At 44.4% G+C, this 144179-nt stretch overlaps 4 protein-coding genes across 4 annotated transcripts; 2 read left to right on the top strand and 2 right to left on the bottom strand.

Moving 5' to 3' along the window:
* Window positions 1–39465: 39465 nt before the first annotated feature.
* Window positions 39466–43609, top strand: PCDH8 (protocadherin 8). Its single transcript, XM_065742099.1, has 3 exons — window positions 39466–41877; window positions 41998–42208; window positions 42602–43609. The coding sequence occupies exons 1-3, from the start codon at window positions 39466–39468 to the stop codon at window positions 42973–42975; spliced, it is 2997 nt and encodes a 998-aa protein (XP_065598171.1). The 3' UTR covers window positions 42976–43609.
* Window positions 43610–59001: 15392 nt separating this feature from the next.
* Window positions 59002–67613, top strand: CNMD (chondromodulin). The gene is made up of 7 exons (XM_065742098.1): window positions 59002–59073; window positions 59457–59594; window positions 61545–61685; window positions 63044–63157; window positions 64451–64604; window positions 65047–65255; window positions 67344–67613. Exons 1-7 carry the CDS (start codon window positions 59002–59004, stop codon window positions 67557–67559), a joined length of 1044 nt encoding a protein of 347 aa, XP_065598170.1. The 3' UTR covers window positions 67560–67613.
* A 4574-nt stretch (window positions 67614–72187) lies between these two features.
* On the bottom strand, window positions 72188–94322 carry SUGT1 (SGT1 homolog, MIS12 kinetochore complex assembly cochaperone). The gene is made up of 13 exons (XM_065744000.1): window positions 94210–94322; window positions 94088–94133; window positions 91261–91351; window positions 90508–90577; window positions 90067–90137; window positions 86799–86852; window positions 85480–85496; window positions 84606–84640; window positions 83935–84031; window positions 82832–82939; window positions 73899–73989; window positions 73295–73476; window positions 72188–72724 (listed from the first exon to the last, which is right to left on the bottom strand). Exons 1-13 carry the CDS (start codon window positions 94227–94229, stop codon window positions 72623–72625), a joined length of 984 nt encoding a protein of 327 aa, XP_065600072.1. The 5' UTR covers window positions 94230–94322; the 3' UTR covers window positions 72188–72622.
* Window positions 94323–96055: 1733 nt separating this feature from the next.
* ELF1 (E74 like ETS transcription factor 1) lies at window positions 96056–130733 on the bottom strand. Its single transcript, XM_065743998.1, has 9 exons — window positions 130399–130733; window positions 122851–123025; window positions 117442–117549; window positions 117165–117167; window positions 116608–116772; window positions 111644–111727; window positions 108432–108624; window positions 106881–107348; window positions 96056–97715 (listed from the first exon to the last, which is right to left on the bottom strand). The coding sequence occupies exons 1-9, from the start codon at window positions 130468–130470 to the stop codon at window positions 97100–97102; spliced, it is 1884 nt and encodes a 627-aa protein (XP_065600070.1). The 5' UTR covers window positions 130471–130733; the 3' UTR covers window positions 96056–97099.
* Window positions 130734–144179: the final 13446 nt, after the last annotated feature.

The following is a 144179-nucleotide window of genomic DNA, read 5'->3' as shown; positions in this document are numbered from 1 at the left end:
TAAATCCCACAGTAACCACCCCGTTCTACCCAAACAATGAGGACATACAATATCCAGGATTTCTAACGCAGTGCTCCACAATTAACACAGCTCTTCCCTCGGGAGCAACGCCGCTATTTACATTTTTGGGTTTTCAAGGACAGAGAAAGAGTTTGCTGTTTCCTTCATCGGATGTGACAAGGTGCAATGCATAATGAAGAAAATGTCATAATTGCTCAATAAAGGCACTTTATTAAGCATATGGAGTAACTTTATAAAAAGCAAAAAAAAAAAAAAAAACACTTAAACGAACATTTCATTCTATCAAGAAACTGTCATGTCTTTCAGAAAAAAAAAAAAAAACAGTATCAGCCAAATTACAAATACAAGTGTTTCATGTAGCTTCTTCCAGTAGCACTGGTCTCATATGTCTTAATAATGCTTTCCAGGAAGTCCATTTGTTTTAGTTCTAGCCTGCTCCAAAGGGTATATAATGAAGGAAATGACAAGCATCCAACTCACTGTTTAATTTAGATTCCACTACTGTTGTCCCAGCTCTTTTTTGAGATACGTATTAATGACAAGGGGTTATAAAAGGATTTTATTAAACATTAAGTGCCTTGGCGATGTGACTAAAGGCATAAACCAGAGCAACCTACATGACAATTACATATTGCAGCTCTAGAAAATAAAAGAAAAAAAAAAATAGGGGGGTGGGGAGAAAGGAAGCATTTAATAATTATGGCTTTATATAATCCTGATACCTATAAAAATTCCAGACCAAGCTCAACCCAAGTGTAACTCATTGACTCATTGGGCATATGTAAGAATGAATTTAGTGTTGTGCACTCGTGGGAATAGTAAGTACAACATTTTTCAGTAAGCCACCTAATAAGGGTCTGGCCCAAGACACATCATTCACATTTTCATTCTCGTGCAATCTACAGGAGACAGATGTATGGCTCTACTTTGGGTGCATGTTTGCTCACAGTACAATACCACATCTCAAACAGAAAATCCTCTCTACCTTAAGCTACTGAGTTCATAGAGCTTGCCTCCTGAATTGTAACGATAGTTGTTCAATACACTTACATAGCTATGAGCACAATATAGTCTCTAGGAATGGGTTTAGTTTTTTCTCTATGATGTGTCTGTGACTGGAATGAGCCAAGTGTACGTGTCATGGCCACGTGTTGTGGTTCCCCTCATCATCTGATATTATCCTCTATCGTGATCTACTTAGTGGAGCCAGAAGAGCTATTCTGCCCACATCCAGCCATAATAGGAGTCCAGACAGCACACACGAGGCAGTAGAAGTGGGTCAGTTGAATCCCACCCCACTGCAGGGTATAGGTGTGAATAATGGGTTAGTACTGTATGCATATACATCAACTACAGTGGATTTTTCTATGCTAAGGCCCATTCTGAAGGCCTCTGGTTCATGAAGATGAAGGTGTAGGAGACAGGAGGAATCTGTCAACATACAGAAACTGGGACACAGAGTCTCCAGCCCATCTCAGCAGACAAAAAAGCACAAAAAGTTATCATTCACTTCAAGTGGCACCACACAGGCCTGGGTTTACACACGTTAGACTGAGGATATAAGGTAAAAAACATGAGAAGTCCTGCAGGGATGAAATCATGTGAAGTCATGGGTACTGCGATGCAGCAATGGCGAGGGAGAGATGAACTGCTGATATCTATATCTTCATGTATCTAGGGACACAGATATTTGTTTCAATTGCAATTTACAGGATGCAATTTCTGAATTAAGGATAAATTTGTACAAATATATGCACTAAGAGCAGCATCTCCTACATAAACAGGCTCACAGCACTGACTTTAGTGGAGACCACATTCTATAACTTACGTACTACCAAAGCCATTTAATTTGAAGTCCTAAACGCTAAAGTAAGCCTAAAACCTAGTAATGTAAAATTTATTGGAAAACAGCTTGTGAACAATTAACAGACTGAAATTCATTAGCTTAAATAGAAGATTGTACTTGCAGTAGAATTGTCAGGTCATGGCCTGAACCTATGGTTGAGCACCAGGTGGGAAGATGTGGCTAACCCAGGGAGCTCAGGTACAAACAATGCACCTGAGTGGCTGAAAGGGGTGGAGCCTGGATCCACCTCTTCTCACACTTAAGGGTTAGCAGCCAAGGAAGTGGTACTTCTCTGGACAGAGATTGAAGAATTCTTTTTGAGCTGTACTGGGTTGTTGGAAGGGGTGAGTTAATTTTCTTTCTTTGTTACCTCCTATTGCTCCACAGTGTGTATATCTCTTTAGAAGGTACTGTCATTGCGTTCTTATGCCATACGGTAGTTCACAGAGATGTATAGCCTCCAGTCTGCTGAGGAATCACAGGCTTATGGAGAAAAGCACAAACTCCACTTAATCAAAAAGAGAGGAAAGTCTAGGAAAAGAAGATATAAGTGGAAGAACTGGAGAAACTATGCTAAAAGTCCACAGCGCTTACAAAAGATGTCTGAAAGCTCCAAGAATAGACAGCTGTTTCCTAGACAAATTTTAGACCAACTCAAGTGACACTGCTGTATAAAAGCAATTTAAGCAACTTCATGAGATCAGGTGAATAGCAGAAGGAAAGATAAGCACTTAGCAGTCCCATTCCTAACATTGACCGCACTATCAATCATAACTTTCAACTGCCTTGATATGCAAGGTAAGCCACTAAGAAGAGGAATTCATACATGGTGCAGGTAATGAGGTTAATTTTCCTGTGAGCTGTCACGGAAATTATTATAGTACGTTATCAGTACTTTGCTAAAAATTTTCTCAGTATGGAAATCAATCTTTCCTTCTTCTTGGCTAGAGCATAAAGGCTGAGATTTATAAAGCCTTTTAAGGTGCCTCTAAAATTAATGGGAATTGGATGTCCTCATTACCTACATGCTTTGAAAATCTCAGCCAAAATGCATAAAAAGTGTAGATGCTGGCTATCATTAAAACCTCTCCAGTTTTGCCTTTAAAAGTAGATAAGGATATCATCATGTTCAAATGATTCCCTGTAAAGAATTTAACACCAGGAATATTTAGTGAGCACTCTAGTGCTCACCGTAAATTACTTCTAAAGGCATGTGCAAAGGTTTTAATGGTGCCTACACAAACAACTGCATGAAGCAATAAGGTGATGTCTCTGGAGAGCAGTTACCAGCACTGAAGTCCTGAAGGAGTGGAATTTATTATATACCCCCAATAGCCACTTTCTTGCTCCAATTATGAAAGGTCTGGTGAGACTAGGCTATACTATATATCTTTGCATCTAATTCTCTCTTAATAGATGTAGTAGTCCACATAGTCCTCTGCAGCCTGGAGGCACAAGTGCAATGAGATTTTTAGGGCTGCTTCTGTCAACAGCATTTGAAATCATATCTAGTTCCCAAACACCTGAAAGCCTCAATAAGCTATTGCCATTGGTCATTCCCATCCTCTCAAACAAAAGCTTTGTTGTCCTAAGTCAACTCTCTTCCTTAGTCCCATTTTTATTGTTTTCCCTATATCCTGAAAGAGACATCCCTGACAGCTGCCTCCTCCCCCATTCTTGACCATGCATGCCTTCTTTCTCTCCCTGTCTGGCTGATATATAAGAATGGAAGCAAATCCTGCATCTGGAGTGGTATAGTGAGGGTGATACAAACAGTAGGCAAAGCTAGCAGGACCCAGATGGACTAGCTTCTGCCTGGCTCTGAACTGATATAATAAACATAAGCAGTGCAGTCACACTCCATGCAGAGTACAGATGAGAAAACCAAAGGAGAAGAGCTTCAGCTTTGTATAATTTCCATGATTAAAATCAACAGCAATGTTTGACTAATTGGCCCACAAAGGTCTTCCCATTGGCATGATTTAAATCAGCTTAAAAATGGAACAAGGTTAAAAAACAACAACAACAACAACAAAACCAGAACTATTCAGCCTACCAAGCAGGCTGCAGCATCTCTTCACTAAGTTTAAGTTACATAAGGCTTGCTGGTGTCTGCCACAACCTCATTCAGCTACTCTGGCTTTTTGGTGGAGTGCCTCACTAAGAAGCAAGGCTGATAAATGTGCTCATCTTCAACAACACCAGCCATGTCACCTCTGAACTGGGACACAGTATCATTATGAGAATGCAAAAAGTGGTTGAAAACATTTTCCCTTTCCTGCTCCATGCCAATTCCTTGTCTTCAGGCAACCCCTCATTCCTTGCCAGACTTATATGAAGGCAAGATAACCAGCAACTTCTCTGTTACAAGTACTGAGCTGCATGTGATGACCTCACATCACGGACAAATGGTTACATCCCTTTGCACCCATGCATGTGGCAGGTGGAGCTTGTCCTGTGTTTACTTCCAAGATAGCTTCGATGTATTCCTCAGGAGAAATCACAGGAAAGATGAGATGGACACGAACCTATCTGGGTTCTGGACATTCAATATGATGGATATCTATCGAGGAGGCCATGGAATGTAGCCTACCCAAAATTAACAGATGAGACCTTGACTGCATTTGCTTGGCTCTCACTGAGTACAATAATTCAATATGAACAAGAAAACAAAGCATTAGGCAAACTTTGTTATGTAACTGTCGCTGAACTCACATTTGGGGCGGCAGGCCAGCGGGTGACAGAAACCACTCTGGCAACTGCTAATTGGCCTTAGTAAGGAGTAAATCAAAGAGATTGGCCTGGGGCAACATAATCAGCAAAGTCATTGGCAGCTTTTGCCAACAGTCTAATTTAGAAAGCAATAAATAGTTAAAACAGCAGCCTCCCAGGGGCAGGAGCAGGGATGCACAGGGACAGCTGAAGCAGTGAAGCAGCTATGGCCCAAGGTGGTATCACTAGTGCAGGGCCAAGCTGCTGCCCAGGATCAACTGCAGTCCTCTGTTGAAGTAAGTATCCATACCCAGAGCCCATGTGCCAGAATAGAAATCACTATTTACTTGCTAAACACAAGAAAATGCATTCAGGGTGGTAGGTCAGTGGGTGACGGGGAGTCTGCTCTCCACCCCATGATAGAGAGTACAGCAAGAAAAGAGGTTTCCGAGATTGTTCCCTGCCCAGGCTCATCATGCTTCACAGATGACGTGAGATGGCTTATCTGCCATCTCACAGAGCAGGGGGCTGCGGAGAATAAAGAGAAATGGGGAACAGGCTCTGCTCCCACATACCTTGCCTGACCAGCACAGTTAATCATGCCGTAGTTTGCTGCCACTGCCCATAGGTTAACATCAAATTCCTATTCCTCGCAGCTAAGACGGAGCAGGGTGGTGTGCAAGAGGCGTGCTGCCTCCCAGAGCAGTTCTGAGAGGAGGCAGCTCCCTATATGCAGCACTGCTCAGAGCACAGCCCGAAGATGCACTAGCCCCAGGTAATAAGGCCGGCTCTGGCAATAAAGTGATTGTGGCAGTAAAGTGAAACAGCCATTATGTACTTGGCAGTGATTCTCTCGCCTCGAGATAACCTGCTTTTTAATTGAGCTGAGGAATGTTTTCATTCTTTCTCGAGTTGCATATTATTTATGGGTACAATGTGTAATAATAAAAATTACATATCTTGTCAAAAAAACGATGAGCAAAAAGTCAGCTGGAAGAGCACTCCACAGCAGGCATGTATTTTTCTAGAGAGATAGATATCTATTTTAAGAACCACTGTGCTCTGTTTTGCTGTGGCAAATCCAGCAGCAGAATGCTGGCGATGTTGTTGCACGTAGGAAGGGATCCAGTTGAGAAGCCCAGCTCTCCACGTGTGCTGTGGAGCACCTTGCTGCTCAGCCCCAGTCTCAAGTCAAGACAATGGTGGAGAGAATGGTCACAAAATCTGCATCCCGTGTCACACTGTGAAGCGTCCATCCACAGCAGAGCATGCTCCCACTCCTCAACAAAGGGAGCAGCAAAAAACTTTCCCCACATTTCCTTCCACTCGTCTCTGTGCTGAGCACATGTACTACAGACGGGGGGGAGACGGGCTGCCTTTATTCATTTTTAATTGCTGGAGACTGTAAAATTGTTCTTCAGGAAATAAATACATTACTACTTTCCTACTCGTGGCATGCCAGTGCATTTGGTTTATCGATGGCCGTTTAATAATAACTTTCAATACCGGAATTTCTTCAATTGCCTCTTCAGATTTTTGCTCCAAACCGCTGCGGTTGGATTACTCATGGGAAAAGCTGAGCAAACGGATTTTGTGTACTGCGTGTCTGCAGAGAGAAAGAATGAGAGAGCACAGAATCACTCAAATGATAAAACAGATCTTTTTTTATTAAAAAGAAAAGTATTCTTCTTTGTGCTATAACCTTTTATCTACAGCCCTGCTGTCACAAATACGCCATTTAACGCTTTGTGCACTGTTGTCGGCTGTGAACAGGAAAAGCAGCACTGTGCCACACACATTATCTTAAAACTCTTTTGCAGCCAACAGGTCTTGCATTTTAAATGGGAACAAGACTTCCTCCAGGTTTTCAGCCTGATGCCTAACACTGTTACTTGTATGTGGGTCTGCAAAGCAAAACACGGGGAGAAGCGACTGAGGAAAGAAAAATGAAGGCCGAAAAAATTGAAAGGAAAGAAAAGAATGCTGAGCCTACAATGTAATTCTCATGTTTAATTAGACAGGCTTGAAGAACTGTGGCCAGGAAAAACATGTTTCTATGTAAGTGGTCTTGAATAGCACTGAAGATGAATATAATAAGGCTGACAAATACACCTTGGAGGGTGACTGCAAGAATAAAATCGATTTATTTAATAATTTAGAAATAGCTTCCAGCCATATCTCCCATTAAAATCTGAAGGCCATTGTATTCTGTATTTCTTTGGTCTTTTTTCTCCCTTTTAGTTATGCTCCACCAGACTTAATAAATAAGTAATACATAGGGGGAAAACACTTATCTGGAGTGCTTTGCCACAACCCTGTAGGGCTCTGTGATTCTTTCTAACACTAAAAAGATCCAGTTGAGAACAATCATCTCCCAGAAGAATGATGTTTCAGGGTTAATGCTCTAAATATAAGCAAGGAAGCCCAGAAATTAAAATTGTACTAATGAATGTTAAAGATCCAAGCAAGCAAACAACATTAAATACATATTCTACTTTCCAAAACACCAATTGAAATTCGCCTGGACATGTAAACAGCAGTAAGCGGCTATATGCCCTTTTGTAGGAAGAGCTAAGCAAAATGGGAAACAATAAGACTAATAATTAACCCAGAGAGAGTATGTGGGTTTTTTTTCTATCACCTGTTTTGAGGTGTTTTTTTCTGAATAAATGTGCGTGCAGCACCGACTTCCTGAGATTTTTCTCCTGAGAGTGTTCTGACCATATTTGTTATGGAATCTTGTTTGAACACTGTGCATTTCAGAAAGGAAATATATCGGTCAGTCTTGCTTGTTAATCAATTAAACATTAAGTACTCACCACCTTACTTCTGGAAAAGCAAATGGAGTCCAGATACAATTCTTCTGCAAGTATTTTATGCAAAATTCATAGTGCAAATTCTATAAACAATTCATAAAGTCAAATATGGGTTTGATAAAGGTGCAGATCAGCAATGTAGGCCAGCCTCATTTACACTGGAAAATAAAAATAAGCACAAGAAATGCCTTTTTGCCCACACAAGTTTGATACTAAAACTGGCTGAGTGGTCAGGGGAGCTTTCCTCCATGCTCCGTCAGGTTCTGGCTTTCACCCATGAGACCAACCAAAGAACTGAACTCTGCTGTAGCAATAGCTTTAACAATATTAATTAATTCTTTTCAACCAAGAACTTCCATTTTCTTCTAATATTGTTCTTTTTAACCATTCTAAAACTAAATAAAATAGAAGAAAGGGGAAAGAGCACACAGTAAAAGCCATTATAAAAGAACCTAGTGAATGTATTTCAACTGATGTCAGTGAATTCCAGTTAAATAAATGGGAAATTACATTAACGCACTCTTAGTTTCTCAACATACCAAGAAAAAATTGCTTTTGAAAGAGCTCACACAATAGACCCACGTGGATTTCTTTTAGTGGCTAAAACAAGGCCGTGCTTTTCATCTTAACTGTTGTGTCACTGGCTTCAAGCACACAGCTGGATCATAGTATCAGATCAGCTTCTGTTCACACATAACTGCACTATTTGATGGCATTGAGGTCCAGTTGCACACCATGAGCCCTCCACCTTCATTCCCTGAAACCTTTCCTTCTCGTTTCCATACACTGGACCCTGGGATTTTCAGGCCCTCTTCCCATGGCCTCAGTAGAATCATAGAACCATAGAATCCTTAGAGTTGGATGGGACCTTTAATGGTCATCCACTCCAACTCCACTGCAATGAACAGGGACATCCACATCTAGGCTGCCCAGAGCTTGACCCAGCCTCATCTTGAAAGTCTCCAGGGATGGGAGTAGGTAGTTTCGTCCCCACAAAGTTTGGACTTCAGACTTCACCGTCCACCCCTGACATTTTTGCCTATTCAGGTGAATTGTTTGCATCTCTAGCAAGACAGGTAGGAAGCTGGAGACCATGGGGCAATGCCTAAAGTTTGACATCTCCAGCCCTCCACAGCAGACCCCGTGGCCCTTGAAGGCTCTGGCACAACCCTTCAAACAACCTTACAGTGATCTCAGCAGGGGCATTGCCCTGGTCTTCCAGGACTCCTCTCAGCCATCTTCAAGAGCCCTGCAGCCTCCGGCAGGTCATGCAGACTGCAGCCTTTTCAGGTATTTCTTCCATTAAGGGACCCCTGAGAACTCATGCTCAGGGCTGGCTCTGCAGAGCTGTAATCAAATACCAAAGCCATCCGTTCTATGTTTTTGTTTTAAGGTCTGGTGAGGGAATACAGAGAATTTATTGTTGGGGAGAGGATTAAAAGCAGGGCAGTGAGTGGGTAAAATGCTTCCTTCACCTCTCGGTCTCCATTTGGGTACCTTGCTCACTTGACAGGGTTAACCCCAAGGAGCAGCATGGTGGCATTGCCCAGCAGGGCCAGCATGCCTCATTTCAGCAACCAGCTTCCCCAGTAATCCCGATTGTTCTTTAGAGCTGAAATGGAAGTAGGGAGGAGGTGCATTTTGCTTCTTTTTGTGTCTGCATAGGGTTGTGTTTTCTGCCTTGTTTCCATAGGGGCAGGCTCACTGCTCCTGCTTGTGACCTGTAAGAAACTCAGCAAAAGGGAGGAGGAGGAGGAGGGGGGACCACTGAAGCAAGCAAGGGACAAAAGTGACTGAGTTGCTACTGCTGCTGCTGCAGCAGGAGTTGCTAAGAGGAGGCACAAAGCCCCCTGGACATTACCATTGGAAAGTCATTAGGCGGCTAAGGGCCACATCCCCTTCACAGTCTGCAAGTCCTCCTCTCCCAAAGCATACGCAAGGCACGGGGAGCTCGGGAAGGGAGGAAGGGAGGGAGGCAAGAGGCAACACAGGAAGGAGGGGGCTCAGCCCCTTCCCCAAAAGGGTGGAAATGAACTGGAAAGGGGTGGGTGGAGCTCAGCAACGGCAGGCTCTGTGTGTTTTTCAAGGGTGGATTTCTTTCTGGTTATAAAGTTTGTCCCTCCCCTCACGAATTTTTTTTTTTTAAGTTTTATTCATGAGTTGTTAACCATTTTGTTTAGCAAATCGGTTTATCCCAATGACCTTTCCCTGCTTTAATTTTCGAGGTGGCAGATGGCTCTAAAGAAATCCCCCTTAAATGCAGACCCAGACCCAGCCTGCTTGTTCACACACCGGACCTGCATCAACATGCCAAGCACAGCTCCGTAGAAGAGACAAAGTCCTCAAGAAAGAAGCAGGGAGGGAGGGAGAGGGGGAAGGGAAGAGAGATTTGGGCTAGACAAAGTCCAGGTTTACTTCTTCTTGCATTGTTAATAGCCTGGGTCTCTCATGTGCCGTCTGCAAGCCCCCACTACTTCTATCTGCACACAAGCAGCAAAGTCCTGCAGCTATACCCTGATGTCCCTATGGCAAATGTCAGAAGGAAGAGAAACAGCAAGGAGTGAGGAACAGAGGAGCAGTGCAGGAATTATGTGCAGAAAGCAGAGGCAACGTCAGACCAAGCTAAGCAGCCACATCTGAGATGATCTCTAGAGGTCCCCTCCAGCCCCTGCAACTCTCTGATTCTGTAATTCTGTGATCTCTACAAAAAACAAATTAGCAAGAGGCGGTTGGAAAAAAAGGAAGGAAAAAATGCAGTCTGAAGCACTACGGCACACTGAACTGCCCGTTGAGTCTTTATACCGGTTCTTCACCTGGCACACATGCACAAAACAAAAAGTACTTGTAAAAGCTTGAGGCACAGAGCACAGTAGGAAATATTAATCCGGCTGTTGGTCCCACTTCCACCCCTCCAAACAAGTTTCCAAGTTCTAGCTCATTCAGTTATTCTGGATGAATGAGTGGAATTGAAGCATGTTCAATAGTTATTATTTATCCCTCCTCCAGCTGGCAAATTTGTTAAGAACATGTGAATCTATACAAAATGTCACATCTCCTGTCTTTCCCAGCTAGTAATACCATTCAGAGATGCCAAATTCCATGAAGTGATTCTGTTCGTTTTAGTTTATCATCACGTGGTTCTGGTTGAAAATGTATCAGAACCAGCAATTGTTTGAAAAAAACAGCAACAATAAAAATCACTGGGATGAAGTGCATTCAGGTTCCTCGTTGCTGTATTTCTCTCTCACCACAGCTTATCTTTAAAATGAGTGATCCCAAGCAGAGATGACAAATGGCTGTGTGAGCTCCTGACTCAAACCAATTCTTTCCAGTCTGCAGAGGGACTTTATGGACCCAGCTCAGCAAACCACTTAATCCTGTCATTCATGTAAAGCACTTAAGTGAATCCCATTGGCTTTCCTGGTTGGATTGGGTCATTTTGAAGGGGAAAATTGTGGGGAGGATGCAACCACATCATGTGAAACATCGCCACAATACCAAAAAGGAAAAACGGGGGAGGCTTAACCCTCTGGTGCTTCCCTCTCTTTCAGTCAGAGCTGAGATAATGTACATGTAATAGCTCTGCGAGTCCTGCCAACAGTAAGCCCACAGGCAAGGTGAGCTTGATGTAGCCCACTTCGGACTACATCATGAGACATTTGTGTATGTGTTATACTGCTGGGAATAGATTAAGATACCAAAAGCAGAACTCACAAGCCCTTTTTAACTTAAGAAAGTGTGTTTTGTCTGAAAGGTTGAAAACTGCAAAGGTCTCAAGTTTTAATGCGTTTTCTTTTGTCTTCCTTTCATCCTATATGGTTTGTTTTTAACTTGACTCAATCAAAGCTCTATCTTGGACCATGTGGAGGAAGACAAAAGAGCTACACTGAAGCTTCTTATTAGAAGTGGGCCTTTCTTAAGAGGCCCACTTCTCGGCCAGTCCAGGTCCCAGCCACACTGACTGTCTTGAATCACCTTCTCATCTCTTATGTGCCTTAACATCTCTTCCTGGAGAATCCACTGTAGTTTCCAAAGTCTTTCTTTCTCCTTTTCTTAAAAATGGGAGTGATGTTTCCCTTTTTCCAGTCACTGGGGACTTCGCCTGCCAGCCATTGCTTTTCAAATATGATGGAGAGTGGTTTGTCAACCACATGAGACAGTTCCTTCAGAATCCTGGGATGCATGTATTCTGGCCCCGGAGACTTGTATACATTCAACCTCATGAGGTGATCTCAGACTTGCTCTGCTTTTACAGTGGGAGGGGTTCCATTCTCCCAACCTCTGCCCAGAGATTCAGGTACATGAGAGATGTGAGAAATCTGACTGCCAGTGAAGGCTAAGGCCTTCAACTCATTGAGTGCCTGAGCCTTCTCCGTGTCTGTTGAAGCCAGTTCTCATAGGTTCATAGGTTCATAAGGTTGGAAAGGACCTACAAGATCATCTAGTCCAACCATCCTCCTATCACTATCCCTACCCACTGAACTACTAAATCAAATCCCTTAGCACCTCATCTAAACGCTTCTTGAACAGCGCTAGGGATGGTGCCTCAACCACCTCCCTAGGCAGGCCATTCCAGTGCCTGACCACTCTTTTCTCTCTTCATGTGAACTGTTTGGACAGCTCAGAGCACATCAGTCCTGCTACTATTGAAGATAAGTGATTGGTTTTCCTCAAACAGCATATCTACAGGGTATAGGTTTTTTTGTTTACTTTACTTATTCCCCAGGTGGATTGCGATTTTCTCAAATGCTTCCACGCTAGCCATTTTTCCCCAGTCTTTGAAACTGTGTAATGCCTGTTATCTGAGATGGTCCGTGATTATTGCTGTTTCTTGATGCAGTTTAGAGTCTGATGGTCTATCAAGCCAATGTGGTTTCCACTCACTCAAGGAGAGACAGCAGCAAAACAGCATTTGGAAAATTTATAAAATATTAACCCTCCTGCTTTCTAGGCCACGCAGTCCTTGCCTGAGGCAGCATTCATATAAAAAAAGTTAACCTACTACAAGATTTATTGCCTAAATGCAAAGGAGCACACAAAATTCAAGTCTATGTCTCAGCCAGTTGGAACAGTAACAGATATAACTCCTAAGATGCCCTGCACTGTGCTGGAGACAGGCAGCAAGACAAATGCAGTAGGTCCAGTGCTGTCCAGCCTGTGCTCAAATAAAAGCACCTGCCTGGAAACTAAAATTAGAAGGGCACAGTGAGTCACAATCCACACACACTGTGGAATGCCTTCATTGTAAAGGTTTGTCATTGCTAGGTCAGACAGAACAACTGTGGAAAGCAAGTAGTTGTCTAAGGAGGAACCTTAATTATTTGTGCTTAGATTCATTCACAAGTTCCTTCGGTCACTGTAAATGTAACTGTACTGAGCTGCAGATGGGTGGAAGATATGTGGTATTTGGGATAGGAAGCTATCACTGCTATAGCTTCACATGCCAGCTGTACTCAGCACTGATATATGGACCAAGCTTCCCAAAGGCTTCTCAGTAAGATATGCATTTCTAAGACATAATGATTCACTTTTACTCTGTGCTATTCATTGTCTGCACACTGACAGATGATTTTTTTCACTATTTTCATGTAAAAAATATGGTTTTACAGGAGCTCAGAATCAAGAGCACCATTTTCAAGTGGTTTTATGAAGACATATGGAAGCTTGGTCCTTCTATAGCCCTGGTGAGACTTCTATTGTAACTACTGCACATTATCTTTCCTCCTACAAAGTGGGAATTCTCCAGTGCTTGACAAGGCTTTCAGCTCAACACTCCAATGAAACAGTGACTTTATGAATTTGTTATGCCACCTGCCAACTGAATATTATAAGAAAATGAAACTGAAGTTTTGAAGAACAGTAGTAGTTTTCACTACTGTGGTCATACTATACTCTCCTCACCATAAATCCAACAAAGATTTAGTACATATTCTGGAGCACATTTTAGCTACTGTCAGTATGTACATGCATGGTGCCTCATGTATGCAGCTCCAAAACTCTCACTAGTTGAAGCTGGAAAAATATTCCCATATTTTATCTCTATCTACCCACTACATGCATACTGTGTTAATAACTTTTTTAAGTTAAAGAAACACCTAATATCGTTCTCTGTCCTGGTTTAGCAATAAATTCCCACATAATCAAAGAGTAACTTAGGCTGGAAGGGACATCTGAAGCCACTCATCCAACCATCAGCTTAATGCTGGAAATTATCATCAGCTTCAACCTTCACTGAAACTAAGTTGTTTCACTTAACTTTGTTAGGAAGAATCACTAACTCCATTTCAACTAAGAGGATATGTTCTAACTCCATCACCTACAAACATCCATCAATTCTCCGCTGTGCTGTTTGAAAACAAAAAAATAAAAAAAAATAAAATAAAATAAAATAAAATAAAATAAATAAAATAAAATAAAATAAAATAAAATAAAATAAAATAAAATAAAATAAAATAAAATAAAATAAAATAAAATAAAATAAAATAAAATAAAATAAAATAAAATAAAATAATAAAATAAAATAAACTCATTTACTCTTCTTGTCTTGCTCTTTTTGTAGAACATCTCCTTGTATTGCCAGTTCAACAGTTGGGAACCATGAGTTCAGAAACGCTTTGCTTTACAGCAGTGACTCCAAATCCAGCAGCAACACACGAGGTTGACGTTTGTGCTGGACCATCACTGACCACAGTACTGTAACTTTTCAGGCTACAGAAGGGAAATATTGTAGACAACATCGAATGAAGTAGATAGGAAGACTTAGAAGTTAGTTCCTGGAAAATTGAAAGTATGCAATAGCTTTTGAAAAACTGTGCATAGTGCATAAAGTACATGGGTTGCTTTGAAAGTAGTGTCTCCTACGTATTTCCATGGAAGCTACAACAGATACAAAGAGCACAAAGACACTATTTGATTGAGCCAATTGTCAGCAACTAAACACTATTTTTCAGCATAGCCACTACCATCAGCCAATTAGCACGTGTGAGCTGATTGAGACACTTCATTTTGCAGTGTGGCAGCTGTGCTTGGCCATCTGGAATGTGGCATGTCTCATTTTCACTAAAATGACTCATAGTGGCCTCCTTGTCACTCCAGCTTCATGTGGCACGTCACTGTCACCACTGCTGAAATGCACCACTCACCACCTCACTGTGCTCACATCCACTGTTTGGTGGCCGTAAACATTCAGCAAGCATCAATGAATGTCAACTGGTGCCATTTTTTCCACATGGAGGAATCCAATGACACACCTTTGCTTCATACACACTTCCATGTCACGTGTCATTCTGTCAGATTGTCCCTCTGCTGCGGTCAGTTGCCACATGACAACAAAATGTGATGAAATATTGGTGGGAAGGTTTAACTTCTGCAGCATCTACATCTGATGTTCTGGGCCAAAATCATAAAATAGGAGGCATTACTTTTGGAGCAGCCCTCATATATGTGTTGTATGTTATAATCAATCTAATAATAAATAGGGGAAAATAAAAGTCAAGGTGAATATCAAAACCCATATGTACCAAGGAGAAATGTTACATGTACTGCTGCTGTCTTTGATTGTGCAAACTTAAATGCACTTCTGCAGTCCTTTGTCACTTAAGTCGTTTGACTGCCTTCTTGGGAAATATTTATGTGACTACAGGTTTGCAGGTTCAGACCCAATATAAATAATAATGGGATCACTTAGGCAGTGCTTTACATCTGTGCAAACATTGTCTAATGAATTCCTGATGGAGTTCTGCTGTTGACTAAGGAAACCATGTGAGAACCTCCACAATAAATGAAGCAGCAACACATTTTGGATCAAAGAAAATCATACAGAAAAGTAAACTAATATACAAAGACTACAGTCGTTCTTGGCATAATTCCTTCTAAGTCTTCTAGACCCTCTTTAGGCACTGGGACTATTTACTTTATAGCAAAACCTCCTGGCCTCTGAATTGAAAGACCTTCCGTCTTTTATATCAGAGCCCTCATGTTTAACCAAGAGGAAAGTCTGCAGGGGGAAGGGGATGATATGTACAAACTTCAGCTTCATCCACTGTGAACTCTTTAATGCAGAAGTGACCTTTCCATTTTGCAGTCGTACAGTGTGAGCACAGCGAGATCCAAATCCATGCCCAAAGGCTCCTAGACTTTCAGAAACACAAACAAACAGCAACAGTACAAATTTAAGCAGAGTTGGACCACACTGAAAGTAACACTACGTGCTGTAGCTGGGTGACTCTTAAAGAGAGTGTCTTTGGAAAGTGAGTTCTTTTCTATATGGCCTTAGAAATTTCAGTGCTGTGCAATTGCAGAAGCTACACGCTTCAATAATCTCTTCAACCAAAGACACCACCGAACCTCATTCTATCTGTCTTCTCCCTTAAGTCACATGCACAAGGCCAGATAGAGACAGAATTAGTATTTAGAGAGTCGGACCATAAAGGAGAACCATTTGGGCCCTGTCCTATTTAGCTGGCAGATGTCACCAGAGATTCCTCCTGATTTTCACGCTGTCTCATGTCCTCTCACTCTGGTTCAAAAAAAACAACTTAGTTATATTCTAAAACACCTTCTAAAACACATTTCACTAAAATGACTCATAGTGGCCTCCTTTTCAGTCCAGAAGATGTTTCAGTCATCCCTGCTCTGCATGTATGTGGTGTCTGTAGTACCAGGATAAGGGGCCACTTCTCAAGCTACAGCATTTTCCATCAATACTGCTTTTCAAAACTTTCTCTGTATTTATGAGGTGGCTTGCTCCCCAGTCTTCATCTCTGTAGAATCTTAGAATTGTTTGAGTTGGAAAGGACAGTTAATGTTCAACTGCCCTGCAATGAACAAGGACACCTACAGCTAGATCAGGTGCTTAAAGCCCCATCCAGCCTTGCCCTGAATGTCTCCAGGGGTGAGTGAGCCAGTGCTTCACTACCTTGATCATAAAAACTATTTTTCTTATATGCAGTCTGTTTTCCCTCTTTTAATTTGAAACCATATCAACTTATCCTGTCACAACTGACTCTGCTGGAGTCTGCCACCTTCTTTCTTATAGCCTCATTTTAGATAATTCCTCCAAGGATTTTCATACTCTTTTCTGCACACATTGTCAGGATGAAAAGAGACTGCATGCACTCCCTACACCTACTCCACAGCATGGCAGTAGTGACCCAGGATGGCCTTGAGACAAAAGAGACATCATTTGGTTGCCCATAAACAGGCATCCAGCTCCACATGAGGTGCTTTCAGTAGCCACAAATGGCTGCTTTGCATGACAGGCAAGACTGGAAGCCTGAACCCTCCAAGACCAAGGATTGGGTGGCCTAGGACAGCACGGTACAGCTGGACATGTGCATTCCAGCAGATGAAGTGAATCCACAGGGCAGGATTCACATATCTTTGACTGTACTGACCATCTCTTCTTGAATATCCTGACCCACAACTGGTGTTCAGGCACCCAAATAAAAGCTTAAAAAATTGAGTTCAGCCTACTGGCACAGCCTTCTGACTAAGGTGATTGATTCCCCATGCCTGTCAAAACTCAAAACTCCCTGGGACTGTATTTCAACCACCAGTGCTGACTGGTTCTTGAAGGCTTAATGCCAGAGACTTCAGTCCATAATTCAGGCCTGCAGGAGTCTATTTGGTTAGCATGGAGACCTCTGCACTGTACTTTTGGGAGCCAAACAGCAAGGTGCTTTCTAAAGTATAGGTAAAAAGATACTTCACTGGAGCCGGCTCCTCATCAGAAATAAATTCTGGAAACACCAGTATGTGAATGAGAACATTCTGAAAGCAAAAACAAAAAAAACAGGCACAAGGTTTTGCTTTGGATGAGGTCTGACAGAACAGAACAGTGCAGGAAGAGTGTCAAGAAGGACAAGAAGAAATCTGCAATGCTCACTTGCCTACACCAGAAAGGCAAGAGAGACCAGAGACATGAGGGAACAGTACTGCAACTAAGAGAATCCAATACCCCCAGTGATGCAAAAACTTGGACTGCTGAGATCCACCCTAATAATGCAGATCCTAGTCCATAAGGATATAAATATATGGATGAACTGTCAGCCTTGGATCAAGAAGAAGGAAAGGAGTGGATGCTGCAGTTAAAGATGAAAGCAGCAGCAAACTCTTAATTTATCTTCTTTTAACAGAAAACTTCAACTGCTGCACAGTAAACTGGTCAGACTGCATGTGGGGAGAAAATGTAGAGAAATAATTTCTCACGACTTTAATGCTTTAGAATTAGTGTTTCCAAGAAATAAGCACCTAAATTGGAGAGATTACTCTTGGCATAGGATTAAAAAAGCAGTACATAACGTTAGGAAGTAATATTACCTGAATCGTTTCTACTGACTGCAAAATAACTAAAATGTGTCCAAGGACTTAGCTGAGGGACAAACAGAGACCTGCTAACACCACATTTGAAGAACAAAGATGTCAGCAAATGAGAAGGAAAATATCCTGAAGGTTTGAAGGAAGGAAATGAAATCCGGAGAGTCAGTGAGAATCCATCTATTCATAAGTTGATAAGAAAATCTCCAAGGCATGTATACTGCTGAACATTAAAATAAAATACCTTTTTTAACAAAAAGGATGAAACACAAAAACAAGAAACTAATGAACACACCTGCCTGGCTCAGCCCAGGAGCCAATTTGAAACAGTTAGAACCCCTTCAGTATTTGGAAATCTGACCAAACTGGTGGGAAATGTGAGAGACAAAAAATACAGCAGGCAATAGGTAAAGGGGTGAGTGAGAAGAGGCTGAAAGACTCAGGGAAGCAATACCTGAAAGTCACAGAGCTGCATGTAATCAAGAAGCCAATTTGATGAAAGTGCAATGTCCATCGGATTGTTGGGGATTAGAAGAAGCGGGTGTTAGGCAGAGCCACAGAGAGCAGGAGTCTTTCAAGAGATCAAGTTACCACATGGCTGATTTCCTTCATAGGTGGGTACTCCTCGGGTTGCAGGGAATTGTCTCTTATTGTCGTTTTTCCATCATGTTTTAAATGGCTTTAAGGATTTTATGCCCAATTCCAACTGCCTGGGTAAAGTTTATGGAAACCAGTTATTAGTTATTATTATTATCATTATTGTTGTTGTTGTTACATGCAAATATTTCCAAGCCACTAAATAATTGCCACCATTTTTCAACATTGAATATTTTTTTTACAAACTGGAAACATAATGGCAATGGACATAATGAATAGAAAACACATTCTTTATTATGTCACAGCTGTAACTGCCTTCATTGCTTCATATGAATTCAACATTTAAAATACCATTGTAAAAATAGCAATCCTTTAATAGGCATTATCCTCTTCCATAATGGAAGCACAGGTCACAGAATATCTTCCTTTCCTCTTTATTGACGCTGCTAGAAACTGGAATAATAACTTCATTGTCATTGCCATATTCCTGCAAGGTTTTGCTTTAGTCTAAAATGCAGATATTAACCCCTGTTTTATGCATTCATTCACCATCATACAGCTGTAAACCCTGTCTAAGAACTACAGATAAGGTGTCTGGCCCAAAATAAAAGATTTTTTCCCGTTTCTTGGTAAGAGAAAAAAAAAGGAGTTCTTTATCGAAAGCATATTAGCATATTTTGCCCCATTAATAATTTCTCTGCGGCATTAATTTGCTTAATTATTGCACTTAGAATTCAACGTGGTTGCTTATTAATTCAAAGGCTGAAAACAAAATTGAAATTATAAAACACACACAAAGTAGTCCAGCTTAGTGAGCACACTTCTGTGGAAAATTGTTCTTTTTTTGTTCTATTCCATGAAACATTAAGTCTGGGGACACAGTAAGTCTAAAGTTATCTGTTTAATGATTGATTTTAATACATTTTCCCAGATTTGCCCTTTTGGGTTTCTCTCCTGATGAATCTTCTTAGAATAAATGGAGTTAAAGTATCCCAGCAGCCCACTGTCAGGACTTCCAGCTCCATTACCCACTATTAAGATCTTGTTCTCTTCCCCAGCAAATCTTTCTCTCTATTTTACTGGCAATGGCCAGTAGGCACACTAAGTTATTAGCAGGTCATTTGAAAACAGGAGTTCACCTCTCTCCAGACAGCTCTGAAATTATCTTCTCATAGGCCAAAAATGAACAAAACAAAACAAAAGACAAAAATCCCAACAGTCTCTGTTTTCTAAAGTCTTCCACTTTAACTGTGAAAGAAAATGTTGAGAAATTCTGGTCACCCCTAAAATTTTAGTTATTGGAATTGGGAATTGTACTTTAACATCTTCTTAACTGCTTGCATGCCTGTTTTACATCTGAGCAAGACAAAACCATCACGTAACAATTAATGCTAAAGGGCTGCTCTGAGTTGACTCTCCCTCAAGCAGTGCTGCAAAGGCTGCCCAGTATAGTGGGGATGCCCACAGTGGTACTCCTGTGATGCTCACAGAGCCCCATAGCTATATCAACAGAAAGTTTTAACTGGATGCAGGCATATTAGAAAGACAAATATTTCCAGCCCTGCTACTCCCACTGAAAGAATAGTCATCATCCTGTTAGGAAGCTGGTATCATTGGTACTGGTCACCACACTGGTGTTTGTATGCTTACCACTATGAGAACTCACTTGTTTAGTCTCTTGGTGTCCTCATACATTTATACTAGAACATGTGCTAGGTTGGTGGGAGAATGGACAATGTGCACTTCAAGGGATTGGCCTCAACTGTCCATGAATTTATTCATTTGGGTTGTTTTGATTTAAAAAACAAGCTTCCTTACCATCAGCTTCACTGTTCAAAGAGAGATACTGGGAACAAGGATTGACAGAATCTGGTGAAAACAGATTAAACTTTTTGAAGCTCAGTGTTACAGCTCACGTTATGTTGCATGAGGGTTATGTTACACAAGTCTTTTTGCTTATACTGGCAGTGTTTAAGCAAAGACCAACACTGTTATTTTCTTCAGGTCTTAGGTATCTAAAATGAGACTTCAGTGAAACTGAGGTGCCTAAATCCAAATCTCCCACTGAAAATGTATTTAGGCCTGGAAATTCCTAAATTCAGTAAGCATTCTCTTCATAGTTGAAAATGTTAGAAGGACTAAACTGTCAAGTCTAGTCCTGTTCCAGGTCAGAAACTCAATGTTACATGCAGTCAGGATCCAGAACCATAATGTACCAACAAGGTTGCCTATGCAGCTTTCTCCAAGAAGTTTTCTCAGAAGCACACTTAATGCTGACACACTTCAAATCTCCACAAAATGCTCCCCAAGGCCTTTTAGTTCTAAAAAAGCATCTACTGATGCACTGATACAGGCTGCCCATGGAGGTGGTGGAGTCACCATCCCTGGAGGTTTTCAAGAACTGTGTGGCTGTGGCACTGAGTGACATGGTATAGTGGGTATGGTGAGGATGGGGTTGATGATTGGACTAGGTCTTTCCAAAGTTAATGATTCTATGATCCAATAGAAAGCTAGATACTGAGAGTGTCCTTCTAAATAACAGCCTGAGGAGAATGTTATAGAGGTTCACACATCTGTCTGTTCTCTTGCTTTTTTGTTGCCTTTTCTGTCTTTTTCTCCCTAGACTCATGGGTAGGGCCTTTTGATTCCTGCACATTTCTCCCCATCTCATTAACCCATCAGCTGGTAACTGTATGTTTTGTGACCTGTGGACTCAAACAGCAGATGAGAGGACAGGCCTGGATCTTTAAATGTTTGGATAAATGCTCTAATCAGGAGGCTACGTAAGCCACTGAGTCTTCCTTCTATTCCAGATGTTTCTTGCAGCAAAAGAATGAATCTTGTTCCATTCCATTAGAAAAATCAGTCTAACTCTTGGAAAAAGTCCATCTAAAACCAAGTCCACAGCAGTGTTCAAGAGCTCCAGGTGAGCAAGTGAAAGATGGGCCCTGAAGCTCCTGTTACGACAACAACTTTTAGATCTTGCCTCTGGTTTGAGTGCACTACAGTGCCACAGTCTGGAAACTGTGTAGCAGCATCACATTCATTACAAAAAATGAAAAAAGTTTTTTAAATTAAATATGAGGATGAATAACAAGAGCATGCCCTCTGTTATTTATCTGACTTTTAAAATAATTTTACATATTTTATATATCAGATCACTTCCAGATCAGGCTGAGGCATCCATTTTTGTGCAGCTAACTCAGCGTCTACACCACCAGAACTGTCCATGCACTTCACTGTGGGACCGCCAGGTATCCAGGAAAGAATGGGGTAAATTTTGCACCATCTGGCTGTCTCTGCTAAGAGGTGAGCATCAAAAAATAGACAGTTTTTTTCACACAGCATGTTAACTTTCCATTGCTACATTAATCCACTCTGCGAATGAAACTGTCCAAATCCTTTTAAATGAAAACTATGGCTTTAGATTGTCTGCAGCCTCAAGAAGACTTCACTAAGCTAGAGGTAGTTCACTTCTGAGGGCCTTCCATTTTATTTTATTTTGTAAGAAGAGCTAAATCCTTGGTCATCATTCTGGGCCAAGCTGTTGCATCCTCATCAGGTTCTTTATCAGAGGTATTGCAGACTGGGCATGCAGAACACACAGAGAGACAACACTGAGCTGAATTAGCAAAAGATCTATTTAAGGAAATATGTCAAGCATCTGTTTTAATGAGCATATGTACTCTTCCCATTGCTGCGTACCATTAACACGAACACATTATTCATGCAGAGATCATAAGATGCACATGAACATTGCAGAAGCTAGGAGACTGCTATTTTTTCCTTCTTTACTCTGTCTCATCAAGGCTTCATTCAGAACTGTCATCTAAAATCACACTAGCAGTAAAAATAAAAATAAAAAATAGATGCAGTCCCCTTGTCAATGATCTGAAGGACAAGGAGGCATCAAATACAGTGGGAATTTTCAGTCTAATTAATAGGCACAAGGGACATGACCTTATTTCAGCTACAGGAGAGGCTGGGTAACTGAGGACAGACATACTAGATTGTACACAAAAACATGTTTGACTAGTGCTAATAGTGACAGAATCTAACAAGACAGATCTGTGTTGATCCCAGCAGGGGAATGCCCTGAGCCAGCTCACCCTCCTGTAGTCCAAGTGAGGACACCCACTGGGACATCAGTCACCCCTTCCACAATCCCCAGACCTCTGGACATCTGTGCTTGGGAACACCTTCACCAAATGCAGAGCCTCCTCCCTGTCCTTCTCATACAGCCCATCCATCTAACTGCCACGGACAGGTCAGAGGAAAGTCTGCAGAGCTGCCCTGTGCCCCGTGCTCCCCAAGCCCAACTTCCCCTACCGAGGACACAAAGATGGCTTCAGATGGAGAGGATGACTCAGTGAGGAGCACTTCTCCGGGCTTTCTTCTGGTCTAGTGCATCCCAGCTGCAGTATGTGGAATCTGAACCAGGTGAAAATGGTGCATAGATTAATGTGCTACATGGGGAAATATCACCCTGCTCAAATATCAGACAGTCTTGCTGCCTGCAGCCTCATTTCTGGTCTGTACCCCTCAAAAGGCACACAGACCAGTAGGTTAATCTAACATAACTAGAATATTCACAAGCCATCGGCTGGATCTCCTCAGGGTTCACAAGGGACAGATCAGCTTCTCGTTGCTTTCATTATCTGGATTACAATAAAAAGAGAAAATAGAGAGTAGAAGCAGATGCTTCCCTGCAGACTCCTTGCCCAGATGTTAAACCAGCTGGCCACGAACCCCACACAGAGGCTTCACTGACAAAGCCAGGGCTGATAGAAGGAGGTGATGGAGACAGAGGCATGCCCCCTACCTTCCATCCTCTGTCCAAAACAGAACAAACAATCTGTAGCACAGCCCAAATTCCCCACAGTACATACTATCCCAGGGGACTGCTCTGCAGTGTCCCATGCTCCTGTTGGTGCCCTGATCCTCAACGTTTGGAGAAGGCGTTTGCCACCTGTGCCATCACTCCTCTGAGCCCAGCTGATAGCATTTATCTATGTCCCCCATGCCCAAGAGTGAGTGAAGACACATGACACCAGTGGCCCTTTACTTGTTTTTTCCTCATCCTCCTCCTAGGTGTTGCTGGCTCTCTCCAACCATTTCTCACTGCAGCCCTTCTCACATTGGCTTTGTTCCCAGGTCAAAGGCATGCATGGACCAAGAAAGGCAGCCCCATGGCCCAGCTGGATAAACTCCCATGGGACCAGAGGCCATGGAGTCATGGTGGCCATATCCTGCATCACTTCTGTCCTGAACCACTACAGCACTTTGCCTGCCTCATCTCTGCCTTTCATTATCCTCACAAATGTTCCACAACTCCTGACTCCCCCACACTGCTGCTCCAAGCTGCCACAGTGACCCTCCTCTGAACATTTCTCAACCTTCTGCTGTGAAATTTTCTCCTTCCCTTTTGCCTAGCACTCACCTGTATTTTAAAGTACAGATCTTCTAATAAATGCATAGTCCACCACGCAGGGCAGAAGAGGTAGCTCCAATGGTCATCTTCTCTATCTTCTTGTAATCCATCCTAATTCTGGGCCACATTCAAGGAATGTTCCTTGTGTCTGGAAGTCTGAAATTGCTGAGATGAGGTCTGTTTGTGCTCTGCTTGTCCATATGTTGGCACTTGTAACAGGTAAATCAAAAGCACTGTGTCCAAACACTTTTCCCTTCTTGTCTCACAAGAAAAATCAGTCTGTTCACAGAGAATTTGAGTTTACCTAGCCAACAAATAGCAAACTGGTAACAGGCAGCAATCAGCTATGGTAAGCATAAATGAGGACATTTACCTCCTTCACATGCTTGAAATGCTGTGTTGCCTCTTTAAAAACAATGAAAAACCATTCTAGAGAAAATATTCCAGAATGTTTTCTTTCCTCCAGAGAATGGATCTCTTTTCTTAACGAAAAAAAAAAAGAAAGCCTTGCTAATATTAAATATACTCAACCTGATAGAACAGAATGTCTCCTTTGAAGTTGTTTCAGTCTTTTTAAATATCTAAAGGACCTAACCCACACAGGGCTTGCACGTTTTCAGCTTGGAAAAAAACAAAATCAAAGCCTTTTCCCCCTTTTTCCCCCATGTACACCCGCTTGCCAATTATGAGAATTACAAAAAAATTCAGTGTCTGAAAGAGGTAGGGTTGGTTGGGTTGTTTTTTTTGTTTGTTTGTTTTTCTTTTTTTTTTTAACACATGTAATTATGCACAGGATTTAATCGTTTGGGGAGAGGCACTGCTTGCGGGGAGAGGAGAGTTTTCTTCCAGGAGTTATATGCACACTTTAATCCTGGATCAAGCATCATCCACCAGGTGATTTTTCACAGGGATTGCAGCACTCCTTGTCTTAACAGCTCACTTCTGATTTTCTCAGAGGATCGGTAGCTCCTCGCCTTCTTAGTCTCTCTGTTTATCTGCCCAGTGACGAGCTCCGGCTCCTGCAGCCAGCAAACAAGCCAAGAGCAGCCCGATCGAGAGCTGGAAAGGATTTTCTTCCAGCATCATCTGGCTCCTTGGCAGGGTGAGCAGGCAGCTGCACCAACAGCCCCTGGCTGCCGCTGGGGACGTCATGTGGCCGTGCTGTGGTGGCACTGGCCGAGCATCCCCGTCCTTCAGGACACGGTTTTCCTTTGATTCACCTTGAATCTGAGAAACTCATTCTATGACCATTACCTCGGATTTGTTAAATAAGGGTTTTTGTTAATGGCTGCCCATAAAAGGTAGCCGACGAGTTTTATTTCTGCTGTCATCGTTTATAAATCTAAGTATTGTCTTTAAGGACCATTCGCTTTGCTGCAAACTTTTTCAGGATGTTTCCTAACTGATTTGTAGCGCAGGGGCTGGGCTTCTTTACTGATGGTTAAACAGAAAGCCTGAAAATGAAAGGTAAGGAGCAGAGAACTGGAAGGCTGTTCTGCATATTAAAGCTACACAAATCAGTCCATAATTTCCAAAATAAATTCCCTTTTTTTTTTTAATAAAGAATAAAACACACACAAAAAAATAAAGAGATAATGAGTAAAATATTATCACTAATATAAAGGATGCAATCCTGCATGGTTATTATCCCAGGTAACAGCAATAGGATGAGAGGTAATGGCCTTAGGTTGCGCCAGGGGAGGTTTGGGTTGAATATTAGGAAAAATTTCTTCTCACAAAGACTAATCATGCACTGGAACAGACTGAACAGGGAGGTGGTGGAGTCACCATCCTTGAAGGTGTTCAAGAACCATGTAGATGTGGCACTGAGGGACATGGGTTCGTGGTGGTGATGGGTTGATGATTGGACTGAATGATCTTATCGGTCTTTTCCAAACTTAATAATTCAATGGTTCTATCATTCTATTCTTACCTTCCTTCCTTCTTTTTCCCTTATCTCTTCCTCTATTTCTTCTTGTCACAAGAAAGGCCACAAAACACATGTATATTAACTACAGGCATAATTTCTAAAAAACCTTAAATGTTACCCATATCACACCGTTGAACAGTCAAATTTTGTAGGAAACAAAGCACTCAATGCAGCATAAATTACATCACCGTTACATCATGGGCATAAATTATCTGAACCAAACAAATTCTGATTTTGTTTTTCCTAGTTCGGTCATTGTTTCCATTTCAGATGCTGAGGGTCATTCTGAAATATAAGTTTGTCCTTCCAGCTGCTCTTTTAATTTAAATTGGTTTAATGACTCCTGACATCATGAACATTAAAATACAAGCATTTTCTACCTAAGGAACAACCAGTTTGTCAGCTTCATCAGTAGATGTGACACAGCTGAACACTTGAGTCAGAAGAGAGAATAATTCCATGTACTATGACTGATGCAGCTGTATACAGGCATTTATTTGTCTGTTCTGAGTTTCAACACCCATACTTTTTTCTTTCTTATTGTATTTGTCTAAATCCAATTGCAAGTTCTTCAGGGCAGCAGTCTGTCTCCTCACATGTATGTAAAGCACTGTGCGCACCTATGGCACTCTGTAATAAGTAATTTCCTCCCTGCTTATGATTAAAGAGGGCTTTCAGGTGAAATACTGTAAATTGAAATGGACAGATGAGGAGGACAGCTAACATTACCAGCATCGCTATGCTGGGAATTTTGCTTTGACACAGAATGGCAGCCAGCCTGCTATGCACCAGCTGAGCATGCCTACGTGCAGCTCTACCTGCTTTTGAAAGCCATCCCACAACTGGTCTCTATGTCATGGCAGCGTGCCCCTAAATAACACTATGTGCAGCCCTCCACTTGCTCTGTGCTGAAATATGTGTTCACTTACAAGGGTTATTCTCTAAGACCAAGCTAGACACACAGAGTAGAGACTGTTGGATCAGACTATCTTAGATTGATGGTTATACTAGATTATATTAATGGCCTTTTCCAAACTAAACGATTCTATGAGTCCCTGACTAGAAAGACACAAGTGAAAGATGCACAGTCCTACTTAAGGTGGAAGGAAAGTGGCATGAGCCATGAAAGGGTGAGCAGGGAGAGAAAGCAAGAATTAGTTACATTAATAGGACTACCTGCTGATTCACTTAAGGCATGGACACATCCACACCTTTCATGTCTGCTATCCACTTAGTGGTAACTGTTTTGTGAAGGTCATGTAGCAAACATGAGGGTACAGCTGAACAATGGACAAAGTCCCTGCATACCTATGGTTAACGTATTTATGACAATAAAACAGCATGTAGTAGCCTTCTGGGACCAGTCTCCAGCTTGAGCATGCTTATATGCCCCAAAACATGGAGTGCTAGTTTGGATCCTATTGATGGCCTTCCCAAAATCTCTCCTCCTACAGAAACTACATGTGATTTCTGGCCCCCAGAAAGTCCATTTCCCTCAACCTTTCCAAGCCTTCCTAAGCTTCCCATACCCATATCCAGCCTCTCTACCCAGGACTCTTAAACCATCTCAGAACTTCAGCTCCCCAGCTACTCCCAGACCACAGCTACCAGCCTTCTACATGCCAACTGCTGTCCCCAAAGCCATTATCCACAGCATTCCCACCAGATCTTCCCCATCACCTCTCTTCTAAACCCTCAGATCCCCAGATTTCACCAACCCTGTCCCCTTTCTGAAAGAGTTCTGCAGGAAATCCCAACTTATAGTGACTTCACTGACATTTTAGATGTCTGGAAGGGCTTTACAAAAATAAAATCAATAGCTTTGATTATTATTTTTTTTTCATAACAGCATTTCTAGAGGACCTAAGCGTAGACTGAAATTCCCATTTCCTTCTGTAGAGAATTATTATTGCACCTAATTCATTTGTAAGACAAGATGTCTGGCCCAAGAACATACAGGGTAAGCCATGGCACAGCAGTATAACCTAGATCTCCAAACACACAAGACGCTCTTTTGCCAAATTGTGTCTGAGTGTCATTTTTATTTGCCAAAAATAAGTTCTTCACAGCTTTGCCTCGAGGCCCCCCTGGGCCTTCAGCCTTTGACCTCCTTAGAAGCTTGCTGTCCTCCTCCAAAAGCTGCAGTCCCTCTGTTATATGGAAGGCTTCATCATTGTTCCTTCTCAAACACCGTATTGCTGAGGCAGCAATAGAAGAGAGTCTAGTGGAGCGGTTCCTTCCTCAGCAGGGGAGCAGTGGAGAAGTTGGCAGCGGTGGGGAGAAGGAAACCAAGAAGGTCACTGTGCTCTTGGAGGACAAGGAACTAAGAAGTCACCATCTGGGCAGCCCAAGTTTGTTGCTTAATGAGCAACCACTGAACTAAACCCCCATAATGCCACAGGCAACGTGTGATTACAGGGCATGCAGGAGAGACTCTTCCCTCTACAGACATAAATATTTCAATGGCTATGGCACCCAGGAGAACTTTGTTGGAAGTACAATATTACAACGGCAAAGTCAAGCAGTTAAACTAGGAAATATTGGGCCTAAGGCGGTCTTTGTAGCTTCAGTCACGCTGTGATACAATTCTTGTTTCCACAGTGAAGTGTTATTTCTATGCCGGACTCCTGCTATGCTCCACAGGCCCTTATTTCCTTCAGTGTTTGCTCTGTTTCCTTGCTCCACACCAGTTTCCTTGCTCCACTCAAGTCCTACTTGGGGTGGAATTGATGATTTTCTCATAGCCTTCTCTTTGGCCTTCTCTACTCTTAAATTAGAGCCATTCACAGATGTTAATTATCTTATTTCTGATAATGAACCTGTGGAATGAGGGTGTATCATTAACCTCACATTATAGCCAGCGAGCTGAGGCACAAAGAGATGCAGGTTTAATATCCTCTAATTTTGCACAGCTTTCTCCTCACTTTGGAAAGTCTGACGCTGGCAACTCAGGGATGATCAATGCACATCTCCCTTGACTTGAAAGAATGATATGCTGGAAAAGCAGAACTTCAACACTACCAGCTCTCCAAAAGTTGTATCCAGGTGGCAGGCCATGGTTCCATCACCCTGACCATGCCTTGAGTGAGAAGGCACAGGGACAAGATCAGTACTTGGTTATATTGTCCAACATTTCTGGAAACCAAACTGATAAGAGATGAGGGGAGGGGAGGGGAGGGGAGGGGAGGGGAGGGGAGGGGAGGGGAGGGGAGGGGAGGGGAGGGGAGGGGAGGGGAGGGGAGGGGAGGGGAGGGGAGGGGAGGGGAGGGGAGGGGAGGGGAGGACGGACATCTATCCCACAGGTAGAACCACCATTTAAAAAGCCTAGGATAAATTTATCCTTGCTCCCTTTCTGGAAATACTATTTTTCTCAAAAAGAACCAGCAGCCTAAAGCAGATAGCCAGCACAGCTTAAACAGTTAATACTTCATGAAGTATAAGCTGCTGGAGACAGGCTTTTCTGTACAATGTGAGTATGGTTATTACAGAACTCCCCGCAGTACATGCAGAGCCTGCAGTGCTTTCCCAGCCCACTACTGCTGCCCATTCCCAGCCAGCTCTACCAGGACCAGGCTCACATTGCCACCATACTATCTAGCCTAACACTGATTTCTCACCTCCTTTGGGATGTAAACAGACAAGATAGCAAAAAATTAGTGAGGAGTCACTAATTCAACACCTTGAATCCAAGCTACACCTCTCCTATCCGTATTTGCAGTCAGTGCTCTATGATTCTTACCTTTTGCTCTCCTTTTCCTCAGTGGGCCTGCCATGCATTTTTTAACTGGTTCATGACTTTATCCCCAAGCTAAGCACACAATCTCCAGTCATTAGCGAGCAGTCATTGTGTTAGCATCTTGGAAAGCTGTTTGGATACTGTGTCTTCCTCTTTGCAATGCCAAGCATGTCTTGCACAAGCCTCCCTTACTCCTTTTGATGGACTGCAGACAGCTTGCTCATTAGTCTAGTATCTAATTGCTTATCAGTCACACTCTCAAGCTCCTCATTACTTCACTTACACAGCTACAGTAATTAGATTTCACATTTCTTTAGACTCTCATGGCATTGTTTTAGCCTACCGAGGAGGCACTCGTATATAATACACATATAGTATAAATTATCTCCTATAATTATCATATTCATTATAATATATAACACATACATTCACACACATCATGCTGCCATGGCAAACCCAAATCTCTTCAGTTACAAGTGCTCAGAATGCCTCAGCATCATCTCCAAATGCTTATTTGTCAGTCTCCACTTGCACAAAGCTTCACCCATCTGTGACCCTTCGTTCAGAAACTGTACCCGATCGCATCATTTTCTACCTCTTACACACCACCACCGCTCAGTTCTACCACAAAACAAAGCTCTCAGATCTGCTTGCTGCAGGGATGTAAATCTTTTTAGGCAGAAATGGGAATTTGATCTTCAGTACAGCAGCGAACAGAAAAGTCGCTTGAGCCATCAGCCCTTATTTTTGGGGGCATAATATGGATTTTATGCCTCTTTTTTTTTTCTTTTGGTCTAATTTGATGTGTTTCTTTAGCACCTATTCTCTAAGCCTCGAGCTTTTTCGGGAGAGATCATTCTCCGCATTTATTACTGCATTTAAAAAGCAATGACAATTTATATAATATTTCAAAACAGAATTCTGTGGGTGTTTGGACTTGGTGATTTTCTCCTGGGGGTCAGATGTGAAATTTGTGCCGGTTTCAGTATTGTCATTTGGATCCAGAGGGAAAAAGCAATGATGCTGAGTGGCACACAACATTGGGCATCTCTTTTTCAGGTGAGTGAAATAAGAGATTGCATCAGGCAGTTAAACTTAGCAAGACAAACAGGTAATTCATACCACATTGCAAAAAGGGCCATATCACTACTGGCTATATCTACAGAAGAAAACTTAGCAGCGCTGGAAGACAGGAAGTTCAGGTTGGATATCAGGGAAAATTTATTCTCAGAAAGAGTGGTGATGGATCATAACAGACTGAGCAGGGAGGTGATGGAGTCACTGTCCCTGGAGTTGTTCAAGAACTGTGTAGATGTGGCACTGAGGGACATGGTTAGTGGGTGTATTGGGGATGGTTGGACTAGATCATAAAATTGAATCATAGAATCACTACGGTTGGAAAAGGCCTCCAAGATCATCCAGTCCAACTGTCCTTCTACCACTAATATTTCCCCAATAAACCACGTGCCTTAGTGCCTCATCTAAGTGTTTCTTGAATACCCCCAGAGACAGTGACTCCACCACCTCTTTTGGCAGCATGTTCCAGCGCCTTGCTAGTCTTTGTGAGAAGAAATTCCTCCTAACATCCAACCTAAACGTCCCCTGGTACAACTTGAGGCCCTTCCTTCTTGTCCAGTCACTAGTTACCTGGGAGAAGAGGCCAACCCCCACCTCACCACAACCTCCTTTCAAGGAGTTGAAGAGAGCAATAAGGTCTTCACTGAGCTTCCTCTTATCCAGAATAAATAATCCCATTTCCTTCAGTCACTCCCCATTAGACTTGTGCTCCAGATCCCTCCCTGGTTTCATTACCCTTCTCTCGACACACTCCAGGTCCTCAGTGTATTTCTTGTAGTGCAGGAACCAAAACTGAGCACAGTACTTGAGGTGCAGCCTCACCAGAACTGAGTATGGGGAAGATGATCTTAGCAGTCTTTTCCAACCTTAATGATTTTATAATTCTATGATTCCTTATTGTCATTTCCCCACCTTGTTCTGTCCTGAAGCTTACTGCATTTTGGACAGCAAGATGCTGGTAACTAAAACTGATTCCAATGGGAAAGGTAGTGCATTAAAGGTAGAGGAAGTGCAGATAGATCAAATTCATCACTGTCCTCCCATCTTCATGCAGACAGGCTCCTCATCATGCTGAAATAAAACCTTGGACCCAGCAGATCTCCAGCCAACTACAGTCCCAGTGTTCAAGTTTTTCACTCAAAAGCCTCAGGAAGGGCAGCTTGTGGGGCAGCTGTGCTGCCCTGGGCTGCAGGAAGCATAGCACACAGACCTTCCCTGAGAACCTGGGGGCTCCTGCCAGCACCTCCAGATGGAGGAAGATTACAGCTCGCCCACCTCCCTCAGCCAGGAGCGGGCAGACGGAGCCCATCACTCCATGCATGGCAAGCCACATTCGATGGCATGTCTCCTGTCTGCTCCTTGGGGCTCAGAGATGCAGGATGCTGAGAGATGCGGGATGCTCAGCCCCCGAAAGCAGCCAGCAAAGCAGGGATGCTCGCCATGAATAGAGGTTGCTCTGGCAGGCGGCCAAGCGCCTGGGCTCATCCCGCTGTGCTTGTGGCCTGTTGAAGAGAAGTGACGCGCGGCACGCTCTTGCTCACAGCCTGCTGCTGCCTGGGAGGCTGGGAGAAGGAAAGCCTTAGTCTTTCACAGCTGGGGGCTCTGACTTTGCAAGCCAATTGAGATAGAGGACAGACAGGGGGAGAGGGAGGAGATGAGAGGCGAGATGGAGGAAGACTCTCTGGCTTCCAGTGAGAGGCTCAGACAGTGCATCCCCACTGCATTTTGCCCCCTCATTGTAAACCCCTCAGAAACCAGCAGAAGGCCAGAGCACAAATGGGCAGAGCTGCACGAACCAGCCTGAAAATCAAAAGCCATGGCATCATGCCCAAGCTCATTAACCCACTGTGGCATGGGGTTGATTAGCTTAAGCGTGGCACCATGGTTAATGCAACTCCTCCACTTCCAAGGCTCCATGGAGTATTATTGCATGGTGCCTCCCCACCACATGCATCAGCAGCACAGCAGGCCTCAGGACATAGAGGCAGCAGGAAAATTGGGAAGATGCTCCTACTGACCCAGCAACAATATATTGGCACAGATGTGAAAGCCAACCATATCCTGGGCTGCATCAAAAGAAGCGTGGTCAGCAGGTGAAGGAGGTGATCCTGCCCCTCTGTTCTGCGCTGGTGAAGCCTCACTTGGAGTACTGCATCCAGATGTAGAGTCCTTGGTACAGGAGAGACATGGACCTGTTGGAGCACATCCAGAGGAGGGCCACCAAAATGATCCAAGGGACCCAACATTTCTCCTACAAGGACAGGCTGAGAGAGCTGGGGTTGTTCATCTTGGAGAAGAGAAGGCTCCAGGGAGGCCTAGGAGCAGTATCTAAAGGGGGCTGCAAGAAAGAAGAGGACAGACTCTTTCGCAGGGTCTGCTGTGACAAAACAAGGGGATAGCTTACGACAGGCATGTCCAACCTGCGGCCCACGGGCTGCATACAGCCAACACAGCAGGCACTGCAGCCACACCCTGCCCTGCACCATCATGGCAGCAGCTCTGCCCCAGGAGCACAGCCATCACTCAGCATCACCTGAACAGCCATCCAACCCCACCTGGGCTGGAACCAGGGCACACAGAGGGTGCGTGCAGTGCTAACTCAGGTGATGGCGAAGAAGTTTATGGATTTCGATACACTGGCTAAACACAGTCCTGTGAACAGAGAAAAACATGCAGCCGTGCTTCCCTCGTGAGATAGGAATTTGATAACAGCTTTCAAGATTGTCGAAAAAATCATCAATGTTTTGGTTTATTTGTGACTCTGTTTTCAGTTGACATAAATACATCACTTGCAAATTTTCAGTTGGAATGTGAAGAATTGCAACCAAAAATTTGATCATGTCTCTCTTAGCAGGCTTTTATCAGTCCCATCTTAGCAGAGAGAAACATCCCTCACTTCACAGTCATGTCTTCTTCATGTCATTGCCTTTTGGCAGTACGTACATTTCTGAACAATTGTTTTTCAAGGATGAAGTACTGGAAGAGTAACATTTCAGATTGATGTTATTGCTTTCACAAAAACAAGGTCACACATCCCACTAGTTTAATGGTTTTCCTGATGCCTTTTTTATGTTGAAACAAAAAAATATTAAAAAAGATGAAATAGCTTTTGTTACTTGCATACATAAACTATAGTGTATGTTTTGTAAGGACTGCTCCCAAAATAATGCCTCCTATTTTATTATGTAGGCCCACAACATCAGAGTGGGACGTTGGTGGTATAGCAGTAGAGGTTAAACCTTCCCACCAACGTCCCATCACATTTTGTTGCCATGTGACAGATGGCAGCAGAGGGGTACTCTGAAATGAAGGCGCTTATAAAGCAAAGGTGTGTGACTGAATTATTCCATGGAGAAAAAATTGCTCCCGTTGACATTCACTGATGCTTGCTGAAAGTTTATGGAGACCAAACAGTGGATGTGAGCACAGCGAGGTGGTGGGTGGTGTGTCTCAGCAGCGGTGACAGTGACAGTGGGTCACCTCTGCTGGTGCATAATGTTTCAAGGGCAGCATGCAGGCTCTTGTTCAGCACTGATGAAAATTCATAGCTAATGGTGGTGACTGTTGAAAGAGAGTGTTTTGTGGCCAATCATTTTCTCTGTGAAATAGTGTTACTATGCTCTTTTGTCTGTTGTCGTTTCCATAGAAATAAACAGGAGGCATTACTTTCAGAACAACCTTCATGGATATGGCCCTACACAATTCTTTTTTCTTCATCCAGTGTGACCCAGGCAAGCCAAAAGGTTGGACACTGATGGCTTAAGACACAGTAGGAAGGAGGCAGGCCCAAGGAAGGACATGGCAGTGACTATTTGGAGTGGTGTGAAGCTGCCTAGCCAGGGACAGGGGAAGGACATCAGTCTAATGGCAAGTGAGCTGCCTTGAGAAGTTAGCAGAGCCCCTCCTTGCAGCCACACATAAGCATGCACAGAGGGCTGTACATCTTCATGGGAACTGAAAGGTGGATTTCTTCCATCCATTCATCATCTATAAGAGTCTAAAATCCCAAACAGTCCTTCAAGGAGGAGAGCATGAATGAGGCCCAGGAGGAAACAGAGAGGGGTTGGAGGAGAGCCAGATGTGCCAGTACGGACACCTTCAAAGCAGTGTGAAAGGTATCCATCCCAGCCACGTGCACACAAGCGCCAGACACACCAACTCAGGGGGATAGATTTAGATACTGAAAGGCTGCTCTCAGGTCTCCTTCTCTTCTCCAGGCTGCACAGCTCCAGCTCTCTCAGCCTGTTCTCCTGGGAGAGGTATTTTCCATCCCTTGGATCCTTCTTGTGTTGTCGTTCCCCCCCCCCAGACCTTGCCTCATGGTCTGACAGCTACAAAGCCTCATCCATCTCTTTTCGTGCAGCAAATGCTCACAGAGCTGGAAGAGGGGGGCACAGGAGTGCCAGCAGGTGCTTGCTTGATTCCTTTGCGCCATGAGATAGGGTTATGTAGGACCACAGCCTGAGTGGTGCAGTGGGAGGGAAGTTTTGAAGCCTTGAGGATTTTCCCAGTGCCCTGACACCATCTCAAAGATAAGACCAGGGGACACCCCAAAAATCACCCTGTACTTGCTGCAGACCCTGTGGAATGCACTGCCCTGGGGATACCTCCGAGTGGCTGCATGGGGCCCACGCTGTGAGGGGAATGTGAGAACTGGTCTTTTGTTTCTCTCCCCTTTGTTTTAACCTCTCGAATCAAAGGCCCCAGCTGCTACTCCAGGAGAGGCTAGAAATTAATCCAATTAAAAAATAAATTCCCTGTGGGATAAGAACGGCGTGCCGGGTGGGGTGTACGGGCACGCGATTCCTTTATCCCACAGAACAAGCTCTCCTTTTATAGCTCACGTTTCACAGAGGGGAGATGCAGGCAGGGAAGCATTTGAAGCAAATGTAACAAACAAGTGATTTATAACCCCAGTACCCAACTGCAGCTCGCAGGAGGATGGCAGCTCCCTCCTCTGTAGCCTACATGGCCGGAGACAATACCCCCCTACACAAACAGTCGTAGAGCAGCAAAACCCTTTGCCGCTTCGTTCCACTCTTTTGTTTTCTGGAGTTTTGGTCAGCATGGGTTTGTGAAGCTTGACAGGTTAACCCACACTTCTGGGTTGCTGCAGAAGTGATTAAACAGGGGGATTGTTTAGGCTGGGAAGCAGAAGTTCCTTTGTTTTTGTAGATCACTTAAAGGCAGACGAGGCAGGATGCCCAAGAAGAAAGAGATGAGGGCTGAGAAGGGAGATGAGCTCCCAGGAGGGGCCTAGTGCCATCAGCTCTGCAGGCTCAGGGATGAGCACTGAGGGACACGTTGTGTCCATGCATCAAGGCTGGAGGGAGGTCAGCCAGGCCCACTGATGGCAGGACCAGCTAGGGACCATGGCCTCAACAGCCCCTCACCCTACTAGGCACACCATCTCAGGGATGCTACAGAGCATCCCACCCCACAGGCCCAGCAGCATGCAGTCATTGTGCAGTGTGGGCTAAGGGGGATGAGGGCCACACAGAGACAGGTTTTCTATAGCCAAAGCTTGGTGCCCCAACAGATCATCTTGGAAAGGGAAAGTGCAGGCATTACAGCCACCTGCACATAAAGTTGCATGGAGACACTACCACCCTGGGACACATACAGACATGTTTGTGCCACAGGTGATAAAGGACAGAGGTCTCAATGCTCACTTTCAGCTGGAAGAGTGAGTGGAATCATAGAATCACAGAGTCATTAAGGTTGGAAAAGACCACAAAGACCACCTAGCCCAACCTTCATCCAATCCCCACCATGCCCACTAAAGCAGATCCCTCAGTGCCTCATGTACATGGTTCTTGAGCACCTCCAGGTATGATGACTCCCCCATCTCCCTGGGCAGCCTGTTCCAATGCCTCACTGTTCATGATAGAAGAAATATCCAACTTGAACCTCCCCTGGTGCAACTTGATTTGTGCAATCCTGATTTGCTGCTGGCCACCATTCAGCCTTGGTTGCTGCTAGTGCTTTCAGTCCTTGGGAGCAGCACATTACAGGGATGAAGAAGCCCTTTGCTGTTCCCATTTCCCGACACCTGTCTCCCAGAGTTCTGCTTTCCATGTTAGGAGGTATGGGAAGGAGCATGGGACAGACACCAGAGCTCCGGCAGCACAAAGTGCCCCCTCCTTCACAAACTCCTTCACTAAAACACTAAGTGCACGGGAGCTGGTGAATTATTAAAACAACCTTGCAACAGCTCCAGAGAAATCTCCAGTGCCTCGGATTCAAAGGGAAGGCTGCGGTGTGAGAATCCCCATTAGTAACAATACGCACAGTTTGCGAGAACATATGTCCCCGCATGGAGCAATCAACCAATCTGGGCTGTTTAACCACAATATTTCAAAGAAGTGCTTTTAACGCAGCTGATCCGTATGTTTGGTTTTTTGGATGGTTTTTTTTAGCTATAAAACAAGGTTCTTCAGCAGCCTTTCAGAACGTCACTGGAATGGACTTTATCCAAACTATTGGGGAGAGGGCTTTGCTCCAGCAGAGCGACTGATACATTTATTTATTTAAACTCAGAATCACTGCTGTGGAAAAAGAATAGCCCAGGCAGACAGAAAGTGCATTTTGCCCTCTAAAAGAAAAAAAAAGGTAAAGAGGAGCAAGACCCCACTGGGACCCTCTGTAAAAACGTTTTTTGATCAAAAGTGTCTGAGATGAGGGAGGTGGGAACAGGGTATGTGTGTATGTGTTGGGGGGGGGGGGGGGGGGGGCTTTCCAAGTAGAATATTTGAGCACGCATTGAAAATACATTTCTTTGCACCCTTTTCTCCTGCAAAGTGTGTGGGAGGCGAACGCAGGTCCGTTGTATTGATTGATTGATTGATTTTTTAGGAATCTTGGAACAGCCAAAGCCGTGCCTTCACGGGGACAGGGGAGGAGGGGGTGTGAGGGGAGGGGAGGGGGGGGGGGGGGAACGACACGGTCTGGTCTCCTTCCCTTCTCCATCTAATCCTAATTAAAAATAAATTACATGCTGCATGGAACTTGAAATGGCCACGATAATCCTGTTACACGCGAGGGGCCGCCCCGCTGCCCGCTGCCCGCTACCGCCCGGCTCTCCCGTTCCCATGAGCTCAGACACCCGGTCCGGCACAACACGATCCGGTCCGGCACAAAACGACCCGGTCCGGCACGGCACGACCCGGTCCGGTCCAACGCTGCTCCCCGTCAGCCGTCCTGCGCAGCTCCTACGGGCAGGAGCGCAGCCCTCCGCCGAGCCCTTTGCTCAGGAGACCAGGCGTTAGGGGAGCTTTTGCCGGTGGCACCGCTCTTCGTCTCCATCCCCTCACCCCCCCACCCCGCTCCCTCCTATCCCCGCAGCGAGCGCTGATGCGCTATTTAAATCCCATTTCCATAAGCCGCCGCTGCGGGCAAGCCGCCGCCGCCCGCGCCCGCTGCGCTCGCGTGCCGCCCCACGCAGAAACACGCGCAAAAAACACGCGCAGCTCCCCGCGCAGGGGCGAGAATCTCCCGTGGGTGAGAGCCCCGGGGTCCCCGCACCGATCCCCCTCCCCCTTCATCCTACCCCCGGGGGAGGGGCACCCGTTCGCGCTCCCTGCCTTTCTCCTTTCAACCGCTTTTCCTTAAGAAAGAGGGAAGGAGAGAGAGGAGCGGGGGGGAGAGGGAGGAGGAGGAGGAGGAGGAGGAGTTGGAGGAGGAGGGCAGCACGGCAGCCCCGAGCCCTCCTCCCGCTCCCTCCGCCGCGGCCGCGGGGCTCCGTGCGGTGCGGGGCAGATGGCCGCGTTCCCCCGGTCCGTGCCAGGTTTCAGCCTCACGCTGTTATTTTGTTCTTCTGGAACGAGACTGGTGTTGCTTCCCAGAGAGGCCCTATTAGGACAAAAAGAAAATCCCGTGAATAGGCGTAACAGGGCACCAGGAGGGATCGGTCTTAAATGTATTTTAATACGAGCCGGGCATTGTGTGTAATTCAGCGCTCATCATCGTTTAGTCAAAGAGTTATGGCAGTGATTGGAAATGAATAGAGGGACATAATGGATACATGTGGCGTTTGCTCATTATATTCAACTTAGTCCAACTCCTCTGTGGAAACTGTTCAACTTTCTCTCCCTTTAGCCTGTCACAGTGAAATAATACAGACATTGGTTCCTCAAATGGGATAGCCTGCCATGCTATTATATTCCTACAGCTAACGAGGGCTTCATAAGCCTTTGATACAGCCTGATCTTTGAAACCTTTCCAAATCTCCTCAAGCTTATGCTAAATCCTATTTGGAACTTTTTTTTTTTTTTCCTCCCCTTTCTTTTTTTTTTTTTTTTCTTCTTCTTTCCTTTCGCCTGCTAGTGCCCCAGGCTTAAGAAACCCGGGCGGTGACATGCATACTAACGCATGCGGGGACAGCTCCTGAAAGGCGACTTACGGCGCTGATCACAGGCTCTCACGCGAGGAACACGACGCTGCGGGTGCGGGGGTGAAGGGATGCTGCCATCCCCCCCCCCCCAACCCACCCCCCCAAAAAAAACCCCACCGCGATGAGCCGGGCACGGCTCGGCACGTCCCCTGTCCGGCCACGGGGTGCGAGCATCACACGCACGAACCTCGCCTCTCCCCTTTGCCTAAACCCGGAGGGAAAAAGGGGAAAAAAAGGAGGGGAAAAAAAGAGGGAAAGAAAGGGAGAAAAAGCGTTTGAAAAAAATGGAGGAAGAAGAGGGGAAAAAAAGGAAAGAAAGAAAAAAGCCCCCCCAAGGTCCGGGAGTTAAGGGAAACAAAGGCGGGCGCCCCGCGCGCCCCGCTCCCGCCGGCTGCCCGAGCCGGCTGAGGGGGATCGTCGGGAGCCGCCCGCTTCCCATTGGTTCCACCGCCGCCTCATTTGCATACCGCCGTCTATTAAAGGCGGCGCGGAGGTACGGACGGGCGCAGACGGTGGTGTCGGGTGTGTGTGCGCGGGAGCTGCGTACGGTCCTCGCAGCGCGTTTCCCCTCAGAGTCCCGCGCAGGTGCCATGAGCCCCCTGCGGCTGCTGGCCGCCGGCTGCCTGCTGGCCCTGTCCCACTGCAAGACGGTGCGCTACCGCACCGACGAGGAAGGCGCGCCGGGCACGGTGATCGGCACGCTGGCCGACGAGATGCCGGTGAAGGCACCCGGGGAGATGAGCTTCCGACTGATGCGGCAGTTCAGCAACAGCTCGCTGGTGCGGGTGCGGGAGGAGGACGGACAGCTGAGCATCGGCGAGGCGGGGCTGGACCGGGAGAGGCTGTGCGGGCAGGCCCCGCAGTGCGTGCTTGCCTTTGACGTGGTGAGCTGCTGGCGGGAGCGCTACCGCCTGGTGCACGTGGAGCTGGAGGTGCGCGACATCAACGACAACGCGCCCCGCTTCCCCCGCGCCCAAATGGCGCTGGAGGTGTCGGAGAGCGCTGCGCCGGGCACCCGCCTCCCGCTGGAGGTGGCCGTGGATGAGGACGTGGGTTCCAACTCCATCCAGAGCTTCCAGGTGTCCCTCAACAGCCACTTCGGAGTGGAGGCGCAGACACGGGCGGATGGGGCACGCTGCGCGGATCTGGTGCTGCTGCAGGAGCTGGACCGTGAGCGCCAGCCTTCCTACACCTTGGAGCTGGTGGCCAAGGATGGTGGCAGCCCTGCACGCTCAGGCACAGCCACAGTGCACGTCCGCGTCCTCGATGCCAACGACAACAGCCCCACTTTTGCCCGGAGCTCGGTGACGGTGGAGCTGCCCGAAGATGCACCGCCCGGCTCGCTGCTGCTTGATCTGGATGCTGAGGATCCCGACGAGGGCCCCAACGGAGAGGTGGTCTATGCCTTCGGCAGTCAGGTGCCCCCTGAGGCACGGCGGCTCTTCCGCTTAGACCCGCGCTCCGGCCGCCTGACGCTGGAGGCCGCTGTGGACTACGAGCGCACCCGCACCTACGAGCTGGACGTGAGGGCCCAAGATCGTGGTGCCAGCCCAAGGGCGGCCACCTGCACCGTCGTGGTGCGCCTTACCGACGTCAACGACAACGCGCCGCGCATCAGTATCAGTGCCCTGCGTGGGGCCGGCAGTGCCGCCGGCGTGGCCTATGTCAGCGAGGCGGCCGCCACTGAGAGCTTCGTGGCCCTTGTCAGCGCTTCCGACCGTGACTCCGGCACCAATGGGCAGGTGCGCTGCAGCCTCCGCGGCCACGACCACTTTGCCCTGCAGCGGGCCTACGAGGACAGCTACATGATCGTCACCACGGCGGCGCTGGATCGTGAGCGCATCCCTGAGTACAATCTCACCGTGGTGGCCGAGGACTTGGGCTCCCCACCCTTCAAGACCGTCCGCCAGTACACGGTGCGGGTGAGCGATGAGAACGACAACGCACCGCTCTTTGCCAAGCCCCTCTATGAGGTGGCGGTGCCGGAGAACAACCCGCCAGGCGCCTACATCACCACCGTGGTGGCCCGTGACCCTGATCTTGGCCACAATGGGAAGGTCACCTACCGGCTGCTGGAGACCCAAGTTATGGGGGCCCCAATCTCTACCTACGTCTCAGTTGACCCTGCCACTGGGGCCATCTATGCCCTCAGAACGTTCAACTACGAGATCCTCAAGCAGCTGGACCTGAGGATCCAGGCCACTGATGGAGGTTCCCCACAGCTCTCCAGCAGCACTCTTGTCAAGGTGAGGATGGTGGACCAGAACGACAACCCTCCAATCATCATCCACCCAGTGCTCACCAATGGGTCGGTGGAAGTCAGCGTCTCCAGCAAGACCTCCCGCGATGCCCTGGTGGCCCAGATCAAAGCTCGTGATGCAGATGACGGGGCCAATGCTGAGCTTTCCTTTGCCTTCCTGGAAGAGCCCCAGCAGGACCTTTTTGCCATCAACCCAAGCACTGGGGACATTGTGCTGAGGGGTGACCTCTCTGAAGAGCTAGGGCAGCTTTTCAAGGTCATCCTCACTGTGACAGATAACGGAAGGCCCCCTCTGGCCACAACTGCCACTGTCAACTTCCTGGTGACTGCCACTGCTCCTTCCAGCATCCAGGAGGTAGCCAAGCCCAGCTCCTGGCAAGGGAAGGCCTTGCAGTGGGACATCCCTCTGATTGTGATCATCGTCCTGGCGGGCAGCTGCACCCTCCTCCTGGTGGCCATCATCACCATTGCCACCACCTGCAACAGGCGCAAGAAAGGGAACGAGATGAAAAATAACAGCCCCCTGAAGGAGCAGATCGACATTTCCCACCTGGAGAAGGGCCGGCAGGAGGACAGCAGCCAGAGGGGGAACATGTTCGAGGTACGAACCTTCCCCAGCAAAACCTCTTTCAGCGGCCCCGACCCTTCTCCAGCAGCTGAGGAGATCTCCACCGCGGAGAGCAGCAGTGACAGCGCTTGCCTCTACGAGGGTCAGAAGAGGCTTAGAGGAGCCGGCGGGGAGGTAAGGTTCTGGGCATCCTGGAAAGCAGAGGGTGGAAGGGGAGGATCGCGGAGTGTAAATCACAGGGTTGCAGTTCTGATGCTAATTGACCCTTTACTACTTCCCCCTCCCCCTCCCCAGCAGGGTTTCACTGTCGCTCCGAGCTTCGGCAAAGAACCCGCTCCGCCCGTGGCCATTTGGAAGGGGCACTCCTTCAATACCATCTCGGGCCGGGAGGCAGAGAAGTTTAGCGGCAAGGACAGCGGCAAAGGCGACAGCGATTTCAATGACAGCGACTCGGACATCAGCGGGGACGCCCTGAAGAAGGACCTCATCACGCACATGCAGAACGGTAAGGGCTCTGTCCTGCTCCCAGCACGATGCATCTCTCTGTGCAGCTGAATGGGACGGGGTGCTGCATGGGGGGAGGCATCACGCACAGGGCAGGGAAACCTGATACTTGCCTCCAGAGCTGCGTGGGTCTCCTCCCTGCAGGCTGCTCTGTGCTGGCTCCTGCCCACACTGAGCACTGAACGCATTGCTTCAGAACTGTGGGTGTTTTCACCCCCTCTCCTCAAAAACCTTCCCCTTAGTTTACTCCTGTGATCGAAATGGCATAACCCTACTTCCCAAAGCTTCTCAGTGCTGTCGTCCGTGCGCTGTCCTCTCGTGATGCATAGCTGCAGGCTGCGGGTGGTGTGGCTATGTTCCTGCAGCAACAACAGGTTCCTCCTTCCCTCTCTAGGTCTGTGGGCTTGTACAGCTGAGTGCAAGATTCTGGGCCACTCGGACCGCTGCTGGAGCCCCTCCTGTGGCCGAGCCAACCCGCACCCCTCTCCCCACCCCCCGGCTCCCCTCTCTACCTTCTGCAAAAGCACATCCTTGCCCCGGGACCCTCTCCGCAGGGACAACTTTTACCAGGCCCAGCTGCCGAAGACGGTGGGGCTGCAGAGCGTCTATGAGAAGGTGTTGCACAGGGACTTTGACCGGACGATCACGCTGCTGTCCCCACCACGTCCCGCACGGCTCCCTGACCTCCAGGAGATCGGGGTGCCCCTCTACCCGGCCCCCTCAACCAGATTCCTGGGCCCCCAGACTGATGCCACCGAGAAACCATAACCCTCTTCCCCCCCCCCTCCCCCCATGGCCCCATCCACACGTCCCCACACGCACGCGACTCGGTCGCTCCTGGGAGCCTTTAAGTTATTGACCAGACCCAGTGTTGTATGTGTAAATATGCAAGATGTGCCTTAAAACATGAAGGTGTTGGAAAAGATTTCCAATCGGTACTGTTTGGTATTTGCAAACAACAACAAAAATTTGTTTGTAGTTCATGTAATTTTTATGAAATGTGCAGTATTTAATTTTTTTCCTCTTTTTCTACATTGTTGGTTTTTTTTTTTTGCATTTGGTTTGCCCATGGCCTGCCATTTTTGTAGTGTTTTTTAACCTGTACAGTGTGTAATGTTTGTACATAATGAGAATGGGTTATATTTTTATATAATAAAAGCTTAAAAAATGGGAATTCTTGCCAAAGGAACTGTCTGAAAGACACAATAATAATATCCTGAATATGTAGAATCTTGTAAGGGAAATTCCTCTTTCACAGTGTAATATTAACCCAAGCAGCTCAGTGTACGGAGACGTTCGCCTTGCCAAGTGTAACTTGTATCTCTTGAATCTGTGGTCAGTTTAAAGTTAAATGTTATTTAATTGCCTTTGGTTCCTGTAATCTGTGTCACTGATAAACACTAATAAAGGTTTTGTGATGTGCTGGAGGGATCTGTCTGTTGTTCTTCACAACTCGTAAATCTCTGTGGGTCAACAAAGCCACAGGAGGAGCATGAGCAGTGCTACCTCCGGTCTCCCCCATTCCTCATCTCCTGTGCTGGAGAAGCAGCTCTGGAGTTGGTAATGCTGGGACACAGAGGGATGTGGAATGCTGTGTGATAGCTGTGTGCTGCTCGCTGCCTGTGTGAGCTCCTGCTCTTTGCTGGTGGAAATCAGTGCAACTCCAGTGAAGCTACATCAATCAGCTGAAGTGCTTGCGACGTAGAAATATCTTTGCATCAGCAACCACTGGAGCACTTTGCTTCCTGATAAGGATGAAACTGATAAGAACGAAGCTGCACAGGCATGTGCTGCTAGGTTTATATCTTGTTGAAGCAGCCATGCTGAAGTATATAAGCACTGAAGTGTGTTTGACTATGTAGTCCTTAAACACTAAGAGAAAGGCACATGTACCAGAGATAGTACTTTGTCTGGAGGTTCAATAAGAGCTCCAGCTTTTCTGAATGGAAGAATGGATCTGTATGTTGAATGTGTAACTTCACGTCCAAACCAATAATCTATAAACCTGTGCATGACAAAGCTTTGGTTTTGTCACGAATTCTTCCTGTGATATGCCTAATTAGTATGGTGTGTATAGAGAAAGGATGACTCATGAGGAAAATATAGGGCCTTCTTAGACATAAACAAAGTCTCATTAGACTTTATAAGCAGAAAGTAGTGTCCTGCCTCTGTGTCCTTTAACAGAGAGAATTTCCCTCTCACCCCTCACTCCCAGCTTTGTCAAGCTGAGTGTGACCAATTCTTCATGCACACGCTCTGAGATTTAACAGGGCCTTCTTAAAAGAGTCTGCGTGGAGATTGGTGGTGGGCAGGGAGTATCAGTGCACACGTTTGAAGGGAATTGATATCACGCTGATGCCAGACTGGATTGGGATGCAACCTCGGTGATACAGCTTTTACAGTCAGGAGGACGGGTGAGAGGCTCTCATGATGGATGGAAACCTGGTAGTAAAAGTCAGGGTGCATCTAAATAACCGAGAGGGCCGTCTTGGTTAAATTTAGAGCTGAGGCTGAAGGGTGGGTGCTGAAAAGGGAGCTCGGAGCCTTTCTGCCAGCTAATCAACAGTGATTCAGAGCAGCGAGTCTGCATGAGGAGTAATTAGTCATAACTCTTAAAGCGCAGAGGAAAAGGCTCTCTGCCAATAAAGGAGGGCAGTCTGATAAGCTAGTTCCTTACGATCCAGTCTGAAACCTGGGATATATATTGCGATACCTCCAAGGCGGGTCCCCAGGTCCTGATGGGTGGGAGGCAGCAGCTGCCAAAGGGCAGTTCCCAGCTTGGATTGGAGTGACCTACTCACAGTGGTGTCTGCGATGGACCCTGTGCGTGTTCTAGTGTCCCTCTCAGTCTTTGACTTGGGGCCACCTAAGAGGCAGTTTAAGAGAAGGAGAAAAAAGACACCTGCTCCCAAAGCAGCCTTCAGCACTGGGTAAGCTACAGTCCAGGTCTGGCAGCCTTGAGGTCCCAGTAAAATGTCAGGTTCATCCCCCAGGGTTAACATTCAGTGTTTAAATCAGAGCTACTCACTCTGCAAGGACTCTCTGGTTAGTGGAAATTTGTGGACCTGCCCCTGAGAGCTTCACATCACAGCTTGGAGAGTAGCAATGGGACAGCTTGGGTGAACCACTGAGGCACCTGCACTTCCTTTTGACTGCTCAAGCTCCTTTAATCTTTAGATACCTAAATGAGCTGGGAGAGGTCTGCAGGCTCCCTTAGGTAACACTACAAATCATTCGAAGTGCAGCCGAGTGGAGATGGGAGCCCAAGGCTTAGCTCAAGGCAGGGCCCTTGAATCAAGCATTTGCTTTGCTGATGCCCTTTCACTGTGCATGCCCTAGTTTTTGTCTTTTATTTTTCAGTTAGCGTAACTGAGATTTTCGCTATAACACACCAGAAATTAACACAGGTCGATCAATTAAACTCCTCTTATTTGCCAAGCTCTAACGCTGAGCTTACTCCCACAGAAGTCTCTGATAGCCACCTATGACTGAGTCAGTGGAAAGAAAGAGGAAATTCTGGGACATTAACCATCTCCTCCTAAACTGGGAGCTAACGTAAGTCTGGTCATGGAGAAGATTCTGCTCCTTCCCATCCCTCCCTACAGGCAGCCGGGACTACTGGGCAGTTGGGGTGGTAGCACTCATGCTTATGAGTGGATGCAACAGCTCTGGTTGGGAGGTTTAATCCCATCACCTCAACGAGTGCTGGAGACACTTGGAAAAAGTGGCTTGGACCAGCCCTGACAGCAAAGAATAACCAGGGTGGGATTTAACTGAAGAGTCAAGTAGACATGCCATTTCAGTCCAAAATGGAGATGTCTACAACGTGCCTACATGGCAGATGGTGGAGAGCTGGGCAGAAGTGTGCAGGAGGCTGTCTAGCTCATCTTCCACAGCAAAATCATTCCCCAATCTCCCTAAACTGCATTGGCAACATTGCCTTTGTATATAACAGTGTGTTAAGCACCTGCCTTGCACATAGGCACATGCTTGTGGAAGCAGAAATTCATATGTGGATGCAGAAATTAAACCTGGGATGCTGCAGTACTTGGGCAGATTTTCCCAGGTCAGAGTAGACTGTCTATGGGAGTGCTGTCACCAGAAGGGATCATTTCCGTCTCCAGTTTTGTATTTCCATGGCTGCTTTGCCACCAGCACCCAGGCAGCTCTCCTGCTCCTTCCTGCTCCTTCCTGCTCTGAGGAAGGCTCAGAAGGCCTGTACAAAAGCACAAAAACTGGGCTGATTCCTGCAGATTTACCTCACCCAGGAGTCAGATGAATGTCAGAAGCAGCCAGAGAGGAGGTGATTTGGGGGAGGCCTCCTTTGCAGGAAGGCAGGACTGTGCTTTTGGGCAGCAGCCAACAGTTAGGTCAGCCTATATGTAGTGTAAAACCTCTGGAGGTTTCTAGGCAATTTCAGTCGTAATGCATCATGACTTTTGGATGCTTTGAAGGCAGAGCAGCAGTAGTGATAAAGCCAACTCACTCTCCAGGTGTTACCCAAGGCCAAATCTAGGCTAAAAAATGTGGATTAGTGGCAGAGGAGAAGTAAGTGTCACTTCCTTCCATACATGCCAAGGTCTTCAGATGCTCTTTATTTAGGAAGATGCTTTGGAGAAGCTCCCCACAGTTGGGTTCCCCATCCGTAAGTAGCCATAAGGATCCCTCCACTCAGCCATTCTTCCTAATAGACGCACAAAGCCGGTTTGGCACTCCCTGCCTATGATGCCCATGGCACTGGGATCCCTACCACTCTCAGGGCTCTCAACGGACTCACATACAAGGCAAGGAAATGACTGCATCATCAAGCAGTGCTCAAGGATGTGGATGCTTTTGTGGTAACTTCATCATCCAGATGTGAGGTCTCTAAGTTTGGATTTTCCCCCTGTCTCAATCCAGCCAGTAAAACCAGGGTGAATGTGCTAGGGGGCAGAGGTGAAAAATGCCTCCCGTCTTTCTGGGTGACTTCTTCAGATACACCCAGAAGATAAACAATCCTGAAAAACATTCTCGAGGGGATAAGGAGGCACAAAAAAAGGACAGAAAGGCAACCACTTCGTTCCTTAATGTAGAAAACTCTTCTCCCTCCTACACACTACGAGAAGTAGAGAAAAATTCAGAATTTGGTGGTACAGAAGAGAGTGACCCACATGGTATGGAAATAAGTTGTCTAGAGGTTACAAACGCACAATGTTTTTAGAGGACTATCCCCAGTAAAGTATCCAATTTTATTATGTGCAGAAGCTTTCTTCCCTCCACAGGGTTTAATTTTGCTGCTCTGCCAAAGATGTTTCTCCTTCCCCACCTGAGGTTTGGAGCACTGCAGGAATGTGATGATAGCCTGTGTGACCTTTACCAGGTTGGGTGATGTATGATGACAAGAGATCAGAGATCCTCTGAACACACGGCATGGCAGGATCCTGATTAAAGTGGGCACCTTGGGCGTTTTCAGGTCTGTGTCTCAGAGCACTTTTTGAAGGCTCAGGATGTTGAGGAATTTGTTCAAGGCAAAACAACACATCTGTGAGAGAGCTGGAACTAAATCCAAACGTGTTTTCATTTACATACCTCCATACAGCCCAGCATACATATCAAATACAATGGGATTGTTCAGTCTGGAGAAGAGGAGGCTAGGGAAGACCTTATCACTCTCTGCAGCTCCTTGAAGGGAGGCTGTGGTGAGGTAGGGGTAGGCCTCTTCTCCCAGGAAATAGACCAAGAGGAAATGGCCTCAAGTTGCACAAGGAAAGATTCAGATTGGATATTAGGAAACATTTCTTCTCAAAAAGAGTGATAATGCATTGGAACAGGATGCCTGGAGAAGTGGTGGGGTCACCATCCCTGGAGGTGTTCAAGAACTGTGTGGATGTGGCACTGAAGGACACGGCCAGTGGGCATGGTGGGGATGGGCTGGTAGTTGAACTAGATGATCTTGGTGAGACTGGCAGCATGTACCAGAGCCCAGTGGCATGAGAAGGCAGAAAAATTCCTTCCAGTGACATGATCTAAAGGAAAAAGAGTGTCCTGTCTCCATCCTCCTTCCCCCATGATGGTGGCCCATCACTGCCCAAATGCCCCTGGGCACCCTGACCTAGTGGCTGGCAACCATGCTCCCAGCCAAGGGCTTGGAGCTTGGAGACCTTTAAGGTGCTTTCCAACATAAAGCCATTCTGTGATTCCATGATTCCATAACTCTATGAGATGGCCTTTGTAGAGGACCCGCTGCCACTCCTCCATCAGGTGGTATCAGAGAGCCACTGCATAGCTCCCAAATCTGTGTGTGCTTTGGATCCGGAGTGGCCGGGGTTTCTGCTGCACACTGCCACCCTCACACGACCTGGATTTTATTAGCAGTTATTTATTTTTATTTATTTAACCACCTAAACTGATTATCCATATAACAGCTTCAATCAATTATCTGTGGCAAAGAACTTCTCTGCAACTTAATTAGTAAAGTTCTTCCCTGACCTAGCGGTATCTGATTGCATCATATATAGAGCTTAACTTTGAAATGGCAACACAGTTCATTAAAAATAACTAATAGCTGCAGGGTTTAAAGATGTAAATGTTCATTTTCTTAATGGGAAAAAAAAAAAGGGCACGCAGACTCTACCTGTCTATATTCATTATACTGTGTCCACATGGGATGACTCACATTTGCAAAACTCAAGTTTAATTAACATGCTTATTTTTACAATGATATTTCTCATCATAATAAATTAAATGTTTAAACAGCCAGTGCAAACATTTTGATCCAAGACAAAAATGCTTGCACAGTGCTAGTTTAAGCATTTAATTTATTATAATCCTTTCCATAACAAACGCCTTAGAAGTTGATTTTTTTCGCAGTGAAAGGCTATTAGTATTATTTCCTCTGGTAATGTTTAATCCAAGACAATCAAAAATGTAAGGCGTGAACAAAACGGGACTGGAAGCAATGATGAAAAATGAGATAGCAGAGGGAGCTGCCTCCTCCCGTAAGCTGCACTGGAGCCTGCAGCTGGTGGAACTCCACAGTTGCCTTGTCACTGGCAGCTCACACACAAATTAATCACAGCACATCCTCTTGGTCCCCAGGAGCATTTGCTCCAACACAATCCCCTCAAAAAATCATAAAGGCCGTGCCTATGGGTTTCTTTCTGCGGTCTGCTTTCCTCTGGAGCCATCACCATGTCCCTGAGTGCCACGTTTCAAATGTCAAGGGGAGCAGGGGATGGATGCTGCTGCTGCTCTTCCTGGGGCCCCTGCCCTGCCCCCTGCCCTGGGGCTGCCGCTAGGTGGGGGTGCAGCTCCGGCAGCGGAACGGCCGAGGCGGGGACGGGGTGGGGAGACGATTTTTAACTGAGCAGAGAGAGGTGGGTGCAACAAACCCATCATCCTCCAACCTGCTAGCTGGAAATGGTGACTTCTTGCAAGATTTCTGTATCTAAAGGGGGCTCTAAGGAAGAGGGGGACTCACTCTTTAGCAGGGTCTGTTGTGATAGGACAAGTGGAAATGGTTTCATCCTGAAAGAGAGGAGATTTGGATTGGATATAAGGAAGAAGTATTTTACAGTAAGGGTGGTGAAGCACTGGAACAGCTTGCACAGGGAGGTGACGGATGTCCCATCCTTGGAGACATTCGAGGTGAGGCTGGATGGGGCTCTGAGCACCTGATTTACCTGGTGTCCCTGTTCACTGTAGGGGAGCTGGACTAGACAGCCTTTAAGGGTCCCTTCCAACCCAAAAGATTCTGTGATTCTATGACTCTATTCTGTGATATAGAAGCTCTTCAATTAATGGAGAGCTTACAGGTGCACTGGGGGACAGACAGGTCCCACCAGCACCATGATCACCCTGGGGAATGGGGAGAACAGGACAGGAGGATACAGCAGCAGGACATCTCCCAGAGACCCTGACACCAGCCCCCATCCAAGGTTCCCTGTACCCCTAGGAGATACCCCCCTGTACCCCCAGGATCTGTACCCCTAGGAGATACTTCCTACACCCACTCTGGAGCCAGGCCACAGGAGCAGGATGTGGGAACCCACATCACCCAGGCACACAGCTACGCAATGGGCAATTCTTACCTTCTAGGACACACGAGGCACATAAGGACCTGGGCCCCTGTGCAAAGCCACCAGTGCCCAGAGGAGCTCTGCACGGCCCCATGGTCTGGAAGTGGTGTGAACTGGATGGGGTATTTTGACGCTGAGAAGGAATCTGCAAGCCACACCAGTTTAGTATGCTGTTAAGTGGAATATAGCTAGAATTAATAAATATAGCCCTTCGGGGAATATAGTTGCACTGTGAAGGACATTCCCAAAACACAACTTTGCAATCGGTTTAGCCAGCAGACAGGCTAGAAAGCAGTTGGTGATATGGACAGAGCCAAATCAGTAAAGCAGGAGAGAATTCTCCTCCAGGTTCCCTGGGGATGATCATGGCAGTGGTTTTAAAAGAAAAAATCACCAATATACTCATGGTCAAGTCAACAAGTCTCCCCAAACCAGTGAATTAAGTTCAGATGTTGCTCATTGTCTGACAGTGGTCTTTCTGAGCAACCTGATGGAGCTGTATGTGTTCCTGTTGGTCCTTGAGGTCCTTTCCAACCCAGGCCATTCTATGATTCTACAATTCTTTGAGCCATACAATGGCCATTACAGAAATATCCACTGAGCCTGGAAAATTGAGGGCAACAACATTTTTGCCTAGGAAACTGGGAGGGCAGCTTTATGTAGGCCACAAAGCGCCTTGGGTATTTCTTAGAGTCCTCAAGTTTATTCATGTATTATTTCCTCGGTTGGATATTCAGTGTATTTGTTCCAGCAGGCAAGAAACCGGGGCTTCTGTGTACGGAGTTTCATCTGCTCAAAATGTGAAAAAATAGAGATCCCCTTAGCACATCCTGCTAAAGTAGAAGTGAAGTGTAAAGGAAAAATTCCAAATATGTAGATTTAAAAATAAAAACACATAACTTTTTCCTCCCTAAAAGGGATTTGAAGAAAAAACTGGGCTACAGATAGGTCTAGACTTTAATTGTCGAGCTGCCTGAGAAGAGTTGTTGGCCCGAGGTCATTTTAATCAGGTTGCATGTCAGCTTGCAAAATCTCCAAATTAGCTTACAGCTCCAGGAGAGAAAGATGTTTTTATTTCCTGAAGAACGCAAACAGATTGTTGTGACATGTTCTCAGTCATCATGACAGATCCGCTCCCCGCTTTGCGCTGCAAGCTGGGAAGAAGGCAGCCGCTTCCCCGCTCCTTCTGAGGTTTGGGCATCTCCCTGTTTGTCAGAGACAGGGATGGAGTTTGTAGAAATCCCTCAGAAAGTGAGGTTTATATGCAAAGACTCTGATAAAAGAGACTGACCTTAATTGGGAAGCAAGTTTCTTTCACATTTCTAACAACCCCCAGGCCTTCGTAGCAGTCTGATGAAAGGGAAGTTGTGAAAAGAAACAATCTGTATTTATGCAGAAGGAACTATCATATCCTGAGCCGTGCAGGGAGTGACAAGAAACCAACTCATCCTTTTTAAAAAAGGATTAATTTGCCATTTTCTCCCTGAGTTTGTAAAAAGTAAGGCTGTGGGTGGATTTCAAAACAGGCTGAGAGCTGTGGCTGGCTTTCAGGCAGGCACTGAGCCTGTGTCAGGCTCCATGCTTTGCTTAGAGGGATGGTGTGCTGCATGGCACAGGTCTAATTCAGTCCCTCAGCTCTGGCATGTTTGGAGGCTTTCTTTTTAACTTCTCCACGTTCTCTTTTTCATCTGCGTCAGCAACAGGCTCTGGCAGGATCACAGAGCTAGGGGGAAACAGGAGGGCAGGAGCAAAGAGGTGGCTTGTCTTCATCCTGATGAGCTGCCAGAGGGACAGCAGCAAGCTGGTCACCTGCCTGCTGACCACCAAAGGTGATGGGCCTGCATCTGAACTAGTCAATTCAAGAGGAAAGTAGGTGTCTTTATTTCTTTCCCTATTCCTAGCAATCCCACCAGCTTCTGGCTGCTGACTATTTTATGCCCCTTTTTAAGGTGCATGCATCTGTGTTGGGCTGTTCTTGGCAGCAGCCAAGGGCTTGTAATTTACTGCAGCCAGGAGGGGACATAGGCAGAAGCAGGAGCTCTTCCCAGATCCTGGCACAGCACAAATGTAGGTGCACCCTGGGCAAAGAGGACACATCACTGTAACAGGGAATGCTCAGAGTGGCCCAGGCACTTGTGTATTTGCCATGAAGGAGCCATCCTGAGCATAAGGAGAAATGGTTTCAAACTACAAGAATGGAGTGTTAGATTAGATATAGGGAAAACTTTTTGCAATAAGAGTAGTGAAGCACTGAAACAGGTTGCCCAGAGATGTGTTGGATGCTCCATCCCTGGAGACACTCAAGGTCAGGCTGGATGAAGCTCTGAGCACCTGATATACCTGCAGATGCCTTCTGCATTGCAGGGGAGTTGGATTAGACGGCCTTTAGGGGTCCTTTTCAACTCTAAGGATTCTATGATTCTATAAGGGCCTTTGGGACAAGACATAACAAGATAGCAGGGAATCTCTCTTGCAGACAACCCCCTGGTGGCAGGCAAAGAATGTATTTATTTCCGTATCTCCAGTCAAGGGAAATCACCACTGTACGTCTCTAGCTAGGAGCCGCCATCTCCTCTCTCCCAGGGGCCCGCACACTGACAGCAGAAAATCTTCCTCTTCCCTTAGGTGTGAGTTTCAGGGTTTTTGCTCCCTGGCTCCCTGCCATCAGTCCTGGTGGGACGCAGGGCGAGGCAGCGGTGGCATGCAACCCAGATGTCAACAAGCCTTTAATCCCAAGGGACAGAGTCCCTAGGGGAGGCTCCTGCTGAACTCTTTCCAATTAGACGTCTTGCCTCCCGCCTTGCCTCTGCTCAGCCGGTTCGGACCTAATGTATTTTATTGTTCAGCCTTCTGGTTAAATTGCTGGGAAGCCCTGTGTGGAACTGCACCAAGATTACTGATTCAGCAATAGTCCAACAGAGTGGCTTTGCTTGGTTTTCTGAATAAAGCTATGAAATGAGGCTGTCGGCTCTTCTTTCCTCAGTGCCATCCCCATGAGGCTGTGCCATGACGGATGATCAGAGCAGGGGGCCGAGGACGCAGGACTCAGCCCTTAATGAGCTGCACGGCCAGCACAGCTTACCCGAGGCCCTCGACCTCTCTGCACCTCTCTCTGCTCAGTTGTGAAAGTGACTGAAGGGTGGACCTCATGGAACCAGCTGCAGTTGAGTCTAGAGTTCAGATTTAGTGAGTGAACACAAAATAAAAATCAACACTGAACAAGGAAGAGGAGAGGAATCGAGGAAGAGGAGGGGAATAGGGGAAGAGGAAAGGCACAATCCCTGTGGGTTTGTCTGGTGGGAAGTCAGCATCGCACATGCTGATGTCATGGCAGGCTTAGTACAATGGAACAAGGGATGGCTTTCAGGCAGAGCAAGAGGATTACATGGAATCCTATACACTCCACTGCCATGGCAGAGACGTTGGCTCCTGCACTTTCTCAGCACCTCATCAGGAAATTTTCCATCATGCAGGTGGGCAGAGATAAGACTGCTGAACCAGAGAGCTCTTCCTGGAACACTTACAACAGCCTCGGCAGTACTGTACCATGCAGACATACAGAGCCAAGCGTGGGTTGGGAAGGGCCTAGTGTTGAGAGCTGTCTTATAAAGCCTTCTCCACATCAAGTGCCAACTGCTCACAATCCCAGATGCCCTACAGAGTGCCCTTTAGTGTCTGACATCTGGCAGGTCTGAAGGCATAGTTGTCATGAGTCATCTTTTGGGGACAGGAAGGTAGTATTTGCACAGTCTGTTCACCATGCCCTGTGCTGGGGTCGGTGCGGGTGGCTGAGTGTGAGCCCCAACCCTCAGCGTACAACAGACATCTCTGTTCTCCTGTAAAGATCCTTCACTGAGGATTTTCCACTCCCCGAGGAAAATATGCTAACAGGCTTTAAATAATTAAACAAATCACATCGCAGGCAAACCCAGGCTGATCTTTAAAACGCATTATCCTAAGAAGCTGAGAAAAATGCTCAGCGCTTTATACCTTCCTCCAGTCTGTTCACACATTAACTAATTCATCGCACAAGAGACCACCCGGCTGCACCCTGACCACAGATTGGTGGCTTCATCAGCTTTCTCCATCCCTAAAACCAGCATTACTGCAGCTGGAGACCAGGTTCCTTCAGAGCAAACAAGCACATGCATCAGGGAACAAAGCTTCTTTCATCAGGCCAAGCTTCCCGGACATGAAGTATCCCCACAGAGCAGCTCCAAGCCACGAAGAACAGATTTTGCTTAGGGCAGTGTAGCTCTGGGGCTGCTTTCCATGGGCAGAGACAAGGGAAGCAACTTGAGCATCTTCTCTTGGACACCAAGACCACGTGCAGAGCTATTTGTTCCTCAAGGGGGGGAAGACATAGGTGGCCCTGTTCACCTCACGTAGCATAATACTGCAAATGATTTTCCTAAGTGGGACCTCTCTGCAAATTAACTCATTTTTTTTCTCCCAAACAACCTGAAAATTTCCTGAGATAATTCACTGTTGCCTTGGTTGAACCATGCAAGGACAAGTGAGCTCCTCAGGGCAACAACACAACATTGCCAGCAAGAGGAAAATCTTGCTGGCGAGGCCATGGAGGCCACCTCCCCCCACCCCCTCCCATTAGTCTGGTTTCATGCCTCCTCAGCTCTGCCCCATGCAGTGCCGGGGCCCCATATAGACAGGCCATAAAGTGTGGAGCTTAAAGTATTTGACAGTTTGCCCTTTAACAATTAGGGAATGTCACGGAAATCACTAACCATGGAGCCATGGAAAAAGCCCTGGGAAATAGGGCTGTGCAGGGAATAGGGTCTCCAGCTTTTGTCATGCTGTTCTTCAAGCATTTTCTCCCCTCAGCTCTCCACACTGGACAAGCATGAGGACACAAACTAGGCCGAAATTGTTGTTATTGCTGCTGCTGTTTGCTGTTTGTAGTGGTATGCCAACAACAGCATTTCCAGTTGCGCATGGAAAACAGATGATTTTCACAATTAAAGAGGTGTCCACTGGCAGAAATGACATTGGTCTTCCTTCTGCCTCCAGCAGCCATACAACCCTCCCTGCTCAGCTTCTGGCAATGAGGAAAAGAAGAACAATCTCTGGGTTTTTGAAAACGAGGCCTGATAATGCTTGATTTTATATGGACAATACCATGGCGGAGGGCAGAGGCTGCCCAGGAATGACAGTTGCTCTTGGTTTCTCCCTGCTGCCTTTTAGACCACGTGCTCTATGGCTCCCATCTCTGTCTGAGGCACTGTTTGATAAATTTTCCAGCAAGAACTTACCCACATTTAGATGCTGTACTGAGGGACATGGTTTAGTAGATAAATATTGGTGGTAGGTGAACGGTTGGACTAGATCATCTCGGAGGTCTTTTCCAACCTTAGTGATTCTACGGTTCATTGATTATAGAACAGATCAGAAAGGCCTGATGCAAGAAACTAAATGAAAGAACAGGTGAATAGGGGATTATACTTGCTGGAATCAATCCACACAAACATCTCACAAAGGTAACAAAGGTCAAAACAAGATAATGAAGGTGTTTAATGTGTCTTCAGAAGAGTGAGTAAAAAGCATGTTTCGGGAGGCAGCCTTTGTGGCACTGGAGATCCCTCTGAGATGACCTCATTGGAAGTATTCTCTTGAGTCAGATCACAGAGTTATGAGAGAAATGACACATAGATCAGAAAAGAGAAAGATCATTGATTCATGGGAGCTCTTGGATGATAAAATAAAGCTTGGCCTTTGCTACAAAACAAAAAGAAAATTATCAGAGTTCTTATCAAGAGTGGAAAGAAGCCTCTGGGAAAAACAAAGGAGACTGACACTGCTAAGTTGTTTAAGATAATAACTACCTCCAAAGCAGCAAGCCCTGATTTGAGGTTAGGAAAGGAAGTAGCCTATGAGCAATTTACACAGGATAGCTTCAAAAGAGACCACATTGTTAAAGGTAGGAAGGAAAGCACATAATGACAGCTAGTTATTTTTATTTTATTTCATTTCTCTGATTCAAGGCAAACAGAAGGCAGAGCCACTGGCTAAATTAGGAAGAATATGATGAAGACATATGGATAGAGGAAATTTGGCCCTGGGGAACAACAAATCTGCCTTTCATGTCCTGAGGTGAGGAGGAACCAAGTGTGCTGGGCCATATGTGGGAGGGATGGGGAAGATGCAAGCTGAGAGCAGGATCCTGCCCCGATGCATCTCAGTGCATCCCTTTGCTGTGGTCTTGCTGGAGGTGTGCCCAAGCTGGGCAATAGGAGATGCCAGCTTCTCCCAAAGTCTCAGGGCAAACAACAGCACTGGGCTTTCCAGGAGCCTTGCACAGAACAAGCAGTGGTTTTAGTGTCTGAAATTTCATGTGCTGCCACACTGGCCTGCACTGAAGGACTGCACTGGCATGGAGTCAGTGGGTAAGGAGGACAAGTGAGCCACCGGGGGGGGGGGGGGGGGGGGGGCTGGGTCACCACAGGGACCTGTGGAGAGGACATTCATATCTGTTACTCTAACTGTTGGCCCCACTGCAAGAAAGAATCCTTAAACTTTCTCCAAAACCTGTGGCGGGTTAAATATGAAAGCTGTCATCTCCTTTCTCTTCTTCTGAAGGACTTGTTTCCTCCAGAGGACTCTGGTTATTCTTATCAGAGGTCAAGAAGAGATGTCAAGTAGGTAGGACCTGAGTCACCACCAGATTACAGCTGTGCTGGTGTAAAAGGATGGGAAAGTGCCCGGACTCATTAATTTCTGCTCAGGCCATGGCAGAGTTCAAATAACTATTTGGGGCACTTAGAAAAAGGAGATAAAGCACATAAGGAAGCAGAAAAGACTTACCAGGAGGCAGGGTGCATTCAGTGCTCAGCCAGACCAGAGTTCTCATTTTTAGTATTTCCCTTTCCCCTCCTAAACTTTTTTAAGAGCTGTGAAAAATAATGAGAAAATGTGCTTCCTTGAGACAAGCCCGCCCTGTCAGCTAAGCAACCTCACATTCACTGCGGCGCTCCAAGTACTCTGGAATGCTTTTCAGCCCAGAGGATAATGGTATCAGACGACCAGAAAAGCTGTCCTGTAAAAGACTGTTATTATGATTTCCAGCCTCAGAAGTTGGCTTAATCCAGCTGAGCACACACATGTTATTTAGAGAGAAGACGGCGCTCAGAAGGTACTATCAGCGTCATCTTCATTGCAAATGAAGAATTCAGCTGGTGAAAGGAGAGTTGTTTTTGTCCTCAGCCCCTACAAACACCGGCTCTGCTGCAATTGAATGTGGGTCTGTTTGCACGTGTGTGCATCTGCCCCACTGCCACCCCATCCATCACAACGGCAAGGTGTGCCCCCTGCATTCCCAAGGGCAGATCCATGCACGCACATAGGGTATGGCATGAAAGCAGGGGTTAATGGGGGGCTCCACAGCAAACCTTCCTGGCACGTTTCCGCACTGGAGATGAGCGCAGGGGCCTTAAAATAAATCTGTCTTTTTAAAGCAGCGACGTGAAATGGAGGTTTGAGATCAAAGGCTGGGATTCTCACATTTTGCCAAGATAGACATATCCATTCACAAGATTGCGGTGTAACAAAATACTTGCTAATGAAGAGAATCATAATCTTATTATTAGCCCCAACCTACAACAGTGTGTCATTCAGGAGCCGGCTAGAATATGCCCTACTTTAGAAAGTTGCTCAGTGCACTTCTCTTTTGATTTAACGAGCTGCAGTTGTGTTTATTTTCAGCAGCAACCATTTGGATCTCATGGCTAATGATGGAAATCAACAGGGTGGATGGGACTGGGGTTTAAGGATAGGAAATTCTTTGCTCAGAGGGCGGTGAGGCACTGGCACGGCTGCCCAGAGATGCTGTGGGTGCCCCATCCCTGGAGGCACTCAAGGCCGGGTTGGATGGGCCCTGGGCAGCCTGAGCTGCTGGGTGGCACTGCCCATGGCACAGGGTTGGAGCTGGATGGGCTTTACAGTCCCTTCCAATCCAAACACTGTGATTCTTTTAAATACAAATATAAAAAGTCCTCTTTAGCAGATGTGGTTAAATTCTTCACTGCTCAGAAGAGCAAAGAAGCCACAGAATCACAGAATCACAGTTGGAAAGGACCCTTAGGAGGTCACCTAGTCCAACTCCCCTGCGGTGAACAGGGACACCTTCAGCTACATCAGGAGCTCAGAGCTCCATCCAGCCTTGTCTTGAACATCTCCAGGGATGAGGCTCCCACCACCTCTCAGCATCCCGTGCCAATGCCTCACCATGCTTCTTGTGGAAAACTTTCTCCTTGAATCCAGTTTAAATCTGCCCTCCTTTAGTTTGAAGCCATTTCCCCTCGTCCTGTCGCAGCAGATCCTGCTAAAGTCTCTGTCTTATTTTTACAGCCTCCCCTTTAGATACCGAAAGGCCTCATACTGAGCTGCATGAGGGGGAGGAAGGAGTAGGAAGCCCAGGTTTCTTACTCGTGTAGGACGAGCTATTACAATTTAAAAAGTAATTATATATATATCTATATCAGTTTTTACTACCACCGACTGCAGGGGCACCTCTCCACAGCAGCCTGGCACAGTGCTTGCTGCATGGACATTCCCCCTCCATCACTCCCCTTTCCTGCTCTCCTGGGCCCCAAATCACCACTCTCCTCCTCCCGAGGGGGGGGAGCGGAGCTCTCTCTGTCCGGGCAGGGGCGGTGCAGGGGCCGGGCCGGGGCGGTGCTGCCCGGTAGGGAGCGGGGAGCCCGGAACAGCCGCTGCCGCAGCCATGGCAGAGGGATCGGAGAAGGTACCCATCGCCCGAGCGGGACCCGAAGATGTGGAGCAGGGCCTGCCACCCGTGAGTGCAACTGGGACAGGCTGAATGGGATGGGCTGCGGGAGAATGGGATGGGACACCATGGGTTGGATCAGGGTAGGGCAGGGGTGGTTGGGGGTAAGATGGGTCGAATTGGGACGGGATGAAATGGGATGGGTTGGGATGGGTCTGCTCGGATCGATATGGGGCGGGTCAGGATTGAATGGATTGGTTTGGAATGGGTTGGATCGGATTAAGATGGGACTGTTTGGAATGAGATGAGTCGGAACGGGATGAAATGGGATGGGTTGGATTTGGCTGGATCGCAGTGGGGATAGAATAGGATGTGTCAGGATGGCTCAGGATGGGGACCTCAACCAGTCCCACCAGGTCGGGGTTCCTGTTCCAGCACTGTGCTCCCTGCAGGCATACACGGCAGCAGTGCCTCCTCCAGGGCCAGGGAGGCTGCTGAAGGCAGGGGCCACGGTGCTCATTGCTGGGGCCCTTCTGCTGCTGGCTGGAGCTATTGGTGCCTTCTACTTCTGGAAAGCCACGGAGCGGCAGGTGAGCACAGCCAGCCTGGCATAGGCTGCGAGTAACACGGGGCACAGGCTGGGAACTTGCATTACAGGATCAATAAAGAGGTCTTTAAGCAGATCTTTTTTATTTATTTTTCCTCTCCCATACTTAAAAAACAACAACATATAATAATAATCTTGACTGGCCGTGAGGATGGAGGCTTCTGGAAGTACATTTCTTACTGAACGTGCAGCGTATCTCCAGGAGCACAGACGCTACATTGATTTCTGCTCGCACTCTCAGCACACTCCAAGCCCAGCCCCTCTCCAGGGATTCACATCCCGGGCAAACTCCAGCCCTCAGGACAAAACCAGCATTGAAACGCGTGCATTCCTTCCCCTCACCGCAGCGTGCTCAGACCAAGTCCCACCTGGACCCCGATGTGTGCGGTGCTATATTTAAGCCACGATCAGCTCACCCATTGGTGAGCTGTGCCACTCTGCACGCACGGAGGCATTTATGTTTAACAGCTGTGCAATGACTTTTTAAAGCCGTGATGTCTTTACTTATTTACATTTTCTGGGGTAGGTAAAAGATGTGGTATGCAAAGAACAAAAGTTGCTGACTACTTTCAGAAGCATCTCGAGCGCTATGCCACGTTAATATACAAATTTCACTTTCTGCTTCCCTAAGTTTTGGTTTAAAATGTATGTTAAGCATGGTGGTGCCCACCTGAATTTAGGTTGCTCCATTAGCACAGTTTGGATCTTTGGGTTTACTTTGGAAGAAGCTTTGCACAACTTCCAGCCATGCCCCAGTCCCATCAAGCAGATCCTTGTGAGAGTCCTGGCAGCAGAGCAGAGCTCCCTGGGAGATACACGCACGCACGCAGCAATAATGCAGACAGTCAGAGAAAGTACAAGGTTAAACACACACAAAGAAAGACACGACACGTTGCTGACCTCTAGGCTGCAAATGCCATCCTGTAGGCTCCTGAAAGTAGATATCCTTGGGTACACAGGCTGGCAGGGACACGGTGCATCAGCAGGGCGATTTCCCTTTCCATACTGCTCCAGCCATATGAATCCTGGTTTGCAAAACACAGAACTGTAGAACACCCCGAGTTGGAAGGGACCCATAAGGATCATCGAGTCCAGCTCCTGTCGTATACAGAGCTGTCATTAAGGTTTGAAATCAAATTCCAGGTGAATAGATCGGGAAAGGTGGGATGAGTTTTTCCAAGGAGCCTCCAAGCTCAAAAAGCTGTACGGGATTTGCAAGTGCTTAGGAAGCAACTCCACGAGTCACATTCATAAAATAGCCTAAGGTAAACTTATTTATTATAAATCTTTGTATTCACTTGTAATTGACAGCAGTAATAAAAGGTTTCAACTCGGGATCAGCCCCGAGCAGGGAACACTGAGTGCATAGGCCTGGGTCTGTGCACCATGTTCAGTTGGAGCCTGAGACAGTAGAGAATGTGGGTCTGCCTGTGTATCATTGGGGTACCATAAATCTTTAGCACCATCTACTTCCCCAAGTGAAGTTGAGGGAAGAAGAAATCCATCTCTAGCTGTCAGCGTGACAGAAAGTTACAGTCTGCTGGGTGCTCATTCAGCTGGGAGTCATGCTGACGTGAGGAACAGTCCCTAAAATATAACCCAGTTGATATTGAAGTTTGGGGTGAACCTGGGTGTGGGCTCAACCCATACTGGTGCTGTGCAGTGATGGAGCACTGGCACGGGCTGCCCAGAGGCTGTGGGGACTCCTCCTCAGGGATCTCCCAGAGCTGCCTGGACACGGCCCCAGGGCACCCTGCTCTGGGTTTCCCTGGTGGGACAGTGCTGTAGCAGAGGGACCCAGAGTGCCCTGCCAACATCAACCGTGCTGAGGTTCTGTGATTTAGGGTTATGACAGTCAGACTGACCCACTACCTGCGTCAGGAAGAAGACAGTGCACAGTGTTAGCATGTTACTGCTCCGTTGTCTGTTCCAGGTGTACAACGTTCACTATACCATGAGCATTAATGGAAAAGTGCAAGACGGATCGATGGAAATTGATGCTGGAAACAACTTGGAGACATTCAAAACAGGAAGTGGGAGTGAAGAAGCTGTTGAAGTTCATGATTTTCAGATTGTAAGTACTACCCCTGGGTCCCTCACACCCCCCACCCCCTCCAGTGCCTACACCACATTAACACAACCCCAGTTGCTTGGGAACGGTGGCTCAGCACCCAGTTGGGGCTCATGGGTGCCAAATGTTGCTGTCGAAGCAGCACCTAAAGCAAAGGACACCAGCAGGTGCCAGGAGGACTGGTCCCCATTCTAGAAAGCAGAGGAAATCCAGCTCCATGGCTTCTCTACACGTACAAGCAAATCCAGGCCAGGAGACTGGGGACCCAGCTTGCCCAACAGCTGAAGTTCAGACTTCACCAATCTCTAGCAAACATCACCATAGCAACGTTAATAGCAGCTGAATAAGGGCACCTGCAGCAAGCTCTCATCGTTCCTCTTCACTATTCCACACTTGCACAAAAGCTTCAGGTCAGTGGAGAGATGCTGAAGTCACATCAGCACCAGGCATGCTGCTGGCTGACTCTAAGCTGGGTCACATCAGCTCCCCAAGCGTGGCTACCATCACTGTCCCAAGGGCCAGGTGCAGTGAGAGCAAAGGGAAGGTTCCAGTTGGGTTTTGAGCCGAGAATGGACATAAAGGAGAAAGAAAGGCACTTCTGAGCATTTACATTAGCATCCTTGGATTGATTGGCACAGCTCAGATGGCTGCGTGCTCAGCAAGGAGTATTTAAGGGTAGACGTGGTGCTGAGGGACGTGGTTCAGTGGGCACGGTGGTGATAGGTCAATGGATGGACTAGGTGATCTCAGTGGTCTTTTCCAACCTTCATGATCCTCTGATTTGGCAGTGCTGAGCTGCTCCCCACACACTCCATGCATCCCAAGGTCTTGCTCCTCTGTGTATCCATCCCTGCACAGCCATCCCTGCTCACTGCGTTTGGGGTTGATGAGAGTCAGTCCAACTGCAGAAGGCCTGCGAGCAGGTCCCATAAGGAAGCACACAGCTGGAGCTGAGGCAGAGCACCAGCACATCCCAAACAGCACTGGGTACTCATCTTTAGGTGGTTGAAAGGAGCTTGCACAATCCTGTGAAGAACACCCAGATTTTGCTGTCTAAATTCGTATCATAAAAGATGATATGAATCATCTTTTAGATGTGTCAGCACAGAAAGCACCTATGTAAAACGCCTCCGTTTGTCAGGAGCAGGAGCAGAGTGGAAAACTTCATGTAATTTTAGCTTTATGATTTTGGTAAAGCTGCTCTGGCTCCAGAATAAGTCCCAGGGCGTGCTGGTGTGTCTGTGCTTAAATAAGACTCGACCTTCAAACCAGAAGTGACAAAGTTGGCTGGGGCAGCGTGAGGGGTTCATGGGGCAGGGAGACACAGAGGGCTGCACACAAATGCCTGTCCTATTCCTTAGGGCATCACTGGTATCCGATTTGCTGGAGGAGAAAAGTGCTACATCAAGGCCCAGCCCAAAGCTCGCGTGCCCGAGGTGGATGCCATGACCAAGGCCAGCCTCTCCTCTGACTTGGTAAGGGCTACGCCTTCTGCTTGACTTTTCCAGTTAGATGAAGGACTGGTGTGGCAAAGCAGTATTTATTTTCCTACTTAGAGGAAGTTCTTCCTCTGACGAGCACGTACTTCTGAGTGCTCACAGTGTCTTCTTACAGCACACGCAACTAACGTTGTCTATAAAAGCAGCTGATGAAAATAAACTCGTGTAGATCCCCAAAGTCTGCCCGCTCACATATCAGGGTAGCTCCAAAACAGAAACAAAGGATATTTTCACTTCAGCAAACTGGATTCACTTATTTCTAATGCTGATGGAAACTTAAGGGGGAGGAAAAGAAAAAAATAAAGAGCTGCTCTCCCTGGACAGATTGGATAGCAAACTTCAATGACTCGAGACCTACAAAGAAATCAATAAACACATTAAAGGAACAACAACTTGACAGAATAAATTGATCTAGTCAGTTATGTAACGAGTTCTGATGGCTTTTATGGAAGCAATTTAGAATTTTAACTTTGAAATCATACTGGTTTTCATGATTCTCAAGTTGGTTTTCTTTTAATATTTCACTGTTGCTATAAAATACTTACACATTTTATGTAAAATAATACTTTGAACTAACGACTTTAAAGAATCAATCACTGGCATTTGCCTACGTTACTTTGAAGATACAAACCAAAAACCTGCAGGGTACACTTCAAAAAGGCAGGCTCCTTTAGCTCACACTTCAAGCTTTCGGTCAATTGAATTGCTTTTACAGAACAAGACCTTTAATCAGAGCCATCACGTTGACTTAAAACTGGAAGCTGAACCAGTTCTCATACTGTAATCCTCCGCAACACTTGCAAACAGGACTTGTTTCTTTTTTAATAACATCTACTGTAAACAGAGCTGTAGTTGAGGAGAACATCAGACGAGAGCAGGCATGACAGAAAAACAGGGGTCTCGTTTTTGGCTGGGCTATTTCACTGCTCATCCCTCGAAGCTGGCGGGCTCTCACAGGTTTTACTCCTGAAATCCTAACACTCAGGCCTGAAAGATCTCTCACACGTAGGGCAGAAGTATCCTGAAAGAAGGAAGGGTGAAACCACAACCCCAGTGAAACCTGACAGCAGCTTTGCCACTTGTTTCAGCGGCGGCAGCAGCCAGCGCTCGCAGGTTGGCTCACTACAGTCAGCTCACATTCATGAAGGAAAGGCTGCACGGCGTTAGTTGAGGCTGATGATTACACAGTTTGATGCCCAAGAGTTAGCAGCAGGCGGGCACAAGACCGCTCGCCAAACGAGCAAAGGATTTGTGCTCTTCTATTTGCAGGAAGATGAAATCATGCCTGTTAGATTTGATGAAAACTCCCTTATCTGGGTGGCTGCAGACGAACCCATCAAGCACAACGGTTTCCTAAGCCCCAGAATCTTAGAGCTTTGTGGGGATCTTCCGATTTTCTGGCTTCGACCTACGTATCCCAAAGGTAACGCTTCTTCTATTGCTGAAGTATTAGAATCTGTTTGGGCAGCTGGAATGCCACACTTGGCCAAGGGCTGTGGACCTGCTAACTCCCAGCCTGAGATCACTCCCCGCTACGTTTCCCACCCTGCTCCTCCAGAGGATTTTGTTGGAGTGGAGGCATCGGGTTGGCAACTGATTAGTGAAGTTTGTGAGGTCCTAGAGCTTAGCTTCAAGGGAAGGAAGAGGGAGAAAAAGCCTCCCCCTCTCCCCCGCTTTGGAAAGATACAGGTTGCTTGTAATGCACATGAAAGCAAGGAGCTCCCATTGGGAAGCTCACTGAGTTTTCCATTCTGCTGCTTGGTCTTCTCCCCCTGGTACTCCTAGCTTTTATTAAACGTGCCACTGAAATCTGGCTCTGTGGATAAAACACAAGGACACATCCAGAACTGTGATTATTTCTTCAGACAAACAAAGAGAAAGGAGAGAGATGAAGAGAAATAAACGCCAGACTGAATCAAACTCCAATGCAGAAGACATGGTAGCTGCTGCTGAAGAAGCAAACACCAGGTCCACCCCCACCCAGCTGACTGGAGAGCTTGGAGCCCAGTCCAATGACACCAGGCCAATGCAGCAAGAAAGCGATCAAACGCTTAACCCAGACAACCCATACAATGTGAGTATTTGCACCACAGAGCACAAGACTATGGAGGACAGGTAATACCAACACCATGGTTGGATTTGTTTTTCATTTATTTAAACCCGTACACTCGGCTCGTTTAGTTTTTTCTCCAGGAAGTACAGACTTAGCGAAACACGTCTGCATCTAAGCTCAGAAAGGCCTTCTCCACACCTTCTCCCTCAGTCCCAGTTTTAACTAAGCCTCAGCAAGATGAAGTGCCTGAGGTGGCAAGATGAAAAGAAGCTGATGAGCAGTTGCTTCTGAAGGGCTCCGAGGCTCCTCAAGACGTACTAGAGGATGATAAACTAGAAGCTGGTCTTGATCAGGCAGCAAAGCATGAATCCAGTAGCTAGGACCGCCACCATGCTCTCTCACACAAACCAGCATCAGACCCTTCAGAAGAAAAAAGTGGAAGTTTCAAAGATATTAGGGGTTAAGCCAAAATAATGGAATCATGGTACGCTTTGGGTTGGGATGGACCTTAAAGGCCATCCAGCTCCAAGCCCACGCTGTGCAGTGCCACCCAGCAGCTCAGGCTGCCCAGGGGCCCATCCAACCTGGCCTTGAGTGCCTCCACAGATGGGGCACCCACAGCTTCTCTGTGCAGTTGTGCCAGAGCCTCACCACTCTCATAGCACGGAGTTTCTTCCTAAAAGGAGATGTGCTCCCTCAGCCTGCTCTCCATCCATCAGGACAGGCTCACGGAGGAGAACCTGCTCAGAGGCAGCAGTAGCACGTGCAAGGTGACCACCGGGACTTTTGTTGCTGCTCCCCCAAGATGAGGCAGCGTGCAGGAGCCGTACAGTAGGCAGCTTCTAGTCTAGTTCACCAGTGCCAGAGAATTTACACCCACCATTTGGTGCAGCAGGAGTAAGTCACTCTAATACAACACTGTTACAAGATAAATGCCTCCTGCTTTGGAAATAAGTTCCAGCTTTGACTTGTCATTTATGCAACAGCAGGAGATCATTATGCTGTGACAGCATTCTGCCGAGTTGACATCCCTTAATTAAACTCAAATTAATCACTCCAAATAAAGTGGATCTAAACTGACTCTCATGAGGTCAGTAGAATAGCAATGGCTGCGGAATTCAGCTTCTCTGTGCATCCACTAACATGAAGTCCATGAGGCCCCAGCTCCCTCTTTCTCTGGGAGCAGCAGGCAGAGCAAGTTGCTGCAGCTCTGCTCTCAGAGCCAGAGGGATACATGCCAGAGCCACGACTTCCAGCTCCCCACACTTCCTCCATCCCGCAGGGCAGGACTCACCTTCATTAGCAGTTACCCCATGGATGCCTGCAGCCAACCTTTCCTTAGAGGCAGATTTGTTTGATTCCAAAGGACCGTTAATTACATTGTAGTTATTTCCTCCAGGATGGAAGGGATCATGCTTACAACTATTTCTCCTCACCCACTGCATAAAGGGAGTCTGGACAACGAGCTCGCACATAGAGGGTCGCACTGCTGGCATCTAACCTCAAGGAGGAAAACTCAAGGGAACCAACATCCCTCCCTTGCTCTCAGGTTGGAGGAGGAGACCCCAAAGGCCTGAGCTCAACTGAGGTGCCCCCAGCACCACACAGCAGCCTGGAGGGGAGAATGCATCCTCCGTGCCCCACTGCTGCAGTGCGCTGTTGGCTTCCAAGTGGAAAAACACTCAGGGCCAACTTAGATGCCAGCATCTGCTGCTTGCTGCTGCTTTTCTCAAATTGCTCTCGAAAAAAAGAACAATTTAGCTTCAAAATTAGAATCTTCAGTTTGTTTGGTGTCGTTATTGTTGTTGTTGTTCCAAAAAGAAAAATAAAAATAGGAAAATGATTCTGAAGGGAGAAGGCAAAAGCAAAAAGCCTGCTTTTAAATATTTTATACACGCTGCGTTCCACGCAGCTGCACACTGTCAGGTAGAGAACAGGCAGAAATCCCACAAAGCAACGCAGCGTGGCACTGGGGCGAAGAAAAAAGCTGAATGGAAGACAAACCCCTTCCATCCAGTCTTTCCCATCACTAACACTGATGCCTCGGGGCAGCTGTGCAGCTGGAGGCCAAGGCTTCAGTGTTGGTAACGCTCACGTTTTGTGTTTCAGCAACTGGAAGGCGAAGGGATGGCTTTTGACCCCATGCTGGATCACCTAGGCGTGTGCTGCATCGAGTGCAGGAGAAGTTACACGCAGTGCCAGAGGATCTGTGAGCCTCTGCTGGGCTACTACCCGTGGCCATACAACTACCAGGGCTGCCGCACCGCCTGCCGCATCATCATGCCCTGCAGCTGGTGGGTGGCTCGCATCATGGGCGTCGTGTGAGGGAGCTCTGGGTCCCCGGATGGAGCCAGCAGGAGTCTGACAGGGCCAGACTGATGAAAGACTACGGCCAAAGCAGCATCGCCAGTGCTGGCTTTTAAACCCAAACGCATTGTTACTGTGCTAAAAGCGAGGTCAGGCATTGCAAGTGTAAATAAACTCTTAGATGAACGCACTGTTAGCTTTACTACGAGTATGCGAACAGGTACTGAATTCAAAACTCAAGATGTCCCAAAGCAGACAAGGCTAACTTTGCTCACAAACCGGTTTAGCAGACTCGAAGCTTGCTCATAAATCCAAATTCAGACTTTTCGTAACAAAACCCTCTCTCTCTGAGCTAGATGTGAAAATTTATGTCCAATTAGGCAACCAGCTAAACTCATACACTTGGGAGTACCTTTCATCCACGTAGCTTACCTAAATAAATCACAAGTTAAGTCGCTCCCCGTTGCTATTCACACAGGGCTGCCAGGTCGTTATGAATGGTTGTAAACCAATTACAGCATACCTTTCCCACAAAGCTGCTCCAGGGGACACGGGAAAGCTCACATCGTGTTTAATCAGAAACAAATGGCAGGAAGAAGGGCTTTGGGATGGAGTTTGCGTGGCTGCAGAATCAAAACCCTTTGCACATCCCAACATCAAAGCTGCCCTGGCATCAAGAATCTTGTATCCACGATACCACCATGGTGCCTAACAACTATCTGCCATCCGGCCTCTACAGCACAAGTATTCACGCCCAGCTGCAGGCCAAAGAGTCTCAAGACCCTTCTGAATCTACAAGAGCCACACTTGTTCATAAATCCTTCAACTAGAGACTTCTGTCACAAGATTACAGCCCCTCCTTATTCCACACGGATAGCAGTTGTTTGCAGCAGCTCCTCGAGCTTCGCTGCAGCCAACCTCTGTGCCCTACAAGAGAAATTGCTTACAGGTAAACGAGAGGGGGAAAAAAGATTTTAACTTCACCTTTGACGCTCAGGCGAAGTCTGCAATTAGAGGGATTGATCCTATTATGCATTAAATCTCTGCAGAAGGTGCTGAGCTGAAATACTCATGCGAGATGGCACGACTTAGCATTTGCAGCCTTTGAGCCAAAATAGAAGTATTATACTGCCTTCATCCATACAACACCTTAAACTCTACCCTTGAGTTCACGGAGCCATCCACACAAGCATTAGAAACAAAAAGGTCCAGTTTGTTTTTTCAAGTTCACTTTCATTTTTGTGACTTAACAGCTCAGGAGATGTCGCAAGCCCAGCAATGTTATTAACGCTGCATCACGCAGCAAAGAGGAATTAATGTGACATAATCGTGGCTTAAAGAAAATAAAGACAACCTCACACAGAATGCTAAACAGCATGTCTGAAAAGCAAAGTGTTAAATGAGAGGAGATGAGAACAGAATTCAGTATTTTGTTCTATAATTATTACCTATAAGCTTCACCTTCCCTTCATCTCAAGAACAAACTTGCTTTGAAATACCTAAACTGGAAGCTTCTTAAGAGTGGGCTTTCAAGGCCTGTTAAATTTGAGGTTTTTGCTCTTTTAAAAGAAAACGACCTTGATCATTATGTTGTTTTAGAAGTGTGTCATTCATATGCTTAGAAAAAAAATCTTTTTTTTTTTTACTGTTGATTAAACAAATACATTAAATACAGCAATTGATTTCTGTAGTTTCTTGCTTTCTTTTTAAATCAGAAAGTGCAGCGATACCTTCAAGTACACAGCCAAGAATTGAGTGGAGATGAAAGCAAGGCCATTAGTAAGTGAAAACATACTTAGAACATCCTTAAGGGAAAGAGAAGCAAATGTGATCATACACACACACGTATACCACATCTATGCCACATGTATCTTATGCTCCTCTGCAAGCAGCCAAGAAAGCTCGAGTGACTGTAAGAAAAACAGATACACTACTGCCACAGTTTGTGACTAGTAAAATGTCCAGAACTACAGTATTGTACAAATATTAAACACAGACCACAGATTTAATCCATCTCCAAAGGACCACAGAGTCACAGAGCTGTAGGGGTTGGAAGGGACCTCCAGAGATCAAGGAGTCCAACCCCCTGCCAAAGCAGCTCCCTAGCCCAGGTTGCACAGGTAGGCGTCCAGGCGGGTCTGGAACGTCTCCAGAGAAGGAGACTCCACCACCTCTTATCTCCATCTATAGCACACTTCACCCCCACTGATGAGAGAAAAAATGACCCAGTCTCCTCCCCCATTCATTTTTCCACCTGAGAGTCATGGTCTATGTGTACCTGCATTGAGAAAGTAAGAGAAGAGCCTGGAATCGGAAGGGATCCGTCTCTCATAACAATACATCCCCATCGCAGCACCAATACACTGGAAGGAATTCTCATTTTCAGGGCAGGATTTTATCAGTGTGGAGACATAAAAGTACAGCTGGCAAATAATGGATTTGCACATCAGGGAGAACTGAATCTCTGCTCAGAAAGGGGCAAATTTAAATCAATTCATCTTCCACTTCTGAAAGGCTCAACTGATCTCTTAGTAGCACTGCACATGTACCACGCACAAGAAAGGCTGCCTTCAGCTACAACAGTCAGGCATCTTCTGTAACCTCCAAAGCAGTAGCACAGGGTAATCCCACCTGCAGATCCAAACTGCAAGGCTACAGTTTCCTTCTGCAGTCCCCATCTTTACGAGGAAGTTCTGCTTACTGCTCGAACCCAATCTCCCTCCACCCAAGGGGAAAAAAATAAACCAAAAACCAAAAGCACCCCCCAATTATACAACAACAAAAGCTGCCATTACTGGTTCAAGTGCACTTGAAAAGTGGAACACGCACACTGTGCTCAGAAACATGCAGGTATTACTTTCAGACCTGCAAGCTTTGCTCACAGGACTGAGATGGACAAGGAGATCTACCACTTGATTGCTACAAGTTTTAGCCCGAAGCTAAAGCATTACATTTGCATTACACATGCCTCAAGAGTACGTAAGTAGCAGTGCGTTTTATTTTACTTTACGCCTTAAGCTAAGTGAATTGAATCCCAAAGCACTGAAACAGTACCCACTTAATACAAGAATATATTGTGCTTATCTGACAAAATATTCCCATGGACTTTCAGGAAGCGAGAGGAGACAGAGGAGTCACTACTGCATTCTCTACAGTACGTAAAAGCAACTTGTTTGGCAGAAAACATCTTCAAACTACCTTTTCCTTTTTACTTAAGAGATTTTTATCTAGGTTTTTCCCATAGCAAGTCCTCACTAAGCACTGTTAAGTGCTCTGAATGACATTTATAAAGCGAGGCTGGCCAGGAGACAAGAACTCAATTTCACGACAAAGCAAAGCTCATTTGTCTTCCTTCTACATTAAGGAGTAGGAAGAGGTGCCCTCCACAGCATAACTCAAAATCAAGGCACTCGTCTAGAAGAAACAAATTCAAGCCCCTGTTCCAAATCCAGTTGCCATACAGGTAGCAAATGCTCTCAGTACTGGGCAACTAGTTGCTCCAAACGAGTTGCTAAGGGAAGAATTTTCCCTGTGAAGTTAAAACATCCTTTGCTAAACATGCCACATGTGTGCCCTTCAAGAAGCTCTACCAAGAAGTAGGCACCATCCAGTAAGGATAAGGGACACGCAAAAGCCTTCCCAAATTCAATCCATCCCCCTACATCATATTCAAAGACAAGGATCACACTCAGTTCTGAAGGTCATCAAACACAAGCCTTGGAAAATACAAATCAACTCTGGAACTGAAAGTAATTTAAGAAGAAACCTCAGTCCAGCCTGCACTACCAGTTACAACACTCTGAAGTTCATAGCTAAGGTACCTAAGGTACAGCAAGCCAAAAAACAAGCCCTCTTTGAAGACTTAAGATTTTAAAACCCTGGTACTGCCCCTACAGGCATAGGAACAGTATCAGCAGGAGGGGAAAAAAAAATTATTATATATATATAAGTACTGCACTTGCTCAGCAACACTGCAAAACCAAACATCATGGTTCTCAGGGAAAACAGGACATACTCCTTTTGCCCCTTACTGCCTCAGTTAGTTTAACTTTTACATCCATTTATCGCTGTAACAGCTGAGAACTTCAATCATCCTATTAAAACAATCATTCTTACATATATATAAGAATATATATATTAACAGGCTCATCCAATTCTCACAGTAGTAAAAGAACAGATACAAGAAGGATATAGAGCATCAATCCAGAAAAGCCTACATCATCAGGAATGCAAGGAAAAGTAGCCAAGAATTTAAGCCAGCACCAATGATCAGAGCAAGGAACGAGGTAGCTTTCAGGTGGCTGCCAACACCTGCAGGTGACATCTACTTCTGGAATACTACAATATTCATGTGCTCCTGAACTCCTAATAGAGGGATGCAGAGCAGGCATCGTTACCTCAACTTTGTAATCCAGATCTCCTGCTCACCAGGGACACCTAAATCCAGCTGTCAAGAGGCTTTTGAGCGTCGCCAAGTATGCAGGCCACTGCAGACCTGTATTCAAAAGGTAGACACTGAGAAAGTATTTTAGTTTCTTAGCTCTCTCATTTGGAAACACTATTACTCAAAATCTGACCATGATAAAAAAGCTGCACTCCAAGAAAAGTCAAGATTACAAAAAATGAAATGAAGAAGCTTCTGTATATAAAGTTGTATTTACAGTTTTATTTAGCAGAGTTAAAGAGCAAACAATTTTAACGCTGTTGTTGTATTTTTACCCAAAGTTGCCAAGATCAAATAAGTTATTGAACAGAAATACGAGGCATAAGGCAATGATCCTTAACAGCCCATTAGAGATCATCCCATCCCCGAAGAGCAGAGCTGATAAAGGTGGTAGAAAATTTAGATCGCATTTGACTCAATTTCCAAAAACTTGACAGAGGTGATGAAAACAGGATTCCACTCTTGAATACATCTTTAACATCTGCAGATGAAGAAATTTCTAAAGCAGGCAAAATGTAAAGACAATTCCTGTTTCCAAGGGAACATTTCAGTGCTTTGAATCCAAGAATGCTATGTTCATATACAGTGGCCAGTACATGACTATGGCAACACAGATGGTAAAAGATTAAAAACGGGATTAGTATTTCTTCCATTCCATATCATCAGGAGGATTTACTTCTACCTTCCTTTTTCCAACATCTGACCAGTTGGTGCTCAGAACTGTGCCTCCAGACTCCATCTGCAACATGAGAAAACATTTGTTTAGTCCGCTACGGGAATTCCAGTAATAGAGGAGTCACAGCAGATAGCAAACTCTGAAGAAACCTGAGCAACTTAAATTTCACCTAGAAGCAATTTACACGCAGCAATTTTGTGCACGTTTGTTGAATGAAGCTTGACAGTTGTCAGCCCATAATCTTCAGGCTAAAAATAGTTGTTATCAGTACTAGACATCATGAGAAGTTAATTAACAGGAGGCTTTTAGAGGGTCACTCACACTCTTACAAACTGTACATGTAAAGAACTAAGAGGAATTTGATTCTTTCATCCTGGGCAACAACTGAAGCTCTCCAGGAACCAAAAACTATATACCCTCAGCTAACACTAACCGAAACAAACAACAAACCAACAGCTAAGCACAGCCTTCCATTGAGACATGTTACACCAACATCTCCCACGGAACCAGTGCCATTTACTACAGGCCCAGGGTCTTGCTGAACAGAAGCCTTCTGATGCCTGCAAAGCTCAGTGCAACACAACACTGCGCAGAACTTACACACTTCTTCAGAGGAAAAGAATGAAGACTTACAAATGATTTGTTCATGGCCCGTTTCACTTCATCTGTACCATCTGAATAAATTTGCTGGAAGAGTTTATTTAAAGCAGCATCTCCTTCTAGCTTTTCATTCTTCTCTTCTTCTTTGATTTCAACTACCAGTTTGTCCCAGTTCCTTGTATAGTGAGAGGATGATGGATATAAGTGCTGGGTGTCTGAAAAAAATTGAAGTGTTAGTTAGCTAACCATTTTCTACAGACTTTTAAAGCTGCAGTTTGCAGAACAGACACGTATGTATCTACCGAATCTGACATAATGGAAGCTGAATGTGAAAAAGCAAACAGATCTCTCCTCGCTGATACAAACATGGAATAAAAGCAAATAAATAAAGGAAAAAAAATGCTGGACATCACACTGAGCAGCTGCAAAATCAGTTCATCAGATTAACAGAACTTACGACTAAATTTAATAAATTAATTTTAGTAATGCCCTGCAGACTTTCTGTCATATTCTTCCAGTAAAAACTTTCATTGCAAATAAAGGACAAATGTTATTAAAACTTTCAACACACCCACTGTTAAGTCTGAAAATACTTTAACAAAAATCAAATCTGAAGTACTAAATTCAGGTAACAAACCTGGTATAAATTGCTTTAACTTTGGAGAATCTCCATGCCCCTCCAGTTTCTCCCATCTTACAGCTTCTGGTTTCTTCATTTTTATTTCAACCTACCAAACACAAAGCAAAGAACAAATTCATCCAGATGGCAGACAGATCAGACAAGCAGTTTCAAATTAGTTGGTTTTTTTTTAACAGTAAGAAAATAATTACACCTAGTTTAGAAACAGTCTCTATTACAGAACCTGCACTGTTAAAAGATATGCCTACTTTAATGGATGAAGTTGTGGGACTTCAAGTGACTTGTCAACTAAGCTCTGATACAAGAGCTAAGCAGTCAGTCAGCTCTAGTAATTAAAGAGAACTTCTGAATGACTGCAAAATCCAAGTGCTAGATTTAATTTTCACCCACCAAGAAAAATGAAATGCCTATTTGTTGCATACTACACAAACCAGAGAAACACCTGAGATCTACGATGATCTTTCCATTAGGAAATGCAGAAGCTGTATTCATTTGGTTCAGTGAATACATTGCTACAGGAGAAAATTGACTAGTGTTCATTGACAGAACTGGTAATTAAGAGTGGATATGGTTGTAATTATCATAGGAGAAACAAAATTAAGTGAAGTATGTCATGCCTCTATACACAACTACACACGATCCCTTCAGACAACTACACAGGAATAGTTCTTCCACAATTAACCTTAACCTGTGGTCACAGGATAACAGATGCAAAACGAAGTGCAAAACAAGGACTGTATAGTGTCATTTCTAGACAGCAAATTCACATCAGAAAATGCCAGACTTCCTATGATGTTATTCATCGACTTAAATCTATGCCTGCTCAACCTCAGCAGTTCCCTTACTTCTGCAGAGCTTAGCTAAGAGAACTCTTAGCTCTTCCTAAAGCCACTATAACCTGGAGATCCCTGCAGACCCAAGAACAAAGACAGCTCTGTGAAAGCAAACCCTGGGGATCCCAGGAGCACACTCCTCACGCAGCACCGTGTCGATCTGAAATGTGAACTTTACTTCCTCCATTCTTCAGATCAGTCACTGATACGTAACAGCCCAACTTGCCTTATAAAAATAAAGCTTTTTTAATTTCCAAACTGTCATATTTGCCATCATGCTGCATTTAAGGCACAGAGCATTTCATTACCATTGCTCCCTTCCCCCCCCGGGGAAACTACCACTCTCCTTGACAAGTTAAAAGTACACATTCTACCACTAACTCATGCTGAGCATCATCAGTCACAGCACCAAAATAATCTGACAGAAGTAAACATATTGTACCATTCTAATTGACCAACCTGCTGTACCTGAAAAACCCCACATCCCAGCGCTTAATACTGTAATCTGTATGAATACAGATTCCTGTTGTAATCGTGCAGAAGCAGCATTCAAACTGTGCCAATGATTACTCTTCATTAAGTCGGGAGGAATCAGCAAAGCTTCCTTCACTGGACTCCTCTAAAAACACTCTGGAAATTACAACCATGAAGCTCATTTCTGAGCACTACGCTCACAAACCTAATTCTCTGCCATCAGCACAAGAAAGCTAAAATATTTTTCATAAATCTACATATACACTCAGTAGCTCCATGCCAGAACTAGCAGGTTGTTTTGTTTTTTTTTTTTTACTGGATTTGGGTCTTATGAATCAAACATTTAAGTTAATTAGCCACTTACAAAGGCGCTAATTGGTTAGAAGTGAAACACTAAGTCTTAATTTAAAACCACCTGTCTATCCTCCACTTCCTACACAACTCTTCTCAAGTTGCACAAACCATTATCGACTCAGCTGCATATTCATGCTGAGGAGGCCTTAACGTCAATGTTTTTATACTCTCTCACTCATATATATATATCGGCTACTAGTGCATCTCCAGCCTGCAATGACAGCATTAAAACCCAGCACATTCTCAGTGCTGAAACTGCTCACACCTATAGCACTTTCATTCTTTTCTGCCTGTTTCCCCCTTTGCTATCTCCTCTTGTGCTTCAGACTTCCACCAACATCTTTCAGTACCTTAAACACAGGCTTCATCATCTGTACCAAGGATGATTTCTAACGCAGCAAAATACTCAACCTCAACTTCTGAATAGTCTCCTCTGCAGAGTAAAATCCTCCTCAAAGATCCCTGTGGCTATTCAGAGCACTCTGCCCACACATTTAAGAAACATCTTTATACTTCTGTTCCAATAATCCCCCTCTCCTTTTCTAATCTGCTGGTTGGTACATTTTCCCCTCCAAAAGCAGCCCCCAAGCCAGTTACTATATGGCAAACATCCCCAAGGAAGAGGAAATGCTACAAATAATTCCCAGTGTAAAACACAGATTCCTTAAATCTAAACCATTTCAACACTGCTAAACTACAAGTACATCCAGCTGAAAGATGGAGACACGATGTGTTTATGACATGATAAAGCCTTTATCTCGGCTACTCCATCCGCTTCAGTTCAACTCACCCATTAGGGAAAGTGGCAGGCAGGAGCAAAACTAGGGAAATCATTAGCTGTACACCATTAGACAACCAGGTCTTCAAAAAATAAAGCTATAAAATTCTGCTTGTGAAGATGTGTATTTCTGCAACTCGAGAGCTTTACTTGATCTAAGGAGAAATAACTTTGTGAGTCTCAATTATGTGCACAAATGGCAATAAATGCATTTTAATGAACATTTTCAAGCAGATACTGATAGCCATCACATAGACAACTAACATCACTTATGTCACACCTAAGTACTGTTAGCTTTTTTTTTCCTCTCCCTTGAGAAAATTCAGTACCCAGGCAAGAAAAATACATCTCAGTGTTTTGCCAGCTCCTTTGATTTAACATTTATATTTCATTAAACATATGCCTGTACGCCTCATGCCAGCTTTAGAATAAGGCAGGAAAAATTCACCGCAAATTAAATGCTTTGCATGCTGGTTTAAGAAGCCGGCTCTGGTTGTTAACTATTTCATCAGATGATGCTTTAAAAACCTAAAAAAGTTAAAAAAAAAAAAAAGAAAAAGGAAAAAGAAAAGGTTCTAATCATTGAGGCACATGAAGCTTAAGTTAGACACAGTCCTGGTTATTCTACAAATACAAGTTTACTACACATTAACAATACAATGCACAGCTGCACTGAGCCCATATCCCACTTTCAGTCTTAAGAAGACTCAGAGGGGATCTGATCCGTATCTATAAATATAGAAGTTGTGCACAAATGTGTGTGGGAACTTCTTCCCAGTGCAGTGACGGAGCAGTGGCACAGCTGCACAGAGAGGTGGTGGAGTCTCCTTCTCTGGAGACGTTCCAGACCCGCCTGGACGCCTACCTGTGCAACCTGGGCTAGGGAGCTGCTGTGGCAGGGGGTTGGACTCCGTGATCTCTGGAGGTCCCTTCCAACCCCTACAGCTCTGTGATTCTACAATCCATGCTAAGGGAAAGTTTGCTTGGAAAATCTGTGCCAACCTCTGCTCGGATGAAGGAAACCAAACCTGGCAGAGCTACAGCAAGAGCTCTGCCATTAGTTTTAAAAGGTAGAAAAAAAAACGTTAAATTCTGCTGCATTTAACACATGAAAACAAGAAATTGGGGTTTCCAATCAACTCCTTATTTTAATTTCAGAATACTTAATTTGAATTGAAAACTAACTCCCCAGTGAAAGTTACTGAGATCTAATGGATTTGTTCTGTAGAAAAGGCATCTCAACAACAGAAGGGATTGGCATGCACCTTACCTTTGCCAGCTACGTACTATGGACAACCGAGTGTGTATGTCAGTAAGGTGGAAGCCTGGATCATTACAACTCATTCAAATTTTGGCTTTGTACACAAGTAGCCAGCTGTACAGATCACTTCTGTAGCCTAAAGCTCTTTGCCACATCCCTTGTACACAGCCACTCATACACCTGTTTTTCTCTCAAAAGGAAAATCTCTTACATAGAGCTTCCCTTCATACACTTACATAAAGCACAGACATTGTCTTATTCACTTGTTTAAAAGATATTCCTCAATATTAAGAAGTTTAGATGTGCCTCATATCCATCTGCATTCAAAAGGGAGAAAAAAACCTCAACTTATTTTGAACCAAGCAAATATCATGCCAATTAGCAAGAAGGTTTCTTTGTGGCCTAGCCAGAAAACTGGTCCATCTAAACCTGACAAAGAGATGCAAGAAGTTTCAGAACAGAATATCAGTCTGCAATTTAAAGAAAACACTCAAAATATAGGGGAGATATGAATCTGCATGAAAGTTTCACAGTGAAAACAAGGAGAAGAGGACAGGCAAGCCTGTCTTCAAGCCACTGCCAACAACTGGGTACAAATAACCAAAATATAAAGGCTCTTCTAGGGACTGTGAGAACTGATGTGAGTTAAAACAAATCTGTTCATCTAATGGTGTACATTTGCCTCTGAATACAGAGACACACCCTTGGGGGGTGATCTAAAACAGTTTCATCTTCACCTCCCCTTTTACATCCAACGAGAGGCAGTGTGCTTTTCCAGTAAAGCTGCCCGGGGCATTTCAGGGTTTGCACTGCGAAATGCTGGTTTGAGGAAGAGGAAAATCCCACTGATGCACACTGCCATATTCTTGGCATGAAGCTGCTGAGAGCATGCTCCTACCTCAGACCTCTCCATTAAGTAGCAAATGTCAACTGTGAAAAAATGCTGAGGGTTTCTAACACCTCCTGTGTTTGCAGCAGACCTCTGATGTCTAATTAAAGGAAAGTTTGGGGGTTAAGAAACTGCTTTTTACCTCTTTTTTAAGTGCCTCTAAACTGCTACAGCTGTGCTGACACCACTTGCAGATGCAAGACGAAGGCAAAGGAGTGCAGGGACACATGCTTAAAGCACATTTTCATCCTGCCTTGTGCTATTTGTGCACTTGTACCTTCCTGCTGTGTTTGCTGGACAGCGATAAATCAGCTAACTTCACCTGCAGTATATTTAGTCCATCACTTTCAGATTTTATGTCGTTTTCTTTTCACGAAGGGAACGTGAGGGTAGTTGCACTCAAGCTAGTTCTGAAGTGCAAACTCGCTTCAGCCTTTACATTTTGGCTCCCTCTGCTGGAAATAAGTTAAAAAGTCAAGCAGCACCACTGGTGTATCTCAGCTGCTGAACACAGTGTGCAGTTCTCGACCTCATCCAACACCTTAACAAAGCTGAGGACAGCTACCAAAACAGACACAAATCCTACCCACATGCTTTTTGCAAGATCTTACCACATTACAAAGACTGGATAACAATCTCAAATAAAGTGCTTTTTCGGCAGATGTGGTTACTTCTTGCTATGGTAATGTTCCTCTAAGCAGTCAGACTGGAAGTTAACCAACCATACTGTATCACTGCTAAAATCCTCTGAAAGAACCAGTCCCAGAGTCTTTAAGTTTACCCTTCTGCCTGCAGTTACTTTAGAATATGCAGTTCTGCAAATAAAACTAAGGCTGTTTTCCCCTCTTGAGTTTCCATCTTTATCATTTTGCACTTGCCAAGCGATGCTGAATTTTAAGCAGCATTGAGAGATCCACCTCCAGCTTCCCCCAGCTACCAAAACATGCAGCACTGCTTCATCATCTGCCAGTTCTATTGTTTCCAACTCTATCCATCATACTTCTAAAAGGTTAAGTGAAATTCTAAGTCTGTGAGTCTACCCACTGCTAAACCTAACTGTACATTCCCGTTTCCTTACATGAGCTGAATGATTGCCCACTGCACACTTTCAATATGCTAGCTGCCACGTGGCTCACATTCAGAGCAGCAATACAAAATAAAGCACTGTGAATACATCCAGGTATTCTTATCTGTTAAACTACAGGAAAACTTCTGCTTCTATCTCATGAAAGCACAATTTCCTCAGAAGCTTCTGATCACTTGATTTGGCTGTTAACTCATATGCACATCTATAGAGAAAGATGTTTGTGGAGCAACCCTGCAGTTGCTGTCCTGCATCAATCCATGCTGGGAGAGGCAGCAGGGAGCCACAGTCTATTCCAAATGCACGGGACTCCTGATACAAAGTAGATCATAAAACTACTATGAGAAAGCTCTGGCAAGGTTAAACTCGTTGAAAAGGTGAAGCCAGAGACCACTGTGAGTCACAGAACCACCCGAGCAGGATCCCACTGGACTCAGTTCCTCCCAACAGCTGCAGGGGCACAAAGAAGCCACTCCTGAAAGGGGCTGTAAATACGAGGATGTTTCCAGTAGCACCCTAATCACTATCTGTGCTTAACCTTCTGGCTTCAGCACTCAAGTCTCAGGCATGTTATCAGCAGCTCTAAAAATAATCTTGTCCCTCTCTACTCATCAGCTAGACCCTAAGCATGCAGCAAGATGAAGAGACTTCACTACATCTGCAACTGCCACGAAGACATGAGAGTCCTCCCAGTTACAGCCTCCTAATGCCAGTCCTCTAGAGTCTTTTCAGTCACATTTAGCTGTGATATGCACGTGCCAGCATCACTCTAGGGGACTCTTTCCTCTCTCTCTGCCTAGTCTGGAGACTATTCCCAGGACTCTGGGTGGGATACTGCTCTAATTTGGTGACAGGTTTCTGTCTGGAACGGAAAAGAGGAGAGACAGGACAGGAACTCCCAGGGAACTACAAAAGATGAAAGATTCTGTTTTTTAGTCCAATGGAGAACACGCTTTTGAAGAGGGTTTCCCTTCTTTACCATCTAGATTCCAGGAACACGCCTAACCTGCTCCCACTGCTAACAAGGCCTCAGTCCACGGGAACAGACAGAATCTGTCTGAAGTAACCCCTTCACTTCAGCCAAGCTGCTCAGCCCAGTACAGCACACTACAAAGGAAGGAATGTACATACAGCCAAGGTGACTGCAAGGGGATCCTACTGCTCTGAGCCCACTTGGAAGAAGCACACCTAAAAGTCTTTAAGCATCCCCCTAAGTCGTTGATAACTTTCCACATCCAGCAATCTCCTTTATCATAGTTGCTCAGAGGTTTGTCCAAAGTTATCTCTAAATTCCACAGACCCTGATGTCTCACAGGCCAGTCTCCCAGCCTCTGTTATAACTCATTCATCACTCAAAAATGGAAAACCATGACAGCTTCAGATATATCAGCAATGCAGCAGGATTCAAATATGCAAGATCTTGCAGACCAACAGCCTTCAATATACCCACACCATGGGTTTGACATCTTCAGTATATTAATAACGTAGAGGAATAATATTAACTAACAAAGAATCAGATGTAGTACAACGTTAGTGTTATTCTAAGTAATAGCTACATATTTACAGTACTGCTCAAGAGAACAAAGCACATACACAGAACTGCTGCAACTACATCTGCATTTCCAGTATTCAGACAAGCACTGATGCTGCATCGTTCCCTTAAAGCATGTAATGTTCGTCAAAGTAAAATATTTTAAGCCTTTAAAGAAGACCGGGCATGCTTAAGTATCCTTAATGCAGAATTGCTTTTAAGGAGCTTTTTCTTCAGACTCCCTCTGCTGGTCAGAACCTGACACATCATTCAAACCTGCATTCCTTCACTGTACTTTTCACACACGACCTCATACTACCCTTTTCTGTGAGAGAAAAGTACATCCTGAAGTGCTGACTTCACTTGTTAGAACACATCCTGCATTCGCTCTTACCTTGTTCTTCCTCAAAAGTACTCTCTCCAAATTACACAGGAACAGCAATATTTGAAAACAAATACAGAATATTTACAGTTCAGACACTGAACAACTGAAGCTTTTAGACCACTTTAAGAATAGTAGTCTAAGCCAGACTTCAGACAACTAGAGATTATTCAGCTCCAAAACAACTAACCCAGACTAGAGAAGCACAGGAAGACTGCTCCCAACAGTGCTGAGATCTATGCCTGATGTTTCACAAAAGCAATTGCAAATTTCAAGGTACGTGTAACAGAAGCTAGATAGGAATAAGGCAAATAGAACCTCACAGTTACTCACATGAACAGAGTCTGAACCCATTCTACTTCAGTTTAAACAAATAATAATGGAGTAGAAGACTTTCTACACACTTTGAGCTCCCTGCTCATCATTTCCCACAGCTAAGAACTCGTGATTCAACCACACAGCCTGCTCAGCTTGCTTAGTGTGACGAGCAGAGAAACAAGGCCAGCTTTGTGGGAATCCTTTCCTGTCACCTCGAAACTCCTCTTCCCTGAGAGCATGCAAAGTTATTATAGGTACCTTTCTGAGAATGGAACAGTTAAAAGAGAACACAAGAAAGCAATGAAACTTCAAAAGGCTCTGTAGAATCACTGTTGATAGAGGAAGAATAAATGGTTTTGATACTTTCATACTTCAGAGGTTCAGACTTGGCCCTGTGGACCATTTATATGTCTATGTGGTATACCAACAATATATGCTATTGAAAACCAGCCAGTTCCTTATGTTTCTATACCTGAAGTATAGCAGAAAAATACTGAGATGAAAGCCTTCTCCCTCTCATCATCAGCTTCCAAGTGTCTAGCAAGCACTGTTTCCAGGAATAGCGTTGAATATATATAGCCTCATGAAAAGCCAGGAACAACACTATGTGCAACTTCCTATGAGCAGGAGAAGATCATGAAAGGGTCGAGAATTATTTCAACACTCTGCTTCTTAAACTCTGACATTTATTTCTTAGGCACGAGAAGATGACAATGCTCCATAGCACAATATCAATTCCTAACAGTTTAGAAACAAGGAGTTCACCCTTTCTAAATAACTGAATTGTACAGGTAAGGGCCACAATCATCTTTTAATAGCAACTGTTAAATGCATCCTCAGCATAACTGACTTGCATTTCTAAGTACCATCACATCACTATTTCTAGTATTTGCATGAGTTCAGAACACCTTCTGCTGACTGAAAGCCATCTTGAAGAAAAAAAGCAATTCTATACGAAAAGCAAAATATTACAAATGATACACAACAACAGATCAGGAACAGAAATCACTTTCATTAAGAGCTTACCTTTGTTGAAAGCACTTTAAATGTACTTTGCTCTGGCACTATAGAATGAAGAAGAACAAGCTTTAAATTGTAGTCTTCACCTGATGGAAGCCTCACCGATGCATTCATCTGTTAACAGTTGAAAACACACCTCTGGTCACCTTTGAGAGCAGTTATCCATTTTGGAGTAAAGAACAGTCATCTGACATCAAGATGAAGTGATTAATGATCCTTTACTAGGATACTTAAAACAACAGGAATCACAGTTTCAGACTCTACCACTACATTATTGCATTATTCAGCAAGGTGTTCAGAAGTCCACTACAGAACTGAAATCTCCTATTCATTTTTTAGCCAGCAAGCACTTTAAAAGCTTATTATCTTTTCAGCTTGATCTGCATTCTTTAGGGAAAGAATTACAGCAAATGAAGTATCAACATATTAATAATGGAACATTAAAACAATTTGCAACTTCCCTTCTATTTCGTGCAAGCTATGTTAAAATTGTGTGAGCACTTGCCACATATTAAGAGTACAGTAGCAACCAAATGCTTGTACAGTTCACCAAGCATCTACTTAGCTGAGAATAAGAACCTAACTCTTCAGTATTTACCCTTAATTAAACACAAATGTCATTGTACTGCATATGGTATAACAGAGATTATCATGCCTCCTTGAAATACACTTTCCTATAATTGACAGTTTTAGAGATGCAAGAAAATAAAAATCAAAATGAACCCACCAAGATATTGCTTTCCTGTTATCATCCTAAAATTACCTATTCATAACTACTTTGAGAGTACCTTCTATGCATGTGGAGAGTGAATGGACAGAGACACACTCACTTTAACTCAGATCACTTCCTCCAACAGGAAAGCAGCTGCTCCCTCTGCAGTACATATGCCACATTGCAGATTGTGTGCAAGTCCTATGATCCCCCCATAGCAACAGCTCCCAGCTCACCTAACTGCATACACAGATCTACAGCACAACAGTATGTAAAAATGCTCAAACTGAAGACCACATCTAGCATTTCTTCATGCTCCTATTAAAAGTGACCATCACTTGGGAGAACTGTATCTTGTGGAATCTGTGGATGCTTCTCAATAATCAACATAAGTCACCTCTTTCTCTGAGAACTGTACTCTGACACCATCCTTCTGCGCGTTCTTGATCATTATGGTCACAATTACTTGAGATTCTGTTTGGTACCAGTCATACCTTAAAAAAAAAAAAGCTTCTAAGGAAGTGTTTAGTAACAAAAACAAGATAAAAAAAACAAAGCAACCCACAGCTCCTCCCCACACAGCACGAAAGCTGGAACATTATACTACGTAGTTTAAGGTATGGAGGTGAGAAATGTCCTTCCACAAAGCAGTTACAGATTCAACATGTACTTAAATAACTGAAAAATGTTTGATCAAGAAAATTATGAAAACTGGGTCACCTCAAACAATTCACATTGTTGTTTGCCTTCGATAAAATAATGCTTTTTACTTCAGGGTCTTAAAAGCATCTCAAAAACATTATCTACACTAGGTACTATGAGCAACTCTTTGATTAAGCTCACAAGGAGAATCAGAAACAGAAGCTACGATGTCTACTCCATTCCCCAACCTCCCAGTGAGAACAAAAGTCAATGGCATTGTTTGAGCAACAATTCACTTAGAAACTTCACAAAGTGGCAGTCTACAGAATTTTTACAGTCATCATCTTGTATCTTCAATCCCCAAGTCAGCAAATAACAGTTAAGTCAATTATCTTAGCTCTCACAGCAAAGCTTAAGTCAACTTACTTGATCTTGGATGACAGAGGTTGCTGCTGTGTATTCTAGACAAAGCACGTTGCATTGGAAAGAAAGATGCATCAGTGTAAAAGAACACATCAGTGTACCAGATATACGTAAGGACAAAGATACAAACCACTTTCATTCTGATCAGTTTCCTTATGTGCATTAACTTACAAAAAAAGATGAAAATCTTCACTCCATGTTTGTGCCAGACTGTAAAGGTTACAACGTACAGACTGACCATGCACACACACAGGGTATCTTGCACTACACAGGCCTCACATCTGATAGATAACAACTAGAACAGCATTAATTTCTTTCTCTCCTGGAGAAGAAGTACACCTGCAAGACACACAGCAGCTGTGCTGCAAGCCTGTGAGTCACAAGGGAAACCTGAAACAGGGCTGGGAACGTAAAGCAGTTTTTAAACAAAAACCCTTTAAATCATGTCTTTATATACACCCACCTTATTTTCTGTACGTTTTCCTCCTCTACCCTATTACTAAGGTATAAAAAATGGCATAAAGATTATTTCTGTTTCAAAAAAAAGCCAATTTTGACATTTCTTTTGAAGATTTCTAAATTAAAAAGGGAAATACACTTGTCTGAGTTAAAGCTGAAAAGAAATCTCCAAAACCCACACGTAAGCTACCAGAGAAAACTTATCTTCCAGCAGTCATAAACAAGTCAGCACTGACAAGATGAGCTGATGATTTTTTTAATAGGCCACAGACAGCAGTTAAAACTAGAACGAGTGCACAGTAATTTCCAGACTTGCATGCCATTCCAAAGCTTGAACAGTGAAAACTTCAAGAAGCCACTGAATTCTACAAGCATGTTTGAGACAAAACTCAAAATATTAATAAGGAAAACACCTTACCACTTCTGCTTGTGATCCTGCAGGAAAAAGAAAAAAGAAAATTTAAAAAAAGAGATGCACTTTCAGAAAAAAAAAAAGTGAACTCACATGAGTTATTTTAGCTTTCTTCACTTACTCTATCCATTCTGCATTTGTCCCAGTCTCAGTGGTACAAAAGCTGAAACGCAGAGCTGGCATGTTTTTACCTGTTGCCTGGATGACCCCTAGTTTTAATCAAGCTTTCTTCAGGATACCCACTTCAACAAGCAACTTGTGCCAAGACAACTTTAAAGCAAAGCATGCTCTGATTAACAGAAGGAACAACCTTTGTATTGCTTTCCTTTCCCTTAAAAGAAAAGGATGTAGTCCATCACTGAATGAAATCAAGATGGTGTCAAAAAAATGAAATGGAAATCACTTTGTGCAAACCTGTGCTAGGTCAACCATCCACATACAGGACAAATTTCTCATCAAATCTGTACGTCATGCTAGGTAACTACAGCTGGTCAATGGGATGGAATCCCAGCACGCAGATTCACGGGCATGACCTTAAGCACACTAACACCTGAACAGCTGCTCGGGATTTTCTCTTCTAAATGTTTCCTCTTAAAATATTTCAGATGAAGCGTTTCAAGAGGAACACTCCCTTTGTTCCTTTGTGATGTTAAAAAGATAAAAATCACTGAAAAACTGCTTCTCCTGAGATTGGTTTTTAGGCAACAGGCTGACATAAACCTGCATTCTGCCCACTGCCCCATTCTCCAGTAAGAAACAAAGAGGGGAGAAGTCACAACAGGTGGAGGAAAAAATATATAAATAACTAAAAAAAGGCAGCTCTTCTGCTACAGCCCATTAAAATCAGCAGGCAGTTAAGCACTGCAAGTAAGTTCACTGCCAGGGGTGTCAGGCTGCAGAAAGGTACAAAAGGAAGCTGTGTGCACACTAACTGACTACCACAGTAAGACACCAGAGCAGCAATTAGTACCCAAAGGCACTCCACATGAAATCAAAGAGTAAAACCACCAGGTCTGCATTACTTATCCCCACTTAAATTCTCAAGTCTTGAAGAAAATAGTGTTGATGTTGGATTTAGAAAGCATGCTGACACATGCTTCCACAGGTAAAATTAGCTGTCTGAACTTTACCTACATACTCCTCTAAGTCTAAGTTGAGGATATATAGTCAAATTAAACAAGGCATAATAAAATTTAACTTTCTTTTCAACACTCAAATTTTGGTTTAAGTACAATGTAAACTGCAGCCCTTCAAAAAAGAAACAGAACAGCTTTAAATAACAGGGCACATCAAATCCTGTACCAATTAAATGTGCTCTCTCTTACCATTTAGTGTTTCTTCACATCTTTTAATCCAAATAGTAAAGGTATCATCTACATCTAGAAGAGATCAAACACGTTAGCATTACAACTCTTCAAGTAATGCAGGCACTGCATAAAGAACAGTTCCTTTCAACTCCCAGCAGGAACAAACTCATCCCAAACTCACACCAATTTATTAAACCATGGTATTATTTCCAAGTACGTTCATGTAAACTCTGTCATTTCAGTTAATTTTTAAGTACTTCATACAGCTCCACCACTTAACTCTGATATACTTAATTAATTTCAAATTAATTTGGAAGATGCTATGCTTTCCCCCCCCACCTGACCCATATATGCTATTGCTTCCCTGTTGGCCTCTAGAAGATTGTTAGAGTGCAAGAAATACTCTTTTGTACCCTTCTCCATTACACTTAAAATCATTTTTCCTAAACAATCACATGCTGCCTCTCTGAGAGAAATATCAAAGAGACCGTGTGTTCTGTAGAAAACCCACATGCACAAACACCTGGCGTTTTCTCCTGGTGGTTCCACATGTGCTTTTACATGCACACCTACAGTTTCAGGGATGCTGGAAATAAGCAGGTGCCAAATCCCACTTTACAAATCAAAACCACACAAGAGTTTAGTCAGATTCTGGTAATTCTAGGAAGGAGTTCCTGAGAAAATAACTGCACTGGAAAACAGCTACGAAGGCAGCAGAGCGTGCATCACTGCAGCAAAACTCCCAGAAAAACCCTTCACAGCCAGGAATGTTAAAAAAAATAGCCCCAAAAGCTGCAACAAGACTGTGCAACTACTAAGCACAGCTCAACTTATATCTTTTTATAATACACAAAGGCAAAATGTGGCTCCATTGCAGTTCTGCAAAGTATTCACCTTTCAGCGTCCGTACATTTTAAGGTGTGCCTTATGCCAAAACTGATGCTCACTGCAAAGGGAAACGGAGTCAAATCTACACTTGGCAGCAAGCAAACAACTCTCTTTTTAACTACAGCCTGTGACAATATTGCCACGCAGCACAAAGATCCCAAATTCTCTGCCCTGCTGTCCTAAAAGATCTGCCTCTTCTCCTGCGTCCCAGCACGTCACAAGTACCTTAGCACCCCAAAGACATCAAGCAGACCTTACATCAGCAAGGAACAGAAGTGTGTAATGGCAAAGAACCCAGCCTTGCCAGCACAGTATTCCCTACTGCAGCAATTCTCAGGCAACAGCTAATACCTTCTCCCTTTATCACCTGCTTAGCAATACAGGGTTGATCTTCCCATTACAGTTGCTACATTTATCTGAAAGTTAATTGTTTTGCCAAAATGCCATTATGTTCACTATTCTTTTTACCATCAAACTTCTCACAGTACTTCAAATGCAAGTTCTGTTACTGGCATAAATCTGCCAGCAAGCTGGAGAACACGGAAGCTAAAACTCTGTTTTTAAAGAAAGCCTCCAAGAATTCCCTCATAGAATTTCCTGATGATGAAGAACATCACAACCAAGCTTCAGATGAGGGAGAAACCAGGAAATACTGGGAAGCTTCAGAAACATTTCAACTGGGTAAGCAGCAAAACAACACCAGATCAAATTTAAGCAGGTAGAAGTCAACACGGGGAAATGTTACAGTGTAGTACAGGGATTCCATGTTGGTCAAATGCATCCTGGTATTCACGGACTCACAAGTGTGCCTGCAGCTCAGTGTGCTTCCCTACCCTGCATGCAGGATGCAAGATGGAACAGAGTGAAACCCTGGGCTAAAAAAGCTTACTGCCTATTATGCATTTTCAGAACTCCAACTGACAAGAAAAGTGACAAAACCCATGACATGAAGAGCTGAAATCAATAGCAGCTATTTAGGGAAGGACAACAATGCAAAAATCCAGGGAATTTCTGGTCTTGTCAGCTACCAACGCAAGATTGAAGTGACTCCTGATTCAATTCAGCTCACGATTTACTAGTTTTGAGATAAAAGAAAAACTTGGTCATCAAATAAGGAAAGCTACAGAAATAAGAAAGAAGCATTCCCTCTCATGGGAGATGAAAGAAAACTTGGCTAGACTGCAAAGAAACTGCCTAGCGTTTAAAAAAAGCAAAAATGAAGTGGAAACTACCTAGTTATCCAAGCAACTGAAACTGGAAGAACTAAGGCATTTCTTACTCCTCACTTCTCCTCCTCCTCCAGGACATCCTAAGCTGACAACTCTGGTCCTGCAATTCCACCACATCATCCTTCCATCATCACCACCACTGCCTCAGCACTACTCCGCCACCTCCTGTCTGCTGCCTTCAGCACTCAGACCCTTCAGAGGGCTCTTTCAGTGCACCAATGTGGGCAACTTGTTGGTTTCTTTTTGTTTTGTTCCAAGAGCAGTTTTCTGCAAACATAATGTATTGAAAGAAGCAGCTAAGCAAACATAAGAGTGAGAGGGGGCATAATCACTTGGCAGGGACAACTTCAGCTTACACTCCCATCAGTGTAAGCTGACAACTTCAGATTACACTCCAGTTTTAGATCAGAGGAGCAGATTACTTGCTCAGGAGAGGCAAAGTAATTACACTTTTCCTAAAGCTTTTAGTCTCAGCCATTGTTATGGATAATGTAACTGAAAGATCTTAGATCACGACAACGCTTATCACAGTAGTGGACTTTGCTCTGTGTAACCTTTCAAGGTGCTTTTAAGATTTCCTTCCGCTGTTTAGGAAGGGAATTGAATGAGGTGAGTTTTATTTGATACTGGGAATAGGAGGAAAGATAAAGGAATTGTAACCATCTAGAAATTACTTCATTATATGCTTTCCTGGGTCTTCTATCAAAGTTTTCCATGTTGAACCATTTCTTTCCTGCTTCTAGAAGAAAGTCACATTACTAAAAAGCTCTAATTCTCCCCCAGAAAAAGCGTGCCAACACTTTAAGAAAAATGAGAGATCATACACATGCTTCTGTCATGAAGTGATAGCTGAAATCCACTCTGTCAGTTGGAATACCCACTAAGCTGCATGCTCTCTCTGAAGGTCAGCCCATCAGGTAGTTTATTGACTAAAAACTCTTAACTACCCATAACAATGCTGATCAGAAACTTTCACAGAATCACAGAACTGTAGGGGTTGGAAGAGACCTCTAGGGATCATTGAGTCCAACCCCCTGCCAGGGGAGCTCCCTAGACCTGTGACAAACAAAACAGAAATAACTTTGTCTCCACTTTCAGCAAACATATTAGAGAAATGCATTTCTCATTAGCAAAGGAGTGCTGTGCATAGAAGAAGTTTTCATACTTACTGTCCAACTTCTGTCCCTCTTTGAAAGACTCTAAAGCAGATGCATAGTTTTTGATATGGTATTCTCCTAACCTGACACAAAGAAAGAAAAATCACAAAGAAACTGCAATTACTTTCCATTCCACATTCTGAAGATCACAGCACCCTCAGTTTATACACTGCATCAGTTAAAAATGCACATGTTGGAATTTAAGTCACCTATGAAATATGTTTTTTTAAATAGCCAGGATGGAAATATAATCACTACCTCCAAAAAGAAAGAAAAACACACACCAAAAGACCTATTTTATCTTATGACCACATTTTTGTTACAAAGGAGTTAGGAGCAGTATGGCATGGCACCCATTCACAGTCCTGCAAAAAATTTGCATACAGCATTTTATTGCTCTTCCTGACCTGAAGATTACCAGAACACTGTCAGAGCACAACACACAATACATACCCTTTCCTAAGAAGCGTGACAGCATTACTGGGGTTGAGTTCTAGGGACTTCTTTGCATCTGCAACTGCATCTGTTGAAAGTCAGTTTACAGGTGAAGATCATTATAACATTATGAAAAGCAGTGAGATGCAAGAAAAAAACGTTACTATATTAGCTTTCTCAGCCTGCATACAATGCTATGGATAGATAAGTCTTCATCCAGCTACAGAGCTCCATACAAGATGAAGCGTGGCCTGCATTTAGTCAAATTCTCTACTTAGGTCTGAATAGTGAATCACCATCATTTGTTTATTTGTTTTGTTTAATGATTGAAAAGAAATTTGGGCTAAAGGTTGAGTTAATTCATAGTAACACCTGGGAAGTAGATGATCACCCTCCTACCACAAGTACCAAAAAAGCACCGAGGGTTGGAAGAGCTTACAACACAAAGCTTAAATCTGCCTAAGAAGTCTACAGAAACATAACATTCATAACAGTCTAATATACATAACATAATAGTCTACATACATAACATTCCAAAATAGTACTGTGCTAAACTCAAAAACTGGGACTGCTGAGTATCTGTTTCACTGCAAGTTCCACAGATACAAAATCACCAAAGAGGAGGAAAACTTTCAAGTACATCCTAACTGCAGGAACAGCAAACTAAGTTACAGCTAATACTTTTTGTTATTACTGAATTTATCATCTTCTGTAAAGAATGTATCACAATACAGTAGTAAGAAGGTTCTTGGTGTTGCATGAAGATGTTACCAGTGTAATTCTGTAGAAGAATACGAGCATAAGCTCGCTGACAATAATATTCGGCATCATCTGGACTCTTTTCCAAAGCTCTTGTCAGTTCCTGTGAAGAAACAGAGAAAAACATGAAATGGCACTTCAGAAATCCCCATGAAGATATATTATTGAGCTCTGTCAAGTAAGACCTCAGAAAAAAAATATCCTGGCCTGGCATGAACGTGGTTTACCTATTGATCAGTTTTCATTCATAAAGCTCAAACATCAGAGCTTGAGGTACAAGGAACCTGTCAGTTACAGCCAGCCTGAAGAACCCACTCCTTGCAGAGAAGGGACTGTTAATGCCTTAAATAGGAATTCTAACACACAGGTAATCCTAAGAAAGGTTCCAAAAACCTCCCAATAATTCTCAGCATGACTGAGAAAAAGAAATGCCTTGCTGTGAGAGTGACGTGCCTGGCTGTGATCGTGGGCAACACACCCCAGGTGACTGTGCTTGAAGCACAGCTTTGGACTAGATGAACCCAAGTGGTTCATTCCAACCCTCAACCACACTATGATTCTGTGTTTTGTTCACAGTTCTGATGGACTCGAGGAAGACTGCAACACCAGGGATTTGATATCAGTGCACATTAGTCAAAGTGCCTGTGCAGGAATAACGTGCTCGAAGCATTGTAATGTGAAGAAATTATATGTTATGTGATATTACTGAGCATGAGAAGTATGAGGACAAAAGATTCAGGCAGCACAGCACTCACAGGATACGTTGCTGCGCCATGGGAAAAGCATGAAGTAGTCCCTTGCTAGGGATATCACTGGGTACACAGACTGAAGTAGTTACATTACACTCCCTGAGAGAAAAGTTTATTATTGTGCTTTCATACTGTTAAGCAAAAATGACCCAACCTGTACACAGTTGAATGAACATCTCCCATTCTCCTACTACCAGGGAGCAAAGCTCTTGTCTTTGCAAGCACATGGCAGGTCTTCCAAAGCTACTTCAGTACGCCACCACAGTAACTATATTTGCTAACTTTGCTGGATTTCTATTCAGAACTTGGCAAGCATGAGGGTGGCTAAGATACAGACTTTAAGCTTGCACAAATGTTAGCACAACACAGCTGTTAGAACTCAATCTCACCAAGCCAGAGAAAAAAAGGTAAAGTAGAAGGGCCTGTTTTAATTCAGACTACTACCCTGCTCCCTTTCATTTATATGCTTACACCAACTAGGAGCTTAGTGGCCACAACAGCTTCTTGCAGTGGCAGCATCAGTGCCACAGAAGATGAACAAACCTCTATATAAGTACAGCACAAAAACCTCAGAGGTCTCTGAAGAAGCAGGAGACAGTAACAGCTACAACAAAAAGCAACACTAGGTCTAACTGTACAGATGTGCCCCTATATTTAAAGGAGACATTCAAGAGCAGACGTCATTATGTAAACATTCATGGCATACAGACACTCCAGATGGGAGAGGCACGAGGAAACCCAACAGGATCACGTAACACTGAAAGGTGAAGCAAATCTTCTGACTCAAGCACGGGTCTGACACTGAACTCTACAGGTGCCTGACAAGCATTCTGTGATAACCTTTCCAAATGTAACCCCTTCTCAAAAACAGAAGTGCTGATCAGAACCAGCTCTCAGTGCAGGAGCAGATTCTTCCCACATGATCAAGTTACAAGTGTGTTCATAAATCCAGAGATATGACTACAATAATGGTAAGAGCTGGTGTGAATTAAAAGCATTCTAGGCCTCCAGGCTCAGTTATGCCTGAACTTAAGGGGATCACCATCCTTTCTCCTCAACGGACAGAACATCTCACAAAAACAAAGACATAAATGCTTATTCCAGCAGTTACTTCCTATTCTCTCCTAAGTCACCACTATTTACACCACAGAGCATTATTCCACATGGGACAATACCTCTTCAAGATGGCATAAAAAGCCATTAAGAAGTTCATGGCTTTATCATTAACTGCTTAAACACAGATGATGACCCTGCCAGTTGTATCAGATCCAAGAGCAGAAAGTCAAAGCATGAACTTCAGGAATTGAAGTGATCCTCCCCCTCTACTCTGCCCTGGTGAGGCCTCACCTGGAATACTACGTCCAGTTCTGGGATCCCCAGCACAAGAAAGACAGGGATCTCCAGGAAAGAGTCCAGTGGAGGGCTACAAAGATGATGAAGGGCATGAAACGCCTCCCTTATGAGGAAAGCCTGAGAGACCTGGGGCTGTTCAGCCTTGAGAAGAGACGACTCAGAGGGGATCTGATCCATATTTATAAATATCTGAGGTGCTCGAGGCAAAGGGTCGAGGCTGGACCCTGTACAGCAGTGCCTGGTAATAGGATGAGGGGAAATGGCCACAAACTGAAGCATAGGAAGTTGTGCACAAATGTGTGTGGGAACTCCTTCCCAGTGCAGTGACGGAGCAGTGGCACAGCTGCACAGAGAGGTGGTGGAGTCCCCTTCTCTGGAGACTCACAAGACCCGCCTGGACGCCTACCTGTGCAACCTGGGCTAGGGAGCCTCACTCGCTGCAAAACCATTTCGAGTCGCCGTTTATCTTCTGAATAACTCCCGCAAACTACAGCCCGGCTCGGGCTTCGCTGACTCCTGGTGGAACGCCAGCCCTGCATCACCCGGGGCCTCTGCCGCCTCCTGCACTCAGCATCCGCGTCCCAACACAGACACACACACACACAGCTCGGCCAGGCCCCGCACGCACGGCTGCCTCCGGGAGCACGGCACGGCACAAAGCGCTGCGGACACACCAGCCATGCCCCCCAGTCCCTCCCCCAGAGTGCCCCGCACCCCCGCCCCGCCCCGCCCCTCACCCGCTCCGCCGCCGTCGGGTCTCGGTCGATGTCCGCGTCCGAGAACCTGCCGAGGAAACACAAGGCCGTGAGGCGGCGAGGCGAGGACGCGCGGAGCAGGATAGAGGGAGCGGGGCGCTCACCGCACTGCTGCCGCCGCCATGCCGCCCCCGGGAAACTTCTGGAGCCGCCGCGGCGCCCGCGCAGCACGCCCCAAGGCCGCAGCCGCTTCGCGCGGGGCCTGACGGGATGCGCCGGGGCCTAACGGCCCCGCAGGCTCCTCCCGCGTGACGGGCCGCGGCGGCCATCGCTAGCGAGGCACGCGGCCTGCCATAGAGGTGGAGGACCGCCGGGACAGAGTGGCGCACGAGCGGGAGGACGCTGCGGTACGCATGCGTGGGGGGAGTTACCCCCAGCGTGCACAGTGAGCGCGTCTGTCAGTGCCACATCCACACGGATCCAGAGCCTAGCCAGCGATGTGACTCCATATTCTGCCCGGGCAGCCTGTGCCACTGCATCACTGCTCCGAGCTGGAATTTCTCCTCATATCCAGTCTGGATGACAGGCTGGCCATGAGCCAGCAGCGCGCCCTGGTGGCCAAGAAGGACAATGGGATCCTGGGGTGCATTAAGAAGAGCGTGGCCGGCAGGTCGAGGGAGTGATCCTCCCCTTCTACTCTGCCCTGGTGAGGCCTCACCTGGAGTACTGTGTCCAGTTCTGGGCTCCCCAGTACAAAAAAAGTAGGGATCTCCAGGAAAGAGTCCAGCAGAGGGCTACAAGGATGATAAACGGCGTGGAACACCTCCCCTGTGAGGAAATACTGAGACCTGGGTCTGTTCAGCATTGAGAAAAGAAAACTCAGAGGGGATCTGATCCACGTCTATAAATATCTAAGGAGGAGGAGGCAAAGGGACAAGGCTGAACTCTTCTGAGCAGTGTGTGGTGATAGCATGAGGGGAAATGGCCACAAACTGAAGTTTTCACTGCACAAATGTGTGTGTGAACTTCCCAGTGCAGTGACAGAGCACTGGCACAGCTGCACAGAGAGGTGGTGGAGTCTCCTTCTCTGGAGATGTCCAAGCCCCACCTGTGCAACCTGGGCTAGGGAGCTGCTTTGGCAGAGGACTTAAGAATTGTTGATCTCTAGAGGTCCCTTCCAACCCCTACAGTTCTGTGATTCTGAGCCTCCCCTGCCTGTGATGTCAGTCAAGCCTTACCACCACAGGTGTCCTCACCTCAGGCTTCCCAGAACTGCAAAGGCCATACACTGCAGAAAAAAGTCCCTATTTTTCAGTCTGATGAAACTACAGCCTGCCTCTCCCAGTGATTTCGTCACTATGTGAGTCCTCTGGGTGAGAGCTGTACTTCCCAGTGCTTACTCATGTTCCAGTAGCAGTGCCAGCAGGGCCCAGCTGCAGGGAGCACTGCCAGACAAACCTCCACCAGTCAGCTGGCGTCAGCCACCGGTTTGGGTATTGCCGACCTTCCCGAAAATGGGATTACGTCTGTGGGTTTGCAGGTCAAAACATAACCGCATGGAAGGCAGAGAAAGAGACATACGTTTCACTAAGCAAGGTGGCTTCAACTGCCAAACAGGGCAGCTGTGGCTGACAATATACAGGACACAAGTATCCTGAAATTACAGTGAAAGTTTTGGGGCTGTTTGTAACGCATCAGCAAATGACAAAAAAAAAAAAAAAAAGAGGAGCATAACCTTCTTGGGCATGGTTCAGCTTTCATTTGAGCTCCAAAAGCGTCCTGTGCTGCTGTTTCAAAGGACACCGTGTCATCACATGCCCACAGCACAGAGGGTGTGTTCGAGTGCGTTCAGAAGTGATTCACAAATTGCTCATGTCCCACCACAGACGTGCGCTGATTAATCACACTGCCCTATTTCTCAGTGTATTTTGGGAATACATGATGATCATCACAACACCACAATAATCTAAAAACATTTAAGTACAGAAAAGTTTTTTTTCCCACTTGATTTATTTTCATAATAAACCAATTAAAAATACAAAAGACGAGGACCAAAGGTTCAGAGGGCTCCCATCATTTAAAAATTTGTCTTTAAATACAAATTCACTCTGTAATATGAATACATATAATATTAAACCTCTAAACATAATGATCTTATTTTCTTCTATCAAAAATTTGTATGGAAACAAATTAGCTGAAAAAAAAAAAACTTCCTTATTGAATGTACATTATTTACAATCAAAAAGAACTCTTAGCAGTATTAATCTCAGAATATCTGCATAAATTGTATATATTTTTCTCCCTCCCCCCTAGAAAATAATCTGAAGTAGAAAGCAAGATTGTTAAGCTTCATAGTCACAAAATGGCATGAAACTTTTGCACCTGTAGTGATGCTGCTAGCTTCTGTAATTAAATATATCTGATGTTTTCTTATAAAATATTGACATGGCATTGTCCATTACTGGAATAAATGTTTTGTGTACTCTCAATAGGAGTGTATATTCTGTTTTGCACACACAAAAGAGCTTGTGCTGCAAAAATATGCAAGAGGATATCTGGTTACCAATGTCTAAAATGGATGTAATTCACTGGTACAAAAGATACTCACGAACATTCATACACGTGGAATGGAAACGTCCAATGAAAAGCAACGGCTGCTTCAAAAGCTAAGTGATACATGTACACATTAAACAGAAAAGGTTATAATAATCTTATTGCAATGGAAATCAGCAACAGACTGAAAACATACAGTAAGAAAGAAGTTTGGAACTTTGGCCAACAACCTCAAAATAACGTCTTCATAACATAAAAAGCATGTTTCTTCACGCCTGTACTTTGAAACATTAGTAATATGCAATTTTTATTCATGGTAACGTTCAGCAATTAACAGAAAATCAGAATCTGTTCTAAAGCATGAATTCTAACAATTAACTGCAGAAATTAAGTAGCTTTGTAACGTCTTGCTTCTCAATCAAATTATATATATACAAAACTGAAAAGGTCCCATCACATTTATGAAAATAATCATCCACAGGGTCTTTTTTTCTTTTCTTATTAATATGAACTGGGTTCCAACGGCTCGTTTTCTTGCTTTACTTGGATGTTGGATGGGAAACTATTTGAACTGGATACTACCATCACAAACGGCTGCTGCTGGAATCTCTGCTCTGACTGCTCAGGATCATCTAATTCGTCACCGTCTTCTTCTTTTAGCACTCCTTGTAACCCAATCTGTTTAGTTTCTGTTGCTTTAATAACTGAAGTGATCACTGTGCCAGATGGATGAGCAACCACCTGCGAAGTGCTGGGTGAAAAAGTTACCACTGGGGTGGTGGCAGTGAAGGATGGAGACGAAGCCACGTTAGCTGTTCCATTGCAAATTGTCTGCACGCTGCTGGTGAGAACCTGCTGAACTTGTGCTGGGCTCAGCACAATCGGCGAAGGAGGTGAGACTGGCTTCTGAGGCTGTAGCATGACATTTTCTTTAAGAACTGTCATGGGCTGCGAAGTAGGAATGGCTTGTAAAATGAATTTTTGGGGCGTTGCTGCTGAGGCTGGATCTGTGCTGGCTATCACTGTAGTAAGAGGCACCGTCTGGAGTGTTACAGTATGCAGCTGCTGATTCCCAGGAGAAACAACCACTGGAACCTGGGTTGGAGTCTGTAAAGTCCTATTAAGATTAGAAAAGATTACAGGGTCAGAACATGTCCATGATGAGTACTTAAGAATACAGATTAACTACTGAAAATCGCTTGACATCAGAAACGTTTTATCTAAGGACTGCAAAAGGGAAGCAGTCACCTTCCTAAATGAAACAAAAACTGGGCTTGACCCCTGAATTCACCGACACAACTGCCCAAGTGAAGGTATCCTGTATAAATGACACCACCGTAACCAAACCTGCCTTTGAGACAGCTGGTAGGTCATGAGACAATTTGGGGATTGTATCCAGGATCTCCTTCTCAAGCACCAACAAACATCACAAGCATGACTCACTATGCCTCTGCCACCTATTTCACACAGTACCCAGCTCGAACTGTTCCTAAGTCAGCCCTCAGTTCTCCTATGCGTGTGTTTATTTATATACAGAATGACCTGCACTGCAGTGGTGATGCTAATGGGGACCTCCTCAGACTCCCAGGACACACAGCTCACTGCCTGCCAGACCCGTGCTCTCCTGGTAAAGCAGCCGAACAGGATTTGCTTCCAAAATCTAAGTTTAAATTGGGAATGCTTCCTGGGTGTCACTTTTATGCAAAGAGCAAAGTTAGATGATGAACAACCAAATCACTGACGTATACAAACAACTACAATGGAAAATGATGATTTAGAGATGTGGCTGAAACACACACACTTCAGTCATGCAACGTATCTGGGTTTCAAAAATCAAAAAAATACCTAAAAGCCACAACATGCCACATGTTTTCTCCTGCATGTCCTCCTCCTTTTTAGTCTTAAGTGCTCGCTTGTCTTTTCTTGAACATACCTGACAGACTGAAAGCAAAAATAATCACTGCCCAGCTTATTTCTACCTCTGCTGAAATTACTTTAGATGGAAAGACGTATTTGTACTTCAGTATTTGTGCTTTTGAATCCATTAACAACACCCTATGCTGTAGACAGATGCCTACAAACACCATGGGATGTACTCCTTTCTGTAGTCCTTCTACCCACATAGTACCTGTTTTTTTATAGCTCTGTGAAATCCATTTTTTCCAGCATTCAGCCACAGATCAGACCTAGTGTGTTCAGTTTAGGACAACGTTCTGACTATCACAGTTATAACCAAGAGCTCATCAGAACAGCCTAGACCTACGGGATGCTCAATCCACAAGCTGCAGCTTGCACTGCTTGAGACAGTTTGCTATTCCAGCCACACATGGAGCTGCAGAGGCAAGTGAAGGAACATTTGCAGATGACTTCTCAGGTCCCTCTCAGCTCAGCCCTCTGGGAAAGGCTCCAAAGGATGCCCCCAGCGAGAGCAGCTCCAGTAACCCCACTGCTAACAGGCTCAAAGCACTTCACTCTTCCCTTGGCACCCTGCTGCTGCAGACCAGCCTCTCCCCATCTCTTGTGTGGCTTTGTAGTGTAAGGAATAAAATCTCTATCTGTAGCTTTCTCTTCCTCAAAAATGATGAGGAAGTTAGAAGTACCCAGGGCTGCTGCTGTAGCAAAGCAAATACAAATGGCAGTCCACAACACTCCATGCACATCTCATCACACAGACCGTGTATCTGGGACATGAAATTCGATGCTACTGACATCAGAGTGCAGAGGAGCAGTCAATAAGCACGACCTTAAGCTCCTGTTCTACTTTCCTATTCTGAGCTGTTTTCTTTTGAAACAAAATGGTAGAAATAAAATAGTAGAAATAAAAGATTCTAACTGTTCCACAGCTGCAAAGGATGACCTCAAGAACAGGGAACTGGATCTAACCAATGCAGAAGGTCCTCTGCAAAGTACTGGGAACAACAGCTCCGAAATAACAGAACCAAAGCACTTTCTCAGCATACTGCAATTATTTTGGCACTGATGCTAAGCCATTCTTTTTTTCTTCTCGTGACCTTGTGTGCCATGTCATGTTATGACACGAAATGGTGAACCGTTTACTCCACATGCTCCATATTCTCCAGTATAGATACATATGTTATATATACACACACTTATAGACATGAATATGCACATATTCACTTAGAAAATGTAAACGTGCCAGATGGAAAGCCTGCCATGGATGTGTCTACAAGTAGGGGACTACATAGCATAGGACACCACGTATACACCTTGTCACTTACAATAAGGACAGCCAAGCCACTTTATCTTTTACCTTAGTTGGTAACACTATGGTACAACTGTTTACAAACTAAATCCAGGTGCTCAGGCTATCTGTCTTGGCATTTTTGCTGGAAAAAAATACAGGTTTGGGTTAATTTTTTGTCTGTTTCTTTTATATATATATATTAAAAAAGTACAGACTTCTCAGGGTGATCTCTGGGCTACAAGATTTTAGGTGCCCTGAACTGCTCATTTTGCTATGCTTATGTATTTCACTATCAATTTGCTAACATCTTTCACACTCTAAGGTCTAAGTGTAGGGAGTCATTACTGCAGAAGTTCCTGCTGAGGTTACAAAAAGAACAAAAGCACTGGCAACAGTGATGGAAGTGAAATATTGCCATAAAACAGCCCAGTTACTAATGAGAAAAAATGACAAAAGTTCTTAAGTCATTTCAGCGTGGTTGAAAATGATAACCGACCTCTTTGGTACTGTTAACAGTCTAGAGCTGGGCAAGAGCACATTAGATTAGCAAGGGCTGAATAGTGGAAAAGCAAACGCTAAGTGACAGGAAGGAAAAACAAGTTCATCCGTGGCAATTTATGAGAAAAAAAAGTATGAAATGGAGAAAGAAAGAAAGAAGATACAAAACAAAACCAAAGCTACAAGCCAAGGTAAACAGAGGATTTCACAGCACAACAAAAAAATGAAGCAAGGAAACATTAAGAAATGTACAGAAGTAAGAGGAGATTCTCCTTCTCAGCATACACATTATTCAGTGTACAGATGGATATAGGGGAAATGATGGCCTTGAGATAAACGGGCCCATTTCCAGGGACTTTCCTCGTTTGTTCAGCTCACTGGTTACAAACAGCTCATTCAGTCAGCCTAGGAAGAGGAGGGAGGAGGCAAATGGGTGTGGTGTGCCTGTCAGAACCACTTCAAATGCCTGAGACAAGAGGCGATCTCTTCTACATGAACATAGGAAATCTTGCCCACATGAGCTCAGGAGCACCACCTTCACTGCAAACTCTTCCCCAGTTGCACTCATTTGTATGATATTTACAGTTGTCCAGCCTTGTAAATACTTCATCTCAGTGCATCTCAAACATAGCCCCTGGCCTCACAGTGCCACGCAGATGGGAGCTGCTCGCCAATCAAGGTACAGGAGTCCACGAGAGGTAGCAAGGGACCAAATGTCTTAATGCAAAACCTTGCCAGAGCCTTCTCCTGAATCAGGGCAGAGCTTGCCTGTTCTTGTCTAGCTCTTTGTCTGGACAAGGTAATCTGTTACATCATGAGGGCAGAGGACCTAACTTAACTGAATTAAAATTCAGAAATGTTCCCACTACCAGAAACCTGTAGCTGCTCCACCTCCTCTGACAGTGCCAAATACAAGGAAAAAAGAGCTGCACACAGCTTCTCACTGTGCAGAAACAAAATTAGTGTGTCTAGGTGACCTTTAAAGTCCCATCGCACATAAGCAGCCCTCTTCCTACTACCACAGAAATTGTAACAAATTTTATTAAGTCTTCTCAGCTGCAGGAAATTCAAATCAAAATGGAAAGTGATAGCCAAAGTCACATTGACTATTATACAAACGTTCTGACACATGAACTCTCTTTAAGCTAAACGGGTTTCCTACAGACACTCAATCTAACTGCACACGGAGGCAAAGCATGTGCACTGACTCTGGTTAACCAAAAAAGGCCTTCCACACCACTGCAGATGCTTCCAGTCATCATATTCCTTTGCTCTCGTTCCCCATCAAATACCAGACCTCTAGCAAACTTTTTACCAAGACGTGACACCTGTGATGGTTTTTATTTAGCATACCTCTAAGAACTGGAACGGATTGCTGGGCTGCAACACTGGCTGACATGCAGATTTGAATCGCATTCTTATTTGGGGAAAAATTGATTGTTTATAGGAATGCAGACAGGGAAGACAGCATCTGAGAAGGATGGTGCCAGACTGCCTCTCTGTGCCTCTATGGTTAACTTGAGCACAGTGTGTGAAGTACTATTAGGGAACATAACAGTGCCATTCGCTGCACAGTTTGTACAAGTTAACATTTATACATGACATGAGATGAAGAAAACATTTTGTTTGAACAGCAGCTGTGATCGCATTTGCGGCGTTCATAAATTCATGCTGGGCCAATCTGTGTATTTTATCAGCATCAGCATAACTGCAAGTCAGATCAACAACAGTTAGTTTACATCATAGCCTGGACACAGAAACAGACTGTGGAACAATAGCAGCAAGCATGTGTTTGCTCGGTGTAGACATGACTTCCAAAGGTAACTCCCTCTGCTTATGGGGACAATCCACTGCGTTGGCATATTGATGGCTTCACCACTGCTCTTACACAGCATGCTCACAGCCAGAAAAAACACAATTCACCTTCAGCTACTTCCTCCTCCTCTTGAATAAGGATCTTGCCACTGTGGTCCATGCTTGTGTCACCTTCAGGATGAATTACTGCAACATTTTCTACCCCAAAGGTTGCCAAAAGGTCAAGATGAAAGCTGTGGCTGATTCATGGTGTAGTAGCAGTTCTCCAGTTCAGAAGCGAACACAGAGCGTATCCCACTGGTCCTCTGTGGCCTGCAATAGCTTTTCCCCAAGTTACAGAACAGAGTCAGGATACTGGTCTTCTAACATGCTCTGTCCAAGCTATCACAGAGACAACTTGAAAATACAGAAAAAAAACAATAAACTGAATTTGACAGAAACATGTTCAGAGCCTGGAGTTTGCTCACACATTGCACAGGAGCTCTCTGCAGCCAGCTAATGCAAAGCTCCTTGCTACACAGAGCTGCCAGCTGGGAAATTCAGCTGTGTCTCAAGTAGTCATTACAGAAGAGTGACACAGCATTTGAAATTACTACAAATTCAAAATCTCATCCTCTCCAAACTGTTAGTAATAAAACAAACTCTTTTCACTACATAGAAGACACTCCAACTTAGATCACTGCTACACTACATTAAAGGTAACGTGTATCTATTTACAGCCACAGTCATATTAGAGTGCAATTCAACTGCTCAAACCCAGTATCCTGTAGCCCTGCATGATGTCCTGGACTACCCAGACAAGGTGAGGGTAGGTCAGCTTTTCAGGAGACACACAGTTTTTGGAGCAGCAGCAGGAATGCTCTTTACACTCAGAACAACCCCATGGACATGAACTTGAATCCCAAGCCTGCTTTAGTGTCACTGAATTCCAAGCTAAAACAGAATGACTCCAATAATACATCCTTGGGAAACAAATAACCTGTGTGAATCACTCTGTTTGTTAAACAGAGCACTTTTACAAGCACTACATTCAAAAAGCCTTTCTTTGCCTTAAGAAGTGAGGTCACTGGAAAAGTTTAGAAATAGAGTACTCATCCAGAGAGGCATTTTATTTTTTTGTCTTATCACTGTAAATGCATGGTGCCAAATTCAGTTCCCAGTGACACAACTGGAAACTTCAGTAACTGTGCTTGCATCCACCAAGAAGAGCAGAAGAGCTGCGAGTCTATAAGGCTAAATGTTCCCATCTGAGATACTCAGCATCCATCCTGATTAGCAAAACCTGGTTTGCCAAACCTGACTCTGCTCCTGCCCCATTCCCCAAGCGTGGGTTAGCACTACATCGTAACCTATCTGTGTTCAAATTACACACAACTCCACATGAGCTCTGGGCAGCCGTGAATGAAGGCACGGCCTGGATCCCACAAAGAACCAGCCCTGCTTTCATTGGCATTCCCATTTCTTCCAGAAACATGCAGCAGCCCTGGGGAGCAGCTGCCCTGCTCTGCCAGCTCTGTGCCAGGCAATGCCAGCTGGCACACGGAGGGATGAGGACACAAATCCTGCACAGCATTCTCCAAACGTGATTATTTTCACACGTCCCTTAGCAGAGACGATGCATGTTCAGACTTCTCTGAAGGGTACGGTTACTTGTTAAGAAGCCAACTGTTTTAACCTCAAAAGCCCTCAGTATATTCTCTACAGTATGTGGTTAATCATAAATTTTTTGTTCTCCTCTCAACATGACAGAAGCAAATTGCTGCAGAGGGAAGAACATTTATTTAAAGGAAGGAAAGAAAGTTCACGTGAATAAAACTCCATAGGCTGCGTTACAGGAGACAAATTGTATGGGCCCGAGATGTTTGTGTCTCAGAGCAGAGCCTGACCACTAACCAGGACGTGCTGGAAAAGCTCGTGGGGAATGCTGCCAAGCCTTGCTCACTGCTTCTCCCAGACGACCTCAGCTATCCCTGTGCCTCACCCTCCAAAAAGCACGTAGCGATGGCTGCTGCTATCACACCCCCAGTCTGCTTACAAGTGACAGCAGAGCGGCTCCAAGCACCTTCCTACAGGCAGTGTGCACACAGCACGAGGTTTGTCTGCCCCTCTTTTACAGCGGCTCTTACTTGTGCTGTGCATTTTGCAATCAAGCAGACCCATCATCCTGCCCCTCGTGGTCCACTGAAGCTCTTCAGAACATGTACACAAACACATTCAACTGACAGAGGTGTAGGGCTGCTTGAGCAAACAAAACTACCATCTAGTTACTCTGGTTTAACTTTCCCATAAAACAAGACCTAATATATCAGCTCCAAGGTTTTTCAATATGCTTTCCCATTCTGCCAAACGATTTGAAGCTTGCAATTTGAAACTGAGCAAATATGTATGTCACAAGCTGTGTTTTTGCAGCCTGGACTTACCAGCACCTTGGTCTATCCAGCCTAAAAGCATGCTCAAACATGCTTCTTTTTTTCAGTCTAACTGCTCAAACACCTTTGTACTGGCATTTCTAATGAACAGTACTTTGATAACATTCAATAATTTAACTGCACTGGAAAGAGTCAGTCAATCCAATTCTCCCTCTCCCCCCCCAAACACACACACACACCCCTTCATCTGAGACACTCTGTCATCATGGCTACAAAATATACAACTGAAGGAATTACAGAAAGAAGTTACCAACGCAGCAGAAACATAACTGAAGTGATACAAAACTCTACAGGTTCCACAGCTTTTAGTTCATTCAAACTTCACACGTGCACCATCCACTGCCTTCCCCCACAGCCTTTCCTTACTGCCCCAAAACTCACTGAGAAACGCTGTAATGCAGCAGGTTGCCATCACACCATTCTGCAGCTTTTCCTATCTAAAGATGGACTGCTTGCCTGCCTGTCTAACTGGGTCTAGCAGGTATTCATTCCATGTATTGCTCTCATTTTTATAGCTGTCTGTGTAACTACACAGACACATCTATGTACCTACATAACGATCCATACAGGTGGTATTGGCTTTGAAGTATAATCTAATGTAGATGTAGCCCAGAGCTATTTAATCCTATAAATTGCCACACACTCTGCCTATTGATGTTTAATAACAATATTCTCTCTACTTAAGTATCGCATTGCATCAGTAATACCTGTACTCATCTCCTCTCACTACCAGTTACCTACTGACTCCTTTACAACTCGCAGGTAATTAAATTCTTCATCAGTCTTGAAACCACAGGCTTGTGCCGCTTCATTCCTAGTCTATAAAACTTTGGGAGACACATCCCACTGACACAGCTTTTTGTATAAGCAAAACACAATTTGATGTCAACATTAAAAAACAAATGAAAACAGATACTGTTCACTTGAAAATGATGACTCCTTCCAGTTTGTTTTACAGAGCCTATCAGCAATTAACATTGCTCAATGTATTGATTCCCTTATAACCTTTACAAAGTGATTAATTTCACTCTTAAGTGTGAGTTTTTCAAGCTGTAACACGAATGAAAGCCATTTCCTAATTTTTAAGGAAAATAACACCAATTCAAACTAGGAAGACCAGCGATTTTCTTTTTTAACCTCAAAGAAGGATAAGAGTTTATTATACACACATTTCTTGATTGAAGCTGAAGTCTCATGTTGTTATTTCCTCCATATAAATGGAAAATCTTCAATTTCTTCAATTCCTTGGTTATCTTCTATGAAGTTTATTCTCAGTTTTATCAGCCTCTGAAGGCTGGCCCAGGCAGCTCTAGCTCTTGAAGCTGAAGAACCTAGCTGATATTGCTATTCTGGATTTTCCCGAATCAATCTCCCTTTCATTTACAAATACAGTTTTACTAACTGACTGGCAGAGATGAGAGAGCAAAATGTATTCTTTAGAAGCTGAATGATTATTTGATCTTATTAACATTGGTTATTTCCATCTGACAACGTTCTATGGTTAACCCCAGATACTCACAGATCTACCAGTGGCTCTGGATGCCACTTCCAAAGGGAATAACAGAGGAAGGGAGTGGGGAAAAAACATTACTGACTTTTTGCAGTATAAAATTATAACCATTCGAACAGTGACTGTAACAAAGCAAATCTCAAGGGAAAAAAACAACAACAAACAGCAACAACTGATGTTTAATTCATTGAGACCGTGCAGCTCCTGAATTATATCCCGAGGCTTTTGTGAAACAGCTGAAGTCCAGAATTACCATATGCAATTCCAGCATTCCCAAGAAGGGAAGAAGAACAAGCTCTTTTTAACAGCAGTAAAATGCTGGAGTACACAATTGTGCTTTCCCTTTTTAACTGGGGACAATAGAAAAGATGAAAGACATGAGAACAACTGTAATAAAAAGAATTAAGAAGCAAGAAGGCGAATCTTCCTGATGGGTTCTTCTGAATGTACCATGTGTAATTTGAAAGCAAAGACAGCAGACAGCCAGTGAAAAAACAGAGCCATGAAAATACTGTCTCTGCTGCAACACAGAACCAACAGTAATCTTAAATAAAAGTTGCACGTTCTTCCTCTTTAAAGGATTTACACCAGGTCTAATCTTGGAGGAAATAAGTGCTTCCCTCCACCAAAGACAGATTAGGAGTGTACACGGTGAAGAGAAACTCCCAATTAATTCCCAGGGTCACCTGCACATCATCCCTTTCCCTGAAATCCAGCCAGGAAAGGAGAAGACTTTTTGAAGCATGACAAAGAATCCAGTCTACCTACCCACCATCCAAGGAATTTATTATTAGTCGTACATTTATTTCCTTTACATTTTCTTACCTTATATTCTGAACTGAGGGATTTAATGTTTCATCTGGAACGTTGCTGGTGACAGCTGTGTGTCCTTCTGTGAGGGTATGCAATGGCTGCATTACGTGAACTGTCCGAAAAAGCTGAGTGGGATGTACTGGCTGCGTAGACTGCATTGTCCTCAAAACTTCTGAAGTCAAGCCAGGTGTCTGCTGCTGTACAACTTCTACATGCTCCTTAAGCTTAGCAGGCTTTGAATTTCCTGTTTTTAGAACTGTGGTAGATCCTCCCTTTGTTCCTGTGTTTGCAGATGCTCTAGATCTGCTCGACTGGTTTCTACTGGCCACAGGAGTTGAGAGCAAACTTGAATCTGATGATTCAGTGCTGGGACTTGCATCTTCATCATCTATATAGACGAGATCTTTGGGCATTTCCTTAAATTGATACACTAAGCGCTGACCTTCCACTTTAGCCAGTATTCCTCTTTGGTAATAGTATCTGTTGAAAGTATACATACATCAAGTTACAGAGTGTTTTTTAACCAAAAAAAAAAAAAAGAGCATGCCAAAAAAGAAAAACCCACAGCAACAAAAGAACAGTAACTAAGACCAGCCCTAACAAGAAAGAAGAGACTTGAAATATTTTACACGCCTCATTTTTGACTGCAAAGGAGCGGGCAAATTAATAGCACATTTTTACCTCACACAACTCTTTTTTAATGGTATACCTTGTAGCCTTTTAATTTCAACCTCAGGTAACACTGAACAGAGAGAACTCTGTGACTTGGCAGCTCTGCTATAAACTAACACTCTTTGAAAGTCATGCAAAATCTCCAAGTCCCCTTGAGTCAGCCAGGCCTTTCGGTTGTCTTAATTACGCTCCCTTCCCAGTGAGCATACACAGATGTGTAACGATAGGGAACAGGACAGGAGAACTCTACTTCTGTTATACTTACAAATACATAAAATTAGGCCTATTGAGATGAGAGGGGAAAGGAAATGAAAGATTATATAGCTGCTCAGCCAGACAACAATCAACCAGCAACTAAGACTGAAGTTTGCATCACTCGCACTCATGAGATTACATCTATTTCACGCAGGCTTTTCTGTATGTGGAATAAACCCCAATCGAATAAGAATTTTTAGAGCTGCACACACAAATTCATAGAATCACATCCAGCCCTTAAATCTAAAACTGCATCATGCACTGAGAACTGGATCATTTGCCAGAGGGACAAATAATTTCTTTAATTCTACTATAGATAAATTTAGGAGTTTCTTGAGAAAGGAGAGTCAAATTTTACAAATGAGCATTGCCACTTTTGGAATCTTCTGTCTCCAGTTTTGGGGATGACTGTGAGATACAGGTGAAGCAGCACTGAAAATGTCCAAACTGAAACTGAAGGTGAGTGATTTGTGGTTCAAGTCAGCAAGGGTTACTTTTAAATAGCTGATTTGCAAGAAGTCCTTTATTTACCAAGCTAACTGAACTCTTCACTGTTGTTACACAGATGTGACGAGGCATTTAATGCACGCAAACACCGTGGCAACATACACAGTCTATTACTAAAAATGCACATACCTGAGAGCTCTACCCATTGTTTCATAATTCATGTCAGGTTTGTTTTTGTGCTTTCCCCACAACCTGGACACGGCCTTGGAATCTACCAGTTTGAAAATGCCCTTCTCTCTTTGAGTCCATTTGATATACTTAGGGCACGTAGCTTTGTCCTGGAGCAGTGCTAGTAAAAACTCCCAGAGGTAAATTGTGTTTCCTAAAATAGAAGTATTTCAGGAAATGGAAAAAAAATATATATAAAGTTAGTTGATAATGTTTTATTAATGATTCAAAAAAACCTAAAAATTAAGAAGTTGGTATCTTTACAAACACACTGCAACGTAACATTAGGAAACAGTGACAGAGGGGAAGGGATTCTTGTTAATTATTATAATCTGGGTGCTGAAACAGTCTAACCATGATCTCTAACACACAGAGTGAGCATCAAAACATCCCAGCCAACAGGATCAGACAGCATTCTCTGCCCATTCACATCCTTCCTTCACATACAATCCAGCTGCAGAAGCAGTGACATGCTCAGAACAGGAACACGTTCAGGGCCACCCTCTGAAGCAATTGGAAATGAAGCACAAAATTGCTACTTTAACAACTACATTTTCTGGGGGGTACTCGGGGATATAATGCCAAGGGAGACAAACCTTGGAGAACAAAGTTCAGAAAACATCTTGTTTTTCCTAAGCTCAATGAGCTTGCTGGTAGACAACATTCAAACTGCATTTTACATAGGAGCAGACACAAGGATACATACACATGGAAATCCAACGTGCCTGTTTGGGGTTTTCCACATATAAAGAGAAATATGAAAATCACGTATTGCAAAAACTTTACTACCAAATCTGCACTTCTGTCCTGAAAACACATTAGAAGAGTCTAAACTTGTATAACCAAGGAGATCCTTTTGCCTGCTTTTCCTGAGGCTACTGGTGTTTGATGCCCCTTTAGACAGTTACAGCTACACAAAAGCTTTTTAGTGAGACTGTCAGCCTGATGAATGAGGTAAAGCTGCCGTGTGAAATTATCTCCTCACACAAGCAGCCATGCAGTACCACAGAAAGGGCAGCATATGCAGTTTTCCACAGTTTCACTCCAAAAAAAATGATGCCTGGTGAATGAGAACATAAGAGGATCTTTTAGCTTCAGCTTCATTCTGCTGCCTTCTCAACTTCCACGGCCACAAGCCTGGACTTTTTGTTAACTAGAGGGGGTATCCTGTAAACTCTTAAGGCTCCCAAACTACTGCACTGTAATTTCTACAAATACATTATTGTCCATGGCAGCAAACTGGGCTGGTCAGCTCTAGCGATGAACCAACACATCTGACTGAAGTTTTGGAGATGAACTCAGGAAACCCCCATCAGAAGGTACCTGCAATTATTCAGCAATGTCATCAGTCGGCCCTGACAGTACAAAACCTTAGCACCCCTTCAGAAGGTGGAAACCTGAAAAGTCTCTGGAGAAAAAACGCTGACATTGCAACAAATCTCTTCCAGCTCAGAGGGAAATGTCATCCTGTCTGCCTCTGGACACCCAAAGGTGAAGGTTAAGACTGTTTAGGCAAGACACACAAGTCAGGACTGACAGCATTCTCAGCCATTTACCATCTAATCCAGGGTGCTTTTGTGGTAGTCTGGACTAAAACAGCTGTATCAAGGCAGACTGAAAATCTGTCATTGTTTAGCCACTGAAAAATCGCTACGAAGAGGACTGTCTGTGAAAGCTCTTGTCTGTTTCACTCCTGGGCAGGATTGTCAGCCTCCTGCGAGTTACAGGATAAGAAATGCACAGAAAACATGCTCCACACACTGCATTAAATAATTAAATGGAGAAGTTGGTATTTTAGCATACATGTGCTCCTATGGGGGAACAGTGAGGATACTGAGAGACGGGCAACTCTCAGGATTTTCTCACTGCTTCTGTGTCATGGCCAACATACTATCATCCCTTCTGCTATGACTAAGTTGCTCAAAACACTAAACAAATGCTCTTGTGGTAGCTTTTTTTTCCTTAATGGGCTTCAGGCAACATGCTCTACTATAATTCCTTCTGAGTTGGCAACTTTGTAAATGAGAGAAAATGTGAAAAACATCATAGTGTATCCTTGTTATCATCAACAGAAACATTAGACTCTTCTCCTTTTGAGGCCGGATAGAGCTGCTTTGATAGTTTCCACTGTTTCATTTGAGCACTGCTGTGAGATTCCTCTGATGCTTTTCTTTCATTTAAAAGCCAGGTCTTAATTAAAAACACACAAACAAACAAACAGGAAAAACCCACAACTCCTCATATTCAAAACTCCCAGCAGTAACTTTATGACTGAAAAAACTGATTCAAAAGAAAACACGCTCTTACAAATGTGGTAATTTTTTGTATTCCAAATGCTGGCGCCTTCCAGGTTTCACAGAGCTTCTCTGTTGGTGAGTACTGCACAACATGCCAGTGAGAAGAGCACCTCAGTCCCAAGGCACGCGTGGTGGCACTTGAGGTGACACAGAAGAGCTTCCCCTGAGCATAGCTGGAGGCAGGCAGCGTATGATAGCTGTGTTATCAACCAGCCAGGTTTCAGTGTGGGCACGGGATCGATAGTGAAGCAAGCTGATAAAACTGACAGGCACTGCTAAACAGTTTGCTAAGGAGGAAATTATTTATTGTATCAGTAACGTGGCTTTTTCTTTTTTTTTTTTCCTCCCCATTTTAAACACAAGAGGAATGAAAGAAGTACAAAAAACCTAAGTGTTCAGCCCAAGCCCTCTGGCTAACTTCCCTCAAAATGAAGGCGCTGGTACTTCCCACTGGCAGCTGGCAGCCTTGACCACTTCCCTGTGCAGAATCAGACACACGCAGATGGAAAATGTTTTCAAAGATCATCTGTCAAAACAGTCACATCCCAAGAAACCCTAATATGATGCAGAGCGCTCCCCAAGACTTCTCTTAGAACACAGCAGCCTCTGCAGGGGGTTGAGGATTTTCCAAGAACACTTGCAACTGAAATGACAAATGCATCCTTCTCCCCAGGAACTGGGTAACTCACAAAGAAGTTTCTTGCACTGATTTTGTCACTTAATTCATGGTGAAATGTTAACTACCTTTCAGTATAAGATCTGTTACCCTATCACAAAAAAAAAGAAAAACAACTGAACTTTTCTTCTTGTGCGTGTCAATCGGAAACAATATTTCTTTTTAAAAACTGCAGTGACAACTGTTTGACTTTGACTTACCCTTTCCATCTTTGTTTTTCTTTTTCACAGATATGTTTGGAGTTGTTGTAGGGGACTCAGGACGAGAGGGTTTTGGCTTCTTCCCTGAAATAAAACACCACTAAATCAACTTCACCTTAGAAAAAGAAGGTGTAAGTAAAAAAGAACAAGGACCTAAAAAAGGAAGATTTTTTTTCCCCTCGATTCAGAGAAAATACGATTTTTATTCATTTAAGACATCAAGGCCCTCGAGCGTGTCCAGGGAAGGGCAATGAAGCTGGTGAGGGGTCTGGAGCACAGGCCTTACGAGGAGCAGCTGAGGGAGCTGGGACTGTTCAGTCTGGAGAAGAAAAGGCTCAGGGGAGACCTTACTGCTCTCTCTAACTACCTGAAGGGAGGCTGTAGTGAGCTGGGGGTTGGCCTATTCTCTTGTGTAACTAGTGATAGGACTACAGGGAATGGACTACAGGGAATGGCTTCAAGTTGTGCCAGAGGAAATTCAGAATGGATGTTAGGAAATACTACTTCTCTGAAAGGGTGCTTAGGCGCTGGAATGGGCTGCCCAGGGAGGTTGTAGAGTCACCAACCCTGGAGGTGTTCGAGGAATGTTTAGATATTGTATTGAGGAACATGGTTTAGTGAGAACTGCTGGTGACAGGTGGACAGTTGGACTGGATGATCTTGTAGGTCTTTTCCAACCTTGGTGATTCTATGATCCTATTACAAACCTTTTCAATTTCTGTAAGAAGACAGATCCTCCTACGATAACAGTGTACTTGTAGTAAAGATTATGCTTAGCTTCCCAAAGCCCATGTGCCTTGGGAATTTCTGTGGCTTTTTAGGTGCTCTTAACAGCATTTAATACAGAAGAGATTAGAAGAATAGCCTATTAACTGTGAGCAAAAGAGTTTCAATGGAAAAGGCTTAATAACAGCACTATCTTGTCCAGACATAACCAAAATGGAATTTAGGGATAAAACAAGATCACTTTCTTATTTAATTGTCTGGAAGTCCCCACAGATAGCAGCAAACATTACTGTCATGTGAGGAAAATATCTTTCAGTTCTGCTTTATCTTACACTTTTCCCAATGCTGGAAAGAACGTTGGCTGTTTTTAAAGACTGGGACAACCATCAATAGAAGCATCATTTTTTGAAGTCATAAATACGGTTGCTCTGTCTGGTAAGGAAGACTCAAAGAAAGAAGTTTGTTACAAGTGATGACAAGAGCAAAGAGTATTCACTTTGAAAACACTGAGGAATCAACTAAATGTAAGTGGAATAAAAAATATTAACTAGTACTGAATTCTTCTTCAACACCAAATCTTGAACCTACTCCTTCATTAGTTCTCCTTCAGGCAGAACAGACCAAACAGACAGGACTGCAAGAAACATACTTCTTCACAAATAACCTGCTGTCATAAATAAAGATCTAAAGAGAAGTATTTTTCTTTTTCTCTATTGCATTTCCAAGGGAGTTTATGTTCAACGGAAGCAAGACAAATACGTCTGTGCAATGCCACGCACAATGACTGCCTACTCACTTTTGGTTTTATTTTCACAGGTTTTCTTAGTACAAGAGTCAAAACTGCAGAATAATCATGGAATCAAAGAATGTGGGCTAGGGAGTTTCATTTGCTCTGAAAGAAAACGCTCAAGGCCAACTTGAGCTGTCTGCTTTGTTACAGACCTTCAGGTATCTATTAAGAAGGCATGAGAAAGCCTGGTTTGTCCAGTCCTGCCTTTCAGTGTTGGCAGTCTTGATAAGTCAGCTTTGCACTTCTAATTTTCTTTCTTTCTCTCCCTACTTTCTTTTCCTCCTATGTTCTTTTTTTTCCTCTCTCTGAGGAAGAATAGCCAGTTGAGAGACGCAGCAAGGAAACATTATAACACACACAGTCCTCTCATTTTCTTGTTTTCATTCACAGAGGATTCATAACTGAGGATGGGACACAAAGCTCAGCCATCCCCATGGCCATTAATGTCTTCTTTGATTTCAATGAAGACTGAAGGGAAAAAAAAACTCTACCACACCGATTTTGTCATACAGTTCCATGAAAGCAATTAAGAATCACTGGAGCATGTTTCTAGCAGTTTTGTATCACTAACCATTATTGGTTGCAAAAAATTCTTCTTTACTTTTTCTTCCATAAAACAATTAGACAGTCACTCTTCTATAGGTCATCATCTAGTATTGCACAAGAAGCTCCACATGGTAACTCTGGGTAAGGGCTTTTACCTCCTTAGAGTTGCATTATGGCATAACTGTTCAGTGCTCATATTGTTCCCTCTCTTGTACATATGTAAATACAAGCAGTTAAGGAGTAGGGCTTGTTATGTTATATAATTAATGACCTACATCCAAGAAAGATGAGGCCTTAAAAGCAAATTAAGTGGATTAGGTCTCAGTTAAGTCATGACAACTACTGCTGGTCAGCTTCAGGAAATGGAAGTGCTGATCCACGTACAGTTCATGCACTTTCGATTACAGATAACCTAGGCTACCAAATGTAAATACTACTGCTGCAGCTGTTCTAGGATCTCTTGCCTCAAGCTGGACTACTTCAAGTCATCCTACCTGGACAATCCTCTATCACAAAGCTATCCAAAACTGGAAATCAGTGAAGAATGAAGACTACACTGTGAGCTGAAGAATTAAGACTACCTCCAGACACTGACACCATGAAAAGTACAGTTACCAGAGATGCACAAGAAACTTTTGTTTAAAAGAAACTATTTACTGAAAGTATATGAAACATTAGCACACTTCCTCCTCTGGTCCAACAGAGCATGAATTTGTTACCTTTCAGAGTACATTACTACATTTCTTTTTAGGAGAGAATTTATAAGAGAAAGAATGAAGAACGTGCAAGAGCCTGAGACTCAAGAGGAGCTACTGTAATTTCGTACTAATTGCCCGTATGACTGCTTTTTTTTTCTCCACTTTTCCGTTTTCACAGTTGTAAAAATGCTTCAGCTCAGAAACTCCTGCTACAAATTAATTAGATATTAAGAAAATGAGATGTAGTGGTGTGGCTGATGCAGAAAGTGACTAAAACCATTCCATCACTTCTGGAGAACATTTTCTTGTAGAAGCTCTTCACTTGTAGGGCCACCCCAGACCAATTAGCTGGCAACACTCTGTGCAATGCAACCTTACAAACAGTGCTAACACAGGCTGCAACCTGGGCTAGGGAGCTGCTGTGGCAGGGGGTTGGACTCCATGATCTCTGGAGGCCCCTTCCAACCCCTACAATTCTGTGATTCTGTGATATGCTGCAAGTCTATAAATAGACTGTGGCTTTAAAGTGCACAGCAAAATGACCATAGTCCTTCACTCTGCCACAAAACCGACCAAACTAAGGGAAACAGACAGCACTTATAAAAACCAGAACAAAAAGAAAAATAAACCCTGCATGCCATCCTGAAATGCACTACAGAATGAGTTAACATTTTGCAGTATTTCTTGGAGGTCAATGCCTTATAAATCCCTGCACGTTCTGACTGAACACTTCAGCACTGCTCAGGTCAGACCATCTACCTCAGTTTCACTGAAAACTGGTAGTTAATGAAACTTCAAGCTGATAAATCTTTTCTAGAGTTTCTTCTATGCGCTGTAATGATCAAAGACAAGCACATTCACTGCAGAGCAACTGACTTTTTAACCTACAGCTAGAAAGGAGGAAGGAGTAGGAGTAAGCAGAAGCACAGCACAAAGCAGGGTATGAAAGCATCAAACCTAAGAGGTTAAAGTTGTGCAGAGTGGGGCTCCTTGTTTTGACCACATAGCAGCCAACATTAAGAAACAGAAAAAACAACAAAGCATCTGAAGTCTCCTCACAATTGGTTATGTTGCAGCACGGTAGTTTCCCCAGCAGCACTGTCAGGCAGCTGCTGGTAACACTCCCCTCCACCGCAGTTTCTGTTCAGCTTTCTGACGACGATCAGAGAGTTCCTGACCAACACCCATCTCCAGCAGACTGTGACACTCAAGGGGCTAAGGAAGCTCCCACAGCATTTCCAGAGGCCTGTATGTTGTCCTTCACAGGTAACTACCCCGACATTCAGAAGTATGGGTTGCTGCATTAGCAGCAAGAACATACTCTCTTCCATCAGGAGTGTAAGTATCAAAAGCCCTGTTCTGGATGACTTATTTTCCCCACAGGGGAACGTGTCAAAACCACAGTCCTAAAACTCTGATTCAGACCTATGGTTTAGTTCCAGAAACATAACTCCTCTGTTTTATTTCACTTTTTTTTTTTAATATAAACTTGTTGCAACGTTACCTTACATCTGCCTGCACTACATGCCACTTTTCCAGAGCAGACATTAGCATCAGGGCCTCAGATGGCATCTGCACTGAAGCACAGTAGGAAAATAGGAGCAGGAGGTCTGACTAACGTCACAAAACTTCATTACTCTTTGGTATGGCAGTGACTCCAGAGGAACATCACACAATGCACAGGGCCTCGATCCCAACAAGTCACCTCCTGCAAATGGGACTGAAACTTGAAGCTTACTACAGTGTGCAGCTATTTAGAAAAAAGAAAAAACAGCAGCTAAATAAAACTATAGTTCATATTCAAGAAATGCTAAACAAACAAAAAAAAAAAATAGCTCTTATCTTCTGCCCATAACAGACCTTTTTCAGTCAAAGTGAAATGAAAGCTAATTAACTCTTCAGCTATCATGGTAGTGCAAGCTCTGTAGTTTGTAATGCAATTTTCCTCTTAAGAAACTATAAATAGGAATAAGTAAAGATCCATGTTTCCTAAGGTAAGTAACTACTGCTACCCCTCCAGCATCATCAGTATCTAAGCATCAGCATTTGTGCTCACAGTCAGAAAAAGCATTCTCTGTATTTCCAGCAGAGAACACTTGGTTCTTTTGGCTTGTCAGCTAGGAAGGCTCCACACTCATGAGAGGAGATAAGCTTGCCACTGACTGCTCTCTATTCCACAAGACTGCTCTGCAATAGCATCTTACCTTTTTTCTTCCTTGGTTGCTCTAATTCAGGAGTCCCTAGCGACTCATCATAAGGGTCTGGGGCTTGGTGAACTTCCATGACCTCAGGGATCCCATCAAGAGTGACTGATACATGTGTAATAGGAGCCACCATATCTTCATCTTCAGTTGAGCCAAACATAGCTGCTTAAGGGAAAGGGATAACAGGAGGAGATCAGCTCCTGTCTGACCATATCCATGCACAATCAGAAGCAGTATTCAAGTAGAAAAGTTTAATGACAACCTACTCTCCAAAAAAGCACTGTTATGGTGCGTTCACACATTTTTATTCAATAGTTAACCATTTTGTAGGTGTAAGTATACGTTCTTTTATCTTGCCAACATAGAGTTACAAAGTTGTTTGGGTTGGAAGGGAGCTTAAACACTGCCTAGTTCCAACCTCCCCCTGCTGTGTGCTTCCACTAGATCAGGTCACTCAAAGCCACATCCAACCTGGCCTTGAACTCTTTCAGGCATCCACCATATTTCTTGGGCAAACATAAATAGATTCATTCTCTATCAGAGGAACAAAACTGAACAGTCTAAACAGCCCCATTTAATTCACATTTTCCCTTCAATTTTTAATTTTCTCCTTATCTATCAATGCTCAACTCTGGGATCAACACGTTCTCAAGGAAGTGAAACTTCTCACTGCCTACAACACCAGACTTCTGATACCCAAACTATGTATCTAAAGTCTACCTTGAAGCGAAGTATTCCTACTCCTTTCAGGTAATCACACAGCACTGAACTTCTTGTTTCACAAAGGCAAACAAGTCAAACGCAGACTAGATATGCTTTCCTGAAAAAACTTACTTATTCTTTTTTCATCCAACATAGGACCAGGGGAGTCCATATTGAGAAGTGCTTCAGCAGCCTCAATTGTTTCCACAGTTTCACCTCCATTATGACACGATGTTTCAACTAGAAGCAAAAGAAAATAATTAATTCTAAACAAGCTATAAAGTAGGCTTAAAGCTTGGCATGTTATTTACTTCCGCATCATTTCTGAAAATAAAGTGGGAACCACAGTCTCAACTTTGTTGAGTCTCAACTCAACAAAGCAATTGCTTTGCTGGATGGAAACGCACAGGCCAGGCTCCCTTATCTCCTGCCACGAATCTGAACCTACGTGAGGTATTTTACTTAGGTTTATCAAAACAGAGCAAAGGTCTGCACTAGTAGTCCCCTCCATAGAGCACAAATGAACCTCAGCTGCTTTAAGTCCTGTAATGAGTCAGCTTCACACCCTCTCTCTGTTGAACTTTGAGGAATTTGGGGTGGGGCAGTCACACAAACACACACACGGGAAAAAAAAGAAAGGAGACTGACTGACTCCTTTGTCAGTCCTATCACGTAACAACCTCAGAACATTTCTTCTTCATATAAAAGCCATCGATTCCCTCCAAGAAACAGAACTTGTGTACCACATTCTTTACACGATGGTCACAACACAGCCCCCGGCCCACTAGCAATCGTACACAACGTAAGAAAACGAGCAAACAGAAAGTTTGCAGCTTCTGCAATCATGCCATCAGGAGAGGTGCACGATAAGCTCACACCCAGACACAACGACGTCAGCATGTGTGCCAGGCACCTGTGACTCACACCACATGGTTACTGGGCATGCTGGTGATGGGCTGACAGCTGTAGTGGTCTACTCCAACCTTAATAGTTCTAATGTAACGGGAGGCTCCCAAAAAGCATCTAAGGAGTGATGGCCACAGGTACCTGGCTATCCACAGAGTGCCAAAAAGCAAGTTTCTTAACCACACTAATCCCCTTCCTTGCATCCTTTCAGTCTCTTCTTAGAAGCTGACTACACAGGATGGTCTGAGCCAAACTTATCGCTCTGTTGCTGAAAAAACAGGGACGTGGTTCTGACTCTCACCTCTCAACACAGGCTGAGCCTCACACTTCTTTGATCATGCCGTGAGGCAACCGAGGCCTGCACAATGGCTGCAAATAATTCTGTGGGGTTCTGCTGGGTTAGCATGTTGGATTACAGGAACTTGAGAGCCAACGCAAACAAGCTGTGAGCTGCCACACACAGCAATGCTATCACAACCTCCCTGTCCTATTAGCAGTAGCACTCAACTTGACACAGCTCTCAGAGATAACCAGCCCAAGAAATAAGAGCAAGCTGGGGTCTGTTACTTCAGTTTCTCTCTTAACGTTGCTGATATATATTCCAACCACAACTGAAATGGCCAATCACAATGGTAATTATGATATAGTCACGACTGAAGAACTGAGATGAAAACAGCTCATGTGATACACTTCATCAAAGTCACAGCTGCAAAAATGCTGTGTTTTTTCACTTCAAAGAAGTACCTATTCTAAATAGGCAGGAACTTAAGGAAAAAAAAAAAAAAAACAAAGGAAAAAAAAAAAGGGAAAGGAAAACAAAACCACACCCAAAGTAACATTTTTTTCCCAGGGTACTCAACAAGTTCCCGATTATCTGAGCAAGCCACAAATTTAAGCCTCTGTGTATGCCAATTACAACCCAATTATTGCAGGTGTACGTTTGCCAGGACTCAGCAGAGCTCACAGCTAGCAGCAGACCTGCCCAGACAAGGCTTTCTTCTCTTCTCACCTGGTGGAGAAAGAAACCAGACATCTAGCCTTATTTTTTAGAATAACTGACTGTTTGACTTAAGTGATTGCTTTTTAATATAAGCTCTACACCAACTGTTAACTGATGCTGGAAAACCCCGTGCTACTTTAAGAACGTATGTGATTCAGGAAGACCTATGTATCACATTTTGTTTTCTTTTTTAAACAAGACTTTAAAATTCATAAGCGAAGTCATCTCATCGGGGAGCTACGTGGAAAAACACTCTTCATTTCTATCCAGATGGTATAAGCAGTATTGAGTAACTTCTCTGCAAAGTAACTGAGATCTCATCCATTTTGTTTTATTTTTTTTTACAGCTGGCATCTTGTCAACTGAAAATCCTCACAGATTAAGACTGTGAAATTCTGTTTCCAACTCAGCAGCCCTTTGGATTTCTCTGCAGCACTATAAATGATTCCCCAACACACTGGGTTTGTGCTGGGTTACAACACACAGCGCTTTCCCTTCATTCTCTTACCTGAACAGTTTGGCTTCTGCCATCAGTGCTAGAGGTTCACTAAATGCTACCAAGACTGTAAAATTAACTTCTGAATTGTTAAGCCTCAATGCTGATCTCTGAGCACCTGTATTGCTGTGCCCTGGATTTAGAGCAGGGCACAGTGAAACTAAGTGCCTGTTTTTTGTCCCTCCTCGCTCACAGAAACTTTCTCACTGATTCAGTGAGAAGCACAAAATGGCAGAGTTCGATTACCTGCTGTTTTTCTACATGAAATGCACCAGCCTTGACAAAAAAATAACTCAGGAAGTGACATAATCCAATTAGTTCCTCCTTCCCGTGCATTTTATAACTCTATTTAGTTACATTAATAAGATAGATAAAGTGTAGCAAATCATAGCATCTGACAAGACAAGCTAAAATGGATTGCATGCAAAACTTCATCCCCTGTTTTTTTTCTGAGAGGAAGAACAAACGAACAGAAATCCCCCCCTCAATATTCTCTTTAGCAGTAAAACTTAATTCAAAGCCAAGTGCTCCAATCTATCTTCTTAATCACCTTTTACTCCATGAGAGTTGATTGGTGGAGGTCACGTTATACTGGCAACAAACTGAACATACAAATTGCCACCACAGTTTTTGCTGTGAAAAGTGCTGTTAAACTTAGAGAGTGATAAGGTAAGTCTGTCCATTAATTACAAGAAGATTACAGCGTGTATAACATAGCTAGAAAACAGGCTGTTGGCCATCCTTCAGTAGGGTTTCAAGTAAAACAGATGCTGCTCTTAGAGCTGTAGTTTTCTGCAGGTCATAATTTGTGCTACAGATAGTAATCATGGCAGTGTAATAGCTAGTTTTGAATGGCTTAAGCTAGATCCTATAGGCAGAGAAGGCTACCAGAGACTAATTCTGCAGATACAACACTCAACAGTAATTCCTGCAGTTTCAGAAGACCTACTTCTAATTTCCAGTAGTTTAGGGGAAAAGGAAAGCTTAATGTGTAACAGACAAAAAACAGCACTGAAAAACTTGTAGCTTCAAAAAAAAAAGACTCGTGCATATTTAGCAACCATTTCTGAGCAACGTCAGCGTTTTCAGTTTCATTTTGCTGTGAACTTCAGCCTTCTGAATATTTTCAATTGGAATTAGTACAGTCTTTACAAGGTCTGATTCTTTCTCAGAGCATAATGTGAAAGTGACTGAAAAGATCTGTAAAGACTTCAAAGAGCAAAACAATGCATTTCACTGTTGAGACCAAACACACACAATTAAAACCAAGATGGGAGCTTCAAAGATAGGGAAAAAAAAAAAAAACCAGCAGGCAATTAGCCCAACTTTGCAAGCAGCCCACTGCACAACACGCTTGCACCTGCTGCAGCAGCTTGGTTGGGCTGTGTACCTGCAGCCGGGGCAGAGAGGTGATGAAGGCATGCTCCTCTATGCTCTCTGCCCACTTTCATGAGCGGCTCCTGGCCCCTCTGGCACGGTTAGGGACAGGCAGGGGCTCCCTGATGTAAACCTGCTGCTGAGCCGCCTCCTCCTCCCTGGGAGCTTTGAGCAGCCATGTGGGTCCCTGCCCAGCTCAGAGTCGTCTCTCTGAGCAAAGGCAAGCACTCCATTTCCAGTGGCCAAGGAAACTTGCAGCACACACAGCAGCTAGCATGCTGCAGTGTGAACCAGATAACGAGTTAACCTTCATTACCACAATCTCTACAAACTCACAGCTCTGGTTTTCTAAGGACTAGGCCTTTAAAGAAAAACAGATTGCTTCAGCTACAATGGATGATGTTAACAATACAGCACTTGTCTGCCTCCAAAGTATCCCTTGGACACCATCAGTTACAAGGATTACATATTTTCATTCTTTGGCAGCAAACCCTTCTCATGTGACTATTTACGTTAGCAACAAAAAATCTTAACAAGAGCAGTCACAAAAGCAGAGTTTCACCATTTCTCATGCAACTGTCAATTCACACACAATGTATTGCAGTGAACACGTATTCAAGAAAACTATGAAATTCATCAGCTACAAAATATTCACACAGCCACATTAAGTGGTGCTTAAATAACACTCGGAGGAAATGCCAGTTACAGTGTGAATAATTAATATGAATAGCGAGTGAATAGCTGGCAAGAGGTCTCAACCTGAAATAATGTTTAAGCGTGTGAGACTTCATTGAATAATCAGCTAAATTATTTGTGCAGTCAGTCTGTTCATAGGGCTAAAAAAAAAAAAAAGGGGCCACATATATCAGATAAAACCATTTTCTGGGAACAGCTCACGTCAGTTTACTCTGTGAAATGCACCTCATGTCAAGTTCTGCTGAGTTTGGCTTTTGGTGGTAACAGACTGGAACAGAGCCTTTGGAAGTGGTGTCAGAACCATGACTGAAACCGGCAAGCTGTCTCCAGCCTGAGCACAGCTTGGCTCAAGAAACCCAATCACTGAAAGATGGCACAAACAGATCTCACCTCTGGAAAAGCATCTACCTCACCTTTCAGACTTGGCCTGCAAAAGTGCCCCGAATATCTACTTTCAGCAAATTCCTGTTTGCTTTGGGGGCTTGTTTATTTAGTTTTGCTTATATTAAATGTCTTAAATTTGATATATCCTCGGGCTTTCTCTTTTACCCTACCTTTCCTAACAGAATTCATGCAGAACATTTGTATTTTGAACATTTATTAGTAGAGAACTAAAGTGAACACCATGCTGAGCACACCTATATCAGCTTCATGCTTACAAGCACATTTTACAGTTGGCCATTTGCATACCCTCAGGAAATCAAAACAGTGCTTGCTGTATATTACTGCTTTTTTGGCACTTATGTTTCCTTAGGTACATACCAACCACTAGAAAAAGGGGCTAAAAAATAACATTAAGAGCAATGTGCAACCATTTTGATACTCTGAGTAGAACTCCATCTCAATCTGTATTGATGGGTGAAGGGACACTGTGCCAGCTATGCAGCTGGAACAGCAAGCCACCTGGCACTGCAATTCATGTCATTTTCTGTCTTGCATTGGACTGACAGCATTCAACACCATTCTAACTTTGTTCCCTATTCATTTTTACCACTCAGTTTTTCTTGCTGCAAGCCACAACCACCTTGTTGCAAAAGCATGGCAAATAAATGGTTCTACTGCAAACCTGTGAGGGGGATATCATCATCTTCGATGATTTGTTCCTCTGCAACATCCAGAGAATTCTCAGTGATCATGTCACTGGGCTCATCCACACAGGTTAAACCAGAATAGTTGTTTAGGAGATCTCCACTGGGGACATGTTCCACGATGACAGCAGGGAAAATGGATGGATCACCAAGCTGTAGGAAATAAATAAATAAGGAAAATTAATAAACCCATCACACATCATGTAAATGATCAGGAGTGGGTTCTGGAAAAAAAAAAAGATGATTTTTAGCACACAAAACCAAATTAGCAGCAGCATTCTGCTGTAGGCCAGAAGCTCAGTATCACTACAGATAGGACACGATACACTGCCATGATCGCAGTAGGTAATACAAGACTCCCACAACAGCATTTTGCAGCTAAAAGGCTGACACAAGGGAGGAACAGAGCAGTACAATAGGAGTCAGCCTTTGCTGGTAATGATAGCAGCAAACAGCTTGCTGCAAACACCTCCTGCTCTTCCTGTCTAGCTGCGGGCAGAGCGTGGTGTGGCTATGTGCACTGCAGGAAGGTCTCACCAGCACTGAGTTTTCTGTGAGACAGCAGCTCAGCTCAGAGGTCACTGATTACGAGGGCAACAAGTGCAACTCTTATCATTATGCTTTCTTCCCTTGCCATTGCACCCCTACTTTCCTTTGATGTCTGCTTTTAGCCATCATCCATCTCTCACAACAGTTATTTTCAAGATATAACTGAAAAAGGGCACTTGGCATAGTCGAAATCAAGTGGCCAGTAGCAGTAACAAGATGCACATTCTCCAAAATGGCAACCATTCAATGGGAACAGATTTGCAGAAAACACCATTTACTACAGAGAAAGTATTTTCCAAGCCAATTCTTTCAAAATGCCATTTGCAGGAAGAAAGTCAGAGCTGGTAGCATAGGAGGTTGAGAGGAAGTGTAGTATAACTCATTACAAAAATAAGCCACATTATGAATTTGGCACCCTGAAAAACAAGAAAGCAAACATTGCTCAAATGTGCTCCTATGAGGAAACTTGTGTTTGTACATTTGGCCTCACTCTCTCCACACAAGAGCAAAGATATGAAAAACCATGCAAGAAAAAACAAAAAACAAAAAACAAAAAACAACATATCATCATGAGCTCTCTTGGGCATTGCTCATAATCTTGGCACTGCACAGGCCACCAGCAGCAGAAAACGGTCTCAGAGCTGCTGCCTCCATGCAGAGAATGGCAATGTGAGACAGAAGAGGCTGGGACATACTACTGAAAGGAGAAAGTGCAATTAGAATCTTTACGAGGCAGTAATTACCATCTGCAATTGCTCAGTGTTTTGTAAAACATGCCTCAACAACAACTGTGGTAAAGGGCAATTGGGGAAAAAGATGAAGCATCCCTGTTTCAGAAATATGCCACAGTTTGTAAGTCACAATGTGCCGGTTACATATACTGTACGTGTGTATATGAAACCACATGAAAAGCAATGACTGCAGAAAAAGCTTACATACTGCACTTCACTCAGGCTCGTGGCATCTGTGAGCAAGAAGAGCACATGCTTTGCAAGCACCTGTTCATTAGTCTACTGAGCAGGTAAAAAGTAGGGATTTTTGATGGGGAAGACACAAACATGAAGGCTTCAATATTCTTCTCCTTTTCTGTCTCATAGATGCTAGGGGTGATGTCCATCTCACCTGACTTCAAGCAACTGTGGTGCAGGTAGTAACAGTTGACCTACTGAGCCTAGGTTTCCTTCCCAGTCAACAGAGAACTGTTTTTAGAGCACTATTTTCCTGACCAGTTTTAGGCTCCTGTGTCATAGAAAGATGAATCATGCCCTATAAAAACACCTATTTTTCTCCACTGACTATATAAAGGAGCAGGTGTCAGGATGCTTAATTCTAATGTAGAAATCCAGCTTGAATGACTGAAGTTCATGCCACCAACTGCCTTCGAGAGGCTAAAACACCTCCAACACCACAGTTATTCTTTAGTTTTCTGTTTCACAAAACAAAAGCTGCTGTCGTGTATTGTAGTAGCAGTGGGTCCCATCAGTATGACCAAGAATGATCTATTCTGCAAGGCTCAGCTGAATCTGGAAACACCTGCCATGAATACACTCTGTCACAGCCAATGTGTGCTCATCTACAGGTATAGAAGTCCATCCTGCAGGGAAACTTGGTCATGCAAATCAGCACTGGCCCATTTGAGGAGCTTGCTGACAATACACTTGCAAAAGACCAAAGATGGAGAGAGAAGCAACTTTAAGAATGATGCAGAAAGGCATTTACTCATGTTTAGAGACCAAATGGGATTTTTTTTAAGGAAGTAATAGCTTTGAACCGGAGTCATTAAATATCACTTCCTGTGGCCTTTCATTAAAAAAAAAAAAAATCATTAGTAGATCTGCTTCCTATCATTTACTGCTGCTGTACAAAGCACAGAGCTTCTATCTTGCCATGGACAAGAAAAGGAGAAGCTAGAACAGACACCAAAATAGGTATTCAGCAAGAAAAACATTAATGCAACTGCAAACAAACTGAATTCAAAAGACATTTCTGAAGAAAAAAAATCATCGTTATTGTGTATGTTTGCCATTGTTGCGATTCCTTTCACAAGGAGCTCATTCAGTTCTAAGTGCTTCCTACTAATTAATACTGATAGACACAAAAACACGGAGAGATTTTATCTCAACTTAGCACTTCTGTAATGTTCTTGATTTCATCGAAAGTAACCTGAATCTCAACTATGGGGCAAGCTAAAGCACCTTGTAGCTCTCAAAGCACAGGAATAATTTTGCATGCATTTCAAACTGCAAAAGTGACCATGTTTACTGCAGCTCCCTGCAATGGTACTGGGTAATTACATAAAGGGAAAACACTGCTGAATGAAAGACAACTAATTAATATTAATTACAGAATCATACACGGAAATATAGAGGTTGGAAAGGATCTCTAGAGATCATCTAGTCTAGCCCCCATCTACAGCAGGTTCCCTAGGAAAGTGTCCAGGCAGGTTTTGAATGCTTCCAGACAAAGAGACTCCACAGCCTCTCTGGTCACCTGATCCAGTGCTCCATCACTCTCTAAAAGTTTTTCCTCACGTTCACACAGAACTTCCTGTGTTCCAATTTGTGCCCATTACCCTTGTACCCCATTGCTGTGGTTCTAAGCACCACTGAGAAAGCCTTCCTCCTTCCCATCTACTTGACATCTAGCCTTTAGATATTTATAATAGATAAGATTCCCCTCTCATTCCCCATGCTGAAGAGGCCCAGGTCTCTCAGTTTTCCTCACAGGGCAGATGCCCCAGGTCCCTCACCATCTTTGCAGTCCTCTGCTGGACTCTCTTCTCTGGGAGAACCCTGTTCTTTTCAACTGGGGAGCCCAGAACTGGACACAGAAGTCCACATGTGGCCTCACCAGGGCAGAGTAGAGGGGGAGGAACACCTCCCTCAAAAAGCTGACCACGCTCTTTTTAATGTACCCCAGAACACCACTGGCTTTCTGGGCCACAGAGGCACTCTGCTTGCTCACAACCAATCTAGTGTCCACAAGGACACCCATGTCCCTTGCAGAGCTTTCCATCAGGTCAGCCTCTAAACTGTACTGATACCTGCAGTTATTCCTCCCTAGCTGTACGCTTGCCCTTGTTGAATCTCACTAGGTTCACCTTTCTCCCACTACCACCACAATATAGTTAAAACATGCTATTCTAGCTGCACCAAAGCTTTGGTCTGGCTTCAACATATCCTCCTAATCTGCTGAGCAAATAAAGGACTCCAGCATTTTCCCAAGTCTTAGGAACCAAATCCCCCACAGTGTAATTTTTTCACACAGACCAGCCCTGTAAACAGACCTATAATAGTTTGGGAGAGCACGAATCTTCAGAAAGAAGAAAAATAACAAAGGGGATTTCTTCTGCTCTGGATGTAATGTCACCTTATTTGACAATCCAGATCCAGTCTAAGAAAAATGTTTAATTTTACTAGAAGACACTGTCCCAAGAATACAATGACTAGCTTTCAGATGGCTTGGAAGAAATTTATATGAGTGACCAGTTGCAAGAAAGGCATGCAACAGATATAAGAAGGAAAAGTTACACGGGGATTAAAGAAAGAAGCCTTCATGCAAAAACTGGCTTTGTAACAAAGCAACAATATATAAGATACAGTTGTCCATTTATTTTGGAAAAAAAAAGGCACAAAAAAGAAAAAACACTAATCCAAACCAGGCAAAGTGGTCTTGGTGACTAGAAAATGGGCTTCAGCTTTCTCTAACTGAAGTCCCTGTGCCAAATGCTGAAGCAGCCTCTCAACTTTCCAGACGTTCCCACGGACGGGATCTGAGACAAGACCAAGTTTTACAGAAGGATTTTGGAAGAAGATAAATACTGCTTAGGAGTACCTCAATTTCTCACAACCATTTCCCGAGTCTTCATAAAACAGCAAGCCGAAAAGTGGGGACTTCCAGCAGAAGCTGGAAATAGGCAAAAATGTAGAACTTGGCCTTGACAGTGGCTTTCAGCTCCGGCACCACCAGTCTTCCTGAGGTGACTTTACATTACAAAGCACCAGGGAATGTGGAAGAATCAAGGCATGAGAAGATGGGGCAGAAGTCGTTGTCCAACTTAAGAGCTCAGACCCTAGTATCAGGCTAAGAGAACTGGGGCTGTTCAGCCTGGAAAAGGCTGTGAAGTGATGTGACAGCCACCTTTCTGAAGTGGAACTACAGGAAAGAAAGGGACTCTTTAGCAGGGGCTATGGTGAAACGGCTTCAAGTTTAAAGAGGGGAGCTTTAGGTTGGATATAAGGAAAAAGTCTTTTACAGTGAGAGTGGTGAGGCACTGCAACAGGTTGCTCAGAGGTGCAGCCAATGCCCCGTCCCTGGCGACTTTCAAGGCAAGGCTGGATAGGGCCCTGGATACATGATCTAGTTGTGCATGTCCTGTTCATTGCAGGGAGTTGGACTAGATGACCTTTAAAGGTCCCTTCCAACCCTAAGGACTCTATGATTCTAAGCTTCAGACATAAAGAAAAGCAGTTCTGGCCAGCAGTGCTGACTCAACAAAGCCTGTAAGAGCTCCTGCCCACTTTCACATGTGCAGTCTCTCTCTGTCAAAAACAAAATGAAATAAAAATCCACAAAAAAGCCTCAACTTAAATGTGACCTTTGACACATAGCAGCAGCCAGTCCTCCATTTGGTTCCCTTCTCAAAATTACGAAAATATTTTCACTGCATTTCCTCCTCACCACGTAAGCACGATGTTACAAACGAGTCCTCCAAGGGAAGAAAAACAAACAAGCAAAAGAAACCCATTACTTTCTAAACAGAAAGGGACAAAACTGATAGAAAAGAGCCTTTCCCGTTCACACAAGGCCACATGACCAAGTCCCTCCCACTGGCTGAATGCTTACATTTGCAAATGGACTGTTCGTAATTCAGGGTTGTTTAACTGAGACTTAAAAGAAAATAAATAAATGGCCATGAATTATGACTTCCCTGAAATACATTATGTAGCTGCCATCCAGACCCTGAACCTCTCCCTGCAGCTGTTCCATGTCCTGACAGTTCTTGGCACAAAAGGGCTTCAGACAAAGCCCTGACAAGAGCAAAAGTATGGAAGTACTTCCAACTTCAGCTTATGAGAAAACAGCAAAAATAATTACCCAAAGGCAAGTTAACTGGCACCTGTGTATAAAGATGGCACATTTTGTATCCTGATGAAGCTCAAAAAATGCTTTTGATCCAGACAGAGAACTTCTAGAATTAAAATGCTCCAAGTACACAAGTTGTGGTATACATCCCAAAATATAAACTGCCCAGAACTGAAAAACTTTGGTAGTATTGGTACTGATAGCTCCTACACTGTAATCAGTGACTTACAGCCACTACCAACCTTTTTATGTTAGTAGCACATTAACTACCGTTATTTGAGTTAAACCTGGTTCCAACTTCCCACGTTTTTGCCTACTCCAGGCTTCTTTTCCACAGCTGAATATTTAATATCCTCCTCCAGGCAGACACCTAGCTGGTTACCTGAATCCCTGATACATGCACTAAGCCAACCTTCTGATTGAAACAGAACTTCCCTCCAAGTGTTTGCAGCAAGGAATGTTCTGCTATGGCTTTCCACATCCCTCATTACATCTCCTGCAGGGCATGCTCCAGAATGCATTTTTTCCCTCAGGCTCCATCTGGAGTAGGATTTATTTGGGTTAAGAGATACACGCCAAGGTTAAGTTTGGCCTCCATTTAGGGGAGATCCATTTAGGGAGGTTTTATTCTTGAGTGCTCCATGTATTTTATTTATTTATTAAGTTTTTCAGGTGAGCATCTGAAGAAACTGCAAGAGACAGAATGCATCACTAAAACAAAGCCACGTTTCCTGCACTGCTCCTCCAAGAAATCATGATGAAGCAGCCCTCCTCTTTTCAATTCTCTCCTCTTGCATTGGCTTGTAAAGTCAAAACAGCAACAAACAACATACAGAAGTAATAAATACAGCTCATTTTCCACTACGCTTGTGCAATTCCCATATCTAAATCCCCAGACTGCCACAGGCTCTGGAAAAATACAGGGAAGGAAGTTGCATTACCAGTTCCACCCAAAACTGAGTTAGCACTTGAGACAGACAACACTCAGCTCATTGAAACGATCGCATGAGTCTGACAGCACAAATGGGACACTGAGCCAGCCAAAAACAGGAGGCCACAGAAAAAAAGCAGAGACAAGGTTATGGAGTACTTCTGAAACAGAGTATAAATACTTTTCACATTCACAAAAAGAGGAACAATTTGCAGCAACACTTCTCAGCTGTCCCCCTCTAAAACTGAGAAGTCTTATAATCTCCACAAGCCTAAGAAGTGCTTTTCCATAATAAGATGCCTAACTCATTGTTAACCATTGCAAAACCCTACCATTAACCACCACCTATAGAGGGGCTGCCTGATTTTTATGACAGGATTTCTCTGCTCACGACTCAAAGGATGTGGTGTAGATAATCTAAACCTACCTACGACCTGTACGAGGCAGAAACAGGTAGCGTCCCTACAGTGTGAAAGAAAGCCATTTAAGTCATTCTGAAGCTTAGTTCTGACATACACACAGTAATGCAATTTACAAACCAATCTGCAAAGAACACAGAGCAGACACTTACTGCTCCTTCTAGTCACCTGTAGTGTGGCAGCTGCTTTCTTCTGGATTTTATCCTAGCACGCCACAGAAGTTAAAGCAACTGTCAAACAGCAGAATGTCAGGAAATTTCCAGCATGAATGTATTCTACTGGCACAAATCAGTGACAAAGGAAAATATCTTCAGAGGAGGTCCCTGCAATACTGTAGAAGTTGCAACATTTCAACCAATTTCTGCCCTGCCGGTGCAAGTTACAGGAAGCAACAGGAAGCTTTTGAAACTGCAGAGATCTGCTGCAACAATAGTGATCTCAGTGTTTGCTTTCTTGTGCTTTACACAACATCTTTTCCTCATGTTGCCCTAACGCCCCTTGCACCAACTTGCACGAATGCCACTTCTTCGACCTTCCCGTACCTGCTGCTCATCCTCCATGACGTTGCTGGCAAATTCGAACACAAGCTCATTCTGCTGTACAACTGCTGCCATAATAACGCATTCCCAGGTCTCAGCTCCACATAAGAAGAAAACTGTCTTCAAATGGAAAAGAATGGACAGTGTCACCAGGGTGCAGCAGGGCAGGAAGGCAGGATCACAGAACGAGCTGAGTGGCAACTTCAGTAGTTCTTAGATCATCAGTGTTTCTGGATCCTTCTCAAGGAAACCAAGGAGAACTCTTTCCTGAGTTGCTTCTCCCACGTGGACAGACTTTTGTCTGTGAGGAAGGAAAAAAAAGAGTTACAATTAGGAACTGATTGCTTTAGCTGCCTAAAGAACAGCTGGAGCTACAAAGCTTGGCCATGTCAATAGATGGTGCATTATACCTGGCTCTAAAGTAGTTAGATACCTTCTGATCCCCGCAGGTATTACTTCCACTAATCAATGCACACAAATGTATTAGCCATCTTTTCATCCGATTCACGCATGCGCTTTCCACATCAATTAATTATTCTATCTCCAAGTTACGTTAGAAGAAAAATACAGAACACAGCCTGACCTACTGAGCTGCAGGACACCCCAAGCCAGTCGCCCTTCTGCCTCACACACAGCCCCAGTCCTGCAGGGCTGTCATCTAGCAAAAGAAACACTCTTGATCTTGATTCCCACAGTCCACAACAGAGAAACAGTTGACAGATTCCTCATACAGGCCCAGAGAGTCCCCAGGTTTCTACATGAAGCAGATCTGCAGCTTCTTTGTAAAAATGCACTGTAAATGTATCCTTATCTCGGCCACAGGCTTGTGAGCAGCCGGAAGGAAACTGCACTGACCACGTCATGGCAAATGAGAACAGGCAAAAAAACTGCACAGCACAATAGCAAAGAAAAAATAAAAGAATCCCCAACTGTGGAATGTAAACAGTTTCTCTGGACGGATGCGTGCTGTGTCTCCTGCATTTTCACTTACTCATCAGTGCAAAAGGTAAACGTGGCTGACTTAAGCTTAGATAGAGACGTGCCGTAGCACTTCTGGAGGAAAAGTGAGCACAATCTGTAATCTTCACACTACTAAGATGATCAAGGTGTTAATAAGCTTCTGTTTCAAAAGAACAACACAATCTGATGCCTGCAATCAGGAACCTGAGGGAGTATGCTGGTGTCTATGAATTAATTTAAAGCCATGTGTCCTTAAGGAAGTGAGGCTGGAGGTGACTTTGATCAAACTCTTTGAGCTGCACGTGTTGAAGTGCTGCTGGGACTGAAGAACTTGATGTGGAGGCCTGGCACCAGGCCCCTCCACCAGCAATGCACACGGGCCTCACTTTAGGCCACAGAGCTGAGTGCTGCTGCCACTTGCTGGGTGCCAACTCTTGCTCACGCACAGCTGTTGGCTGCTCCTTGTTTCTTCAGCAGGTTAAAAATGAAGGGCACCTTCCCCTTCCTGGTGCCAAGCAGCTTAATTAGGGAGGACCGAGTCACACGCTTGCACTCCCTCACTCTAAGAAACATAGCAGCTGTCTTTCCCATATAGATTGTGGTATTCCCAAATTCTTAGGCAGTGATGACAGTGCCTTCAGGGAGTCTCACTGAAGTCACTACATACTACCCTTCTAAGAAATCAGGAAAACCAAAGTTGCAACTCCTCCCCAACTTCCACCACTTGTTCTGACGAGCTCTTTAACCATTTTTAAGAGCAGCCACAAAGCTAACTGGAGAACACTTGCATTAACGGGGGCTGCATGCACAAAGAGAAAGGGAAGCGCTCTGGCAGCCATGGCCGTGCAGCCTCAGCCCTTCCCACCTTGCAGCCTGACTTAAGTAGCTCCAAAGATTCCCCTGTAAATCAGCAGGGCAGGGGCACTGACAGCACTACATGCAACCATATTGTCTTGGGTTAAATTCCTTCAATTTAATCACTCGGGCTGTGAGAGAACAGATGCACCCAGAGGAAGCTGTGCACAACGCCAGCACAAAGGGATCGTGTTATACCATCCCACACATTAGCCTAAAAACAAAGTATATACTGTATAACTTAACATTTCCAGCATACTTATCTGTGACACAGCACTTATCCTGCTTTTATGTTGATGCTGTTAAAAAGTTACTAGGCTCGAGGCATTCGCCCTCTTTGTTCATACATGTGGATTCAGCGGGCGTGATGGAGAAGATGGTTAGCACCTTCTGTATTCTGGTTCTCCCTGGGCAATTACCTTAGTGCTCATTTTTCAGTAAGCATGCATTGGGAAGCTGAGGGGATTCCCATATTTGCCTGGGATCCTTTGGGGTGAAGTCCCTTTTCGCTGATTAGCAGGAGTGACTTCAAATGTTAGCAGTTCCTTGTGTTACAGAGTTACAGTTCATTTTTAGGCAGTAACCAAAACACAAATTATACTTCAATAATTTTCCATTCCTACCCTATCTTCTAAAAAAGCCTCTCTTGATTACACAACTGTGTTGCTGTGTCAGAGATTCGGACTACTAGGCAAGCTGGTACCACCTCCCTGAGCAGCCCCACTCCAGCACCTGACCACTCTTTCAGAGAAGTATTTCCTAATGTCCAACCTGCATCTTCCATGGGGCAACTTGAGGCCATTCCCCCTAGTTCTATCACTAGTTACACAGGAGAAGAGGCTGACCCTCACTTCACCACACTCTCCTTTCAGGCAGTTGTAGAGAGCAATAAGGTCTCCCCTGAGCCTCCTCTTCTCCAGACTGAACAGTCCCAGCTTCCCTAGCTGCTCCCCATTAAAATGTGCAGTGACACGTGATTCAGAAGCTGTGACGGCAAATCTACTAAAAACTACAAGGCTATTTTTTCCTACTTAGTAGTTTAAAAATGAAAACAACCAACAATAACTCACCCAACCCAACCACTCCAATGCAGAATTAATTTGGTGGGAAGTAGCAACAAATATGTTCTGGGAAATAACAGCACGGCGATATAAGGCGAAGCACTTTCCTTTAACCCACACCACCTCCTCTGGCGTATGCAGAACAGCAGCAGCTTTCACAGAAGGCAGTACAGTTCCAAATCAGCCACATTTTCCTCCATATCTATTTTAATAAACTGTGCTCTCATTATTCCAAGTATCACAAGATCCTGCTGTCCATAGGCTAACACAAACATGACTATTGTCTTTGCTATATAATGCTACTTACCTCCCTGATTTTACATACATCTGTGAACAGAGAACAAGTTATGTGCAAACAGCACAAAACTGTGTAAATTGTGCTCACATGCACAATAAGCCTGACTACATACAATTAGTCCTAGGAGAAAGGGGACCCAGTATATATTACCATAAAATTTACATCGAATTTTCAGAACCAGAGAATAAATAAGCTTTTACTTTTGCTTTTAGTAACTTCTGTTGCAGAAACATATTATAGTAAGCATTTTTAACATACATTTAAACATATTGTATTAATACAAGTCCTAATTTTGCTTAATCCTTAAAACTGAACACATGAACAAATTACTTCTATCTCTCTGGAAATTCCCCTCCCTCTATTGATTTCAACATCTAGAAACAATCTCCCCAGCCAGCCCAACAAAAGCACATTCAGCCACTTTAACCCTTACACTCTTCCTCTGACATCCCAGCAGACAATGCCTTGTAGGACTTTCTGGTTGGACATCACAACATTTCTCCCCACCACTCTTCACCACATATACCCTTCGCTCCATATTACCCTCTTCAGCCAGTTCAACAGAGCTGATAAGAAATGCCTTTAGAACAAGCATTTTTGGTTCCTATGGTAAAGGTGCACTATTGCTAAACACAGCGATCCTTTATCTGCAACTAGGCTTCAACTTGGAAACAACAGAAGAGCAATTTCTCCTTTAACTCCTACCAGTGAGGACACAAACGAATGGAGCAGCAGGACAGCTCTGAACCAAGACACCGAGCATCTGCAGTCAGCAAAATGACAAGCAAGAAGACCCACAGATGTTACTGGGCACAAGACTTTTCTGAAGGCACAGTACTTCAGCTGCTCACTCAAACTGAAGACAGGAATACAACGTGATAATGCTGCCATGATGGAAGGAAAGAAACAAGGCGCATTCTGTAATCTTCTTAAAGTAGCCACACTGCCTAAGGGAAGCTGTGCAAAAAGCAGCTGACATAGGAAGTCAACAGAGTGACCTTTTCTGAGCTTTAGTTAAGGACAAGGAAATCTTCAATATTGAGTCCCAGGTCTGCAGCCAGCCTGGAAAGCAGCCTGTGTCATCGTGGGCTCTCAGTACACATGCATCAGAGAGGACATGGAGTAAGAGGGCTCATCTGTTACACATAATTACTCATAAAAAAAGAGAAAAATGGGCTCGCAATTTGATCAGAGAGTAAGGGAAATGAACTCTCTCCTTCTTTAAATGCCAAATGAAAGCAGACGGTAACCCCACAGAGGGCGGAAAGCAGAAATGCACACAGCAAGCTCTCTGCTGTCACAAACAAATCACTTGTTCAATGATCATAATGTTTTGTTTTTCCAACAACCTCTGTTAGCCTGAATATTTCATACCAAGCAAGATTCCTTTCCAGACTATTAACAGCACTGACTTTAGCACAGTATACAGACTCCTGACAACTTTCCTTTTTCTTTAATAAGCAATGGTCCCCAACACTTTTAACTTTTGGAGTCCCTTTTATTCAGTGTATGTACCTAACACAGCTGCCATACACCAGCCCTCCCCACAAGGCAGCATAGTGACGAGTAGTTTTAAGGAGATGATGGGTGTAGCTGATGCTTTTGCCCCTCTGTATTCTCAGGCTCCGTGTGAAAAGGCAACCCCAAATCAGCATAGGTAGCGCACTGTAGAAATAAGTGATGTATGTATGCTGCAGCAAACCAAGCTAGACTGCTTCCAGCCCTGAATGAAGCATCTGAACACCTGCTAAGATAAAGATAGAGCCTCCTGAGTCTCAGGCAACCACACTGTTTTGTTTGCCACTTCTCCACAGAACGTCTACTTTTAAAAAGCAGAACTACCTCACTGGGAAATGCGCCCTAAAGCACGGGTGCTAAGGCAGCATCCTGGGGGAAGCAGGGCTATACTTCCTCCTCCCCTCTTCTAGAAGCACCACTTCTAAACACAGGCCTGCAAGGATGCATGTATACACACAGGAGTTGCAGTACCATAAACACACGTTATCACAAAACATTTCTGTGTATACATGTACATATATGAATGCATGCACACATGTATATAGGTTCATAGGTTCATAAGGTTGGAAAGGACCTACAAGATCATCTAGTCCAACCATCCTCCTATCACTATCCCTACCCAACTACTAAATCAAATCCCTAATATATACTGGAATATATGCCACTGCACACCAAGCCTGCAAGGCACCAGCATGCAGACCACGTGCTTAGGGGACAGAGAAGCTCAGACCTGCGAAGGCATGTATCTGTGTGTAATTACCATCAAAAGGGGAAAGAGAAGATGTGCAAGTCAGGTCTTCACTGCCTGAAAAATGCTGGCCAAGAATGGGCTGTGGCAGTGTGCTTCCTGGCCTCTGGTGGAACCACTGGTGGTTCCATCTGAGAGCTAAGAGCAATGGGTTATCTCACGGTTTTACCATCAGACTTCTGTTAGGAAGAATGCTTGCAGAAGTAAATGCAGAGACTGAGGACTACGGATTGCTGGCCTCAAACACCTGGGGATCCTTACGACTCTGTCTTTGCTGTCAATTCACCACGACTGGTAAAGGGATAGAAAAAAAAAACATCAGGTGCTCACATGTCCTGCTTGATGAAATGAGAACAAGGAGAAAAGCCACTTAGTCAAGAAGCAATGGGTTTTGCACAGATGAAAGGAAAGCAATTAAAAATACATGAGCGTAAATGCACTTGGTCAAACTTCTCTCTACAGACATGACACAAGTCAGAAGCAGAGTAAAACCATAAAAACAGATTGATGTCATGAGGGCAAATCAGCTGCATTGCACAAGGACTTCTTTTTAAAGTGAATGGAAAAGAAGGGTCAGAAAACAAAACTCCAGTTGTCAGATTTCCACCACACTTCTCCACAGGCATTATTTTTTTTTTTTTTTTTGCTGCAGTTGCTCACTTCTAAACTCATATTCTCCATGAGAAAATATCAAATGAAATTAAACACTTCCAAACCAGAACAGACGAAGACAAGTTTGAGACAGCACTGCTGGTGTCTGCAGGGTCCAAGTGACCAAGAGGTAAGTGATACTGACTGTGGAGACAAAGGAAAACAAAACATCTCTAATTACTTCCTCTCCTGTAGCATTCAGTGCAGGTTATTCTATCTGACAGAAAATCTGCACAGATGGGATTGGTTCTGCGTTGTCCTCCGAGAACCAAATTGCCAGTATTAATAAATAACATAAGCAAGAAAGGCTTCACTCTCAATAAGGAGGTTAAAATAAGTTCGCTGTGAATGGTAAAACAATCCCAAATCTGGTTCTGAAGTTGCTCTGAACCAAGGGAATTATTCTGGTGACACAGAATAAATGTTTTAAAAGGCAATCTCGGCCAATTTTGAGCATTTAATAGCACTTTTGAAGGAGAATTAGGATCATAATCCTGAAACAACCGTAACAAGACAGCTCCGGGAAGTCAAATCTCACTGATTTCAAGGGGAAAGCATCTCAGTGTAGAGAAAGTTGAAGGGCTGAGCTCCAAAACTGCTTACACAGGATATGAGGAGAGCATGTCAAGGGGTGTGGGAGGGAAGAGCTGCCTGACCCGGAGAGGTTTGGCCGCGTTGATTAACGGAGGCACGCAAGAGAGCAGAGGTGGCAGTGGGAGGAAGAAGGACCAGGGGAAATGGGAGATAATTGCCTTGGCCAGGCGCCGAGCTTCACAAATAACCAGCTGCCAATCTGTACCGAATATTGGCATCAAACTGTCAGTCAGCCTCTAAAAATCACTTTCCCCGCTAATTAGTAATGAGGTCGTTACTTTTAGATCACCTGGGGGGAGAAGTTCTGTTCACCGAAGAAGAATGGTTTTTCAGCTGGCCGTGGGTGGAACACGAAGGCAACAGAAACCAAGTGCACGTGAAATAGATACATCAAAGGGAGAAAACTGACAAGAGGCCAGCGGATATCAGCTGCAAGGCTTCTCAACCCAGGCGACCTTCTCCAGACTGGTGCTGGTAGTCCTAGATCCACGTGTGAAACTCACACCAGACATCTGTGCTCTGCAGAAGATGCCTCAGGTCTGAGCTCAGTAACGACCCGTTCCAATCTCCCAAACACAGATTATGGCATTCTGTGGGCTTTCTTTTTTCCCCCTTCCAGTTAACAATTCCAGCTTGGGCAGTCAAACACAATGAACAGAAGAGGTAAACAACTTCAAAAAGCCGCAGGAATAGTCTGTGTGTTTGGAGCACTTGAGCCATTTCAGAAATCACCAGCCAACGAAGGGCACAACGCGATGAGTGCAGGAACATAAATCTTACCTTTGCAGCGTCTTTAAAGAATCTTTAAAGAGCACATCAGGCAGTATTTCTGCTGTTTGCTCTCATCTGCTGTCAGCTGTCAGCAGTATCAACAGTCAGAAACCCTCTGGAGCAGGCTGTTATTAGTCAGCTAGACTTGAATTTCCAGTTCTTTTACATTGCTGTCTATTTTCCTTCATTAAGTTAGCCTGTCCTACCCTGGTATCAGATTACACGGAGCCAACATTTATAGCACCTTGCAAAACAGTCCAACATATCACATACCTGAGTCTGCCCATACCTGTTGCCCTCAGTGGTTAACCCTTGCCACCGATAGGAACAGCCTTCATTCTCAAACGTACCATTTAGAAAACAGACCTGCATCAGAGGAGCCATTTTTTCCTTCTCACCTGACAGCTAGAGGACGGCGTCAGATTTCCATTATGAACTCTATGACTTAGGAGGGCTGTTCTGAGAGCAGAGGCTCCAAAGCACCTGCAAGAGCAAGCTCAGAAACCAAGCACATAGAGATATAGATATATGCTGCCTCAAACCAGAACGTGGCCCACAAGCACTTGCTACTAACATAAGTAACTCACCACCTTAGGAAACATCCCTCACAGAACCCCTAGACGACTCGCTCAGGGTTCAAGATAATCTAATTACACTCATTCTTCCTCCCCTTCAGCCCCTGCTGCCAGAGCGGCCGCCCAGCACATGACAGGCTGGCTGGCTGTGAGCAGATGGCACTTCAGCCCGTGCCACTCCACTGCACACATCCCCCTGGCCCACAAGGACACGAGCTCAGCTTGGCCATCCCCATGAGCATCAGTGGCAGTGCTGAGGCTTCAGAGGGCTGCACAGGAGCTTGTAATCAGTGCAGTGACGGAGCAGTGGCACAGCTGCACAGAGAGGTGGTGGAGTCTCCTTCTCTGGAGACGTTCCAGACTCGCCTGGACGCCTACCTGTGCAACCTGGGCTAGGGAGCTGCTTTGGCAGGGGGTTGGACTCGATGATCTCTGCAGGTCCCTTCCAACCCCTACAATTCTGCGACCATTCTGTTTGTTTCTGTATATGAACATCATGTATTTCAGAATTAAATAGAGTTCTCACATAAATACATACATTAACTGCACCATATCAGAGAACAAATCCATCAGTTTTCTTATCCTCCTTACAAAACACAGGGACTCAACTATTCAGTTTTCCTTACAAGCACAACAGTTGAGCACTGTTACCATTGTAGCTGTGAGCGGTAGCCACAGATTTAGCGGTAGCGCTATAAATCTGGATGTAGCCTTTCTTTAAGTTTCAGTAACAGGATGAGAGGTAATGACCTCAAGCTGTGCCAGGGGAGGTTCAGGTTGGATATTAGGAAAAGTTTCTTCTCAGAAGGAGCGATGAGGCAGAACAGGCTGCCCAGGGAGGTGGTGGAGTCACCATCCTTGGAGGTGTTCAAGAACAGTGTGGATGTGGCACTGAAGGATGTAGTTCAGTGGACACGGAGGTGATGGACACGGTTGGACTGGATGATCTTAGTGCTCGTTACCAACCTTAATGATTCTATCATCTCCACATTCCTTCAACACCTCCATGGACCCACACAACTCAGAGTGAATGACATGCTCAAAGCAGAGTGTTATTTGATTGATCCTTCATCCCAAGTCTTTGTTTACCTAAGCAACTTTTTGACCTTTCAGACAAGAATCACAGACCCAATGGAGAGCAAACAAAAGAGAAAACTAACAGAGCCGTCGTGCTGGTAAATGGCACACCACACATCACAAAGCTGCACTGCCAACACTCCCACCAGCTCCCTTCTTACCAAGTTGTTCAACAAGCACTTCTGTTTGCAGGAGGTTCTGGCTCCAGATTTAGAAGAGCAATTTCATTTACTTTTAAGTTAGCCTTGTGGTCGACACACGGGTAAAATATAGATAGAAGCATCCGATTTAGGAACTTATCAGCTAAAACACATTTTTGTAAACTGTATGAAGCTTTATCTATTAATCACAAAGATCCTCACTTAAGTTGATTCAAAATACATAAAGTACTCTGTGATGTGCTTACAATGATAATACCATAGGAGCTAACATGTGAAGGCATCTGCACAGAATAAGGTGGTCAGAAGAAACATGACCACTGTGCACCCCCATGGCTCCCTTCTGTGACCTGCCCACTCAGAGCCATCAAGGTTGGTTCTTCATATCAGATCTTTCTGAAAGCATTTGATGAGTGAGATAACACAGGCAGTAACCATAACAGTTTTGTTTTAAAGGGCTTGGAGAATCCAGCACTAACAATGAACCCAGAACTACCACAGCCATGTTGATATTCATGAGGTTGGGACAAGAAAGACATTTCAGTCAGCAAATCTCTCCCAGGCTAAGTGTCCTACTTCATCAAAAATCACAAAGGTGATGTTTGCACAGAGCTTTCATATGAGTTCAAACACAAACAAACAAATCCACCCAGGAGTTACTGGCAACGCCTCCTAACACTTGACAAGTAGAAATACTTGATTCAAAAAGCCTGTAGGTAAATTGATAAGAGGCAGCTGTAAACAGGGGTAAGAGATTTCAGTCAGATTTCAGGACTATCCTATCCTCACAGTGAACTCCAGGACAGAGAAGCCTGGCTTTGAAGGGCTTTTCCCCTCACACATCCCACACTGTTTGTCTTTATTTTGGGTTGTTGTTTTTTTGAGCATGAGTGCACTCAACTTCAGTGTTTGCTCAATTGCATTGTTTACTCGGATAGCATTCATTAGGAAGAACTCCTATATCCCACGATTGCCCCCATCTTTGAGATGGGACACCAGAAAGCATACATGCTTCCAGCCTGGGTGCCTAAATCAATGCACCAGGCTCACTACTACCTCAGGAAGACAAAACTCTTCTGGCTGATGTCTTGTTTGTCACACTCCATGGATCGCCACGGCTGCAACTCATATCAGGGACACGCTTCATAAAAACTGTTCAAAAAGAGGGAACTGAGCTTTTAAAGTTCTACGCTGAAGGGCTCAGAAGCATTTTGATTAGAAGGCTGAAACTGCAGGCTTTCCCTCTGCACAATGAGTCATGGCCTTGAATATGTACGTGCTCTCTGCATGGGTAAACTGTGCTTGCGTTCCTGGCCATGGCTCCCCACGGAAGGAGGTAAGTAGTAAGAAAATACTCCAGATATGCTCAAGTAAACACAATTAGTAGACTCTCCCACAGTATGCAGGGAAGGGAGCAAAGTCACCTGCCGAGCAGTATGCTCTCAACTCTAGGAATGCTCTCAAAATGTTAGTTTAACACTGAACTTGAAATTGGAAATTAGCATGAAAAAGTATCAGTGCACACGCAGAGAAAGAGGGAGGGACATGGCCTTGGTTAGAGAGGAGAAGCATTACATAGCCAGAGGGCCCTCAAAAACAAAACAAAAACCCCAGGCTCTCACTGTGACTTGTTTGGTACGCAAGCCAGCCTGCCGCTACACAGCCAGCTACTTATGGGTGTGGAGAGCACAGCACACACAAAGGGCTCTGTGTACAGGTTATCCCAACAACCCCATCCAGTTTAGATATGATGAATATGCATGTCACCATTGTACCCAGCAAAAGGACCAGAATTATTTTGTCTCTCTCAAACTTCCCTAGGCTTCCTCCTCTTTCCTGCAGAGCGGCTGCCAAGTCTGCCTTTTATCACCTACAATCTTTGCCACAATCTCTTCTTTCCACTCTTCGCACCTTCAACATCAACTCTCTTAGAAGCATTATTTTTAAGAAACAAACATTACGCTGCTTTGATTTCCCACTTAATCACAGAACCACAGAACCATGTGAGTTGGAAGGGACTCTTTAAGGTCACCCAGCCCAGCTCCCCCGCAATAATCAGGGACACCTACAGCCAGATCAGGTGCTGAGCAACCCATCCAGCCTGACCTTGAGTGTCTCCAGGGATGGGGCACCCTGCTCCCAGTGCCTTACCACTCTTATTGTAAAAAAATATTCCTTTATATCCAATCTAAATCTCTTCTCCTTCAGTTTGAAACCATTTCCCCTATCACAGCAGATCCTGCTAAAGAGGTTACCCCCTCCTTCTGACAGCCCCCCTTTAGATACCAAAAGGCCGCTCTCAGATCCCACCAGAGCCTTCTCTTCTCCAAGCTCAACGGTCCCAACACTCAGCCTGTCCTCAAAGGTGGGAGGTGTTCCATCCCCTGGACTGCTTCCTACATGTTTGTCTCATCTCAGCCAGTACTTCACAAGGCAAACAAATACGTTCAGGCCTTCGCACTGCTGCTTCCCCAGACCTGCTGCAGGGCTGGGTCAATCTGGATGCCTAAACTGGAGCAGAGGGAGAAGAGGCATTAACAGGATGAAGAGCACAAGCATTTCTGCTCCACTGAAAACCTATCCAGGGTGTAGCATGTGGCAGATATGGTTCACCAAATCATCTGCAGAAAATCCTTCAAACTATCCATATTTTAATATGCTCTAAAGAGCCATGTACCCACTTGCATTACTCTGAAAATACGTGTGCACAGACTAATTAAAATACTAAATATATTAACTCGCAACTATGTAGTATAAGACAAACTAATATTCTCATGCCATTTAAGATTTTTTCCTTTTATAGATCAGCATAACTTAAATGTTATGTTCTTAAGTATTTGGATAGGGCGGGATTAGGAAAGGAAACTATTTGTCTAAGGAATTTAAAAGTAGTGAACTTGGCTATTGAAGAAGATTAATTATCTCCTCACTGGCTGCTAGACTAACAATTCCCACTGTGAGGTTTCAAACACTGACAAAACACAAGTCAGAGACCAACAAGAATAATATAAAAAAGCAAAGAGGTTTCTCTTAAAAGCTGTGGAAAAGGAGCGGAGTCTGTGAAGGTCCCCCCAGGGAAGGCAGTGTCTGGACAGGCTGGTATTTCTCATTTTGTAATGTCTGGGGAAAAGTTGGCTGTGAAGCCCAAGTCCTTCTTGTATGATCAAACACCTGCTCCAAGGAGGCACAGGAATTCACTGCTAATGAATTAGATGCAGAAATGTACTTGTGCGACACGAAAGACCAACAAAAATGGCCCATTTTGGAAAGTTCTGCAGACCCCGCAAAGCAGGCGGAGAGAAATTCAAGCTTCACCTCTTCCTCATTTCGTCACTCAGGTTTCTGTGTCCTTTGCAGAACTCAACTGGGGGAAGCTGCTGCATGCAACCCTGCTGCCCAACTGTGGCCCTGCCATGGGATACTGCACTGCCCCAGCTGCAGAGGGAAGGTGGGCTGCACTGCTGGGGGAGCCAAAGAAACAATGGTCAACCCAGGCTGGGACACATACCCAACTCAAGTCTCATCCTTTTACAAAAGCTGTGCAAGCTCACAGCAGCCTCCAGCTTCTGAAGGGTTCCTGAAGCCCTCCTTCACCTCACCTCAGCCATAGAGAATGAGTAATGCAGATATTACAACATCCAAGTTCAAAAAGATTTTGCTACTCCGTACACAGGACTGGCCAACATCCATTCCCATTATATGGGCTTAAAAAGCACAGGCACCGTGTTCCACATTGCTATTCAGGCAAGCACACAGATGTGTGCATGTGAAGGACTTTTCCCTGCATTCAAATCCTCTAAATTCAGATGACTTCCAAAAAACTCAGATATCTTCCTAAGGCCCTTGGTTGCACTAAGTTCTCCCTGTAGCCTATGGGAGGGAATGCAGGCTGCCTCTGCTGGAGAGTCCATTTTTTTTCCACCATCTATGGGCCAGAAACAGTGGTTTAAGGTCACCTTTAGCCTCATCATGCAATGAGCTCCTCAGCAGACCTCAGCCATAGCATGAAAACTCCAAATTATTGTAGAAACCAGAGATGAGAATCACATTTTATCTACTGCTTCCACCCTACCCTTTCCTCTCCCATTATAGCATTCAATCTGTACAGTCAACAGAGGAGGAAAAAAACACACAAAAAATGACAAAGCAGAGGTTAAAGTGGAAGGTTAACTGGTATCATAAATAAAGTAATGTTTCTAATCCATCCCATCACTTGTCCACTGGCCCCTTTTCTTTTTCTGACACTTAACATTTGATTTAATGGTGACTGCAAACTCCTGATGTCTCTGTCAAGTCTCAGTTTCCAACCAAATGTGGTTCACTGTGATCACAGACACAGTACATTAATTTCAGAACTGTGAGTGGGTGGAAAACAAATATACACATACAATATGGTATCTTGACAAAAGGCATGATAAGCTTCAAGCAAGGTTTTAGGAGGCTTTCCTGTGTGTGTGCCCCCTCTAGGGCCATGTGCCCTGTGCACACCATACCTCTCAAACAGGAAAAACAGTGCTT

This window comes from Cyrtonyx montezumae, unplaced genomic scaffold, assembly GCF_038088225.1.
Source record: "Cyrtonyx montezumae isolate F1298 unplaced genomic scaffold, pur_monq_1.0 scaffold_3, whole genome shotgun sequence".
NCBI lineage: Eukaryota > Metazoa > Chordata > Aves > Galliformes > Odontophoridae > Cyrtonyx > Cyrtonyx montezumae.
Note: the sequence above shows the minus strand (reverse complement) of the source record. Positions and strands in the feature narration are given on the sequence as shown.

Bases quoted from the DNA above. Each gene is read 5' to 3' on its own strand.
- SUGT1 (XM_065744000.1), bottom strand. From the start codon at position 94,229: ATGGCGGCGGCAGCAGTGCG. The intron at 94,134-94,209 runs GTGAGCGCCCCG...TTTCCTCGGCAG, and splicing joins ATGGCGGCGGCAGCAGTGCG to GTTCTCGGACGCGGACATCG. The intron at 82,940-83,934 runs GTGACTTATGTT...AACTGTTAACAG, and splicing joins TACAGTTCTCAGAGAAAGAG to ATGAATGCATCGGTGAGGCT.
- PCDH8 (XM_065742099.1), top strand. From the start codon at position 39,466: ATGAGCCCCCTGCGGCTGCTGGCCGCCGGCTGCCTGCTGGCCCTGTCC. The intron at 41,878-41,997 runs GTAAGGTTCTGG...CCCCCTCCCCAG, and splicing joins TTAGAGGAGCCGGCGGGGAG to CAGGGTTTCACTGTCGCTCC. The intron at 42,209-42,601 runs GTAAGGGCTCTG...TTCCCTCTCTAG, and splicing joins CATCACGCACATGCAGAACG to GTCTGTGGGCTTGTACAGCT.
- CNMD (XM_065742098.1), top strand. From the start codon at position 59,002: ATGGCAGAGGGATCGGAGAAGGTACCCATCGCCCGAGCGGGACCCGAA. The intron at 59,595-61,544 runs GTGAGCACAGCC...TGTCTGTTCCAG, and splicing joins GGAAAGCCACGGAGCGGCAG to GTGTACAACGTTCACTATAC. The intron at 63,158-64,450 runs GTAAGGGCTACG...TTCTATTTGCAG, and splicing joins CCAGCCTCTCCTCTGACTTG to GAAGATGAAATCATGCCTGT.
- ELF1 (XM_065743998.1), bottom strand. From the start codon at position 130,470: ATGGCAGCAGTTGTACAGCAGAATGAGCTTGTGTTCGAATTTGCCAGC. The intron at 123,026-130,398 runs GTACGGGAAGGT...TATTTCCTACAG, and splicing joins TCATGGAGGATGAGCAGCAG to CTTGGTGATCCATCCATTTT. The intron at 111,728-116,607 runs GTAAGATGCTAT...GTTTTATTTCAG, and splicing joins GCAACCAAGGAAGAAAAAAG to GGAAGAAGCCAAAACCCTCT.